The following is a 123303-nucleotide window of genomic DNA, read 5'->3' as shown; positions in this document are numbered from 1 at the left end:
AGGTGGGAGTCGAACACATAAAACAGCAAGAAACAAGAAAACGAACAACTAAACTGAAATCTAATAAAGTGAACGTGAGCGACGAAAGGGCGACACAATACAGAGATCTTTCTCGTCGTATACTGTAAGACAGTGATGTCAAACTCAGTTGACCACGCGATCTATTTATAAAAATACGTACTTATCAGTGACCTTTTAACTAAATGTCATGATTTACACTTTTGCATTTTTGGTGTACTTTATTCACGAGACAAGCAAATAAATAGAGTTCATGGGAAACAAAGTTGACGAACAGACGAACAACAAAGAACATTCAAAATTAAATGACACAACAGTGTTGAATTGCAAATTATGTTTCATGCTTGAAAATGCTTACTAAAACAAACCTTAGGGAAAAGATAACAAAAGCAGGTTGAAGTGCAGTCAATGAGAAACTTTATAAAATTATTCTGAAATTAAATAGCTTTTTATTCTGAACTACTTTTGTTTACAAATTTAAACTCTGATCTAATAACAAAAAACACGAACATTCATTTGGTATCACGCTACGTTAAAAAAAACGCAGTCTTTATTCTCCGTTACAACAAGTGGTAAAACAGAAACACTTTCCATAATGTGAAAACACATTGAATTATAAAATTGTTTGTCTTTTGTTTGTCTTTCTGCAATTCGTTTCAGGTAATTGTCAGGTTTGGGTAATTCCAAAAACATTCTTTTTATCTCAGTTATTAAGGTTTTTGAAACTTTGGTAATTGTCGCAGTTCACGCTTATGCTAGTTTTATAATACTTTACACTGCTGCACACCTTTAATTTCATTGCCAATGCTCTTGTAGTTCATCAGATTTCTTTGCTTGTCTCGAAAAATCTGTATAAAACCCTAGCTCTTTTTTCGCTTTTATAAAAAAAATTTGTGTTTGGTATTGAAACTCAAGATTTAAAACATTCCATGCATTGTTTCAAAGAGGTCGCGGGCCGCATGTTTGACATCTCTGACTGTAAGATAATATTCTACTTCCTCCGAACTAAAATAGATAAAAAGAAAATACAAATTAAATGACTCTGATTACTGTTCAAAGCTGCGCTGGAAACCGTCGGACGTTGGTGGAGGGAGGATGAAAACCGGAAGAAACACCCCCCTCCAACCACACGCAGCAGTACATACGGGGAGGGGGGGGGAGGAAAGTGGCATCAAATAAAAACCGGAACACGTTTCACTCGATGGAAAAGGCGCAACCGAAGGCGAAACTAATTTATTGCTCGATGCGCTCATTTTGTGCGTGTGTGTTTGTTTGTGTGTGTGTGGTTAGAGAAGGTCACAGGAAGTCCCCGGAGGGGAGGGGGTAGGCGTGGAGGGTAAATGTGAGGGGTTGATGTGATGAAACGGCATCGGGGCTGCCGGTTAATGGAAATCCTTCGGATCCGAGCGAAAGCGCACGAAATGTCTTGATGATTTTTTGCCATTAATATTGTTTCTTGGACCGTTCCCACCCCACCTCCCACCCCCTCCCACCGTTCGGAGGATTTCTGGCTCTGACAGGATTAAGATTCCCATCGGTTTCACTAGCGTTTCGGTCGTGCTTTGTTCGTGATATTTTCTTTTAAACAGTACGAGCGTGCGCGGCCAATTATTCTGTTGACAGTTAAGTGGAAAAGTGGAAATAAAAACCAAAAAAAAAACAAAGAAGAAATCACATTAATAACAAATAAACAGGAGAGGAGACACCCACAGCATGACGAACAAAATACATGTACATGCGACCGTTAGTTAGAACGATTGTTGACGACGTTGTCCCAATGCGGGACTCCCTTTTTCTCCTGCGGGTTTCCCGTTCCGGTTTCAGGGCCGTAGGATGCGTATGTCTCGTTAATCGTACCCAGATGGAAACATTCTAAACAGATGTATGTGAAATTTATTGTACCTAACGATTGAAAAATAACAGATCATGGAAAAATGTATATATACACAGAAATATATAGATCCGTATATTTGGAAAAGCAAGCACATCGCCGAGTGGTGTCGTTTCTTTCTTGGTTCGTCTTGGCAAATGATTATTTGTTGGTACTTTGTTCTCGCTCCCGTCTTTGGGCTCGACCCGGTTTATTTTGCTTTTTCCGCGCACATTTTCCATTGCTCGAATTTCCACCTTTCCTTCGCCGCGTTTGTTCGTTGGTGCGCGAAATTAATGCTATATTACCTGACCGAATCGCTTCCGCCGTTGCGGTTTCCGATGACGTGGAAACGTGTGCCACTTTTTCCCAGGATCCACGATACCCGGGAAAAGGGAGTTTCTTATCGCAGACGGCGCATCAATGAGGTCAACCTGTGCTCCAAGCCGGGGGCGCCGCACTTTTTTCTGGCAAAGTTTCCAGCTCACCTTCAGCCCGCGAAATGGTTCGCGAGGCGTGAAATAAAGCAACGCTCGCAGCCAAACCTCATTGCGTCGGGACTAATCAACGGGAAATGGATACTAAAGATAGGCGGGAACATCGCGTCGGATGTGGGCAGCCGACAGTAATGGCGTAGAACTGTCGGAAGTGGATGGTTGTAATTTGCGTAAGCTTGGCGCCTTCAGCAGCAGCTAGTTACGCACAACGGGACTCGATTTTCCCGGTAAAGTATACCCCGAAAGGAAAGAAAACTGCTGCTCAACACTTACCCGGAAGTTTGGCCTTGGAGGATTAGAAGAGAAGAGTGGAACGGGGGTGGAAATACGCATCGGTGGAGCTAAAAATAATTCAATTTGTTTTGCCAAACTGTGCGAACAATTCCAAATAAAAAATAAAAAAAAAACATTAAATCAGGAAAAACAAATCATTTCCTGAAACAACCATAAAACCAACTCAAAAAACATGGAAACCCGTCAAAGATGGAATTTAATTTAAATATAAACATTGATTTTACAACAAACACCTTAAACAAGCAGTGCACGCGATTATTTGTTTGTTTATACGGTGTTCAATATATGTTCATACACTTTAGCCATCGAGACACAACAGTTCATACACTTTCAGCATATTTTTCTAACATTCTACTCGGCTTACAGAAGTTGTCGAAAGTTTTGTTTGATTGGTATCATTCTTTTTCATCTTAAAAGGAGATACAAAAAGGGATAAAAGAGAATAAAAGAGCTTAAAAGGGATAAAAGAGGAAAAAACCAATCTTAGAAGCAGCACCCCCATACACTATTTTAAAGAGTTTTAGTAATCTAGAAACTGAACGTAATTTTTGTATTAAAACATTCGAAGGTACAGTCAGATATACTGGTTCGATGATCAAAATAGTTCCCACCTAGGCTGATTGTGATTCAAGAGCGTCAGGAACGACAAAGTTCTGTACGTAAAATGGCCCCTGACACAAGATAAGCACTGGCATTCCGAGCTTGTAAAAAACAAGTTGTTTTTGACGCACTTTTACAACCTGCCGAGTAAAAAAGTTAGGAGAAACAATTCTCCTACACGATGGCAGAGCGTAAGTCTTTTCCGATGAAATCTATTTATTCCGTAGCATTCTCAGGCGGATCAAAATGAAAGATTGCAGTCTCGTAAGTCCAAGGATGTTTCGGATATTAATGGGAACACTTCAAAAGTGGCCAAACATACCGCTTGTTTCTAACGAAAAAAGGTTGTAAGGAAAAATTGTATAATGAGTGTTTTTGCCGCATGTCGTAGAAACAAACAAAGAGAAAATAAAAGAAAAAGCTGATAAGATGTTTGGACAACATGGAACACCTTTTAACACAATCCATAACCGATTTGATTTTAGTCGAAAACGATTGACCTCACAGTTCATCAGGTCTAAATCCAATGGATAAGTTTGAGTTACCGTATGTGGCGTCAAATATGAACATGTCCGCTTTGACCCTCGTTTCAGTGTCGCTATCCTTCGAATTTAAGAGCAAATAGCGATGGAAGTCGTGCGTGCAAACAATTTTGTGAACCGCTCGAAACTCGTAAAAACAGTTGATGGCGGTTTTGTTCCAAAACATCTGCTGTAATGCATCTATACAAACATAGCTTTCGATTAAAAACCGAATACAGCGTTTTACATCTCATCTAGCAACCCCGGCAGTGGACGAAAAACATCAAACAATGGTAACCATTAGGTAGTTAAAGTATTTGATGTTGAATAGTCAAACCTCCAAGTTGCAACATAAAACAGGTCAAGTAGAAAATTCGTCGCTTTCTAGGATCCAACGCAATGCAAAATCAGCATATTGCTCGTTTGTTGTACTTTCAATAAAATCCTTTTATTACATTTCAAGTTAATAGTTTACTGAAATAATGATACCGTATCAATGTTTCACTAGCTAACTCTCAGTTTAAAGTACTCTCTGCATTCTTAGATTAAAAGCGCTCCACTTATAAAAGTTTTGAACATTGTCAACCGTATTTTGTTCCGTAGTGGTACCAAAAACTGTCTCCCTTGAAGTAGTTGATGTTTATTTAAAGTAATCATGGTATTTTGCACTCGATTCTCGAAGCGAGAAAGGGTAATATTGGAACGTAAAACTCGATCGAACAATCTTATAAAAATATTCACGTTAGTTGCCTGGTACTAAACATCGCGTTAAATAGTTTAAACAAATATTTTAATTAAAAAAGGGTGATATCGTGGAAAAATTCGATATGAATTCAGATATGTTTTGTTCATATATTCGTCTTAAATTTTGTTACGGACCGGATGAAATCAGCTGACGGGCCGGACTTTTTTTCTTCACGGTTGCGTAAACAATTTATTTCACGATTGTTTTTAGATATATTATATAATTTTACAAATTTGAGCATATTTTGACGTTCGTAGATTTCAAACAATCATAACCATTATTCAATTAAAAGCTTGGTGGTTTAGTTTATTTGCATCACCATATGTATCTGTAATTTCCTAGAGCAAACGTCTCTCATAAAAGGTGCACTGGTAGAGGAGCTCGGGTCTTATGTCAGAGGTTTGGTGTTCGAATCCCGTTAGGGAACTTTTTTTTTTATAATAAAAAAATCATAATATATAAAATACATGTTATAAATATGTAAATATATAAAATGTTTCTTCAAAATCAACGTTGTTTACTATTGAAGAAGCGATATTTCCTTACGATTTCTAACTTGTCTACGGCTTCGCTCTTGGTAAACCCGTGTTCGCGTCCCGCTTACTCTTAGAGTCAAGTTAAAAAAAACAGCATGCTTAACGTGCACCTTGGGTTTATTGTCTCATCTCATCACGGGACTTGAAACAGAGAATTACAAAAATAAAGACATTCTACACCGGGGTGTACATGTTCACTTATTTATACACCAAACAGATCAAAGCGGTAGTATGGCTGCGAACTAAAAACAACCAAACAGCCAAGTGTCAACTTCACTTATCATAGCCACACACAGTACCGATTTTCTTTCACCTTCTGGCAAACAAACTCCTAGCACAAATGTAAACAATTGCCATTCTCGTCGCAAAAAAAAAACGATACAGCCAAAAAGCTCTGGCGTGGTCTTCGGGTCTTTGTGTTTGAGTATCTGCACAGCGAGCGAGACGCGTTCTGTCAGCTTTCTCGAGCAATATCAACATCCTTTACGAATTTTTGGTGCCGGTGTTTTTTGTTTGCCCGCTGCAAAGCAAATGGAAAGGAAAGTAACGAAATCGCAATGTTGCTTTGTGCCTCAGCTTTCCTGAACACCGAGACTATGATGAGACGTTAGCCCTGCCTAATGACGGGAGAAATCACATTGGCATGACGTACGAAAAGCAATGAATAGAATATAATTAAATACGGTTTACTTGGAATAAGAATGAGTTTCATAATACCCTCCGAAGGCTTCGCCCTAAGTGGAACAAGTTGGGGGTGGCGTGTCGATGGGGCAAGGGGGGAGGGACAACTTCTTTGACAAACTTGAAACGTGAGCTAGAGATTTCAAACCAAATAGCAAAGTTCACTCATTTTCCTTTTTCCCCAAAAGCGGACGGAGCGGAGAGGGAAAACCGGTTGCCAATAGTGTGTTGCCTTGTTACCGCAACGACCTTAACCGCACCGGCGACCTGTGTACGTCAGGATGAAGCCGTCGGTGCTGCCTTTATCCCCCCTTTTCCCGCCCCCGGCACCACTCGGGCAGTTCCGGGGCTGAACTTTTCCCTTCACTTTTCGCTTCAAGTGTTGGCTGTGTTTTCTGCGTCACGGGGTGGTGGTGGGTGGTGGGTGTTTGCTATTTCTGGAAGGCCAGCCCGATTTGTTCGCCAACTTCTCCGGCCATTCGCCAAACCCAGCACCAAATGATCGGGCGCGATGTCGTTAAGATAATTTAACACGTGCTAGAACGACCGGGACCGAATGGACTCGAGGCTCGGCGTCGACCACCCGACGGAAGATTTAGGCCACTGTTCCATTCCATTTCAGGCTTATTTTATTCGCACTCATTTTTACCACTCATTTGTTAGATGATTTCCCTCCTCCCCCGCTTCTACTCCTCCCCCCAGAGGGATCGCTAAGTGGAAAACGAAACCCGGATGGATTGGATTGTTTCGATCCCTGCCCAAGGGTTTTTGTGAAAGTTTTCCACGCACCGCCGGAAAACGGGGGCCTACCGGTGGGGGTCTGGCTTATTTTTTATTCCTCCCATCGACCTTTGCACACACACACTCACACATTCATAGGCAAACTCACGGGCAGCGCAATGTCCACACGGTGAAATGTACCGTATGCGTAATAATGTTTGCACCACCACTAAATTTGAAATATCCTCAAAAATTTTAGGATGTATTTTTTTAAACTTATTCGTAATGTAAATGTTTGTCAATGTTTTTAAGCAAGTAAGTTTTCGATTGAGTTGCCAATTGTGGCCATTCTAGTCTCCATACGCTTTCGGAATGCACTGCAGGTCCTAAAAATTAGTAATGTGCGTACTGAGTAAGAACGAATGATTGATTTAAATCCTAATGAAAAGTTTTTGTTACTCCTTTTTTTTGGGATTCGAATCCCAAAAGAATAAATGAGTGAGTAAAAGGGTAGCTAATCGTCATAGAGATTCGAATCCCAAGTGAAGATTCGAATCCCAAGTGAAGATTCGAATCCCAAGAAAAGGGACTCAAGAGTGAGTAAAAGAGTTGTTAGTCCCAATTTGGGATTAGAATCACAAATAGGAACTCTAAGCCCAAACTGGAACTTAATATACCATGAATACACATTCAATTTGTGATTCGAATAGCTATTTGTGATACGAATCCCGAATTGGGATTCAACTCTTTACGGCGACTAGCAACTATTTTACTCTATCTTGGGATTCAAATCCGTATTTGGGATTCGATTCTTTATGACGACTAGCAACTTTTTTACTCACTCATTCACTCTTTTGGGGTTCGAATCCCTGTTAAGGATTCAAATCTCCCCGACGACTAATAAATCATTTCACATGTTTGAAATCATAAAAGAGTGACTTAATAATTCGAATCATCGTGATGATTGTTCACTTTGATTCAAAACATTAAAAAGATTTGTTATTCTCATCCAGAGGCGGATCTACCTATGAGCGGACTGAGCGGCCGCGGGGGGCCCCGAGCTTAAGGGGGCCCGTGATGAAAACCCCAGACCGCAAAAGTAACTACCAATTTTATTTATTCTCGCAGCGGTACACATACTTTGATCAAAGTTAGTACAGATGTATATTAATATTGCTTATCCATTGTTAGTTTTCACCTAAAACCTTACCAGAATATGTTTTCATGAATCTTCTTTCCCATCTAATAATGTCCGTTTGATCTAATAATGCTCTCAATTTACGGTCTACCAGCAAAAAAAAAACATTTTAAATGTTTTCGTCATCGCTGTTAAAATTGATAAAAAGATTTGATAATTTGAGAGCGATTTAAAAACCCCCTATTGCGATTGCGATAAACTTGTTCAGATTGCTTAATTCAGAGTGATTATTTTCAGATAATGAAGATCTAATGTCTGATTTCATAAAATAAGCAAATATGCGTCCTTTAAAGGATTGCTAACTGTTGTAAAAAATAAGTCCAATTTTGGCCATAAGTATAGAAACACTTAGAGCAATGGAAATGTCTGGAGGGCCCCGTTTATCCACCCGCTTGGGGCCCCCGAACGGATTGATCCGCTTCTATTCTCATCACTACTAAAAATATAACTTGGATCCATTTCTTTCCAAAAGTTGATCAAGTTTTGCTTGGGTTTGGAGGTTGTAGGACCAAAGGATATATTTATTTTAAATTTCAATGTGAACCACGGAGTTTATATTTTTCTCCATGTGGAATGAACAACGGATCAATTCACAACAATTCCAAACACCATTACACTAGCAGGTTAATTGGTCCGATAGACGTTTTTACACCTGTCGTGCACGTCTTTTACTGCGAGGAAACTAATATAGTGGTCGGTTCCAGAATTAAATCCAGCTTTTGTCAGATGATGACAAGATTTTTTCGTCTTGGTATATTTTTCTAACATTGTTCAACCCAGATGCGGTTGGTCCTTATGTGAGATTGGTTTTTGCAGCCCTTGACTTCGCCCCACAACCTTCCTTTATGATGTTCCTTACCGTAACATTATTAATACCGAGTTCTTTTAATAAACCAAGAACCATATTAATGCGATGGTGCAAATATTATTACGCATACGGTAAGCTTCAATCGGTTGCTCACGGGCCGGGGATGGTCTGCGGTGGTGGGGCATAAGTACCCCAGTACAAGTACGACCGTGTTTATGGCTGCTACACTGCCCCACATTTCGGCGTCCGGGGGTTGAAAGGTTTCGTTTACCCCCCACCCCCCTTCCCAACTTAATTTTCCGTAGAACTTCACGGCTAAAAAGAAAAAAACAACCGTCGGAAGCTTCTCGGCTTTCGGTAACCCACACAAAGACGGCAAAGGTGCCCGGGATGGGGAGGAAGGGGGAGGGGGGATGGTCATTTGCTAATTTTCGCTTCACGGGTTGTAAAAATTCGACAAATAAAAAGGCAGTCATATTTTTTAGGGGGCAGCGTCGGTAATGAACTTTCGCCAGTAAAAACCGATTCGAAAACGTTGATGTAAATAATAACAATAACACACTAACTCAGGGGGAGGGAGAAACAGTGCTGGGTTTGGGTGGTCGATGGTACCGACGCACAACAAGCCCCCAAATGGTTCGATTGGTCCTAGCCGAAATTATACTACGGAAGTCGGTAAAAATTAGCTCTCAATAATGCAAACGAGCCCCACGGCACCCTCCAACGAACCGTGGATAATTTTCCGAACACCCGGTGTAGGCCGGCCCAATGCAAATTACGTGTGCCGCAAGCCGCCGTTTTTTTTTTCCTCCCTCGCCATTCGCGACGGTGTTTGGCAAGCCCGCCCGAAAAAGGGCTCGCAAGCGCCTAAATGTAGGCAAGCGAGCGTTAGAACGGTTTCGGGAAAACGTGCAGCCTGAGCACGGTGGGATTTTGGCCCGCCCCAACGGAGTTGGGGAGAAAGACAGCACGTACACTAATAGGGTACGCCGTGATGGGACGCCGGGAGCTTGGTTTTTCTCCCCTCCCCCCGGCCCGGGAAAATGCTGAACGCTTGGAAACCGTACCGAAGGCCGGTCCTTTGTACCGGCGCGCCAATAATACCGGACCGCGTCGTGACCGTAAACGTGTGTACAAATGTCTCCGGCAGCGTAATGGCCACCCGGTAAGCAGTAACCGGCACCATCTCGGTATCACCGCCTTTCCACATCGTTCCGCTGTTTTTCGCCGTGCGGTTCCACAATTAGCGTTTTCCCACTGGTCAGCCCGCACATCCTGGGCCGCGCGGTTTGCGGTTGGAAACTGTTGAAAGAGTAATTATTTGCATGTAATAATTTGCAGCCGGCACCTACCTGTCCACTGTCTGCGTGTTGGTTTCACCTGGTCAAACACGTTACCACTACGTTTAGCGTGGTTTTTGTTTTTCATTTATCCTTCTCCTCATTCTTCAGCGTTATACAATGCCGTAGGAGGTCGTAAATAACCTTTTAGTGTTTGCTCGGGACTCGAGCAAGATGAAGTTAAAACTTCGAGCCCTACGGCCTCCCGGTGAGTGGCGAATGCTTAACGGGGGCTCTAAGCAGAGCTGCAAGTCGATTCAAAGCGACAAAAAGAGAGAGCGCGCGGTGAATTCAATGTAATGTGTTCTTAAGCGACGGCTAGACACAGCGGTATTCGCACGAATATTCCCGCCGTCCAGCGGGAATCCCGCTGGATGACGGGAAACTCCATATGAAAAAAACGGATTTCGTTCCCGCTATGTTTAAAAAACGCGAAACTACGACCCGGCGGGAACGGACGCATTTGCTTAATTGAAACGTTTCATGAAAAGTTTCATTCGCTTGCTACAACAACGTCGGTATGGGCAACGTATATGGATGCGACCGATGTTGTTGGAGAGAAACCAAAATGCGAGTAGTCTTCGACGCAAAATTTTGGAGGAGGAACTCAACAACACCATTCATAAACTTTATATTTGATAATGACTCACAATTCCACTTTTACCTGCCGCCAATTTAGATCACGTAAACAAACTAAAACGTAAACAAAGCTTCACTTTGACAGATCGGACGAATAAGCTCGTTCCCGCTGGATATTCTGTCGAATCTGGGCTACTTTTTCCCGTTCCCGCCACCGGGAATTCCAGGCAAGTTTAAACAGCGGTTTACGAAATGTACAAGCGATAAATTTTCCCCCGTACTGTGGAGACACGTTGGCTGTATCATAATGAACCGTGTTTGATCGTGTATCATGTGGCCATAAAAAAGACATGGCAACACAGGAATGTCGGAAAATGAAATTCAATTCTTTAATATACGGTGTGACTTTGTTTCAAGATTAAAGAAGGGACAATATTGCTCCAAGTAATTTAAAGTAGGATCGGAGTAAACAAAATTACACCGGAGCATTTAATTGGTGTAAACATTTATTATTATTTATTATTTATTTTAGAAAATTGTTAATTGTTTTTTTATTTATTAATTACGTTATTATTTATGATATGGGCTAGAAAGAGACTTAACACCTTGGATCAAACTTTACACACATTTTGTGTTTTCTTTTTTTTTTGTTGCAAGTTTTGTTCCAGTTGCAGTACCATGCTTTATTTATATTCCTTTATTTTTTAAATTTTTACTCAATAACAGTTCGAGCCAAAAACAAAGCGGTAAAGTCCAGCCTTTTACGAAAGCAGATGTGAAAAATGCAATAATTAGAATAAAGACTACGTTATCATTCATACAAGCTGTCATTATTCTTAATGGAGACGCCCAGTTCTTTTGAGGTTGATAAGAAGCACTCATTGCGATTATCTTTGGGGATAACTCAACGAAAGTATTGGTTCGGGACAGGTTTGTTTCTGAAATTTTCATTTAATATTCTTTAGTAAAAGAGTAAATAAGGCCTCAACCTTCATTTGTCCGGACGTTGCCCCACCTCTTGTGCGACCTAAATGTATGCAATAGGTGATATATTAAATCCCCTCGAAATATATTAGTATATTTCGAATCGGAATCGCATTATGCATAGACAATTATTATTATTAGAGCAATGTATATTCTTTGTTGCATATGATGCCGATTAAGAATGTAATACGATTTTCTTTATGCATACGTATAGATGAACGAGCAATGTACGGCTAATGCATATCGTAAGTCGTATATGATGCCGACTTAGAAAATATACGCCGAAAAATAGCGCCTCCACTTTTGTACGTATAGGCATTATTTTTGCATCATTTACGATTCAATCATATTGCATAGAAGTACGATTATTTCAAGTTGATATTCGATTTACATGCATATGTGTTGTGTGGGTCGATAATTTCGACCTACGACTATTTGCGGTATGAGGAGGGCCTGCACCTCCCTGATCTTACAAATCTTTCAAATTATTTTCTTCGGTCAAACTCATTGGTTTATGCTGTCCATCTTGTCAACCTTATCCGATTAGTTCAAACCATTACAACTTCTGACGGAAATTTAACGGTTCAAATATTCAAACTAAAAAGATGTGCCACCTTGGGATTTTACCCTTTTACTTATTTACTTAACCTAATTATTAAAAGTATTTTAATCTACATTCAGCATTCACTGAATGATTACTTTATTTAATCGAACCGTTAGCGTTCAAATATTTAAAAAAGAAACCTTGTGTCACGCATTGTATACCTTGAGGCGCGAATGTGAATTTACCTAAACTTTTCAATCCTATATTTTTATGTGAAAACCGAGTGAATAGCACCTCGCACCAAATCATCGTTGCCCTACTTTTCCACATACGCACCTGATGGTATGCAATGTGTAAAATGAATTTATTTGAATATTTGAACCGTTACGTTTATGCCAAACGTTTTTAGCACACTATTTAGTACAATCTTTTTTGATGTTTTTTTTTATGTAGTACGATACCCCTTAGTGGGACCACGCCTCATGAGGCCACTGCAGTGGGAAGAGCGTTTTTCTACGACCGGATCCAGTTTAAATCTGTTTTAATCCGATTGAATCCGGTTAAATCTGGTTTGAATCCGATTGAATCCGGTTGAACCCGGTTAGATCCAGTAGAATCCGGTTGAACCCGGTTAGATCCAGTTGAATCCGGTTGAATCCGTTTGAATTTGGTTTGAATCCGATTGAATCCGGTTGAATCCAGTTTCAATCCGCTTGAATCCGGTTAAATCCGGGTTGCTTTTATCGATTATGGTACCAATGAATGCTTCCGAATAACACTGATGAATACAGAGCACGAACGATGTATCGAACAAAGCTGGAGGATGGTGAATCAAATGTGAACTTGTCGAACTAATCGTTTACCATAACTAGCTTGTCGAACTAGCCTGCACATTCGCGTCCCTCTTATGCAGCGATTGGGACTAAAAGTAATTGCATACTTCGCTCAAGCTGCTGATCCAGGATTACAATATCAACTGCTACGATTCTGATTTCAACTGACAAAGTTATAAAAAAAACATGATCGCGTTATAAAATCGACTGATGCTGTTGTGCTGCAGTTAGAAATAATGCTGCTGCTGTTATGATATCATCTAACAATCCCTGTATGAAAGTGAACAAACGTCATCCCGACTGTCAAAAATCAATTTCAATATGGCTACCCCGTTGAAGCCATGAGCTCACCTCTTTTAGAAGTCACCTTGGCTGCGAACACCATCTTTGCTTGACTACGTGGGATACGTTCACGCACTTCGTTCGCTGTCAAAGGCATAACGCTTGCAAGGTGGTATCGTAGCTATCCTAGCTACGGAAATATTGAGTAAAACTCTTTCGCCAGCGTACGATGAGCTACATTTGTTGATGGGCCGTAGGCGCGTGTGTTTCGGGTGTACATAAAAAGGAAGCAGTATGATTTAATTTGTCATTCCCCTTTGATTTATCTTGTCCTCATCACGATCGGGTAGTTTTTCGACGACCCAAAAGGTAAACAGCCCTACGTTGGGTGTTGGTGGAGCGAAGTGTGCCACCTCGAAAGCAGTGGATCGTCGTCGTCGGTGTGTGTTCCTGTGAAAAATGCTTCCGTTTGCGGTCAGTCAAACCCAACATGATTAAAAGCCATTCCTGGTGAATCATTACTTGTGCCACTTGATGGGTCGCTGGATTGTTTATCTCTGATTTGTTGCCTGTTACCATATTGGTGTGCATTGCGAACAGCCAGCTGTCGTCATCGCTCGGTGAAAAGTCGCTCGTTTCATAACTTAAATTGATCGAAATTCACGCTCACGGCCAGTGTGAAACCACGGAGGACAAAACAGGTGTCACCTACGATAAGTGCGGTTGTGCTTGATAAAGCTTATCAGACGTCGGGTGTTTCGGGACGGTGGCCATTAAAGCCATCTTTTATCTGTGCAAAACACAATAAAGTGTATACGACATCCGTGTCCGTGGCGTCCATTGGTTTCGACACTTATCACAACCAACCGCTCAACAATCAATAACTACCAACCGCCAGACAGCTTGTTACCCTCACAATTTAAGCCAAATTGTTGGAAAACGTTCGACATCAGGATACTGAACAGCGCATCGTGATTCATCCCGGAAGTTTCCCACGTACCACGCAGAGTGAGCTTAAGTTTTAGCTGCAGAACCGATCAGCTGGACGACAGGAAAAATAAAAAAAAAAACGATGAAGCAACCGGGTGGCATTGACACCGCGGGCGACCGGAACTCCACGGCCAGCAAAGCGAACCGACCCAGCCTGCTACTGACGAACGAGGAAAATGATCAACTTTTCCGCCTCCTCGGCCGACGCTGTCAGGTAATTGTTTCCCGAGAACATCCACAATAAAGATCCCCAAAAGTTGAGGCAGAACACTTGCAGCATAATCGAAATAGCAGCTTATAATGAAACTATATTACAGCACTATAATCATCGCTCTTGACTTTCGTAAATATGGGATGTTTGTGTAAGATTACCCTTTAGGGAGATTTAAATATAAATTTCATAGAAAAGCGACTATCACCGTTTCGTTAGCATGTGATCATAAGCAAATTTGAAGTTCTTATTGAAATGATAACGCAATCTGTTCCAATCAATTTTGCATCCGGAGGGGCTGTTCATGCTGTTATCGACAAAAATATTGCTCCCCTGCAAATATCGCAATGTTGACATCCCCTGGTAAAAGGGAATGCCTTTGTTCTTTTTCGTTTTGTACACAACCTTATCATAACAACATCTATTGCTTGGAGTAAAACCACAACCAAGAGAAAAGAACTTGAACAGGTATAACACATTTCTTCAAATGAGTTATTGACGGTTATGAACAGTGGCAACATGTGATTCAATTGATATGAGACCTTTCAGAGCTTCCGGTCCCCGGCCTAGCTACATGATGCTGGTGCGCACCCTCCGCTGGCGATGGTGAATCACGCAACGCACTGGGGCAATTATCTGCACAAGTAGTTTCGCGGTCCAGACGGCCACACTTCCGGCATGCATCGCGATGGCAAATGCAGGTTGGGTTAAGGAAAGGATCGCATAAACTGCACATGAAACCGGATTGAGCATGGGAGATAAAACAGATGCGAGAAGGAGAGTGACAAAGAGGTAAACAGATTGGGAACCCCTGCAGTACCGAGCCGGGTTCATGCATGCCGGAGGCAAAGTAATAGCTCGTTACGGTCGAATCGAGCGAAGAGCGTACGCATATGTATGCTTTCACGCCTATGCTCCATGCTATTGCTCTTCCTCATTGAACACCGATTGGGGCTGAAAATGGGATGGGATAATACTTTTACTTTTCTTACTTGAACAGTTCCTCACATGTGTGTGTGTGAGTGCGCGCATGTTTTGCCTCTTCCCTATCCACTTTCATTGCCTGGAATCTTTATTGCTCGGTTCGCTTTCCTGCTCCACAGGTAGTTGAGGGGGATGATCATACCATGCTTCCGCACACTCGGATCAGCGGAAAATGGCCACGGGTCGAGCAAAGTAGGGGGATCGGTAATCATTTCCTGTGCGCTCTAAAATCGAGCTGGCCAGCTGCCACGGGTGTTCGATCTCTCACGCGCGCGCACCGGCTGGCTATCTTTTTGCCACCCGTCGCCAAGTTCATCGGTTATGCAATAGTGCCACTGCGGATTGAGTGGAAACTGGGCTGGTTGCATGGCTTGAGACAAAACGCCGAGCCGTTTGATCCCATGTTGGGCGTAATGTCGTTCAACTTTTCGGCTGCGAATGATAATCGCCCATCGGATGGATCGCGATGGTAATAGTTCAGCCGGCAAAGCGGAAACGGTGGCCCTGGAAATTGAAAGTAAATCATTTCCGGAGGCGGACGTCCACGGTACGATTGCGATTCGGAACAGATGCATTCGGCACGCCGCTACCTTACATCAAAACCTACGCAACAGCCAGATAACCGCGTCGAACGTGTGGCGGAGAAACAAAATTGAGTGCCATTCCCACCTTTTTTTCCGGGTGCGCGGAAGAAAAATCAATTTACTACGGAGTGTGTGGAAATCGGGCACACGTAAAGGAAATGCCGGTAGCTTCCCCCAACCTCCACCGCACCAGGAACGTGGGTAGCACGCGCCTAGAACTGACGGGAAAAAGAGAAAGCGGCACTGGTGCGGCGATGGGCAAGAAAAGTTTATTTTCCCTCGGTGCCCATTGGAGGCACTTTTCTCCGTCCAGGAAACGAATGCACTTTCTTGCGCGGGCCACCAATGCATTGGGAAACTGGTAATTTATAATACACCTGGCATGTGGGCGTGTGCATGTGTGTGTTTATGGGTTTTCTTTTTCCGTTCAGTTCAGTCGGGCACGGGCGAACGGTTCCGATGGGTCCGAACAAAACGTCCGCCGCACCAGAGCAAGATATGATGTTACTGCACGATGCTGCCAATATTGAAATGGAGGAAGGAAATTAATTCAATTTCGGCCTTTCCTTATACGCTCGCTAGCTGCTTTCATTATTTATGGAGCATCTTGTTGGGTTTTCTTGTGTAAACCATGAGAAATGTTTTACCATAAAACACGAAATTTAAGCCTGATGTTGATGGTAAAGTAGAAACGTCGTTGGAAAGTCGCCGCAGAAATAAAACAAACGTGTCTGATCTGCTAACGGAGCGCCCCGCAACGCTGTTGTTTCCTTAGAGGTTGTTTTTTAAAATAACATTTACCAAAGAATGAAACTGCTCCGTGCAACTCCCAGCGGCTCTAAAGGCTCTGTTTGTGAGGCAAAATCTAACCTCCCTGATCTTCGAACGCTAGCTAATTTGAAACAAAAAGTTGATGTAACTCTCAAAACTGAAATCGAGGATCACAGGTTGCATAAAATAAAAACAAACCAACTATCAAAATATAGTATCAAAAATACTGAAGAAAATATTTAAATTTTTTTCCGCTCTACCACTCACGGGAATATTTTTCATGGAAACGAATACATTGTATGTTGATGTACGCTTCATGTTGTTACTTTGTTATTGTTTTATTATTTATAGATTTCTGAAAACAGATACTTAAATAAGTTGTATCGTTTGAAAATTACACGTTTGCGAAAAATAATTACGATAAAATATGTTTATGTATGTTAAATTATACAATTTTTTTTATATATATATATATATTTGGACGGCCAGGCCGTATTGTACTTTTTGTACCAAAATATAACATTTTTCTTAACCTAATACTTAAAACTAATTGTAGCGTGGCATTTCCTCCAGCTAATCACGGCTGTAACCTTATCCCGGGTTAACTCGGTTGTGGTTGGCGGGTTGGAATTATACAATTTTACTGTTGCAACAATTTCCGATAAACCGAGACAATGGTAAGGAGCTATTTAGGAGAAACGAATGGTGAAATAATCTACCCAATAACCAATCCGATAACCAACCGTTATCAGCCACCGTCTTGCTAGTCAGGTAATTGTTTGCACGAATCGTGATACTCTGATACTTTGATAAAACTGGCGCTTAGCGATTTGCTCAGTTAATTTTTGGCTTAAGTGTATCTGCGGCTTATCGGGAGATAAGATTATTTCATTGCCAGTTAAATCGATACTACGGCTTACCGGAAGATAAGATCATTTCGTTGCCAGTTAAATCAATACTTAGTATCATAAATTACCTGTGAATTGGGTTTGGAACTCGTTGCAGTGCTTCGCTAGTCGGTTGTTCCACCAATGGGTATCCGAGGAAAGGAAAAGCATGTGAAAACTAATAATGCCAATACGTTCCGCATTTTGCTTAATTGTTTGGGGTAATTATCTTTATTTGTCGTCAGACAAGTAGACTAAACAACAACTTATTTGTAGGTTTTTTACTGTTGATTGTGTTTATTATAATTTTTTAGCATTGATTTTGACATTTTAAGATCTATAGATTCGGAATGGTTGTTTTGACTTGTCATAATTTGATTAAGTGATAGTTGCAAATGAATCTCACAATGTTTTCGGGAAGATTTTTACGGTGACCAAACAATACTACAGTATTTGAGGCTTATTTAATTACCTTTTCTACGTTTCAACCTAACCAGATGATCACAATGAAGTGGGACAGATGAATTTCACGCAATGTTTTTGTTTCATTTTAGACACTCAGCACAGCGGTCGTGCAGCTGTACACGACGCAGTCTCCGGCCCACGCGTCCTGGGTCAAACGATGCACCGGGGCCCTCTGCTTCATCAAGGATAACATGCGCAAGTCGTACTACTTCCGGCTGTACTGCCTCAAGGCGAACCTAATGGTGTGGGAGCAGGAGCTGTACGAAAAGATCGAGGTAACGCAGCCAAAACCGTATCTCATCACGTTCGAGGGACAGGTATGTGCTAAACCGGCCACCAGCTATCGCCATTTCGGCGTGGCGCTCCGTTGTTCATGTTTTGTTATGTGTTTGGTGTTTATTTTTAGGATGGCATAGTTGCGCTGAACTTTGCCACTGACGACGAGGCTGCCGGATTTATGAGCACGACCCTTACCACCGTGCACAATCGCAACAGGCGCCGCGATGGTAAGCAAAGCACACACGCACCTCACTCTACTGCACGTAGCAACCGTTCTTGCTATCGAAATTTCACGCACTATACCCCAACCAAACGACCTTCCCTATCGGAACCACCTTCTCGCGGGGAACATACTCCTAAAGGGTAGAATCGTATATTGAGATTACCTGACTGAGATCAGCCGGCGGGTGGACATATGGCTATTATTAGCCGGTCCTAAAGGACGAGCCCCTTCATAGGAGTTCGGACAGAGTTGGTACGCCTCTGATTACGTGTAAGGGAACAAATTGTTCGACTTAGCGTAGGAGGATATACCCCGACTCGCATATCGAAAGAAGAAGAAGAAGACTGAGATCAGCCACACCTGTTCGGAGGCAGAACCGTAAAGAATGCCCCGATAAGCGAACCGGAACTATTCATATTTGTCTTTTTAATTACTAACAGACAGTATATGGGCAAGATGATGCAAGGCACAGTGTTGAACACTGCTCGCTTTGGAATTATTTTTAGTTGTCTTGCGTTACATTTTATGGTGAGCAATCATGTGGTACGATTTTGAGAACTCTGCAAACCCTGCAGAACAGGTTTTCGATACAGAAAAATGCAAAAATTCGATAACAACATTACTTGTTGGTACGTGTTTAAATACCACGCTCTACACTTAGATAAGTATCCACAAAGACGGACTCCAAGCGTAGTAATAAATGCGGAAAAGTGATCCATATTTAATATACGGGAGTCCCCGGGAAACATTCGCTACCGGGAAGACTTTGTCTTTTTCGGAGGCATCCGTGTTTGTGCGATTGAATTTTATGTTGATTGTTGTTCCGCTCTTGGCGTGCAAATAGGCAAGAGAATCGTTTGTCACGTACGGTCACTGTACCACATTCCGTATTTTAAATGTCACGATCTTCTCTTCCCTCTTTAGCTTAGCTATTTAGGTCTTCCCTTCCTTCTTTAGAAAACGATTCACTTATGCCCAGAAATGCAAAACAAACAAACATCTGATACCCAACATAAGTCTTGTGTCGAAAAGGTAGACAAAGATTTGTTTTTGAAATTTTAGTATAATCCAAACACTTATTTTACGTGATAATTGTAGAAATAATAATTTCATTTCCGTTGGTTTATGAAAAAGGCAGTGGGCATTTTTCATCATAATAATAAGCTAGCTAATAATAAGTTAGCTAATAAATTAATTCATATGTTTATTATTGTCCGCTCAGGTTTCAGGATGGGCTCAGGGCCCATTAAAAAAATAAGCGAAGATTCGTTTATGTTCTAACAACGGTCACAACACCAAACTATAAAAAACCAAAACGAAGGGCGAAAACAAGAGCTGCCCTTTCTTGCGCCAATCCTATTGAATTTTGCTAACAGTATATCAAACGCTACACATTCGAAGGGATTAGATCCGTGTACATAATTTGATTAAATTTGTCGAGGTCGAACGTTGGAAACTCGAACACATGCTGTGCCAATATTATATAGTTTTTCACATTGCCGATCAGCGCATTATATACAATCATCTCCAAAAGGTTTGTAGTTTGTACTTAATTTTTGTCTCTTTTCTTGTGTATTTTTGTTCAAATCTTTCGGTTGACCACTTTGGTACGAGCTGTCGGAGAAAACAATGGACGAATTAGAAGTTGCTATTGGCGTTTGAAGTAGCGAAAACAATCATGACGTAAACCTACGACAGACGTAAGCACAGTTACGAAGTGGGTCATGTCTCTCGGGGGAACACGGTTTTAGGCGCAACGGCGATTCGCTAACCGCATCCACGAACAGGACGAAAGAGCGTTCTCGTTTGGTAAGACTCTGAAAGGTCGCCTGGCATGGACAGTCTGTTCGCTCACTCCGTAAAATTGTTCGTTTTTTACGCACGGCTATGCCCTTGCCAATTGTATCTCGTCCCCAGCTGCGGAAGTGTGTTCGGTTTCGTCTCACACGCATAATGCATTGCTGTTGGCGCTACCAGGGCAATGATCTCAAACGTACTAGTGCCGTCCAACACGAATCCTTCATCCCTTCCTTCATATTATTTTTTTATTGCTCCGATGGCGCAAGATTTTAGCATAATTTAATACTGTTTTCTTTTTCCTATCTCCCTCCCGCAGAGCGCGTCAAGCGAACCAGCACGCGAAAGGATCCGCCACCGGCCAGGCCACCACCACTGTCGACGATGGTCGGCGGCAGCCAGCATTCGGATGCATCCGACACGGGCGTTACGTATCGCATGAAACAACCACCCACGAGTAAGACTCCATCGTGTTCGATTTATTTGATTGTTTTAACGAATCGCACTTACCCGGCTGTTTGTTTTCCAGCCGTCTCAGCATTCCAGCAGCCGTACCCGGTACACCAGCAGCAGCATTCGCAGCAGTTGGCCAACCAGCCGCACCAGAAGCCGCGCAAGGTGAAGGGTATGGGCAAGCTGTCGAAGGCGGACATCGGGACGCCGTCGAACTTCAAGCACGTCACGCATGTCGGCTGGGATCCGCACCACGGGTTCGATCTGAGCGGCGAAGAGGACACGCTCAAGCCGTTCCTCGCGAAGGCTGGCGTTCGGGATCAGCACGTATGTTTTAAATACTGGTTTAGTTCGTTCTCAACTCAACGTTTTGACGCTTCACCCATTCCGACGGTTTATGTTTACATTTTATTCAATGTACATTCCTTTGTTTCTTTGGCTTTCCAACGCGATACAATCAACTTGGATGCTTGAGATATGTTTTTCCATTAAGACATATATGGTCTCGGTTTCTCCGAAATTGAAATAACTCTTCAAAGTAACTTCCAACATATCAAAAGTAATGTTTGATGAATCTTTAGTCATAAAATTGAACGAAACCATCGCTAAAATGCGCTGAGATGAGCTATTCCAAGATGGATTTCTACTTATCCATTTGCAGCTAATGTGTACAAGTTTCACAGGGTTTTGTGGATGGGTTGGTTAATATATAATTGTTACGAGCATTTGAAAAATACCTAAGATATAGGAAAACTAACTTTTTACCCGGTTAAACGGGGTACAATACTATGAGGGAACAATCTCCTATGCTAGTTGATGATAATTTGCAACAGCTTTCCATGTACTGTAAGATTCAAAAACATATTTTCAAGAGATTTCATCACACAAAACAATTAATCGAAGAAGAAAAATGTCTTATCAGGTTTATTGATTTAGTTTAACAACCACATTCGTTAAGAACCAGTAAATTGGTACGCTACACAATTCGTTGTGCAGGTAAAACAGGTTTAGTTTAGCGTACATTTCAAATTTAGAATCATTTGAGGCTTAGTTCTCGACGCTTTAGAAATATTTCTTCACTGAAGTCTTCGTAGGGCCATGTCTTGAACGATCAGTAGTTCGAATCGGGTAGGAAACGCCAAAGAAACGTCTTTGTTTCGATGCAGAAAGGGATTTTTTTCTCCATTACCACTTGGTAGACTAAATTCACACATGTTTTAAATATTGATTCAGTGACCTGCTGGTCATCAAATTGCATATATCCTGGATTCATTGGTTGAATTGTGCAAAGGAAGAAAGAATATTTTAGTTTGGTTATCATTGCCAATCCATGTTGGTTTAAAAATATTTGTTTTTCGAACCATTGATAAGTACCAATCATGCAAGCTTTGTATTTACATTTACCTTGAAATTTGATGTATCATATCTGAGCATGTTTTGAAATCATCCCTGCCTGAAAAAAACACTTTCGATATGTGTCTGCGTCTTTGTCAGGTTCGTTGGCCATTTTGGTCCTCTTTATGAAGGGGCCTTTTACCAACACTGTGCGAAAAATGTGACAACTTCAATATTTGTTTCATTTTACACAATGATGTTTGTGAATTTTCAGCAATTCTGATGATGGTTCACCTGTCGGTAGTTTCGATTTGTTAGGGTTTTTTTTCTTAATAGTGACGTATTCAGATGGAATCTTCAAAAAGTTCATAAATACTTGCTGCGACTTGCTGAAACGAGGGACTGCTTCTCGAATTCCAACATGTTGTTAATACTGTTCCCTTCAGTATTGTTGCTTACTTAACTTGTGGTCTTATAGCAACTGAACAATATTGATTTTAAACGTTTTGACCAAAAAATCAAGTGAATTTTGTTTGATTTGACGCGACCTCCGGTTTGCAATATATTCATAGAAACTATAAAAACCTATGTGGTCTTATAGCAACTGGACAGGGTGTGTAACGTTTTCTCCTTATCGTTTTCGGTTCACGGCGGCGCTGCACAGTTGAAGGATCGTGACACATGCGCGTTCATTTACGACTTCATCCAGACGAACAACGTGCTCGGGCAGGTGAAGTCGGAGAGCAGCGGCAAGAAGCAGAAGCCACCAGCACCCCCACCGGTACCGGTTCGTAGCCAAACACAGCCAACGCAGGCCGAGTCCTCCGAAGGCTATCCATCGCTTTCCCCGCATCAAGCTCATCTCATCCCCATCTTGCCTCCCACCACTCACGAACAGCACCAGAACCAGCCCGACAATGGTCAGCGGAATCCGCCCCCTCCGCCGCCGCACCGCACGCTTCCCCCACTGCCGCCGACCACTCCGCCGAAGGTGGCGGGAAGCGGCGGACCGCCGGCGGTTACGCGTCCCCCACCACCACTGCAGTCGACACCGGGGCCACCGCCGCCGCCGCCACCACCACCCGCGATGACTGGTGGGCCGATACCACCGCCACCCCCGCCAGCCATGATGCCTCCGGTGAAGGGGCTCGCTCCGACCATTCCTGGCGGAGCTGCGGGCGGCGCCCAGGACGACCGATCAGCCCTGCTGGACAGCATCCGTAAAGGCACAACACTGAAGGTAGGCCGAACATTCGTATCACCCTCCAACGGTCTCTCAACGTAATCCCGTTCTCTCTCCCTCGCCGTTTTGCTTTGCAGAAGGTGGACCAAAGTGCACTCAGCACCGGCAGCAGCAGCGGGGACACGCGCGGCGATCTGATGTACGAGATCCAGAAGGGGTTCCAGCTGCGTCCGGTGGCGGACCGCGAGCTCGGGAACGCGCCCGGTGACCGGAACAGTGCCGGCGGCGGTGACGTCGGTACGGACGCGCTGGCCGATGCACTCCGGCGTGCGCTGGCCGAACGCGGCCGCGTCATCCAACCGTCGGACGAGGAGGATAGCGACTCGGAGTCGAACAACACCGACTGGGAGGATTAGAAAGCATCGAGCGATCCTATTTTTATTAACCATTCTTACCAGCGATGTCAAAACGCGGCGCTGAATATAATTCACACACATTCTATAAAGAAAATAACACACTTAATATGCAATGCAAGACGAGAGGAGGGAGCCGAAGCGCAAGAAAAATAAACCCGGGAAAGTAACGTTCCCTGTGGCCCCAGCTGCCTTTCCACGGGAGGGAGGAAAAAACCCAAAAAAAAAACATGTCATGCGGAACAATCTCAACACCCGTCGAGCGAGTTATCCTGTTTTTTGTTCGTGATAGCAAGTGAATTGCCCCGCACAAACTCCCCCGGTTTGGCACACTTTGTACGACTCCCGCTGCTTGTCGAAACGAATAAACGATCGATACTAAAATTACATACAACAAACGTCGCTCAGCACTTTTAATTTATTTAGTACGGTTTTACTGTATATTTTAGTCTGCCAAATGCTGATTGCACGTCTGGTTAAAGCACAAATTAGTCTGAATTTGAAGTACATACAAACGACATATTCGTAACAGTAATCTAATAGCACGTATTAAAATTATTATGATCAAATATGATACAATTCATCGATTGGAGAAACGTCGGGTGGAAGAGGGTTTCTCCCATTGAGGCATACGAGACCTAAATTGGCTGCAATTGGTTCATTGCACATCTCTTTGAATTACAAATTAATCTGAGTTACAGCTACATACAAACGACGTATCCGTAACATTGATAATAATAGGTTCGGTAATAATTAAGAAAAACTATAATACAATTAGAGTACCGTCGGGTGGAACAGGACTTCCCCGTCGAGGCACCCGGTGACGACGAGCGGCATGCGAGGGCTGAACTGGCTGCATACGACGAAGCGCGGTTGCGGCCCGAGGAACTTGAGCTCGTAGAGCGGCTTGGGGATGGATTCGGCCGCGTACTGCGGTTCGGCGCACTGCTCGTTGAACATCAGCAGGCGAGCGCCGCCACTGTAGGGCGAGCAGATGACGCGACCGTCCGGCGAGAAGGACGGCTCGATGAAGTAGCGCGGACAGTGCAGCGACTCCTCGGTGTAGAACAGCAGGCGCGGATCGTTGCGCGCTATCTTGCCTTGGCGCACGGAGGTGCCCGCCTGCTGGTTGATGCCGGAGTTGACGCCGCGCAGCTGACTGAGGCGCCGCCCGGCCGCCATCTTGCGCTCCCGCAGCGTCATCTGACCGACCCACACGTCCGGGCGCGGTTGGCGGAGGGAAGCGGGAGCACCACCTGCCTCCCGCCCGGGCAACCGGGGCGGTGGAGCGGTGGCGTAGGCGTTCGGTGTCCCCGGAGCGGGCACGGAAGGTGGCTGGCGTTGCGGGGAACTGAGCGGTATCTCGTCGCTGTCGGACATGCGCTCTATGCCGGCAATCACCTCCCGGACGGTGATGACGCGCGGACCGGACGGTGCCAGTTCCGGAGAGGCGTCGGCCGGTGCATCGATCGAAACACCGTAGCGCCCGGATGCGACGAGTTGAGCGATGCTGTCCAGTAGGATCACGGGTGGGCTTGTGCGTGTCACGATGCGATTAGTACCGGGTTCTTGCGACGAGACAATGACCTGTGCGATGAGATCGAACGGCGGGGACGTTCCCTGCATGCCAACGAAAGCACCGGGCTGGATGATTCGATTCGGTGGCGTCACTTCGCGTATGCGACTAGGTCCGGCCACCGGTTGGGGAGCCGACGTGCTGGACGCAGCGTTTCCAGTGGGCCTAATTCGGCTCGGTCCGGGCATGGGTCCTGCTTGGGCAGACGTAATAGTGGCACTGGGACCCGGTTGGGGTCGGATGCGACTAGGCCCGGGCATTGATTGTGCATCGAGCGCGCTACTACTAGAGTTCCCGGTGGCTCTGGTTCGACTCGGTCCGGCCACCGGTTCCGGAGCCGATACAATGGTGTGGTTACTACGACTAGGACCCGGCATCGGTTCTTGTTGACCCGAATTTACAGCTAAAGCGGGGGCCCGGATACGGCTAGGCCCGGGCTGAGGGCTCCCCTGAGGTACCAGTTTGGATGGTCCTGCGTTACTCCCGCTCGGACCAGCGGTCGACGCATCGGTGACGGTGGCTTTGACTCGACCGGGCACGGCCGTAGCTGCCGAAGGCACCGTCTTGGAGTGTACTGCAGCGCTACTCGACGGCATCGGTTCTTCACCCGCGTTCCGGGAGTTTGCGGTGGCTCTGGTCCGACTCGTTCCGGCCGTCTGGGTCGACGCTCTGGCTTGTCCCGCCGCGCTGCTAATACCACTCGGGCCCGGCATCGACTGTTGACCAACGTTTCCAGAGCTGCTCGCCGTGCCCCTTGTTCGACTCGTCCCAGCCGTAGCTCCCGGAGCCGATGCATTAGTAGTACGCCGCAGAGCAACCGATGGCTGCGAAGCGCTAGCAGTGGCGCGGCTCGGTCCGGGTATCGGCTCGAGGCTTACCACAGCCCTGACGTTGGTACGGATCGTACCTAGGGGCGCCTGCATGTTACCGCCCGGTGCGTCTGACGACCCCGGAACCCCCACCCTACCCGATCGCAACCCGGACACGGGACTTGCGACACTCTGGAAGCACAGGCACCGATCGGTACCGTTGGGCGGGATGGTTAGGCTGGTGTTGGTCTGCATGTCCACTCCCCCCTCAACCGCGCACACTTTGACACTCCGCCGTGTCACGGTGCTCGACGATGGGGCGGTTTCCGCCGGCGGTAGCTTGCCGAGCGCCCGGATGGACGAGGTAGACGCGCACAGGCACACGTTCATTCGCGTTTGCGTGAACCGATCCGTGTGAGAGGGCTTGCTGGAAACGATGCCCAGCTGATACGTCGCGAAGCTGTCATCGATCACAACGTCGGGGATGGTACTGGTGCCGTCGCGTTTGCTTTGCTGAAACGACATCGTTTCCATCACCTCATCGTCCGCTCGCAGCGCCGCCGCATCGAACTCATCCGGCTCGCCGTTACCATCCACGTCCAGCGGTTTGTTCCGGATGTCGTGCACGGTAGACCACTGGCGAAAGAGAAAGGTAAGCAATGAAATACTTTTAAGCAACCTAACTACACCAGACCGCGGGCTAACCTACCTCCTTGTTGTCGAAGGTCACATAACGGCTCAAGGCGCACCATCCTTTCGGGTGTATCTAGGTGCAAGGAACGTAAATGGACAATTATAGTAAATATATAAATAGCATCGTGGCGGCTAACGGCAGTAAAACAGAATTTCTACACTTCTAACAAACTCTTCCACATGCTCCAAAACAAATCAATGGGAGAATATTAATCCGCATACAAATACTGTTAATGGCGTTTAATCAACATCAAACTAGGGGCAGGGGTCGGCAAACTCCAGCCCCCCAACTGATTTTATCCGATCCCTAAGAAAATGTTAGTGCTTTATACAAAAAACCAATCACATTTTTTTCGGCCATCGGCTGTCATGCAACTAACAATTCATGGCAGATGACAAAGCTGCGAGATAAGTCCTGGGGATAGTTTAATGTTAACTATCCGAATCCTTCTATTTTGTTTTTAATTAAAGCAACCAATTACTTTATGAACGGGCAGCTTTCACTGGTGGTTATTAAGTATCAATCAATGACAATGTTAGTTGCAGGTTAGTAGTTGCACTTAGTAGCATCGCATGAACTACTAGACTAGACTAACTAGACATTCAAAATCTGTGTTATTTAAAAAAAGATAATTGATTGTATAGTGCTTTCCTTCTCTATGACTTCTTTATCGCGGTGAGAAGAACCTCATCACATTAACACCACTTTGCACAAGTTTGAGAAGTAGTGGAAAGGTGTTTTGGCTCTCATTCCACGGTAAATAAGCACCCATATTGCGATCGTGGGTACACATAGTTTCTTGCAATGAACCCCTGCATCCGGTGGCTTACCGGTGCGACTTTATACCGGAGCTTGTCGGCTTCGGCAGTCGGAACCAATGCCAAGGACAACAAACACAAACTGTGTGCGAGCATTTCCCGTCCTCCGGCGATAGGAAGCAGATGAGTGGGTGTTATGTTTCGCGCGGCTTTACCAATCTTCTCCATCACCCTCTGGCGCTGGTTTCACTCGACCGCGCACTAAATCGACCGTGTAAGTTTCATCAAGCGGGTGCTATTCACGACGGGGGGATGGCTTGGTGTCAGCTTTTCGGCCAACACCTACGGTTGGGAATGTTTCCTATTGATTTACCGAACATTCTTGCCTTAGAACAACGTTGTTTTTGTACAAATAATGTAACGTTTTTAGTTAACAAAAATAAACGAAGCGAAATCCCTATATAGGCTTTGAAACAAAACTATTAACCTGTTCATTGACAAACAATGTTTGTTGTGACAAATTAATAAAACGTCTGCGGACGTCTAAAAAATGAACGAACATATTTTCTTAAACCAAACCATTCGGTTGAAAGCGTTAAAGGAAATGGTATATAACAGATATAAAAAAATAGATCAATTTCCGCTTTCATTTATCGTTTGTTGATTTCCTTCCACCCTATTTATGTGCAGCGTTTTTCATTTCCCTTTCTGTCACCTCCTAAGCAGTTGAGTACGGCCGATCCATGCTGTCTTCGTCACCGGAATAGCCGGGCGGCGTCGTAATCGGAACCTTCACGCGGGGACTCGTTCCGGTTCGAGTAGTTCCGCACTTCCGCAAGCCAAAAGCGATCGGAACCGAAATCGCCGAAAGCGGCGAAACAAACCAAAACTTAAGGAGACACTAAGCGGTTGTGTAATAAGCTAATCAATTTGAGTGGTTCATTCAATATGAAGTGTACCAATAAAAACACATCTACCACAAGAAAAACCAATAGCTCACTAGCTGTCACAAATGGCGCGATAGAGGCGATAAAAAAAGCACCGACAAACGAGCCAGCAATGCGAAGGAAACGAACGAAAACAGGGTAGATACCCAAAAACGCGTAATAAAGCGTAGCCCGGGCTATAATCGGCTATTACGGCGGCTATAAGCCAGGGTTAGTGGGTCAATCGTTGGTCGTCCCAGTGCGGAACTGTGCCATTGGGTGCCGAGAAGGCGACACAACGGCTTTAAAGTAAAAGGGGATGAAGTTTGCTTGGATTTCAAAACCGTTTAAAGGGTCTATATCCATTGGTAATAGTTGGAAATTTTCTTTTACATTCATAGATGCATAGACGAATAAAAAACCGCTTGATGTAACTTACTTTATGAAACTATTACCTATACCTAGTCCAGCTTGTTCTTAAAATTAACAGACTAAAACTAAATTTGCATTTGTAGTATACAATAGCAATTGTACCAAACAACAGCCAACTCAATCGAACTTCAATCGAGAAACCAAATAGTGCAAATAGTGCTGCATTGAGAACCCAAGTGAGAAATGAATCAAATTAATGTAATCGTTTAAGGCTTTTTAGCATATAAAATGTTCCGGTGTTACACCAACCATAACGTAATGATTGCTTTCCATGCAAGGTCGTTAACATACACGTAGTGCTTTGAGATTACGGTGTGAGAGCAAGGAAAAAGCTGTAGCAAGTAGTAGCATATTAGCATGCCTTACCGTGAGCCCGTTTATCACGTCCACTTCGTCTTTCTTGTGAAAGTCGACAATGAGGGCCATGTTGTTGCGCGTATGGCTGAACACCGAGTAGTAGGGTAGTGCGGCCGGGATCATCTCGCTGTTCAACTGCATCAGCCGGTACAGGCTGGGCTGTTTAGGAGTAGGTAGAAGAAACGGTTTATACCGGGGAAAATATACAGGCGGCAGGAAGAATTTCGGTAAGGACCACGTTGGCAGGCAGTGTTACACCCTGCCACTTACATTAAATCCCGCGGTGTCTTCGGCGAGGGTGGTCAGGTTGAGGTTGTTGATGAGCATCATGAAGCCGTTGGTGGTGGCCACGACCAGCCGGTTGTCGTCCGGCGATAGGCGGCAGCGCAACATGCCGGGCACGTGCAGCAGACGCCGGTAGAGGCAGCCGTGCTCGGTGAGACTGTTCAGCTCCCAACCGTAGCAAACGCCGTCGAGCCCGGACGAGATGAGCACGCCGTCCCGGCGCGAGTACTCGAGCCCCTTCACGGAGCCGACGTGGCCACGGAGGGTACGCAGGTTGGTTTGCGTGTTGCGCAAGTCCCACAGGCGGATCAGGTGGTCGTCCGAGCTGGTGACGGCCGTGTGCTCGTTGATGAACCTGCAACCAATGATGCGTGATGTTAGCTACACGTTTGTTACACCGCTAACGGTTGGGTTTTTGCATGCGCATATTTTTACTTCAAGCAGTTGACACTCGCACCGTGCATCCCTCTGACCGTATGTATGCGTTTGGCGTTCTGCGGGTCGTACAGCGCGAAGCATTTGTTTTCACACGCTGCAGCCAACATTGCTCTGGAAGAAAGAGAATCAAAGATGGGCACTTTAGAAAGAAAAGTTGTTAAATACAAAATATTATAAGATAAACAAGTAATTTAAAAAAATCAACAACAGTTGGTTGACACACGAGTGGCCAAGGTCCCCATACCGACAGCTACGAACCGAGCGTCGAACAAACAAACATGCGAAGAATGTAAAACGATAATCGTAATACACGGTGGGAAACAACAACAACACAAAAAAACAAACATGTTCAGTTGTGACAGAGCAGGAAAAATAAGCAGAGCAGCGATAATAAACAATTCCATAGTAAACAACAACATCAGAATCATGTTATGCATTTTTTTGAAATTCGTTTTTCAAGTCAACATAAAATCAATTAAAATAGAATAAAATTAATTAGGTAAACAGGCATATCAGGAAAGATTTCCTTGCGTTATTTTAAACTTTTTTAAATGTTAAAATAAAATATTGCGCAAACGGATGGAATTCGTATTGCTTGAGCCTGGCTCGGGCAGTTTTTTTTTGTCGCACGTTTTGTTTCTACATTCGTTTCGCATCGTTTTTTTCGAGAGCTTTTGTTTTAAAAACACGTTCTTATGTGTTTGGAAAGTATTATTCATATATCAATGCAAATCAATGCAATTGAACCAAATTGAAGCAAGGGCAGAACGCCCTGCTGGAAATGTTAGGTTTTTTTTTCACTAAAGATATTGAAATGCACTAAATTTACTCAAGGTTGTATGTATTCTGCATTCACAACTCCCAAATTGTTAATTTTAAATAACCCATATTAAAACATATGGTGTACATTTAATTGTAACAAAACAAGAGATTTAGTCTATTTCAAATTAGTAGTACATTTAATTGAACTTCTTGACATAGTATATATAAAATAACGATAGATAGCTCAATTGGAAAATGAACATTTTAACGTCGTGTTATTGTTTTTTGATAATAAAAAGGAGGATCGGTTTTCTGTGAAAATTTGGGACATTCAATGGACTGCAAGAAATTGATGTTGCTCGCTTAAGGAATGCATCTTGCCTCGCATTACCTTACAGTTCAGTTCTTTTTGGGAAAAATGGAAGAACTAAAACAACGTACTGGCATTGGAAGGCTAATCAGGAGTTAGCAACACACGTTATAATCCAATAATTTCGCCCACCCTCAAAGGGACTGATTTCACAAGTATCTCTCGATTAGCAACATGTGGTGTGCAGATGTTTTGTCGTCTTCTCTTCGTACAAATTGTTTACATCCACCCGACCGATATGGGGGTGGGGGGTTTCGTGGGAATTTGGTTGGCAACATGTTGTGTGTGTGTTCAGCATTTGTTTGGAGGAATCATGCATTTGCAGCGATCGCTACAAGGAGAAAATTGTAATGTTAGTGTGTGCCGGTTTGGTGGTCAAAATCCGCCATTCATTCTTGCCCTTGTCGAATGCAAATGTAAACATCGCGCATAATCAGCGATCGTCGACGAGGGGAGGGCTGTAAACAACCGTGGAGGTGGCGGTGAAGATGTGAAGCATAATGGCAACACTTCTGCAGCTTGTACACCCTTTATGCTCGCGTGGGACCGCTTTTTTTCCTCTTTGTTATGAATGCCTACTTGCGTGCCTTCCTTTTCGACGGCTCTGTGTTTCTGGCGTAGTGGCGCCACCACTTCTTCGGTGCTTGTTGCAACCTTTGCGCGGGCAGTCGGCTCGATAAGACGATCGGCTGCCCTACATTTGCCAGACGTCGGCGGTGCCGGTCGGCGAAGCCGGAATCAATTCGAGCCGCTGCCACCGCTTGGCCGGCTGGACCTTGGAGGTCTGGGCATCCGAGCAGGTTATGGTCATGGCTACTAGTGCTGCGCGACTGCATGGCCACGCATCGCACAGACCGGAGCCAGTCGTGCGGTACGCCAAACCAGCGATGATCAACCGGTCCGCCGATACTTATCGTCGCGGGGATTCCGTCTCGCCAGGTTCCAGACCACCCTGGAGCTTTTAAAAACGCCAATAACTGGCCAGGTTGATATCGATATTCATTATACTGGTCCATCTGAACAGGGTGATTGATTTTCTTCCTTTATGACACATTTTAACTGCCAATGAACAATGTTGGTAATGACTGTAAACAGTAAACGTGGACATTAATTATTTTTAGGAACATGTTGTCTTACAAAACACTCATTCGATTAATCATTTTAAAGTTTGTGAATATATATATATATATATATACACTGGTCGCTCTATTAACATTTTACCGAATGAAGCTAAACAGTTGCGAGCTGTTTGTTTAAAAAAAACACACAAGCGGTAAGCAGTAATGCCCACTGTTGTATTAGACTGCCCGGTAGTGACACTGTGCCCGTTATTACATCAAATGCCGGGTCAGAAATAGTACCGAAAGCACGTGTTTACACTTTGACGAAGAAGGCTCTTGCTGGGAAAACTTGTTGGCCACGCAAACGGATGGACACGTGAGAGTCGTTTTTATTTTCAAATAATAATAATAACTATCCACACCCGCTAACGCGTACCAGAAGGGTAGAAGTTTGTCTTTTATAATATGTTCTAGCGAAGGAATTTTGCCACGGAAGTTTGAGCGAATAGAAATAAAACACGTTGTACCGCTAAGAGCATCGGTTCGCTTTGCTTTTAAAGTTTTCTTTTTAAAACGCGTGCACGTTTGAATGAGGCTTCCTAACTGTTTCAAAGTGCTCCAACAATGTGTTTCTCGGTTCAAAACTGCAAGTCACAGAACTTTGTCGTAAAAATAACCATGTGGGGTATAGAATCTAATGGAAAGGACCAAGGAAAATCGAACGGGTACAAAACTAAAATAAATGGTAAGTATTAAACAGAAAAGAAAACATGCACTTAACATATTTTGCAACTATTTTAGCATAGTGCATGAAACGAAAAGTTGTGTTTTTATAACCCTTATAAGAAGGAAATGTATTAGATCATTATTTATTTATGAAGCTCAAAAATAAAAAATAAATTAAACCATCAAACACATTTCAAATATTTCTAAGTCACTGAGAAATAGATCAAAAGGAGAACGAATGGGTTGTGAAACGAAATCGACATTGTATGTATGTTGAAGAGAAGAATAAATGCACTGAACATATTTCGAAGCTGTTTTAAGATGGCGCATGAAACGCAAAATTGTATTTTTATAATCCTTAAAAACCAGTTTAAAAAGGAAAACTGGAAGGAAAAGGGAAAAGTCAGAGGAATAAAAGTACCATCATTGGGGGACAAGAAACAAATCCACACAGCATCGAAGGAAGTGTATTAGATTATTATTTATTTTCGACAAGCAAAAATGAAATCAACTAAATGTAAGCGAATTGAAGAATGTTATAAATCACACTACAAATATTTCTAACCCATTTAGAAAAAAGGCAAAAATCGGAGGCTTGAACCAATATTGTTGGACAAGTTATCCCGAACACTATTGGAGCAAATGTATCAGATTATTTCACAACCAGACAGTGATTTTCATAAACTACATTACCTAGAGGAGCTATACTTTCAGTATCCATTGCGTCATTAGCTCTAAGACAGCCTCTGTCCATTAAGGTAATTTTGAACAAAATCAAAGCGACTAAAGCTTATCCGTTGCCCTTCGTCCCCATGCTCCAATCTGATCGGATCTAGTGCACGATCGTCATTCGCCCCTTCTCTGATGTGATACCTTAAAACGTATCATACGGACCCGGGCCGAAATAAGAGCATGACAAGCCGTTATAAGCAGCAGGCGCTGCTTGGTCGCTGTGTGGCGGCGAGGGTGACTTCAGCAAACTTCAACTTGAACTTTGCCAGCACCGCTTCTTCGCTGGCCTTACCCGCCCCCCCTTCGCACGTACTTCTTGATCTGATCGCCGCTCGCTTCGCTGCACGTGCTCCCAAACTCGGTCACCTTGTGTCGGTGGGTAAATTCGTTTCATGATCAACCGGTTCCAGCGGCGGGCTTGAGGCGCGTGCAGCGTCGCTGCAGCAGCGACTACAACAACTACAAAGAAGCTTAAACTCAACGATTAAAGATACACAAACGAATGACGAAGTCGTACAGGACAGGTTGGAGAGTGTCAACGTAACCAACCGACGGCCTGTACACGTGCCTCAAGAAGTTCGCCAAACTCTGCGTGGGGAAACACACATCTCGGGAGTCTCGGCGCTATTTCCGGGGCATGCGCGCACTCCAGACTTTGTGACAGGTTATAAGGCGACAATCTAAAATAGGCTCCGAGGGGAGCCCTTTTTTATCACCGTGTTCCTATCCGCACGCGCCAAACTGGCTGACCTTTCGTGTTCAAATTTACGCCCGTGGCGGCCACGAGCCGAACTGGGATTGGTGCAAAGGAAATTGAAAGTTGATGCAACAACCTACTTCGCGCACGGGGGGAACCGCCTGGAAATGATTGGTAAATGATCATGTTTCGCCCCATAGTAACAACAGCAGCAGCCCGGAGGTACTTTCTTCGAGGCAAACAAATCCAGCGCACGGTAGGACCGGGGACTAGATATTTCTTACCGTCCCGTTGAAGTTCCGAAACGAATTAAAAAATAATCATTTCTGAATTCTGTGAACTCCATGAAAGTGAAAGCTTATTATAATAAACACCACCGGAAAACACCCAATGTATACAAGCAGACGAAAACGACAGTTGAGATAAAAAATATATTCTAAAATATTATTGGAAGTAAACTTGTTCTGATGGATAGCAAATACGGAAAACAGGCATGATGGTCACAATATAACATTGATCTTTTACATGACTCTTTATATCAAAATCATTATGAAAATCATAAAACGGAATGGCGAACATTGTTTCTGCATAATAAATTTAAAGAAGCCGTAGAGGTTTCCGGTTCGGCCGAAGAAGTATGAACTATAAACCTAATAGTACATAAGTTACACAGAATTTGTTTTTCAATAAACACCAACCAACCAGAGCATGGTATAAGTGGCTTGTTACAGTTCAAAATAATATTTGAATCATATTAAAATTAGCGTATCATTCGACAAGCACGCAAACATAATACGCACATAACAATGTTGTTTATTAATTAACTACCCATTTGGTAACATTTGGATAGTTCAAATGATTTTGTTGGTTGTTGATGCCACGCCCCAAAGAGTACCCTTCCAGTAGACCACTATGAGATGACGGTCCGTAGACCTCCTCAGCGGCATAAAAATCGTTTACATCTTCTGCGAGGCGCACAAGACACGGCACGGCCCGGAACTAGGAAAACAAGCGTCGCGCGCACACGAGAAAATCCATTCGCCGCGGGTGGCAAGTGTCGTTAACCAAGAAATGGTTCAAACGTAAAGACACGACCTAACCGCCGGTGAACAGCAAGGCTTCCGAAGACGGCGGCGGTAGTGCTCCTAAGTGCGGCGACTTTTTGCTACGGCTGCGTGAGATGACGGGGGGTGGCAAGGTGGTGGGTAAAAATGCGGCGCCTACGACCACAAAAAGTGAGGAAAAAATATGGGTTTTTTCGGCACGTTTGGTGGTTTTAACTTTTACGTCACCGAACGAGGAAGTACTCGGACCCGACGAACGAAGGGCTCGGAAGGCAAGCCTGCTCTTTTTTTCTTTTCTGCCGTCTGGTCACTCTGGTCAGACGGTGATTTCACTCGTGTGGACGCTATTGGAGCTCCGGGCTTACACCAGCGTGCGGTTCTTTTGTCAGATCCACCAATGATTCTGCGTCAACGCGTAATTTAATGGAACTTACAGGCGTCGTCTGGTGGGAGATATTGTTATAAAAAGTTGCGACTCGGATGTCGAGTTTTGCTAGGCAACCAGAATAGCGGAAGCCGGACGTGACAAGTGGACCTAACGGCACGGAACAGCAGCGATCGGATAGCCTCGAGAGCACCTAGCGATCGTATATACACCAACCGGAGGGAAGTGGCTACAGAGCGTAGGAGAACTCATCCACCGGAACGAACGACCTCCCTCCCTCTCCAAGACGACCTTTGCCTATTCACCCACCGCTACATTTCATCCGATTGAGCCGATGGTACCCTTATCGGAACCGGCAATGGTTGCTGGCGCATGGAGCCTGCCTTTTCTAAACCTAACTGCTACCAATGTGGCCTATCTGTAAACAAATTTTGCAACCTTTACTCATTGACCACTCACCCGGATGGTGAAAATTCTAGACTGTAGACGGCACCGTTGTTGGGTTGGCCGGCGGACGGCGAATTTATCGCGCTGCTCCCGGTGGGATCGTACTGCAGCCCGGCGTAGACGTTGCGATAGATGTTGTCCATGTCGCCGAAGCGCGGCGGAAGCCCACGCTCCCGCCGACTGTGCCAGCTGTTGATCGACATGCCGGCGGCGGTTGCCGGTTTGTCAACTCCGTTCCCTACCAGCGATTTAAGCCACCGGTGGCGTGCACTTGCAGTCGGGTTGATCGGGGGTTTGTTTATTGAGAGCCGTTGACGCCAGGGATGCCACCAGAAGCCGTTGGAACGTGTCCGAAGCGTGACGCGAGCTGTTAGTATGCAAGGTGTGCAGCTGCAGTGGGATATCGTTTGCACCGTGCATACGATGACCGAGTACGATAAACGGATTCACTGTGCGTTGGTGTTTCTGTAGGACAAAACAAAGGTGGGAACGAGTGAATGTGAGCGAGTAACTAAGTGACACTGTTTAAATGGACTTGATACTGTGCATTCTATGCATAAACGGAGAAAGAAACTGATCGTTGCAACATCCCTATCTCGACGAGGGATCCAATTATCACCTCAATTTATCCGATTTCTAGTGTCCGTTACGTTTTGTCTACGGTTTCAAATGGAACGGAAAGGAATCGCTAACTATCGACAACGGTGTCGGGTTTGGTGGCATCAACTTGCCAAAACATGTACAGAACGATGTTGTTTCTTTTCAACTGGTCCAAAATGGTAGAGCTTCTCTATTCCATACATTTGTTGAAAACACGGTAAGCAAACCGACATAATGCTGCAACGTTCCTGGTTGAACCGTATGTTTCTGTTGCGATACTTTTAGAAAACACAATCAACCAACTTAGCCAATCGTTAAAGGGCACCGTATATTCCACGGACGACACAAGTAACAAACAAATAGGCATGAACTATTTGAACCAGAACGGAAATATTATATTCTACGTTGCTTACTTAAGCTGGTTCGACGATTTACGGAAGTAATGCCGGGAGTCACCTAGACACTACGAGACACGACTTAGAAACGCGTACTATTCCTACCGCGATCTGTTTGGTTATGCGGCTACCCTGCTGGAGGACGCAGCGTTTGAACCGGAAAGAACTGACAGTGCTCGCTGTCTGTTTTGGTTCAGTAGTAGGCAGTCTGATCAAGATTCGCTCAAGCGAAGGTTGAGCAAGAGTAAACTATGCTGTCATTTTTTAGAATGGAAATTTTATATATCTTTGATTGATAAGCTTTTAATTTTCGAATAAAATATACTATTCTCGAATATTTTTCATAGTACAATGTGAATAGATGCATTCGTACTGATGTTTCTGTCAAGACAATTTTATTTTACTCAACCTGCACTCTATGAATCGTAGGGAAGACCGAATGACAGCACGCCAGATGTTGACCGGCAAAAGATTCCATCGTTGAATTTGCTCCGTGATTTTGAAAAAAAAACCTTTCTAATTTCGAAGTATGTACCTAAAAGGAAGTTATAAATGTTTACCCCCACTCACAATGTTTAAGCACAGTGGTTTTGTACTGCCTGACCCAATGATAGCTTCAATCATCGATAGAATCACGGATTGGGCATTCCTTTATAGATGGAGATATATTTTCGTCCTGAATAGGCCCTCTTTGCAGAAAATGTCCTTGAAGCATTTTTTTAACAGAAAATTCTACTAACATGTAATCTAAATGAATGTCCGTCTGGTAAAAACACCACATCGCTATCAAAGATGCTTTAAAACAGCAAATACCCAAAATTCAAATAAAAGGAGTCGAGTTTGAAAGTCCGATCCTGCTCAAAGGTGGTATCTCTACGTTTACTTCTAGTAAACAACAAATGAGAATTTGCTGAGTCGATATCGTGCCTCAAAATAGTTTAGTTAAATTATTCGTTCCTGCGGCGTTTTAAGGTCCTATTTTTGTGGTAAGTATACGCAACAAAACATACTGCATTACTTGAGACATCATCTACTTTCTTGCATTTATCTTTCTCGTTTCAGCCCTAGATTTACTCTACAGTTTTAGTAATGATGCCTTTCAACGGAAACGATTTACCACGAGAGGAATTATTAGAAATGATTCGAGAAAAGGATAAGTTGGACCGAAAAATCAATGATCTAGGCAAGATTCTTGAAGCGGTACGGTTTTAGAATTAGTGGTTGAAATACCGGCATTGTTAATTTTGCATTCGTCTTTTTCCCCACAGAATAAGATTGGTATGAAGGAACCTTTGGTGGACAATGAGGGCTACCCGCGTAACGATATTGATGTGGCAGCAGTTCGTCATGCAAGACGCGATATAATTTGTTTGCAAAACGAAAGAAGTGCATTATACGAACAAATCCACACGGCATTAGGGGCATTTCACAAACAGCAGAAGGAAAAAACAGTGCAATCGCATAACACTCCGCAGCACAACCAACAGCACCACGAGCCGATGGATGTAAGTGAATCGAACTCAGCAAAAATACGATTGCCGTTCATTACAGTGCAAACAGTCGTTCCTGGCCTTGGTGCTGATCAGGCGGTAAGATTACAGGAATCGCTGATAGCGCTACATGTTACTAATCGCTGTTGCAAATATTTCAGGGTCTTAAAGCCGGCGATCAAATTTTGCAAATGGGTTCCCTTTCGGCTAGCAACTTCAAATCTATGCAGCAAGTTAAGACTATTCTGGACAATTCCGCTGGGCGAACTGTGCGCCTCCTGGTACGCAAAGCTGATTCCAACGATGAGGCTTTCGTCAATATCGTACCGCCGAAGCTGGGAATTGCATTTCTGCCTATCAATAAATAGATGCATTATTAATGCGTTCGTTGTTTTACTTCGTTTTCAAAGAAAATTCTTCTACAGCTGTTGGGCGGTATTCTTTTCGAAGATTGCGTTCTGGTTTTGTTCACGAGTGCTTTATTGACAATATTTGTACGTTTAAATCATAACGTTGTCTTTTGAAGGTTCCCAATATGGTTGAAGGATTTTTCGAAAGGCTAGCAAAATTATTAGGGGAATAAGCGAGTGCTTAAATAACATTCCTTTGTTAAAACAATAAATTTGAATCTGAAAAGAAAGGGCAATCATAAAATTAGCGGGAGCTAGCATTTAACTCAGTGAGTGTAGTGATAACGAGTCCTGATTAAAACCCGGTGTGAACGTGTTTGGTTATAAAAAGGCTCTTTATATGTAGCTTGCCGTTTCCGAAGGGGTTACACCCTCGCTTTGTTGTTCTATTATCTGTACGCAGTGCTGTGTGGATACAATAAAACGTAAACATATTATCGCTGCTTTATCTGGGAGGAAAAATCATTATTTATAGAAAAAACATCATTGTGAGTTGTTTATTTAGTTGCAAATAGTTAACAAATTCGTTGCGACGCGGCGGCCATACTGTAAGGTATGCGTGTGTAACTGTTTGGTCCTTCATGCTGGTACGATAGCAATCTGGCACCAGGTGAATAAACATATTCGAAGGACTTCGTGCTATATTCTGGCATATGGCCAGTTTCAAAGGAGCGATTTTCAAGTGAAATGATTCTTTGCTGGCCAAGGGTGCAGCTCTCTTTTAGTTGTTAGTTTGTACGTCGTTCAGTCGTGACGAGCTGGTTGAGGATGAAAATACAAATCCCACTCGGTCGCAGCCAGAGTCCGGCCCTGGACAAAGGTGTTGAAGGTGCGAAAGCGGGCGGGTACGAGGCTCCGGTTGCCAACGGGCCAGACGATGATTTCGAGCTGTGGGATCAGAGCAAGGCGTTGCGCTCGGAGTACCGTGACAGCCGGTGGGCCCAGAATGGCTGGTCTTCCTGTATTCCAATATCGATCATACTGGTGCTGATTGTGCTGGTTGTGCTGTTGCCGTTGATCGACCACGGTGATCGGACCGGCGGAGAATCGAGCCGGACCGGGCTGGGTCAGCAGGTGCGCACCAAGTGCCCGGATGAGTGTACGATTCAGCTGGCCGAGAGCATTCCGGAGGGCTTGACCTACCCGGATGGCAGCGTTTCCTTTCGCTCTACCTTCGACGCGTGGATGGCACTAATAGCGATGGCGGAGGAAACGATTGAGATCGGTTCGTTCTACTGGACGTTGAAGGGAGCGGATGTGTACAATCACAGTTCGGCGCGGGAAGGCGAAACGATTTTCCGTCAGCTGTTCCTAGCCGGTACGGAGCGTAAGTTGCGAGTGAAGATTGCCCAAAGCGCGCCAACGTCCGTTTCGCCCAACCTGGACACGGACCTGCTGGCTAAGCAGGGTGCTGCTAACGTGCGCTCGGTCGATTTTCCTCGCCTTTTTGGGGGCGGTGTGCTGCACACGAAGGTGTGGCTCGTCGACCGGAAGCACTTCTATCTCGGAAGCGCCAACATGGACTGGCGGTCGCTGACGCAAGTCAAGGAGCTGGGCGTGCTCGCTCGTAATTGCTCCTGTCTGGCGCAGGATTTGGCGAAGATATTCGACGTCTATTGGGACATGGGTGTACCGGATGCGCGTGTACCTCCGAAGTGGCCCAAGCAGTACGCGGCTAATTATAACCTGAGCGCCCCCGCAAAGGTGCAGTTCAACGGAGAACACGTGCTAAACACCTACTTTTCGGTAAGTAAATTTTTACTCGATAAAAACACATGAATCTAATACGGAGTCTTTTCTCTTTTGTTATCTTTGCGTCCACAGAGCTCACCTCCAATGCTGTCCCCTGATGGGCGCACGGACGATCTAGCTGCCATTCTCGATGTCATCGGCAAGGCGAACCGATTCATTCATATCTCTGTGATGGACTATTTCCCGCTGACTCTCTATTCCCGTAAAACGCAGTATGTTTAAATCAAAAACACACATCCACCCCACAAGCAACCATTTCATTACATTTTCTTCTCGCAGATATTGGCCGTACATAGACGACGCGTTGCGAAAGGCCGCCATCGAGCGGAAGGTGTCATTGCGGTTGCTTATTTCGCTGTGGGATCATTCGCGGCCCTCGGAGGACTACTTCCTCCACTCGCTGGAGGCGCTCTCGAATGCACTCAGCGGGGTGGACATCCAGATTCGGCGGTTCGTCGTACCGGCCACGGACGATCAGAAGAAAATCCCGTTCGGTCGCGTCAACCACAACAAGTACATGGTGACGGATAATACCGCCTACATTGGGACGTCCAACTGGTCCGGCGATTACTTCATCGACACGGCCGGCATCGGAATGGTGATGGGGTCGTTCGAAACCGACGGCACCATCATCCAGGAGCTGCAGGCGCTTTTCGAGCGCGACTGGAACAGCAAGTATGCGGTTGAGCTAAGCTAGATCTCAATTACACCCTTCGGATCGCCGGGGGTAAACGGCTGGCACTGCATTGAAACTCACAATCAAGCCGGAAACGAACCACCAAAATGCTCCCGGTGGGTGTCTTCAATCAATCTTATGTGCCTTCTCAATCCAAAGTGGTTAGTGAAAAGTGGTATACCGGTTCGCTCAATTAAGTTAAACATCTTCTCTCTTGATGGACACTATTTTTCCATTTTACTAAGCGTATCCTAGAGTGTTGAACAACATATCAAGCCTTTTGCACTGTTTCGAACTCAACCCCGTCGTGAGCGTTTAGATAAGGTTGACACGCAACGCACACCCTTTATTATTAGGAGTACGTAGGAAGTTTACTACCTTAATTGGTTACTTAGCTAGAAGAAAACTATTACAATTTTTCAACGCATACGATAAACAACGCTTAAAAGCTACAGCACTTAAATTTTTTTTTCCTAATTCAATCGCTCATATTTGTGTCTGTGATGCGCTCGGTGGTCTGTGATGCGCGAAATGAGTGAGCTAGTAAATAAACGAACAAGCAACTGCACCTTGATACACGTGTTTTGGATAACTGCCTGCTTAGATGATGATGGCAAATAAGAAACCGATATGTTGTAGGTAATGTTTCAGTAAGTTCCATAAGTGATGGTTTATTTATCAACTTGAAACGAGAGTTAGGCGCTAAAGGGTAGCTGGGGACACCAGGGAGATTTTGTTTTTCAAACAATGAAAAATCGGGAAGAGAAACAAACTGATGCACCGGCTGCAAAGATGGTGTTACAGGTCGCACCTACGGTCCATTAACTGACTTGGGTACTGGCATTCAACCGTGACCAGTGACGCCCGACTGACTACGGAAGCTTTATGTTTGTTTGTTTTTCTTCGTTTTTAACTGCTAAACTTATAAATAACGCTTCCCTAGTGGAACAGCAGCTAGAGAGCAGACGCCAGTCTCGTGATCTTTCCTTCCTATCTTCTCCGTTACAATTATAGACAAAACAAAAGAAAACTACACACGCACATACACGCACACAATTGGGAACGGATAGCGTTGGCGAGGGCTCAGGGCGAAAATGCCTATCCGCCCTCCGCGGTGCTGCAGCAGCTGTTAATCCTTGCAGCCTAGCCCCGCCGACCAGTTGCAGATGCCCCCGACCGGATCGTAGCTGAGCCCCTTCGGGCACGTGTACTCCCAGCCGATGACACCGCCGATCTCCATTTTGGCACAAGAGATGAACTTTTTGCACGACAGCGGATGCGGGAAGTTGCCCTGATCGAGACACTCGATGATGCCCGGACCGTGCATGATGACCTTTACCTGGAACAGACGATGAGGTTAACGAGTTTGCTCTCTGTCTCTTCCCCCGCTTGGAGCGCTTACCTGGGAATTAGATTTCCCGATGACACGCGCATCCCCATCGTCGTAGTAGTCGTAGTCCAGGGGCGACGGTCGGTAGGTGCGTCCGGTGAAGCTGTCACCCGCGGCGGACCGGCCGGCACCGTCGTGTGCGCTGTGGGTCTTCTCGAAGACGGCTGGTTTACGCTTCCGGGCGGGCGGCAATCCGGCGGTCGTGTCCTGCCGGGGGCTGATGGTGGCCGTCGCAATCGGTGACGTGTAGTAAACGCTGCCAGGATTCGCCTGCTGGTAATAGTACTGCGATTGCGTCGCGATCCGTGGTCTCTGCACGAGTTTCTCTGCGGTTGAAGTGAAGGAGAATGGAGTGAAGTGTCTCTCGTATGAATCTCAATCTTGTACTTACGCGATCGGCGGGTGGATGTAGAGATGGCTGGGGCGGTGTAACCGAGCGGGTACGGGTACTCGTGGGTGATGTTGTAGCGGTGCGTGGTAGCGCGCTGATTCGTCCCGACATGCTGCTCCTGCTGGACGGCAACTACGGCCGGCTTTTGCTGTTCGTCCTGCAGCTCCTTCTGGTCCTCGTAGCCGGGACGTGCGGTAGGGGTGCTGGTGATGGGTAGAGGGGCGCGCGAGATCGTCGTAATCGCGTCGAGCAGCTCCTGCTCGATCGAGGCGGGATCTTCGCGCTGTTCGCCGATCTGCTGGTAGCGGTTCTTCGCATTGTACAGCTTGTTGTTTTGCCGGATGCTCGGCTCGATGTCTTGATCGCCGTCCGGCAGCCCTTGCGTCACGGGCGGCACCGTCGTCGCTACCGCCACCGAGTTCAGCGTGCCGGGACGGTATTTGCTCTTGCCGAAGAACTTACTGCTTGCCGGTGGCGAAGACCCGGCTACGGTGGATGAAGTCTCCGGTGCGGGAGTTGTCGTGCGCGTCAAACGGGTTCCATTGTTTCGGCGCTTGAACAATGCACTCGACGGTCGGGTCGCCGGCTCTGTGGAATGCAGGAAAAGGAGCAAAGTTAAAGCAACGAGACACGGGACGTATTCAAACCCGCTGCCATATGTCGCTCCCCGTTGCAGAAGTGGATTCGACGGTATGTATTCAGGAAAGCCCTGTACTAAATATTAATCTATTGTTTGCACATCTGCCCAATTTGCCAATTGGAAGGGGGAGAATACACGATGCCACCGATACTCAGAACATGCCCACGCTGTCGCTGACCCATATACATTGATGGACATAACATCACCAGCAGCACGGAGCTTCAAGTCACGCAAAGTTGACCCAGCTCCGATTAGCAAACCATTGGATCGCCTGAAATGGAGATACCTTTGAGCTAAATAATTAACGTGGTTGTGTGACTAAGTGTTCGTAGTGGCACCACCGTTCTCGCTCCGTGCAAGACATTATTCTCTGTATGGTATGTTGTGTCATCGGTATGCTGAGAAGATGGATCACCGAGGCGATGACAGGGCTTTGTTCTGACGAGGTGAAGAAGCAATCCATTGCACAATTCCACTACTGCCGCTTGTGCCCTCCACTTTCGACTCGTTTGAGGTCCACATGCTGATCGGTGCGATGATTGGACGGACATTCGATGGCCAAATACAAAGCGCGCCAGCTTTCGTAACGCTACGCCACACCGATGCTCCATTCATTGCGCTCGGCAGGGAAAGGCAAACTTCGCGCCTGGAGATCGCAGCGACACACAGTCGCTGCTCCAGAGGGTAGCTGCGTCATGCTTGACAGGGCATTAGTAACATAAGTAGCAGTGATGGGGCAACCCTTCTAAGCGTGCTGGACGCCGAGCGTTGGTGCAACACTCTTCCGTTAAGTTAAAAAGTTCACCACAAACAAAACGGTTTCTTGTGTTCAAAGAGACAATCCACAAGACATTATATTAATGCTGTACACTCAAACAGCTGCAAACCAAAACCAAATGGACACAAACAACAGACACGATAACGATGCTTGATAATATTATAATATAAAAAAGTCTTCTTTTCAGAGTTCTACGGCTTGTGACAGAGCAGTTACAGAATTCAAACGACAAACAACCATGCTGGAAAAAGATAAGAAACAATTTATATGGAAATTAAATGTTTTTAGTGTCCAACGTTCTAAAACGATATAAGGATGAAGAAAAAATAATTGAAATTTGATCCACACAAGCGACAATATGGTCAAACGTGGGTTCAAATGTGAATACACCGACATCTTGCATAACAAAAAAGGCAGTGTGTAGCTACATTTTGGCTTCACCGTAAAAACCCTTGACTTGGCAGTGAAAATGTAATGAGGTTTCTCGTTTTCTTTTCGCTTCATTTGACCGACGCGTCAGCGAAGACTTGCGCAATGTTGCATCGTGGGTCAAAACGACCATCAGAATCAACATGGTCATCATCATCATTCAACAACGAGCATCGTGGACAGGTCCAATCCCCCCCAGCAGCCGTAGGCTGACCGTGGCTCCCTCTTGGTGCAGAAACACGAATAGAGAAAACAAGAACACAAAAAGGCGAACGTGACGTGTCGCGGGAGATGCTGGCCGGAGATGTGAAATGTACGAGATGCGCGTACATATTGGAATATTATTCAAATGTAGGATCCGTGTGCTGCGCAGTACGCCGCTTTGGTCCACCACAGCAAAAACCCGATCACCTTGAGACGCGAATCGATGCTGATCGTGCCTCGGGCCCGGGGTGAAGAGTCGTGGCTTTCGGATGCGTGTGAAGCTCGCGGACAGCATCCTTAGGACAGCATTGAATTAAGATAAATTAGCAGCGAGGCGAGGAAGCAAATGGAAAGCGTGAGGCTGCGAAGGCGAAGGTGGACGTCGGTGATCGGGCTGTTGATTTTATCTGCTGTTGACATGGAGAAGATCCGGATTCCAACCGATTTGCGTGAGTGTGCCTTCAAATATGTGGTGAGCAGACTGACTCACCTTAAAAGAGGCAGCATTCCTGCGTTTGAAACACGGCGTAAATTAAAGTGTCCACAAGCGTTAGGCAACCTTAGGCAAGGTATGGAAATTTTCAATTCTCAGCTATTGGTTTCCGCAGCTCACTTATAAATGCCTTCCGAGCTCAACGAATGCCATTGGACTTAGTTGTTAGACACGTAAGGCCACGCTATACTCCTCTAAGCAATATTGAACCAAATATGCCAACACAAGATCTAAAGCAAATGGACATGGTGGTATAGGTTTTGGGTATTTGTGACATTCACGAAATACCGATTTTGCCACTCAAATGTTTGGAGCACATAGAGCTGATTTTTGTCAATTAAAGCATCCAGGCTTTGACGTCATGGAGCTAAGACGAGTGCCTGGTATTGTGCACGACATAGTTGACGAAATTTCTGGAACCATATCCATGTTTTCAGAATGATGCAATCTAGCGACACAGTGAGTTATTGAGTTGATAATTTTATTTAGTGCTGTAAAACTAATTTGGGAGGTTCCATCCCAATCAAAATTAGCCGAGTGTCAAACGAAAGTATATAAATATTAGTTTATTGAATACCTATCAAGACATGCACGTTGCATTTCGATCGTCAACTTGATTTCATAAAACATGGAAAAACCTAGCCACTTCCAGTATTTTACAATTTAATAACATTCATTAAGCTATGTTTTTGGCTTTAATAACCTGAAAGCGTTTATCAAAACCCTTATCTATTGTGGCCCGATTTGAAAATGGTTTGCATAATTCAACCAACATCGAATTTATTTTCCTCTATAGAGGAGATTTTAGTTTTCGGTGTTTCTAACCATAAATAATACATGATACATGGATGACGGTAAAATGGGAAAAAAGATCTTAATGCGTTTCATTAGTCGTAGCGTGTATACCAATAACCCGGACAGGCCAGTAAGCAGTGCATATCCAATTTAGAAAAAAAGATGCGTTCGCGAAAACCTATGCTAAATAGGGTTTAATTTGAGATAAAAAAAAAAACAAACCATAACCCGTTGAAAAATGTAAATTAAAGAAAATTGTTAGCTTAGTTTAGCTATTCAATTAATTCACTTCATGAAAAATGAAGTGCAGACGAACTGTTCATTGTTTATAGAAAGGAAAGTAAGGCTCCATTGTGTGTCTTCATCAGTTTGGTAATTCACGAGATTTGTTTTTAAATTTCATCTTAAAAAAACCTCGGACCCCTCGGAGCATTGGGAAGGAATTGGGTCAAAAGAACGAGGGCGGCCAGTTTGGCTGCGTGGACTGGCTGTGCGATTGCATCACGGATTAGGTTGCGTTTTTTCGTTGTTGTCTATTTTCTTTTGGCATGTCGTAAGGCACTGTGTTTTGGCCGCAGAGAACGCCCCAAGCGGGCCACCGTGCGGCTGGCCACACCGAGATGACAGCGACGATGACGGTGGCCGAAACCGCTGAAACCGGGGCCGATTCAGCTTTTCTAATGGTACGATAATGACCAGCAGTGCTTGCATGACTGTGTAAAAGCGAGTTGACGGGCGTGAAAAACAAAACCATTGTGGCGGGCAGCGCCATTTGCCGGATGGAGGCTTATGGGTCTACCGTACCAAAACGATGCCGATGAACCACAGGAAAATTGGCTGGTCGAGTTGTAGTTGAACGCTCTTAACGTCAATACTTGCATTCCGGGTTGATTACAACACAATATGAGAATATGAGTTCTTGTTTTTCCAAATTAACGGGATTCCTCTCTTCAGTATTTTCGGCTGGTGGCGATACCTCCGATGTAACATTCACTCTTCGTCATCTTCGCAGCCTTTTTATAGTGTCAATTCGTAGTTGAATATAAAAAAATAGCACTGAATCGAGCAGAAGATGCTGCAGCCTCTAGTCCGCAAAGGGGTTTGCAACTACTGTTGTTACACCCGTACTGATGGCCCGCCATAATTATGCGGCACACATTTTTCCACGGTCCGCGAGCCAATCTCCGTGTGGACTTTATTGGGTGCTTCATTCATTCAGCTTCCAATTATGCGAGTGGTCCAGATTTTATACATCCAGTGATGCGGGCGCGTGGCACTAACCCCCTTTGGCCGTTGGTCGTGCTTTCATCATACGACTGAACTTATTTGCCTAATTTTCATCGCCTTTCTGCGAAGGGGGTTCGTTCGGTGTCGGTTACGTCTGCCCTTTGCGCCCTATTATTCGTCGCATGTCTTTCCATATCATTATAAGTTTTTTTTTTTTAATTTAAAACCGGTAATTCCAGTGTGAAACAATGTATTCACTTTTTTTAATCATGGCAAACTCCACAACAGAGAGGTTGGTCGGCGCCACAAGCGTATGGTAATCAGACTTCCATTTTTTTTAATCGTTATCATTTTATCGACCGTTCCATTTAAATCAGGTTCTAAAGATACCTTGTGTTTTTTGCTATAGGAATCAACATGGTTATAAAAATATGACATAAAGAATCCAAAAACTTGTCTGTTTTGTAAAATTGGCTCTGAAATTAGCTTCGATGTAGCAAAAAAAAGGGAACAAGCAAACGCAATTTATAACTTTGTCAACCACACTTCAACGCAACCTGTCGTTTCGAATGAATGAACACGGCTCGAAAGGCGGGTTTACGTAACGTTCATCTCGCGATCGGAGATGATTGGGGAGTGCTTTTTGACAAACGTCCGGCATTTGTTTATCGCCGGGAGCGGGATCCAGCGAAATAAAGGTGCAAACACGAGAGATGTACGAAAGGAACAAACATGCTAAACAGATTGCCCAACAGTAAAACGAGTGCCAACACACAACACAGTGCAAGGATGGAGAAATGGCTCCCTATTCCTGTCACACCCCGCCTCGGATGCTGCGTGATTACAAATAAAACGAAAGGGAACGCACACTTTCACTTCAGCAAACAGCAGGCAGCAGAATCATAACCGAGGCAAATTGATTACTTAACAAACGATAGAGAAAAAAGGGCGTGAGTGAGCGAGCGGCAACGGGAGTGAACGATCAATAGTAAATCCGCACGTGGATGGCCGGGCGACAAAATCTTCAGGCCGAGGTTCGATTTCGCTCGACCTTCGGTCGGTGGACGTTTGGAATGCGAGGCAAGCGATCCCCTCGCGAGCGGCGTGTTTATTCGCGTTAGTCGATTGCTGCGACACCCCGCTGCCCCGCTTTGCCCCCTTCCCTTTCTACCCGGACCTTACCTGATGGCTGATTGGAGCCGCTGCCGCTGCTGGTAGTGGTTGGCGGAGTGGCACTCTCACTGCCAGCGGTCGTGCTGAAACCGGTTCTGTTGGGGACACCGTATTTGCGCCGCAAGCCGCCGCTGGCGAGCGGCTTCGGTCGGTCGTAACGGACGAGCGGTTCGCTGCCGGCGGTGGCGGTGGTGCTGGGGCTGGTGGCGGCCTCTACCGCTGACGTCACCGGGCTCGTGCGCTGCCGATTGCCGTTCGCGAGCTTGCCCAGGTAGCTGTTGGTTGGACGGCGGCGGCGAGCCAACAGTGACGTCGTCGTCGGTGGCGCTGGCGTCGTCGGTGAGTCGGACTGTTCGCCGCTGGTCGACGGCGCTTCAGAGCGTCGCGTGCTCTTGGTGCGAACGGTTGTGGCTCTGGTTGCTGCCTGCGGCGAGTTGCTGCTCGGGGTGGTTGGCTGCGAGTTCCCGCCAACGGACGGACGGCGTAGGCTCGGTCGGAACTGCGGTGGCACCTGGGTTGTACCAGCGTCAACAGGAGACAGGAGCAACCGGTTGCGAGAGGAGGAGCAGAGGCGAGAAACAATGTAGGAAAGCATACGTAAAGTGTTAGTACATCGGGGCGGCAACATTAGGATGGCGTTGTTGTTTTTTTGGAAGGTTTTGAAGTTGTGCAAGTTTTGTCGCATCAACAGGATGCTGTTGCAGCGAGTGTGTCTATGGTAGGATGAGTGCCAGTTTTGTGATGTTGAGTCGTCTGTATTCGGGTAGATAAAGCGTCACCTGGCTAGATACCGTTCCGTACGGCCATCTGGCCAGCAACACTCGCGTGGGCAAGAATATCGTGTGCATATAGTTGAAGGCAAGGAAATTTGGAGTTTTGGAGTTTACGATTCGACATTGGGTGTGTACCTACGATCGTCCTAAGAGTAGGTTTACTAACTTCTAATCGGGAAAAACCAACACAAAACAAAACAAGTTACTGGCAACACTTACTTAGGCGCAGAGGCTTACCAAACATGTCCTTAAACTAAAAGCCGAAAGGGTTGCATGCAGCAGGTCTTATCTCTTATCATGCAAATGCTATAAGTGTGCTCTTATTTTCTATTCTAGATTTTACTACACCAATTTCACGCTGGGGAAAGGCAAATCAAAGCTCCTATCGTATATGCTATCAACTAACGTGCGCTCTCTTCTACTTCGACTCAGTCCCCTTTTATAATAACTTATTTTATTGTTCTAGTGGTGATGTACAACTTTACAACTTCCATCCTCCGTACATTATTTGTTGGTGTCGTAAAAGCAACTCCTACAGCTGCGCTACCGACAGACCGATTCACCGTCTAAAACCCACTCGGGTTAGTGGTCTGTATCAACGTCGATTGTTCGCTCCTTCGAGCACGGAGGTTGAGTGGATATTCCGCTTCCAACCTGGTTCTTTTGTTGATTTTATAATTCAACCGATAGAAACTGGTTCTACAAGGTTGGCCGGGCCGCTAAAATGTTCTAAGCGGCGAGAGAGATCCGAGAGATCCGGCTTATTTTCATCACAGGGGGGGAAGGCGACAACAGCGTTAGTCCTACTGAGGAGGGCCCATGTGAGCTGTGGCTAATTGGTCTCGGTGTGCTGCTTGTTACTCCTACGGCACTAATGCCAACCCTAACGTCGGAGGCGACTGGTTACAATGTGGGACGTAAAAAGGTGTTTTATTTTACCTATTTGAAGTGCGAATAGGATTTGGTAAAACGAGCGGAACCGGTTCGTCGTGGTTCTCATCTCCTACAGGGCCGAAAGGATGCAAGTCCTGTGTCTGTACTTTTGCGCAACTTCTGCACCCCAAAATCCCAAAGCCGTTTAAAGACGCACGCACAACACAAGACGAAAAACAAAACTCGTTTAAAGAAACGTCCCTTACGTAAACCGTAGACACGACGTGAAACCTCGCCCGGTGTCCCCTTCCATAGGCAAAAAAGGAGCACCATTACGAATTGATTTTGCTCCCAAAACCGGATTGCATTCCAGCGGCATGGGGGCCTACGAACATCATCACCCGGCCGGGTGAAAGTAGGTGTCATTTCCGTTCCGCACACCACCATAGTAGGCAGAAAAAAGGGCAACACAATGCCGGCCACGAAGGAGAGAGGGGTGGGGGGGAGAAAGTCATATGTCAGCGATTACGTTTGCATAAACATTTTACATTCCGTCTCCCTTCGGCTTGTCGAAGGCAGACTTCGACCGAGACCGCGAAGTACATCGATCTTCGATTTAAGAAAAAAAAAAGGAAAACGAGGGGACAGGCAGAAACGGAAAGTCAATTTTCCCAAGCACCGGCGAGCTTTCTACTGTCGGAAGTTGGGTATTTGAAAACCCTGAACGGCGGTCAAAGAAAGGAGCACCGAAAGGGCTGAAACAGACGGTGATCCCAGTGAGAAACCGTGGGCTCATGTGCTCGTCAATTATGGTATTTTTCAGTAGACCCTGCGAACGGGCACCAATTTCGCGAACATCGGCGTTCGGAAGATTGCGGTGTGCTTGGTGCGCAATAGGAGTTAAAGGAGTGTAGGCTTCGTAATAGGTGAAAACAACCTGCACAACCAGAAACCTCCCGGGGGGATCTCCCAGCCGTGTGTGCACGGGAACCCGTTCGGTTACGCCAACTGTCAACTTCTTACATAACGCCGTGCGCAGTACACCTTCGGGAAATCGCTTCACCGGCGAGATCTGCACGGGTGAAAGGGATTGCGGACGTGACAGAAATTGGATGGAAGAGCGACGGATCCATTAAACCGTAATTTCTTCCAGTGGTCGGACGGCGATCCGCCGTCTTGTCTTACATCCGTTTGCCGTTTCCGCGGAGCTGCAGCGAATTGGAAAGTTTGATCTCCCGGCGGCATTCCACACTTCAACCCTGCGTGTGGTCAGGGTTGGAGAAGGAGGAGGAGGAGTAGGAGAAACCCAACATAGGACTTCGTGCGTCCAGGTGTTTTGGTTCCTGCTTTACTCGTTTTACGTGCAACTCAACCTCCTGGTTCCGGCTTTCGAGGAACTAGCCTTTAGCGGAAAGTATTACGTTGTTCTATTGCCTACACGTTGTGAGGTCCGTTTATTTTATATTTTCTTTTCACTGTTTCGCTCCAGTCTCGTGCTTTTTCATCCGTGTATAGTCATAACCGCGAGCAAAGCCCTCTTAGCTGCGTTTAGCCTATATTTTTTAATAACTCTCGTACTGCGGATAATATAGATCCTAAGATTGAGTATCGCCAATCCGAACCTAGTCCTACTAATTCTGTAAGCCCTGATCGTCAATAAAGAACCGCAACATCCTGTCGTGCCAGCACCAAAACGGCACACACTCTGTGCTCAAATTCACTGATTCACTGCGGCATGTTAACCACCTAGGATAGCTGCATCACCTTGAAATAAGTCTCCATTAAGTAAAGCGGCTGTGCTATTTCTACGGCAACGTAAACCGCAGCGTTTTGTTTTTACTTTTCCCCTTTTCCTAGCAAGCAAGATGGTTGACGTATGACTATGCGGGTAAGTACCAGGCGGCTAATAATAACCTTATTAGTGGAAACATTGCAAGGCTAAGATCAAGCATCCAGCCGACTTTTTCACGGGGCATGGTCGCCAACATTCAACGTTAAATGCTATATCGAGCTGAGTCATAGATTGGTATCACTTTGTCAATGTCAACTTATTGATCCTTTGTACCTATTTATACTGATCCTACTCATATTGGGTTTATACTGAGTCAGCCTCAGGAGCTGTTTAAACTGATAATCAATGATTCTTTCTTCTTCAATGATCGTAAAGATTCATAACTAAGTAGTTCGAGACATTTTCTAAAATAAAAGACTATCCTGAGTTACAGAAACATTTAATCGTTTGTCTACAACCACTGCTTTACAGCAATCTAGTTTAAAAAGTAAGATCTTAACCATTCCATTGACAAGAGTTTCAATAAGAATAACCATAAGGGCGTGAATGCTCTTCCAACGACTTAAAAAGAACCTCGTTTTCCAGTGACACGAGAGTGTTGTTCGACAAAATGAAAGAAAAATCAAATCTTTAAAAACATACTTGGTTTTCGATTCATTGAAGTATCAAAAGGTAGGCAAACAACTTTTGTCGTATCGTATTTCCAGGCCACCGACGTGCCAGTTTCATAAACACGTAGTTCCAAAGACACTACGCTTGCCTTGCGTAACGGCACGCACGGTCCTATGTCCACCGTGAATATTACCAAAATGGGCGATGATGTTTCACATCCATTGCGCAACGGACCCGACCGGTTTCGTTTGGGGCCGGATTCTCATAGTTGGCTCAAGGGAACGCAACATCGAAAAGCTAATTTCACTACTCCTCACTCGCTCTAACGACTCAGCATGACGTGTGCCCATAGCTACAGCGACGCTGCACTTCCAAGGATGACTCATACTAAGGGTAGGATCTTGGATCTAACGACACATGACCTCGGGCCAATTCTGCGCTGACCTAACCCTCGTTTCGGATCGCTGCCAAAGGGGATTCGTCTAGTTGGAGCTCAGTTTTGGGCAGAAGCACTCAACAAAATCGACTACGAGTTGGAATATGCCGGCCAAAGCCGGCCGTTACCTAAAACGTATGACTTGTTGGCATAGCAGTCAATCTAGGGGTCTATGCAGATGTGCCAATCCAATTCCTAACGGAAAGAGTAAAACGAGCTTTACAAGTGTTTAAAATTTCAGTTATTGAGTATTTTGCCTTAAAGTGTTTTGTCGTAATGGTGCAACAATTAGATAACTAAAATCACTTATGAACTAAACAATAAAGTGATGGATACTACTATTTACAAACAAGAAGATCGCACGCGTAGAAGGATCGAATCGAGCGCTTTCATGAACCTCCGCTCTAACTGACTGCTGGGTGATGGGTGTCGGGGGTCGAGATATGCCCGGTATCTTTTCGAAATGTTCTGCCTGGGACTGCTGATGCGGTTACCGTAAATTTACCTCCGCCTTTCACAACATTAGACTATAAGGTACGTTACTAACTACGGGTTGTTGTGGGTAAAATCTTTAATGCGTTTGAGTGATTTAAATTCTTTTGCTGCCGAAGAATCAGGACAAAAACTGTCCGAACTCCTAACCTCTATGTATGTCTGACTGATGTGAAAATGAAATATCCTACAAAAAGACAAATTCCAACAGCTACGATTAAGGATCTTCTCGGCAGCAATAGAAATGTAGAAAACAGAAAAATATCTAGCTCATAAAATAGTCGATAAATATGCCACTCGCTAAGACATCATCTTTTGCTATTTGGAATATCGCGCTCTGGAGTCCACTTCTTCTGTCTGGTTGGTGTTTCCAGCCTTCTGTATCTATGCAGTTGCTTTATGCCATTCCGAAAGTTCGGAAAAGTCATCTCCATCCTAAGGCAAAGATCTGATTTCTTAGAAGTATTGCATTACAGCAGTGTCTATTTTAAATAACTGACTCTCCTTCTGGACATGATGTAGTTGTTGCGTGTGTCCCTGACTCGATTCGGTTTGCTTTCGAGGTTGCACTCTGTTTCATTACATTGCGATTCTTCTAGCTACAACGGTGTTTTCTTGCTGAATACTAACAGTACTCGTCTTAACTACGCACTGTCTTATACGGAGAGGCCGCCCTAGGCGTTCGATTGCTGACGCTACACAGCAGCACGGGCAACGTTCATGATTTCGAGCTAAATCAGGCGGACCCTCTGCTGTCACCGGTTTCTGTTTGCGCCTCGGAGCTTCACATTTTGCGCATTTCATATTGGGCTGCTTTGGGTGGTTCGCTTTCGCTTGAGCGACAACCCAGGTCGGGCGACTAAAGGTAAAGGTTAGTGCGGCACAGTGATTCAGAACAAAACGGCCTCGCTAGGACTACACTAACACACGACACGACAACAAGAAGACAGTCTCTCCTCGCCTCGCCCCGATCCGCCCGCAAGCGGTCCCGTGTCACGGTGTCACCGTGCCCAAAATGGCGGGCGTGTGACCACCGTTGGTGTTAGACAAACAAATTAGCACATTATTTAAACTGAATGTATTACATTATTATCGAAAAACATTATCCACTTATACGAGTTATATAAAAGCATAGCTAAATATTGGGGGAAACAAACGGAATGCAAACTAGATTAGAAGTGAGTTAAAGGGTAAAACGGGGTAATTTTAAAAACTGAACGCGGGACCCCAAATGGAACCCGCTGTTTGACTTGACCGGCTTTCGGGTGCTACTGACAGTTCCCTCCCTGCCAACAAACTGCTTCATCATCTCTCAGACAAAAACCATGCAAACGTTGCTACGGCGATAATGTACAAGAAGCAAAAACGAATGCAGAAAATAAAAATGTAGAATGATTTTGTTTTCATCAAAGAACAATAGTTGTAAGGTGCACTGTTTAAGTCTCCTTATACCATTGCCCACACACACGCACACATACATACACACACACAGATATACGAACGCAAACACACACGCACGCACGAACACACACTACACACAGAGGTTTCTATGGCATCGTCTATCGGTCACTCCATAAAATCCAGCGTTAGGGCTTAAAGAGAGGAAAACTTAGGTTATGGACAACACGAAAATAGAAGGTGAATAAGTGGTTAGAAAAAAGGATCTCGTGACGGCACAAAAAAACGAGTAGTAGTAGTAGTAGTAGTAGTAGTAGAAAGTAGTAGTGGGAGAGTGGTCCTTCGGTCCGCTGGTTGGTTTTGTTGTAGTAGTTGTATGCTGAATTTGCCTTAGCAGCTTGTTTGCTTGTTTTGTTGGTTTGTTTTGTACAAAAGCGGCGCGCGCTGAACCACCGATCCACTAGCACGCCGGGTGTCGGTAGTGAGCAGTGGACGCTAGTGTGGTAGCGCGGGACCGTATAACCTCAAAACGATTCTCTCATGCTCGCGCGCCCCGCGCCCCGTCTCACGCCACGCCACGCCACATCTGTCGGACTGGCAACCCTCGCCGAGATGTGTGAGATGGCCCGTAGCAGTACCAGTACCGGTACCGGTAGCGGTACCAGTACCGTGCCGTACGGACTTAACTAACCTCAGCCGAGCGGCGCTGGGAGTAGGCGGCGGCGACCGGCGAGGGTCGGGCCCGCTCCGCACTACCGCCACCACCGAGGATCTCGCGGTCCAGCAGCTCGGCCTCGAGCGCCACCGGGTCCGGGTCGCTGGTCAGCTGGCGCGTCTGCTCGTCGTTGTCCAGCTCCGGGCGGTAGACGGGCGAGAACAGGCGCTCCTGCCGCTCGCCGGAGATTTCACGCGTGGTAAAGTCGCGCAGTATCGACGACAGCGGTACGCTGTACTTGTCGTTCTTGCTTTCGATCTTCAGCTCCGCGGCGCTCGCGTCCGGCAGCGTTGCCGGCAGCACGTACTTGATGTTGAAATCGATCTTGGTAATCGGTGCGGCGGTCGTCGTCGTCGTGGTGGTGGTGGTGGTGCGCTGTGTCGTTGTGACCGCTTCCGTCGTCGGTGTGGTCGCACCGGTGGTGGCCTTCGAGGCGGACGCTCGCGGTAACCCACTCAGGGGAATGTCCTTCGACTTCCGGTACGAGGGAACCTCGGCCGTGGTCTGCTGTGGGTTGGCAGCCGGTCGCAGCGACTGCGACGAAAGGTACTTGCGGTTGTTCGTGTAAAGTCGACTACCGCCGGTCGTACGTGACGCACCTGGCGACGTCGTCGTTGTCGTGGGAACCGGTTCCGTGGTCACCGGTACGCCACCATCACCATCCACCGTCTGTTCGGCCGAGCTGTACTGGTTGTACGCAAAGTCTGGCGACACGCGAGACGCTACCGGCACGGACTCTCCTCCCGGGCGTCGGGTGTACTTCTTCTTGGTAGCCAGGGTAGGGCGCACCCGCACTGGACCGAGAGTGGTATCTAGTGGCACCTCTGGGGTCAATGTTGTCGGTTCCGGCGTCGTAGTCTCGGTCGTGGTTGTCGTCGCCGTCGTCGTGGTTGTTGTCGTGGTTGGTGCGGTCGTCGTCGTCGTCGTCGTCGTCGTTGGTGTCGTTTCACTGGAGGGCTCTTGGAAGGAGAACTCGGCCGGCAGGGTGTACTTGTTCATGATCTCGCGCTGAGTCGAGGATGAGACCGGTGCGGGTTCGGTCGTCGTCGTCGTGGTAGAAGTGCTGGCAGTGGTGGTAGTGCTAGAGAAGGTGGTGCTGGTGGCTGCCGCCACGCTGTTGGTGGTGGTCTGTTCTTCGGTCGCACCGAAGTCGTCTATCGTGTACGGCTTATAGCTAGCGTGCCCGGCGAGCGTGTCCGGGTCGGTGTTCGGTGGTGGCCGCAGGCTAGTTACCTGCGTATAGCGCTCCGTCTCCGCCACGAACGGCGTGATCGTGAGCGGTGGCTCAACATCGTCGGCCACCGGCGGCTCACCGGTAGCTGCCCCGAACTCGACGCTCGAGATGCGCTCGATCTCCTGCTGCGGGGCCACCGTCTCCGGCTCCGCATCCACCGGCGGCAGCTCGGTCGTGGGGAACCCGCCCGCCCCACCCTTCTCCGCGTCGAACAAACCCTCGAGCGGGATGGTGGACGTCTCCATCGTAAACACGCTGTTCGACGACAGCACCATCGTGCGCCCGGACACCGGTCGACCGTCGCCGCTCTCGGTACTACCGACGGTGGCCGGCTCGTCCTCGCTCCGCTCGGTCACCCCATCCGGGTTGCCGAGCGTGGTGGTGGTGCTGCTCGAGCTGGTCGCACTGCCACTGCGGTTAGCCGCCCGGTTCGGCTCCACCAGCCGGATGACGATCTTGCGCTTGATCTCGCCGAGCTTCTGCATCACCGGCGGCTCGTCCGGGTTGCTGGCGTTCTTGGTGTAGATCTCCACCACCCGCTCGATGGTGACGTGCTTGTCCGTCCGGTTCGCCGCCGGCAGCTCGATCTCCTGCTCCTCGGTGCGGTAGATCTCGGTCGACGACGGTACCGACTCGTTCTCCTTATCGATCGAAAACACGTGGTACAGCGTGGTCGGCTTGACGGTCGTCGTCGACGTTCTACTACGGTCCTGCAATACATTGACATCATCAATATCGATATTATCATTAATCGTGTAGATCGTGTCGGCCGTATTCAGTGTGGTGTAGTGAGTTTCATCGGATGCGGTGTAGTATTCGGTGGTGGTTCGGTAGCTGGTGTTGACTGTATCCTCGTACGAGGTAGTGTTCTCCACCTCGTTCTCACTCTCCGACCGGCGCACGGTGGTTGTGGTGATGGTGGTCGTGGTGGAGGAGGAGGTGTTGTTGTTGTTGTTGTTGTTGTTGTTGTTGTTGTTGGTGGTGGTGAGAGTGGAAGTGGATGAGGTCGATGGTGTCGTGTCGTCGGGCGTTGTAGCAGCGCTGTCGTTGTTAGGCGAAGCGGTAGAAGCAGCTGTCACCGGCGTCTGTGCGCTCCTGTCTCCGGCCGCCTCCGGCACCGCCGTCGTCGCGCCGCCCAACACAGTCTCCGGCGTCGTCTCGGGTGCACTGTCCGGCGCGATGGATGTGGTTAGTACACCGACCGCACCACCACCGAACACCGGACTCACCGGACGTGTTCGAACGGAACCAACGCCGTTGGTGGTTTGATTGCGTCGACCCTGCGTTCGTGGCGGGTAGCGACGTGGCGGCCCCTGGCCTACGGTGCCTGCCGTCGCCGCCACCACCGGTCGTTCGCTATCGTCCGAGGCGTTCGAGACGGTCGAGGGCGTGGTAGATCGCGGACGACCAAAGGCCGGTCGGGACCGGGTGGTCACCGTGAAGCGGGCCCTCGGTGTTGTGGCACTGCCGCCGCTCGGTGCGACGGCTCCACCCGAGGCAGTGCCGAAGGGGCGGCGCGTGCGGGTCGTGAGGGACCGCGGAGTCGAGCTCGCCGAGCCATCCGAGCCGGAGGCAGGCTGGTTGTTCTTGAAGATGAACCGATTGCTGCCGCTGCCGGGTGAAACGCGCGACGGTCCGGAGCTGATGATGCGCGGGCCTACGGGGCGCCGGAAGCCGCTCGGGCCACTGTTCGGTGTGGGCGGCACCTCTCCCGAGGTGCGCGGTCGTTCGGCATCGCCGGCATCGGGGTCACGCTGCTGCAGGCTGTTGTTCCCGTCCGGCCCGAGCGGACCGGGGAGCTTCTTCGCCTGCCGCTGTATCTCGTTCTCACCGTCGTCCTCCTCGCCGCTGTAACGGCGCTCCTCGGAGGAGGAGGAGGACAGACCCGGCGGTCGACGCGGCGTTTCGTTGTACCGACGCGTGGTCAACCCACTCAGCAACCCTCCACCGTACCGCTCCGCGCTCGTCTCTTCCTCGAGCGTCGTCCGATCGGTCACCTCACCGTCGGCGAACGTCGGCGCCGGAGTCGTCGTGGTCGTAGTAGTGGTCGTCGTAGTCGTACGTGCGTAAATCTGGCGCCTCGGCAGCAACCCGGAGGTGCGGTTAATCGCCTTCTGCTCGACCGGCTTAGCCGCGACCGTGCCCTTGTCGAACGAATCCTCAAATCCGGGCCGTGCGGGCCGGTTCTGTGCGTACGAGGGGCGACGGCGGGTGGTTCGTGGTGCCAGTGCCGGTCCCGCCGGTTGTTCCTCGTTGTTTGTGGGCGCCGAAGTTGTGGTCGTGCGGGTACCCAATCCGATCGGCTTCCGGCGAATCGAGGGCACGAACGATGAGCCGCCGGATGGTGTTGGAGGAGCCGCCACGTCGGCCGACGCCGTCGTTGCACCAGCCGCCGACGCCGGATCTTCCGTCGTGGTTGTCACACGCCGCGAGAGCGAGAAGGAGGGCCGATTGCGGCGCGTCGGGATGAACTTCTTGATCGGTTCCGTCGGCTCGGGCGCCTCCGTCGTTAGGTACTTACCGGTGAACTTGCGACGGGTCGTACCCGCGCCGAAGCCCTTCGCCGGGCTCTTGTTCGGTATGGACTCGGACTCGATCTGCTGACTGTCGTTGAGGCGCACCTCGGCGGGCAGTTTGCGCCCGAGCAGCGCCGGACGGGCGGGCCGTGAGGTGGGCGCACCGCCCGCAATGAGGTTTGCGCTTGGATTGGGATCCGTGGTGACCGAGGCGGCCAGCGTGGATAGGGTGTCCTCCGCCTCCTCCTCCACTCCCGGCGCGGCCTGGTTCGTCAGCTCGGGGAAGTTGAGCAGCGCCTCGCTGTTCATGAGGTCGTACGGTGACCCGATCTCGTTGGACGTCTCCGAGATGACGGTCGTGAAGTCCGAGTTGGCCACATTGCTGTCCGGGTAGGTCGGCTCCACGGTGAACGACTCGCCGGTCACGGCGGACGTACCTGCCGTCGTCGTCGTCGTCGTCGATGGTGTTGTGGTTGTTGGCGGTGTACGAGATGCGAACAGTCGCTGCCGGTTGATGGAGGGCCGGTTCACAACCGGCAATGGCGCTTCAGCGTCCCGCTCCGTATCGACCAGCGATGGTGTGACGGCATTGACCGTCGGTGACGTACGCCGCCGGGTCGTACGTCGCCTCTTAGTGGTCGATATACCAGGCGCCCGTTCCGTGACCTCGTTTACGGTCGGTTCCTCCGGTGGGGCGAAGCGTGAGGCGGCGGGTCGTCGCGCGAACGGTCTCGGAGGTTGTCTCTCCGGCTCCAGCTCGGTCTGCTCCACCCCGACCACGGGTGTGGTACGCAGGCGGGTCGGCCGCGTCGGTCGTGTTCGGCCCGGTATGAATGTTTTGTTTGTGTTCACCTCCGACACGACTACGTTCAGCGTCGTGTCGCTCGACTCGGTGGTGCTGCTGGGGACGAAACGGCCCCGCAGGCTCGAGGTGGCCAGCTTGCGTGGCTGCGGTGTGGTCGTGTCCACCTCCGCCGCGTTCACGCTGTACACGGTGGTGAACTCACTCGCCGGGCTCGGTTGCCTCGGCTCGGTGCTGAGCGTTTCGCCTGACAGATCCGCGTCGCTGTACGTGCTCGAGCTAGCCGGCTCGGCCGGCGTTGTATCGCGGACGTTCGGTGTGCTGCTGAGCAGCTCGTTGCGGTTGTTGAACCCGTACCGCAGCGCCGTACCGAGCGTGAGCAGAATTCGCTCCTGCGTCATAAACGGATCGTCCGCGAGGCGCGTGTAGGATCGAATTTCCGGCTGTTCCGTGGTGTCGGTTTCGATGCGCGGCTCCTCGGTGGTAGTGGTGGTGGTGGTGGTCGACGAGTACTCGGCCGTACTGCGGCCACTGTACACGCTAAAGTTGAGGCGTCGCAGCGAGCTACGCTCGGACGGAACGACGGTCTGGCGCTGGGGTTCCGCCGTGGTTGAGCGGGTGCCTAGGGCGAAGCGGCTCGCGGCAAAGTCGCCGGCAGATGGTCGTGGGCGGCGGCGCGCGGCTGGAGTCGTTGTCGAGGGAACGGCCTCGTCGGAGGGCTGGCGAGCGTTGACGCCGTCCCGGGCAGTAACGGGCACCCGAGGGACCGGGGCCAGCCGTTCGGTGGAGGTGCGGAAGCGCACCCGGCCACGGTTGCCGGCCCGTACGGGGGGCCGCTGCGTGCCCTGCGACTCCTGCACCTCCTCCTCCGGCGTTCTACCGGCCGCCTGCACCTCGTTGCTGTCCGGTGCGGCGGTGCCGACCCTCCGACGGCTGGCGCCTGAAAGGTCAAATCTCTGGGAATTGGAAAAACTCACCTTCACCGAGCGCAGTGTCGTTGCGGTGTCGGCATCGGCTGCCGACGCTCCTCCGGCCGTGCTCGTTGTGGTGGACGGGCGCGTCGGGCGGGTACGCCGGAATGGGCGCGGCGCGCCCTTGGTCGGCGCGAACGCACCACCCGAGGCAACCTCCCTGCTAGGGTTAGTGACGGGCTCTAGGGTAGTGGTAATGGTAGTGGTAGTAGTGGTAGTGGTACCCGGTGGTCTCCTAGTTCTTGTGGGAAATTTGGGAATCGAGTTAGCCGTGGCATCGTTAGTGAGGAGCGGACCGGCCGTCGATGCGGCGCTTGCTGCCGTGGTCGCCTCCGGCCCATCCGAGCCGCCGGACTCGTCGGCATCCCGCACGAGCTCGGCGCTCTTGCTGGGGCTCGTGCCCAGCGCGTCCGTACCCTGCAAACCCCCCATCTCCAAACCAACCACACTACTACCGGTAACGCTTTCACCCAGGTTAAAGACTGTGGTTACCTCGAGCGTCGTGTCGGCGTTACGGTTTACCGTCGACGGGTCCGCGTCGTCGCCGAGCGACTGCTCGGTATCGGTCGCGGTCGCCTCGGTCTGGTAGTCGGTGCTGAGCACCTCTGGCTGTACGTCGTTGTTCTGTGTATCGGTTGGGCTCGGAGTGGTGGTGGTGGTGGTGGTTGGATTTGTGTAAGAAAACTGTAAAGTGGAAGGCTCGGTAGTGCTGACACTACCGCTACTGGTATAACTACTTCTATCGTTACTATTGCTAATACTGTCGCGACTACTGAGAGTGTTGCTGCCAGTACTGCTGGTGACACTGTTGCTGTTGCTGTTGACGCTGCCGCCGCTGCTGGCGCTTGTACCGCGCTCGATGTTACTGTATTGTCGTGTGCTGTAAGGTATCAAGTTTGGTTCTGATGGTGGTGTGGCATCGGTAGTAGTAATGGTTGATGCTGTGGTGTAAATGCTTTGGAAGTCTGTAGATGATACCAAAAGAGAGGAATCTGTGCCTACATCATCGGTTTCCGCTTCCTGAAGGCTGCTGCTGGTGTACTGCGCACTGGGCGTCCGTCTACGATCGATGGTGTTGTACCTGGGCGGGAGCAAGGGAGAAAGATTACAGTTTACCAATGAGCAAGCACTCCTTTAAGCCGCTTCAAGCTTAGCTTACCGGTTTGACAGTGGGCGCAGCGAGTCCTTGTCGGTTTCGGGTGCTGGTTCCGGAGAAATGGTGGTCCGGAAACGGTTCCGGTTGAGTGTGCTGTACTGCACCTGCCCGGTTGGGGCACCCTCCCGGCTAGCGCCCGTATCACGCTCGCTGCTTTCCTGCTTATCCTGCTCCTGCTCGCCGGACGGAGCAGGCCGCTGTCGCCGGATGCTTACGTACTTGGGGCTGGTGGTCGGCTGTCGGGCCTCGAAGGTGGACGGCTGGTTCTCCTCCTCATCGATCTCGTCGTCGTCGTCGTAGCGGTCTTCGATCGAGGCGACCTTCGTCGGCCGGGCTCGGTTCAGCGTCACGTACTTCGGCTTCTCCTTGAACACTCCCTCAAACTCGGGCAGCTGATCGAGACCTTCGTTCTGCGGACCGACGCGACTGTTGGTGTACGAGTTGCCCCGCACGACCGACGAGTACTTGTTCTCGGGCGAAGCCGCCGTCCGTTCCGGCTTCTGACTCTGGTTGAACGTGATGGCCGGTCGGAACGTGAGCCCGGCGTTGCCGGTGCGGCTTAGTACGCGCTCGTACAGCGATTTGCTTATCGTTGGTGGTGTGGTCGAGATCTGGTCCGATTCGCCATCCTTCAGCACAATGGAGCCGTCCTCCTGGGCTTGCAGCTGCTTCTCCAGCTCCTCGATGCCGCCGACCTTCTTGATGAGCGCGATCAGTTCCTTGATCACTTTCGGGTCCTCCTCTGGCTGCCTCTCGACATCTTCCTCCTCCTCCGAGTAGTCCGTCTCCACCGAAGGTTCCGTGGTGGTGGTGGTAGTTGAGGTTGCGATACGGTTGAAGAAGTTGCTACGGTTCGTCGAGAGAGAAATACGTGCCCGCTGCGTGGTACTCGTCGTCCTGGGCGACGGTGTAGTTGTCGTCGTCGTGCTCGTCGTCGTGGTGGTGCTGGTGGTCGCGGACGTCTTTGAGCAGATCACATTACGCGCGTAATCGCACGAGTCCGCCAGCTTGTTGAACACCAGCCCGGAGGGGCAGGTGAACTGGTGAGCGACCAGACCGAGGCTAGGGCTGTCCAGACACCAGAAGTACTTCTTGCAGTCTCTCGGGTGAGGGAAGAATCCTTCATCTTCGCACTTGAAATCTGTAGGCACATTGACCATCGAGTTGAGTACGCGTTTGTTCGGGACACCAAACCCTAAGCTTTAGCGAGAACTTACCTGATCCCGGATCGGGTGTAGTCGGTGGCTGTGGTGTGGTCGTACGCCCTCCGATATACAGCGAGCCTTCGGTAGTGGTCGTCGTGGTGGTGCTTGTCGTAGTAACACGGCTCGGCCGGGCAACCTTACGCCCCGGGGATGTTTTGAACGATGCCTTGATTTCGTTGTTATTGTCGGTGTTAACGCGGTTACGAGTCGTCGAACCGGTGCGACTACGCGATCGACTGGGTTTGCGCGGTCGGCTTGGAGCAGCAATGTCGTTCACGCCGACCCTATGAAAAGAAGCAAAACATTGAGAAGATTGAGTCAGCATGAGCTCACAATGCGCGCCTTAGTGACAACTTACTCTGTACTGGCCAACAGTGCCTCCTTTGCTGCCTCAATGATCGGATACTGCTTCCCGTGGCACGTTCCTCGGAAGTCATCGTTGTCGATCGACCAAAACATGATACCGCCTAGTCCGTTCTCTGCGACGTACTTAGCCTTGCGGCGCGCAATGGCCTCGTCATCGTAGCCAACCCACTGATTGCCCTTGTAGGCGTATGGGCCCATCGCCTTCGGATTTGGCTGCACCACCGTCCAGTCCGTGCTCTCCTTTAGATTACTACAGATCTCGTAGTACGCCAGGTAGCCTTTTTCGCGCGTTGCATCACCCTGCTCGCCGGGGCCATCCGCCGGTGCGCCGATGTCGGTTGCGTCCGGATTGTACAGCGTGTACGAGCGCCCGTACGTCGGAATACCGAGTACCAGCTTGTCACGGTCCGCTCCAGCGTTCAGATAGAACTTTATACTATAATCCTGCAAATGATAACGCGGTATGGCACAATGTCAACGCAAGGAAAACAACAGGGTTGATCTACCCTGACAGCAGATCCAGCTACACTTACGATATTGAGTTCCGAATCGTAGTTGTACTCTGAAGCTTCCTCGAGCGAAAATAGCGGCGAATGGTGGTTCACCGCCGGCTCGTACGCGCTGTGGTAGTCATAGGTGAGCAGGTTGAACCAATCCAGGTACTTGTTCAGCTTTGGCACATCGTAGCCCTTCTCAACGTACTCGACACCGGCCGGCACTGCCATCGTTAGCAGCAGCCGCGGGCGACCCGTCTTCGATGACTCGCGCTCAAACTCCTCGCGCAGGTCCTGCACCAGCTGGGCGTAGTTTTCGCGATCCTTCGGCTTCGAGCCATCGCGGAACGCCGGATACTCCCAGTCGAGATCGAGACCGTCGAAGTGATTCTGGCGCAGGAATTTAATCGAATTCTTCACGAACTGGGCACGCCGCTCCGAGTCGGCGACCAGCGGCGAGAAGCGTGACGATCCCTCATTCCATCCGCCGATGGCGAGCAGCGTCTTCAGGTTCTTGTTGTACGTCTTCAGTCCAGTGAACTTGGCGAAACCACCTGCGGAAGGGTAAAACAACACGAACGGTTTTGTCTTAAATAGTACACGCTCTCACGAATCTCTTACAGCATGAGGTTTCACTTACCTTGTTCGATGTCCTGGTACTTGTCGTACGGCTTGAGCGTGTTCTCCTTGGTGAACCCACCGAACGAGTAGATCAGATGGGTGCAAAGGTACGGGTTGATGTTCTGGGGCGTGAATTTGGCCGTACCAGGTCGATAGACGGACCAGTTTGTATAGTAGCACACGACACGCTGATTGTTTTCCGCTGCCGACACTCCATTACTGCTGTACAGGGCAAGAGTTGTCAGTAGCAGAAGTAACCATGTTGCCGCTCCTCTTTGAAGCTACAAACGAAACCGAGTCAGATAAACAAAGGGAATTCGATAAGTACTAGTAGTAGGCAGTGAGTGAAGTACACTAGAGTTTTCGATCATATATCAATGAACTGCGTTGAAACAGCGAGTCTGCAATTGGCGATTTGTTTGCATTGAGTGTTGACATGACCAACAATGGCTGTTCACAACACAGTCACAGCAGAATCAAAGGCACACAAACAGCGCCAATGCGAAAGGGCGAAGTGGAAGACATATAGCAGCATCTGGATTTTCCGAATCATGGAAAAGGGGACAAGGGAGAGTAAAAAGACCACTATGTGTGTGTATGTGTGTGAATGTGGTAATATTCTCACGCTGGACCGCGGAGGCACCTGGGTTAGTTAATTAAGTGTGACAAAGTTACAAAATCTTCATCGCTTCGAGCAGCGCACAACACAACAAGGTAAAACGGCGATGCTGTGACTACCGCACCAAAACCTATTGTGTGCTCTGGGAAGCGTAATCTGTGGCAACGGGCAGCCCCACGACAAACAGAGAGTGGCTTGGGTGATTTTGCTTCGAGGAAAAAATTTGTCACAAGCAAACGCTGTGGCAAATCGGTTTGCTGTGGCGGTTGGGAAAAATTGCACATTCCGTTACGACTCTCCCTCCCTTTATGTTGTTGAGGTGACACGACACGCGTCCGATCGCGTTCTGCGGCTAGGTGTCGTAGGGTGCTGATAGGAGAAACATGAAACGGTAGCCATTTGGCAACGCATCGTCCAAGACACTTAGGAATGACATTTGGTCAGTTGGATGATGGATCTAAGCGTTTCCTCTTCGTTTGCCGTTGGCCGGTCTGCGATACAAGTATGCTGTAAGCGTCGAGCTGTAGCTTACAGATGGTCGTAACATTACGACGATCGACAGAAATCCATATATCTGCGGGACAGTGTGTATGCCTTGTGATGCGGGACGATTTACACCCTGCTTTAGGGACAATTCTGTTCCGTACATTCTTTACACTCACGTTGAACTCAGTACTTCGTGTGGTAAGTGGCACTTGGCATCTCTTGAGGGAAGAGTTGCTATAACTTATTGATGGGCGGTATTAGATCGGCCGTTCTTTATACTGCGATGGTGCATGACTCGCGATTTGAAGCGAAGACTTCCATCGAGGTTTGATTTTCCTGAGGGCAGTGCATCGGAATATAACCCTTCCATTGGCTGTTGTGCAACAACACAATGCAGAACGCATACCGAAAGGAAAGTCGTACGGAAACACGCAAAACAAACAAACATACAGTTAAACACCCAAAACTGCAAATAAATAACAGCTTCTGCAACAAAAAGGCCGAGAGAGACGCAATAATCCCATGGGAACGTGCAGCAAAACAGTGAACTTGCATGGAAACTAAGTGCTGTAAGATATACTACTGCGCGAACTTCCTGTGAAGCGTATGCACGGACCGTTGTGCAAAATCTTTCGATAAAATCAGCCGATGGAAAAGTTCTTCCAGATATAGGGGACCTCCCTGCGTATTGAAATGTTGGATGCCGCACGTGTGCGTCGTTCCCACGCGTTATGAAATCGGGGCCCACTACCTGCAGCCGTCCGCGGGGCCGTTTACATCACGGTCCCACCAGAGCGCCATTGCCAAACGGTTCTCTTTCGCGTTTTGTGACAGCACAGCGCTGTGCTATGGGGCTTTTCAGGATCCGCTAGGGTCGATAAGCAGAAATAATGATATACATACAGTAAGGGGTCGGGGTATACACACACTTCCTATCGATATGAGTGACGTGTGTCGATGGCGCACTACAATCGGTGGCGGAATGTGGAGCGTTGGTCTTGCCACAGTACGGCAACACCGGGCCCGATTGCCTCACCGGTTCGGTATCGTAACGTCCGCTTGAGCGGTTCGGGTGACGGTCACGGAGGGCCTTGCTTGCTGGCACTATTGCTTGTCATGGACGCAGCGAAAAACAAAATATAGCCAGAGTAGAAGAAAAACAAAACAAAGAGACTTCCCTCCAATACGTATGCCCGTCTGTGACGGTCAGCGGTGATTCGGACACAGGCAAATGTACCCCGGCGACCCAATCTAGTTTCACAGGAGACGTAATGTAGTTCGCCGGGCAAGGTAGTTGTCTCCGAACGATCACGAACAAGGCGACCCCCACTGGGACACACGCAACTGGAAGGACAGGGGCTGACGAGCGTCGGGTGACGGTAGCCCCCAGCACATTTGTGCTGGGGTTTTGTTTTTCTTGTTGTTGTGCACTCTGTTGTGAACATTCAATACCATTTTTCCGATCGTGTTTAAGATCGTCTAGCCAGACCAGACCGAGTTGCTATGCGAGGACTCAACTGTTGCGGGTTTACCAGACTCAGCCTTCGGTCTTAGATGCAGTTGCTCTTTTGCGGATTCGACAAAGGTACAGCTTTAGATGTCTGTACCATGCGTCATTAGTTCACCGCTGAATGCTTAATGACCGCCCAACTCCGGCGTTTAGTTCCCGCTGTACTGCAGACCCACCGAACCGCCATCAAACTCCACTGCTGACAGCCGACGACAGCCGCAAGATTAGCCAACCGTCCATCGTTTTGAATGCATCTAAAGAAAATGAAGCGAAGGACATACTTGGCTGAGCCGTTATGGTCTTCTCAGCTTTCCAGCAATGTATAAAGATAGTAATGGATTTTCCAAGTATTAAAGCAAAGCAGCAGTAACTACTATTTACCAAACCTTGAACCGAAAGGTTAAAGGTTTTATATCGTATTAAACTTCTAATGTTGCGTTAAAGCAGAAAATTGCCGTATGTAATACAAAGTGGCTACTACCAAAGTATAAGATCCAACCGATTGCAACGACATTAATGCGTTAAAGTAATGAGGTCTGTAAGTTATGTTACATAGAGCCTCGCACATTCTCCCGAGTGTCGAGTGAAAGAAAGCGGTCCGGCACACGCATCATGTTCACACCAATTTGTCGTGGCAGATAACAATCACATTGACGGTCAGTGTTCATAACACACTCGGTGAGCATCACCATCAGCATCACCGGCATTCGGTGGCACATCGGTTTCTGCTTCCACCAGCTAGTTGGTTGCGTCACCGGTCCATACCAGACTTGGCCCGGGTGTTCCAATTTCCACGCCGAGGCATAGCAAAGGGGCAGCTATGTGGGACATTACCCTGCGCCACCACGACGAACCGCTCAGGCGTTCAGCGGTAGCCAGAAGCCCAACGGTGGGGCATTGATCAACATTCGGACACCGCGTGCTGGGCAACTTTGCATTGCGTGAGTTGGCCGTCGTGCCACTGCGGACCTACGAGGTATGCGAGGAATTCGAACAAACGCATCGTCGAGAGCAATACCGTCGGTGTAAGGGAGTGCGGAGAAGGAGCTAGATCTAAATATCTTACGCCGACCGGCATTGCCTCTCCGACGGGCCATCGACCTGACAACGTGTGGCAACGACGCACGATCCGTCTAGATAGAATGTGCAGCTGTACCAGGTCACCGTCTCCCGCGGAAGGCAATTAACCGAGTAAACCAGCAACCACTTGAGCTGCTTCTTCTTTGGTCTGTGCCAGAAGTCGCCGGACCTGGCTTACCTTTTATGCCCGTCATCACTGAGCCTATGATGTTTTGTACAGTGTGGCTACGCGAGCGATGTCCACACGGTGGTCCAATTGGGCGATGACGTCCCTGACGCAATCGCCACACAACTATCTGATTTAGAAGCGAAGCTGCACGTCTGCACCTTATCGCCAGCTTCGCATCGAGTGGCGTTAGATGCAATCGATTGCAATTAATGATCCGCGCGTCAACATACTTCTCGACGGTGCATGGTGGAGTCTGCAAATTTAGCCAACTGCCAAGAGTTGCAATTGCATCTTTGCTTCTTCTACCTCCGGCAGGTCCCTTGAGGTCCACACCACGCTGATAACACCGTTAGATGGAGGTTCCTCTTTACCATCTCACACCGACACACTTCATAAATTGTTCCTCTATGAATTATTCTATGACCGTTTTTTGTTTGTTTTGCTATTAACCAACCACTTCCACACTACGGCACACTCGATTGTTCAATCGCTAATAGACACAATTGGATTCACACATCCAGCAGAGGGCCATTGTTGTTTCTACTGAAAGAATTCGACTTGATGCAAACGTGCACCACTCGATCGTGTGCTGGGTTCGAGTTCTTGCCTCTATCGAGACATACATACACTACGTGCATGTGAGAGGGAAGGAGTTCGAAGTCTTCTATATCTCTGGTTGATTTTGAATAGTACCGATTGAGTGTATTAGGGTGGTTGCTCCGTGGTGTACCTACGAGAGGAACTGGTGAGATAAAGTCTATGCCCTCGGACGTCCAGGAGGACGGCGAAAAGCCCTGCACACAGTTCTTGACGGCCTGCGACGAAGACTTCCCAGAGCCCGAGACCTTCCAAAGTCCTCCTTCTGTTATTAGAAACGAGTAAGAAGAGTTTACAGTTGTCAGCTACGTCTCTGCCGAGCACCGGAAGCTACAGATTTTCCGCTCGACGAGCGGCGACCCGTTGGAGGTGTCGCCGTCAGATACGATTCGCCGAAGAATCAAAAGATTCACAACCGACGCCGTGATTCCGTTTCGCGCAGGTGAAAAACGCTAAACCAAACAACCCTGCTGGCAAGCAATGACCAATTGTGTATTTGTGTAGCCCTGTGTGCAACGTTTTGCTGCAGGCCGCTCAATTTCGTTGTTTGCGATCGGTGAAGTGTGACTTGCTTCGTTAGTCGTCACCAGTGTCAATAGTGTCAAGGCCGGGTCGTCTTAAGAGGGGCCCCCTCTCCGACTTTTTGGCCGACGGGGTTTCCCCCCCCCCCCCCGTTTGTTGTTTCATAAACCGTTCGGATGATTAATGAATTTCAAATTATTTCGCCGTGTTGGCTTGTGTTTTTGCTTTTGTTTTCGTTCGGATGCCCGCAAACCCGGCCGCGGAAAAGAAAACAAATGCCAGAGGCAATTATCAGCGCAAAGATGTGAAACCGTGCCAATGACATTAAGCATCCGAATTTCATCGTTAGATGCTCGGCGGAAGGTCTTGCCGCTGTTGTTTTTTCGGAACATCAGAAGTCAGAATTCGGAGAGTTGAGCTTGCCCGAAATAGTCAGCTAATTATGCTCGCTGGGCAGCGTTACGCCGATGGTTGTTGAAGCAAGGTCCACTGCAGCATGGTACATCCAATATCGTTATGACGCATGCACCATTCCAAAAATATGTAGCGTGAACTAAATCTGGTATGATTTTGAAGATCTTGAGAGAGATTCCTTTCCTCAAATTTACATCTGCTGGATGAAAGCCTATGGTAATCTCTCGGTTTAGCTTAATTTAGCACTTGTCTTATAAAGACAAGTTATTCTTTGTGAAAAAGAATAACTTAAAAGTCGTCTTACAAACGTCAAACCATTTATGGCACATCCGGTTGGCCGAATCCTCCCGAATCCTTCGTGAGCCTTCCGTTCGGCTCGGATTCATTTCTCTTTTGTTTTATCCAACCGCATTCTCCTACGGGAAAAAAAAATAACTTGGACCAGCCCCAGGGTGGGAATACCGTTACGAAACACCGAATTCAAATCCGATTCCGGTTTTCGCTCCCAATTCGGCAGCGACTATCCGTTGCTTTTAAGCTACTTCCACCGAATGTCGCAATCGCATACGCTGGATGCACGCCTGGGCAGGTCCCCATGTGGGTATGTGTGTGTGTGTGTGTGTGTGTGATGGTGAGTATTTTTATTGCTATTACGAAAGATAACTCTTGGAAGGCAGGCGAGCACCTAGCAAGTGAAAGTTGGCCGCCCGGGAACGACGCCGTAACGCAGCGTAACGCGAGGCCCATACGTTCGAGGGTTGGTGCAGTTGCAAGGGCCGGTACTAGGCGGCTATCGAGAAGAAAGGGGGGGAGTATCGGGGTTGAAATGATGCTGATTATTTCGAGCGACATGGAAACACATACAGGTATCTATATACCGGACGTTTCACTGCGGTTGGCTTAATGGCTTAAGGGTAAGGTCAGACATGGACGGTCACATCCAGCTTCCTGCCGGTGCGCCACCTCATGCGACTATCCCCGACCTGATGCCTGAAAGAAAGCGAAGAAGCAGGCAAAAAGCAGCTCTCCTACTGTCAACCTTAGCCAACGCCAAGGCGCGTTGTTGTAGTCCGTCCCACCTTTTCCAGCGAGATTTATTTGTGTGTTGTTGTTGGGGCTGTCGGAAACAACGGGTGGTAAGAAAACAGAAAACAAAATGTCGATGAACATGACCGATCACTCCGGAACACTCTCTTGGAGCCGCACCCAACTTTCAGAGGCCTCCCGCGAAGGGCTGGGAGCTAACATCCGCCTAAGCCAAGGGGCTCGGTCTCCATGTCCAGTGGTTCGTTATTCCCATTCAATGGTGAAAGAAACCCCTCCCCCGTCCAACCACTGGGAGTGTTTGAACAGCTAGGCTAGGTTGAGGTTCTGAACGCGGTTCAGAAATGACGTGCCCTGAATGCGCTGTAAAAGCGGAGCTTTCGAAAGGATACCGGGAAACTGAAAACTTAAAAATAGCAAATACCTTTCTCTCGGAGGTATACGATAGATGGGAGTAGCCACTTAGACCCATGTTTGAGCCTTGTCTTGCCTCAGCAGCCAGCGGTAACACGTTCCCGTGTTAAAGAACCGAATGGAGTTTTGTGTATTCTTTTCGAGTCTGTTTTCAACAAGGCTGGCACAATAGGCTTTGATAACCCTTCACCTGGCTCCAGCTTGCTGCAGGAAGTTCTGGTGATTCACCGTCTCACCCACAAAACTCCAGAGTCCCGAGTGGTTGACGACCTTTGAGGTGTCCCACGATCGTGAGTCAGCGATCCCATACGGGGCCAGGTCACGTTCTTACAACATCAGTGAGTTTCGTGTCGTGTCAGAACACCCGCCGCGACCCGACTCCTACATGCACAAATGCTTCTGCGATGGTTTATCGACCGGATGAGACGTGCCAGGAATCGAAATTCACCGTGCGGGTCGCTATCAGATTGTCCAGACGACACAGTAACGGGTTTGTGTACGCAGTTGCGTCATCTTTGATGTTCTGAAGAGTGTGAAGATCCGACAGTTCATTTGAAGTGTTTTTGGTACAAAGACTCGTTTGTTACTCTTAATGTTCTGAAGATTTGCCTCTTCATGGAGCTTAAAGCGATTTAGATTGTTTGCCGTTCAACTAAACAACATACTGAGTATAACGTGCGTTTCGTAGCTTTCGAACGAAACAGGGACATAGTACTCAATTACATCGTTGTTATCAATTCACAACATGATTGGATAGCACTCGCGCACAATGAATTAATCTAATTTTTCACATCATTACATCGATCGCCCGTGGGTGCAGAATCTTGGAGTGGTGCGCACACCTGTACAGCACGCACTCTACTCCGCAGGTGCAAATGGTTTGGCACGCGCAATGCGCACTCGCACCGGGCTCTTCGTGCGTTGCGTAAGCGACCGAAGTGTTCGCTGCAGTTCATTGGCCTTACGCGATGCCTGCCTGGCCACAATTTTGTGGTCCTCCTTTCTCTACCGCCTTTCTCCTCTCCCTGCCCTGGGAAGTGTAATGCGGAAGCTGACGATGCAACCACTCCGCCACTCACTCGGCTGACTGCCATACAATACCATTGAGGTCAGGTGTTATCACTAACTACCGGTTTAGGTAGAGGGAGCACACAAGCCGCCCACATGCTTCCTTCACAACAGTGTTGTTGATGATTAGGTAAACAATCTTCGCTCGTATTGGACAACTTATTACCCTGCCACTGCAAATATTAGAGCAGCCTATTTCACTTGTCTACTATGAGATCTTCTTCTCTAGTTATCCAAGTAATTGAATGTATTTAGGTTCGCGGATTGAATGTAACTAGAAAATACGCTCAGTCAGTTGGGGATTTCAAGTATTAGACCTTTACAATGCTAGACTAGCTTTAACACCTATGTGGGTTGCATTAATCTGCAGGTCCAAGAAGTAATGGACCAGTCGATGAAATATTCAAACTCCTGTCGACATGGTTAAAAACAAACAAACGACTTTTACCCGCGTCCTAAGTGAACTAAAACCAATGCAGGAGTTTATCACAATTTGATCAAAGATAATCTATGAGTCTAGGGAAAACACTGCCCTTTGCCTGTCTCAAGACAAGCGCACTTGTCGACGCCAGCATTACGAAGTTGAAGTGTATAATCTGATTGAAAATCGGCCTTGCCTGGAACGGACCGAAGCGTCGGTTGGCGGAACTCCCACTTCCCTCGGGCCGCTTGTCGGGAGTCCAGAGATCACGGTGGCAACACCAACACGGGGTTTCGGGGCCCTTCCTTCAGTTCTCCGGCCAAAGGCCAGCTACTTTCGACGGCGCAGAAGGGACGCAGAATTCGGCGCGGGCTAGAAAGTGAAGGTTCCTGAACCTTCGTGGCCCGAAAATGAGCAGGGATGGGCAGGCAGGGGGAGAGTAAAAACATGTTTTCGAACACATACACACAGAAAAAAAAGGGAAAACTGGCACCGTATGTACCGAAATGGCAGCCTGTTTCCATTCGCTTCGCGGGACGGACGTGAACGGTCGTTTTGCTTGGCGGTTGGCCATTTGGGGAAAGATGAGTGAACGCGGGTAGGAAGACGATGCGGTCGCCGCGACACACTGTCATCTTCGAGGAGGCTGGTTCCTCCCCCCTTCCCTCCTCGCTCTATCTCTCTCTCTCTCTCTTTCTCTTTTGTTGGTGAAAAGAAAATTCATCTTGTGAAGCTGGTGTTCGGTCTTAAGCTTGCGTAACTCGCTTGGCTCCCTGTTTTGGATGGACTCGAACAAACACAACGACCCGGCCAGCAACAAAAACACAATTACACACACACACACACACGCGACCAGGAAACCTGTTTCATTGCTCCAAGGATGTGTAATACACAACGGCAAGAAACTCGCCGGAGAAAGAAAGAAAGCCGCAGCACAACTGGCGAAAACGCAGAAAAAGGCAAAATAGCCATAATTTAGCTCCAACGCCGACCTGATCTGCCAAATGGTTTGGTGCGATGGCGATTGATGACGATTCTCTTCGGGCCTGCCTCTGGCGAAGGCCCCCCTCACGGCGGGGGCAGCCTTGGGTGAGGTAATTCTTATCAATTGCAGCCACCTCCAACCGATTGTTTTTATTTTGAGCTTTGGAACCGCTCGGGATTTTTTTCGAGTGGCTGCGAGATTGCGCAACACGCCCCGCGATTTGGTTCGCGGTTCACCTCCAAAACACACACACACACAGCCGACCGTATGAATGGCGCTAATGGTACATAATTTGTAACTTTACCTAATAGTCAACGGCGCACACAAACAAACCACAGCCGGCAAAAAAGCCACCTTCCAGAAGCGCACAATTGACACACAACATTTGGGTCACGCCGGTATGCAGCCGGAGGTTGGAATGTTTTCCACGCCGAAGAAAAGAGGTCTATTTTTGGAATTTTGCTTGCTGACTCTAACGGCGTAATCGGTGGATATTTGTATGAAGTTTCTGCCACCGGTTTTCCAACGCTACCAAAAACGTAATTGTTTGTTTGTTTTTCTAAAACACAAAAATACGGTTAATAAAATTATCATCTACTAAGTACGTTGCCACTAAACTTTATCTTTAGCAGTTGGCGTTGTCTTTAAGGTAGTTATGATTGAAATAGTTCATCAGGTTTTGTCTCTAACGCATCTGAGTTTGTCTCTAACTCTTCAAGATTTGTCTCTTGTTTGTGGTAATAAACAAATGGTAAGAGTAATTGCGGTTTTCCCAGATAATTACCCTGTGGTAACAATAAACGTAGATTTATTTATGCTTTAACACGTTCACTGCTATGTCAGCCAAAAGTGGGTGACAGCAGAAATCAGTTCTAAAAAGTTTTCGACCCATAAATAAATAAAAATGTAACATAAAAATGCTAGTAATATTTAATAATAATTCCTTAGGAAGCTAAATGTTTGCTTAGCCTTCAAAAATCGTTGGTTTAAAGAATGTTATAAACAAAATTTATTAAAGAAGATTGTACTAAAAAAGTGTGCTAAAAACGCTTGGCAGTTAACGTGTTAAAACTAACTTGTACTTATTGTCATGGTTTTTTTACCGATTTTCGAGTACATTTTTGTTTGTATATTTTGAGGGAATAAACCTATTTTCATAGCTGCTAAACGTCACTTGTTTTTGTTTGATGTAAACAATCGCTCCATTATATTTTTCAAATTTTGATCGGTAAACGAGATTTAATTTGTTAATAATTTTGCATTATTTCAGGTTTGTAGGCAGCTTTATAAAGTAATGATTAGAACAAACAATAATCTTCTTAAATAATAATTATAAATTATATTTATAAATATAAACCAAATTTTTAGATAAGGACAAAATAGAAATGAAGAGGCAAAACGATATGAACACGAGCCAAAAACTGAACTGATAGGGACAAAGTCAGATGCGTTATAGACAGAAGTCGATGCACTAGTTCAATCATGAAAGGTTAGAGGTAATGTTAGGGGACAACGACTGTACATTTCAAACAACATTATATGAATGTTATGATTCAACTTCCTTGAAGAGAAGAATGTTAACCTATCACACAGTTTGTTTCTGAAGCAGAAATTATTTCAACTCCCATGGGTGCTCCATCTGTCCTTCTAAACATTCCGGGAAATGCGCCATCTTGTTAGAAACAAACGACGGAAGCGCAGTCGTAGCCCCGATCCGGGCATATGAGAAACTGAATTTTAAATCACTAACAACCTCTGGCAACTGCCTGACCTTTCTAACGCCCACCAAACCAATCGGCGCGATTGTTCTGCATTTAAGGCGCACTGTCGGAAGCCGCGATGGTTTCCTTCCGCCACTCGCTGATGAAACGCAAGACGACGAGGTGGTCAACAGCCATTAGAAAACCAACACATCCTCGTGCGGTAACGACGATTGTTCTACCAAACGACCCGGAAACGATGGTTGGAAACTTTTCGGTGCGAAGCAGCAGAAAGAAACTGTTTTCGAGCAGTTCTTCTTCGTGTTGAAATTTCCCACGGAAGAGCTTCTGCCCCTTCAAGGTAACCGTGGTCGAGTGGTCTTTAGGACTGCAGGTATTTTCTTTTGCCTCAATCCACAATTTGTATGCCACAATTATTATGGATGTGTGAATTCGAATGATTTAGTATAATTTTCATTTGTTGTTAACCTGTCAATGCCATCGTAGAGTAACGTACTACTTCTTATTTCTAATTTTCCAAGCTTACACATCCGGAAAGTTTTCTTTTGCAGCTCAAAAGCAATGCTGCAACGGGTTTCGCTAATCTATGAGTCATCCGTAGGCACCGGATGGACACTCGCACATGTTACGCCACTTCGCGGACCTAACGTTACAGGCACATACAAACAGTTTCGGAAGCTGTTCGATCGAACGCATGCAAAACCTCGTCATCCAGCAGCGCACGATTCGCCGTTTAGCGCCGCTAATTATCACCAGAAGTGAGTTGTGCTGTAAGCAAACAGAAGGGAGTGACGGCTGGAAGGAGATATCAAACAAAATAAATTCCCCAAACATCTCACATAGCCAACTGGGACCCAAAGTGAGAAGAAGCGGAAGAAGGGAAGATGTAAAAAACAGCTCCTGTTGTCAGGCGTTACGTAACGGCGTGCCTTTCGGTAGGTACACACTAAGTGACGGTGAAAGTGTCATTTATTACGGACTGTTGTCAATGAAAAGTTCAGCCGAAAGGGTTGATGATGCGATGCTATAACTGCAACTTCGCGCAAGCAGACAAAACAGAAAATGAACATGATCAAAAAAATAAAAAGCATGTCGGAATTTTTGAAAACCACCAACATTCCGGGAACGGTGGATTATGGCCGGTAACGGAGGGAAGCGAAACGAGCGAGAGGGAGGACTGGATTACGACCGAGTGCCTAATAATATCTCAGGTTTTAGTAGTACCCGTTGGGCAGCCGACCTGGATACTTTCACTACGTTGTTTTATCAAAAAACGGTATTGAATAGTGCTGAAACCGAACGATATGAAAGTAAAACACCGAAAATGAGAAGTGAAAAGCGCAGAAAGTGAATATAAAAATGAATAAAAGATTAAAAATACTAGCAAACCAATGAACACTAAATAGTACCAACATAAATGAAAAGGTAGAATTATAATTGACTGATCGATTGAATTGATAACTAATTATAAATAGATTAGTTACATTCCCTTTAACACGTTGACTGCTTACTAAGCGTTTTTAGCACACTGTTTTGGTACATTCTTTTTTGATAAAATTTGCTTATAACATTTATTAAATCAACGATTTTTTAGAAGAATTTTTGAGAAGAATTAATATTAAATATTACTAAAATTTGAATGTTGCATTTTCATATATTTATCGGACAAAAACTTTTTAGAACTAATGACAGCTGGCTATAAACAATGATAGCCATGGCAGTCAACGTGTTAATAAAACAAATTCCATACGCGTTGTGGACAATAAATTTAAAAATACAAAATCGAATGGAAGCGAATAAATTTGTCAAAGTGGAAACCCTTTATATTCAAAGTAGTCAAAAAACAAGTCAAATTAGAAAAAAAGCAAAGCAAACATAAAGTAAAAAAGAGTATTTGAAAATAGTACATTCAGTAGAATTAGAATAAGGTAACCTAATTGTTTAGGAGCAAGTAGTGCATAGGGAATTAAAACAACATTGGGCAGGAATAAAAAAAACATAACGGAGGAGAACGTTCATCAAGAAAAACGTCAAGCAAAGGATTGTTGCACAACATAAAAAAGGGAAGGAAAAGTACTGCTATTTTTTCAAAGCTTCAAATGCATTTCACGTCCTCCCGGTTATTTGTTGCAGCATTTATTATGTATTGTTCACATCTGTTTCAAGCATAATGCAACAAATTATACGATCCACCAGCAGCTCCCACCTAATAAGACACCGTTGGAGCGTTGAATGATGAATCATGAGTACTTTTAAAGAATGCAGCCGACGCGAGCATGTAAAAAACGACCAACAAAAAGGCCGTTTTGTTACCATCTCCATATGGGCAGCAGGTATCGATCACGTGTGGGGGTTTATGACGGTTTCGGCCGGCGACCGTCGACAGCAACCGAGAATGGGCACCGGGGTTTGCGGCGACCGAGTGGGACTGCCAGCGGAAACCCAATAACCGTTCAACCGTTTACACACATTTGGCCGCATTTGGATTGACGCAACGATTACCGGTGCCGTCACTTTGGGTAAAACATGGCCGGTGGACGGCGCAGAACACGCGACGGCAGGAGGGGAGGAAGGCAACGGTAAGCCAAAACATGCAGGATCGACAAACACACGAACGACCCCGAGACGGGGCGGATATTTTTAAGACCCGAACACGGTGGAAGGTTACGGATACGTCAATCCTCCACCCACACCCCCTGCATTCCTAACGGGACCGAATGCAGGGGAAAAACGCAAACAAACGCATGTGAACGCGTGCGAGGAAACAATGTGATCGAAAGGTAAGACTGATTGAACGAAGGAAGCAATAGAAGTAGACAAGTAAAGAGAGAAAAAAAACACGTTACTTACCGGAAACATTGTTGGTTTGTTATTGTCGATCGATTGGGTTGTTTTACCCCCTTCCTGGTTTGGTTTCCCTCCTCTCCGCCCGCTGCGGGGGCTCACCCCTCCTCCGTCCGGCTGCCGGCTGCTCCCCTCTGCTGGCGGTCCCTAAACGTCCAGGGCGTCGCGGTGTGTGCGCGTTCGTTCTATTCGATTTCCTGCCCTGCGGCCAACAAACACCACACTTCTGCTTTTTTCCGGCCACAAACAAGGATGGCGAAGCGGGGACACTATTCGACCTCGCCTCTGTTCACATCGATCGGTTTTTCCCCCAGAGGCTGTTGCCGCACCCGCTACATGAACGTTGCGCTCCCCCGGACGGAATCGGTTCTTGCTTTCCTTTTTATTTTTGTTTTGTTTTTTTAAAAAGAAAAAGCTCGCTGCGGAAAAACGAAAAATAAAAAGAGAAAGAAAAATCGATTACGAAAAATTGTTCGTGGATAACAGTTGAAACGTGAGTAAAGCAAAAAGGGAACGTAAATCCCACTTGTTCGAAAGTTCTCTCTCTCGTCCAGGCTCCGCGATTTTGCGACTTTCTTCCTGTCGCGCACCATATAAACGTGTTCCGTTGGGTAGACAGAAAACGAAAACAAAAAAAAACACACACACAACCCTTTAAACTGCACCTGCTAAAGCGTCCGTCGGAGCGGAAAACAACGATGGAGAAGAAAAGCGCGAAAAAATAGGATGAAGTAACGTCACGGAAGAGAGGGTGAAGGTGGTGAAGGAAGGGGAGGAGAGAGGGCCGGTGGAGGTTGTGCTTGGAAGGACGAGAGCGACTTTCGCTGCTGCCAGAGAACCCCCCCCCCCCCCCTCCCCCTTTCCGGCCCGACAACTTGGCAAACATTCCACGACTGGACGACCTCCAGGAGCGACAACTTTCATATCAGGCACCGACCGACGATGTGATAAGTGCGCTCGAAACGCTTTTCGTACGCCGGTGGCGGGGTGCTAATGTCAACCTGTTTTCACCATACGCAGAAAAGCCGTAGCACATTTCGTACGCTCGAGCGCGAGGTTCGTCGCTTGCGGTCGCGTTGAAGTCTTTCGTACGCGCGATAGATCTAGATACGTTCAATGAGCGCGTAAGCGCTTCGTTTTGTCGCCGTGACGGTGCTGCCCGATGGTGCATGAAGCGTGCCGCCTTCCACTCCTTTTCGACGGGGGGATGGTCACCACCCCTCGCCAGGTTAGCTCGAAATACCTTTTGTTGTATTTGAAGCGAGAAAAATCGGCCGACATATTTTTCGCACATTCTCGACATGGCGGAAGTGACGAACCGGTATTTGACAACGCTGAGTTGAAGATTTAGCTAACGAAACCTACTAAGTGGACTTGCCTTAGCTGCTGACCACTTGTTTCTAATGTTTTGTTGCAGGCTTCGTTGTGTTTGTTTGACTTTTCCATCGATCGCATTCCTCCGCACGCTCGTCACGCGGTCGCGTTCGAGGTCTGAAACATTTAATGAAACCCCCCACCGCACCGCACCGCACACGCTGTTGACGGCAGGTGAATGCTGCCATTCTCCATTCACTCGAGCTCGCGAACTGCACCGTCCATCGAAATACTTGATTTCTACACTGCGGGGGCGGGAAGGTGGGGAGGGTCATGTTTAAGGGCGCATCTTATGCCAGGTTCGAGAGTTCGAGCTGCGATATCAGCGAGAAGCGAACGAATCGGTTCGAGAGCCTTCCACAGCACTGAAGAGGATGCTATAGAGACGAAGCGGCAACGCTTCAGATAGGAGGAGAGCGTGGTGTGCCACTTTTTTTTTGGCGTTAGTGTTGGTCACGGTCCAGGGCCAAAGTGGGCCGCCATCGGAAAGCCCAAAGATGTGCATTCGGTGCAGTTTGAAATGGGAAAATGTAAAACGAACTACAAACGAAGACGCCGGCAGCAGAGAGTGCACGGAAAAACAGAGCACACGGAAAAGGGAAACGCAAATCCAACGAACTGCTCAACCGATTCGGTATTAGATTTGCAGCAGCATGTGCAACATGCACATGCGAGGCGCCCGGAGGGACCTGGTTTGCGTTTAAGCTTCCTCCTACACCGGCGGAGGTAGGCTTTTCCTTTTCGCCAAACCGGCTACGACAGGTTTTCCCTTCGGGGGTTCCGTACGCGCACCGGAATGGCCAATTTCCTCGACTCGATATCCGACGTTTGTGCAAAGAAAACCCACATTTACTAAAACGCACGCACGCACGCACGAGGAAGAAGGGAGTATCTGGTTTTTTTTTTTTTCGTAATCCAAAGCACGCCCACGGAAAATCCAGCGCGTGTCGAACGCATGATTACCCATGCCCCCAAACCACCGGTTTTTTTTTGTAGCTTCTTTCCAAAGGCGGAAGGCACAAAGGGGTCTTCTCACGTTTAGCTTTCGTTCAGGTGCTGCGAGGAAAGGGAAAAGGCGTGCGAAAAACGGCACACGACGAGATTTTTCCACCCCGCGGGGGGGGGGGGGGGGGGGGGGGGGGGGGGGTGAGGGCTGGGAGCTGGAAATGAACTAGATCGCTTGGCCCACTCTCTCGCCCAGTTTAACTCTTGTTTTATCTGCTTTCCGTTACTGGAGCACCGGTTAGTGAACACGCACACGACCGATCCGGTTGATGTTGCTTTCTATCGGAAAAGTTAAGCGAACAGAATTTTCCACCTTTTCCTACCTTTGTGTGCGGAAAGGATCCATTAAGAATGGCCGGGAAGTTGAAAAAAAACCGCCTAATGTCTATCCTCATCGAGCTGGGGAGTTACGGGGCAGAAAACAGGGCAGATAAGTAGCCCGACAGGTGTCCTAATAGACGTCCATATATCACCATCCCCGATAGCGAAACTAGGCTCCGTCACATCACACACTCTCGGCCCAGCGGGAAATCGACGTACCCAATTAACGGAGAAGCGGAGAAAAAGCGAGCGGTGGATGGACTAAATGGGCAAACCGGTAGCGCGGCTGAGGGCTGAAGTACGTCGCTGCAATGTCGTAAATTAATCGAACAGCTAGCACTCACACACACACACTCGTTTGGACCTGTGCTACGTGAGATGCTGCGTCAAATTACACGAGATTGGGAAACGTTTCTTTCGTGGTTCGATTTCCAATCTCGTCTTCCGTACGGTTTTTGTTTGGCAAACATTAAAAAGTTGCTTAGGACACTCCAACATCTCCACCTCGTAATCGGGCATCCATCTTTTCCAGCTCCCAATTTTCGCCCGACTGTCACTAACTAAACACACACAACACGCACACAAAACTACACGCTGTTGTGCAAATTAGTTCCACCGATTTAGTAGACAGAGGAGGCAGATGACAGACACAAAAGTTGAGATGAGCTAACTCCTAAGCGACGCTTAGCGACAGATGCTCCATAAACAGCGGTGCAGAACCGCCGACGAGCTGCTGTGGGATGCTGGAGCGCAGATGGAGGTTCGGTACGGTTTGCGGTTTGCATACCTGCTCCAAGGTCGTCCGGTGGCAAGGCTTCACCGACCAGCCTACACCGACGTTGGTTGGTTCCAGTGAACGCCCGCCTGCGTCGTCCTACAACGTGGTGGAACGTGCCCGAGAAAGCGTGTTAGGGTGTCAGCGGGCAAATGTCACCCATCCCCGTTGGAGATACTCGAGAAGAGGCATCAGAGCAATCCAACTCTTAGATGAGGATTATTCCTAATTTGCCACAGAATTAAATCAGGAGCATGCCAGAAACTGGTAGACTAAATATCTTTGACATTATGTTTAGTCAAAGTTCCCGAAACTGCAATTGCGAATATTTGGTTTCTGTGAGACATGTTTAGTCAACTAAGAGACATCAGAGCAATCCTCACCTAAGAGGCCTATTCCAACTTTGCCACAGAATTAAATCAGGAGCATTCTAAATACTTGTAGATGGAATATTGATACCGATATTGATGTTTTGCAAATATTTGATATCTTTGACATCACGTTTAGTCAAAGTTCCCGAAACTGCAGTTGCGAATATTTGGATTCTCTGAGACATGTGTAGTCAAAATTCCAGGGACCGCAAATTTTCTGATGAAAATGTTCACCAAGAATTAAAGATTTAAATAAACTAGTATATACTTAAGTGGACTTCAGGGTGGAGCCTACTCTGCAAAACCACCCACAATCAAGATCGCGTAAGGGTGCTTATAATTCACATCAACCTTCATCGGGAGGGGTTTTGCACATCCGCTCATGTAAACTCCTGCTAAAAACAACAATTTGACAGCACTCCTGGGTGTATGTGACTACATATTTGTGTTTGATAAACATTCATAAAAGTACAAGTGCTGTTGAGGTCCTACTCCTAAAAATTGTGATTGAATCACCCGTTTCGACGCTGTTGCGAAAGCCATACAACCACTCCTGGTATGGAATGCCATCCATAAGATCTCTCTCTCTCTCTCTCTCTCTCTCTCTCTCTCTCTGTCTCTTCCCTCCCACTTCTCGCTGTCGTACGCTGCATAAATTATAGCGAATAGGTCCGCGTTCCAGGCGGCGGCGCGGTCCGAAATTCAAATGTCATAGGTTATCAGGCGGAGATCATCATTTAAAGCATCACTGCGAGCGACCTTGGATGACGCCGCGCTGAAGAGTGCTTTGCAACTGGTTGTCCCACCCCACACACACACACACACACACACTGCGTGGTGTGCCACGGCCTGGCAACTTTGTAGTCCAGCCTGTCCAGCAAATTCCTTTCGACATGGCGAAATATTTTCCTCCTTCCTCCAATCGGGTTCAAGTACGATCAGGTTTTTGCTAGTCCACAGCTAGTCATCAGACTTGTGTATGCCAATTACCAGCTTCCTCCGGTCTGGTGGTGCTGGTACCGTTTGTACCGCGGGTGAAGATGGAAATGAGGATACCGGAAAGTGAAAAGCTTTCCGCTTTTCCGAATTCAGCGCCATACCTCGCTGGGGCTAGTTTTCTTTTCTTGCCTTTTTTCTTTGATGACCACGAAAGCAGCGTCGATCGTAGGCATCGAAGTTGAAACCCGCTAGGCAAAAGCGTTCCAATGCAACGCACGTACGTATGTGAAGCGTTGGCAAAACTTCGTTGGAGCTGTGACAAGGTGGCCGGACGGTAAACTTCATGTAAATTAGCCTATAAGCCGTATGCACCACGTCGGAATCCGCGATACTTTGTTGATTCGTTTGCAAAATTGCCAATCAGTAAAGGAAGTTTAGGCAGCAACGAGCTTGCAGGATCGTTGTAGGACAATTTTGGAGCATATAGACAACATCGATGCCACGCATGAGGCCGCTTTTCGGTAGCGCTCAGCAGCCTATAACCTTTCGAAACGAACCAAAAGTGAAAAACATGGAGGGCAAATCGTGTCGGATAGATCGGTTTTGTTCCCTACTTCCATCGCCCATCGCTGGCTCTAGCTACATATTATATTGCTCGAGCCATTGCTTCCTCAAAAGACGTACCGTCTCTCTCTCGTATAGCGCTTCTGATGTTGGCATTTAGACCAGCGAAACGTGTTCTGCACAAACAGCACTAGTTCCGCTGGTCCGCATTGGACGCTTGAATGCGAAAAGGAAGCCTGCACGAGAAATTCGTGAGCAGGAGAAACTCCGTGCTCCTATGCGGTTATGCTTCGTTGGCTTGGGTCTCCTTCAAATCAAATATCTTTTTCTTGGCTCAAATCTCACTTGGTGCTGTACTTATGAGCACTTGATATGCTAAAAAGAGCTTAAGTATTCGGTTATAGCATCTTTCTGATACGTGACGCCATAGGATTGTTGCAATATTCCATGACCTATTCCTTTCCAAAGACATATGACCGCGGGAATGAGGTCTCTTACAGTGCAAAACAGTGTAAACAAATCCATTTCAACCTAGCAACATCAGCAGAGGTTGATCGGCTCTACCTTCGCCCGAGTCTAGCCGCCCGTTGCAACCACCATCCGCCCGTCACCCCGGATTCCGGATTTGCTCCTAAAAGCTGACCACGAACGTACGTTCCGATTCCCTCGCGCTCCATCTCTGTCGTGCCGCATTCTCGCTGGATTAGTTTTGATAACTTCCCAGCCCGCTGCAGGCGAGTGGAGTATGCCCGCTACTCCGACAGCTCCGGGGCATAAATAGCACACTCGGTAGAAAGGGAAATTTACATTATATCCCTTTGTATGTAGTGGATACACGGCGAACCAACCATGGCACCAGACATGGCAGCGCAATGTCGACTAGAACGGGGAAATGGATACTGGCAGTGTGGTGACGAAGTGAAGGTTAAATAGGAGCTGAAACCAGCACTAGGAGCTTACGAGAATGTGAACTAGTGCGATCAAACCTCGCATGCACGCAGAGTGTCCTATCCTGTCGTCCCACTTTACGTCGGAATCTCCGGTTGCACTTTCCTTGGGCGAGTAATGTTCGGTTGATTGTAGTCTGAAGTTGTTGAGACTAGGTTGCGATACGCCACGCCATGGTCTATTTCACGACACCGACGACGTATCCGCTTGCTTACCTTAGCTGTTATTGAGAAGATCGACAAGAAGTAACTTTTCGACAAGGAAGAGCGGAGCAGAAGGCGAGCGATGGGTAATGGACAGGGAGACTACAGTATTGTGAACCAACGAACAATGTTTCGAACCAAAACGAACCAAACGATTGTTTAGCACTCCTACGCAAACACTGTTAGCACTCGGGATAGGATGATCCGAAAGTTCGATCTGCACGGACACACGCAAAGGCTTTGCCCCTCAGTAACTGACACGGTAACACTGGTACGAAGTTCACTACCCGCAGGATGCCCGGAGTTCAGACGGTAGGGGCGTTCTTACCGGTCCCAAAACAACTGTCTTAGCACTGCTCAACACTACAGGTCGCAGATGCGTTTGATGTTTGATTGCGATGTTCGGGAGCGACTAGGCAATGTGGTAGGTACGCAAATGGAAGCCCGCGGACACTTGAGCTTGACACGTTGGCAAGTCTTCACAACGCCACCACCTCCTGTAGACGAGCGGGGGGAGCTCAGAGATATACCGGGGGTAGGCAAACGAATCGTCGGACGGACGGTGGTCTCTGTGCGTGCCTCCACGGCCGTGCTTACCGTGTGTGTATGTGCAGCTGTGACAGCTCTCGAGCTCCTGGTCTGTTGGGGCGGATTTTTGCTCGGTGTACCAAAAGGCAGAAGGCGGCTACTCTTCAGCGCAGTCGTCGGCTTACTGATCGCTGCATCGACCGTGCGGCTGCTACCAACGTCTTCGCTTTGCGAGCTCTCCGGCACTCTGGCGTGGAGATGGCGGCGGTGGTGATGGAGACCGTCCGAAAACCGGTATGCCGCTGCTGCCAGCACTCCGATCGGCAATAGTTCGTGGTCCGAAAAGGGGGTGCAGAACCTGGTATCGACGGCTGCCACCGAGCGGGCGACTGTGGAGTCGGTCGCGTGGGGGATGATGGTGGCGTGGTACCATTAGGGTTTCACTTTCATAGGAGTCCGCGGAGTCGCGCGACTCCACACCAAGAGTTACTCAAGCTTACCGCCCGATGCCCGAAAGCTCCGCTGTAAGCCTCTCTTTGGCTCTCTATTTCTCTCTCGCCTTTCGTTGCGTCCTAGGGTGCTTATTTTCTGTTTTGCTGTCTGCTTTGCGTCTTGAATCGTCTGCGTTTTCTTGCCTTTCCTTCCATTTTTTTTTTCGTTTTTTCATCTCCCCACTCTCACTTTTCATCTCGTCTGTTGTTGCTGCACAAACGCTCGTCATCTCGAAACCTTCTCTTCCACTATGGTTATTCTTGGATCCTTTTTGTTTTTAGCCCCAACGAGATCGGCGATTGGAATGGAAATTGGATCCAGCCAATGGAATGTCTATGAAAACATACGGGAAGAGACGCCTACGCAACTCGCCACCTAAAACATTATTGCACTGTGCATGCTCGCTTTGCTTTGACATCACTTTGCTTCATCTTACACTACCAATTGCTTTGCATTTGTAGCGGTAAATTTGTTCAAATTGATCACTCAAGGTGTAAATGAACGTGCACATAATTTCCAACAAGGCCACCACGCATGTTTTACTGAAAGTAGAGAGACTTTTGAGTAAATCGGTTTCTTCCAGTCTTCTTTCATTTTACCGAAACAGGTTAACATGATAAAGTGACGGTGCAACAGTAGTGCACAAACAGAAACCGCCCTCAAAACAAAAGTAAACTTGTTTTGATATGTTACCCGATGACTACAATAAATTATAAGAAAGAACATATTAATGATGAATAAAACCGTTTTGATTTTTTGTTAGTTTTTGTATACAACAAATTTACACATTTGTTTAATCTTTAAATCGTTATTAAATCCACCGAATTATAAGAAAGAACATATTAATGATGAATAAAACCGTTTTGATTTTTTGTTAGTTTTTATATACAACAAATTTACACATTTGTTTAATCTTTAAATCGTTATTAAATCCACCGAATAGCCCCGTTTTCCATTTAAATCCCGGTTGTGTTTACAAACAGCCCACTCCATGTATGATTACGAATTGGATTCTGTACTTTTCATTTTCCTCACTCGCGTTTTTCATCGCTATTTGCATTGATATTTTCTTGCGCACCTTTGGCAATTCCGTTCCTGATTGTTTCACCTGATTCTCTTTCGTTTCGTTATGTTTTCCTTACTCCCTCAATGTGATGTATGTGTTGTTTTTCTTCATTTCCTCTTCTGCTAAGTAATCACTCTTTGGCATCCAGCATTCGGCCGTCATATGCGATGTGAGCGCTCGTCTCGACCACCTTCCGCGCTTGCCTACTGTTCATTCAATTTCTTTCCCATCCCGGCACCGAACTCATACCCGTCAGTGATGTATCGTTGGGAAGAAAAATCTCTCTATCTATCGGGGTTTTATTATTATAAAACTTTCGGTACAAGCTGCCTTTTGGGCAGAACACTTTTTGATAAGAAAATGCGTTGAACAGGAGAAGAAGAAGGAGAAACAGAGCAAATTTAATCTATAAAAACATAATTCTTCTTTCATATACCAAACACAAACTTTAAAAATATAAACAACAACTTAAAAAAACTCAAAACATGGTCAACAAGAGTCTCGCCCATATGTACTAAATGGTACGAAACGCGTTAATCGTTGTTTTTAACATTTTCCTGGTTTGTTTTGTATGCGTTATGGCAGATTCTTGTGTTTTTCTCACTTCTAGTTTACAAATTGGAATTGTTAAAATAGTTGTGCCATCTAACCATCATTAAAAACATTAAATGTGTCGATGACTGCGGAAAATATCCTTTTTAATATCTCTACAGGACATTCTAATCATGTTTTGCTTTATATGCGTTTGCCTCATGTTTGCAACCGAGTATGCCAATTGAATATGGCGTGTAAAACAGCTGCATTATGCCGGGTTTGTATTTAATAACACGAACTCTTCCTATTGATCGACAGTGAATTATAAATCGGAGGAGAACTATTCGTAATTCTGGGTTTGCATGAAGCGCAAAAGACTGCAAATATTAGTTTTGATATCTATTTTTCGCGTTTCGTCTAGACGTAAGCATTTGTGAGCCGATGCAAATGAAACTGCATTCGGAGATCATCGAAATCTTATGGTATTATCTACAAACATTGTACATAATCGCAATAAACAATGCTTCGCACACTTGCAAATTTTAGCAAATAGATGTATCATTCGCCGACCGAAAAACAAATTTGCTCGTATGTTTACCGTTTGCATAAGTTGCTATGTAAAGCTAGCATAGTACCGGGGCGAAAGTTATGAAAATTTACAAAAATTGGTACTCGAAATCAATGAAAGGAAAACAACTGATTAAGTACGTCACTGGAACGCAACGCAACCGACTACAGAAAGCAGAAGCAAAGAAAAAAAAAGAGAAACCCAATCTAGTGCAAACGATATTTCCAGCTGCAACTGAAGGAGGCTGCCAAGGAACTGGCGTCGCGTGTGAGTGTCGGAGGAAGGAGGGGAATTGTGCGTTGCTGGGGTGTACGGAAGCGTTGCTTCCACGTCCCGGGAACTGGGTCCCGCCGCGCGCCGCCTTTTTTTTCCCTACCGGATTGGGTGAGCAAATATATAATGCGCTTTAACCAATTGGCGTGCGTGTGTTTGGGCATCCCGTGCGCAATGCGCACACACGCACAATTGGCCCCATCGTCGTCGTCGTCGTCGTTAGTGGTGCAATGTTTGCAGAATGGGTAAGGGAAGCTGCGATATGGATGAAATCACCGTTCGGCCTTTGGCATCGGCATTCGGTGCTTCACGTGATAGTATAATGTAAACATTACGGAACTTCACCCGGGGGGGGAGGGTGTGGTGTGTCGGGGAAAGGGAATGGAGGAAACAAGTGTGAGAAAACATTGGATGAGCACGAGCAAACAGTTAACCGGGCGGGAGGGTAGAAGATTGGAAGAAGAAAAAAATAAGTAGACAAATAAATTAGACAAATCAAGGAGGAAAAGGAAAAATATTCCACGCGTGGGGACACGGAACTTACGGAACTTACATCACTCCCTATTTTTTTTTCCTTTTTCTTTGCTGTTTTCTTCTTTCCCGATGAAACACTCCCATTTCTCCCTCGCTTTCACCACCACTGTGGCCTCGGCTTTTGCCATTGCATGACGGATGCAGGATTCTTCGGGAGCTCGTCTTCCGCACCGATCCTGAGATCTCCCCGGTGGGGGGGGGGGGGGGGGGGGACAAAGGGACCAAACCTTTAAGATGAGCCGCACGCTGGATGATTACGATTACATGACATGGCGGGTGGGTTGTGTCGATTGGCGTCGGGGTCAGTTTCAACCCTTTCGCCGGAGGTGCGTTGTAAGAGAAGGGGGGAGGGAGCGGGGGGGGGGGGAGCCACACCCTGGTGCTTGATTTCTTGCCGTTTCATCTTATCTCTATCAGGGCAGGAGAAGAGAAAAAAAAACCGTAATAATGATGATAGGAAGAAGAAAATCTCCAGCCAGCACACCTCCCCCCCAGCCCCTTGTTGTTGTTTGCATAACTTTTCCTTTCTGGTATCATCTTTCTTGCCGCCCGTCTCCCCCATTCCCCCCCCCATACCGACCGACCAGGGAGGCAGCATATACATAATGGGGCAACAACAACAACAACAACGCATTCGGGTGCGTAAACTCGTTTTTGACGCCATAGGAAGGAGGGAGAGAGAGAGCGAGAGGAAGAGTGAGAGAGAGATTATAATTTTTTCTCTTTAAATATCCGTGAACCCGATTTTCTAGTGTTTTCTTCTTTTGTCCCCATCCATTCGTCTTTTCCCACCGAATCTACTCTACGGTGTGCAGGTGTTTTTTTCTTCCCCCCCACCACCCCCCGCGCCGTATGTGTGTGATTTTATAATATTATATTTTTAATTTTCAAATCAACATAACACACACGCCGCGAAGCAAACATTCCTTAAATATTTGTCGTGTTTCCTTGCGGCACAAATCGACACAAATAAAAAACCCGTTGGGGAAGGATGTGGTGGAGGGGGAGGGGGAGGGGAGGGGGGGGGGGGAGGTGTTTCAACCCCACACGTGTACACTCGTTGGGACACATCGACACATATTCCTAAGCGCAACCAACCCGGTCCGTCCCCGGCGAAGCTGCGCCGTGAGCATTTCCAGTTTTCCCTTTTTTGGGAAACCTCGGGGATGTAATATGTGTGGCATATTTTAAACTGGGAGGCAAAACTGCGACTCCATTGTGTAAACAAACGCATGTCGTTATGTAACGCGTGTTCGTATTGTTTTTCCCTCCGTCGTTCGATTGGCGATCGAAAGGCAGGGCGCGGCGGGGCGGCTTTGGGAAAGGGACTCCTCGGGTGCGAGGAAGGGGAGGGTAATCGAGGAATTGTGTTGGCATTTTTCAATGCACCTAAATGTGCAGCCGATCACACCACTTGTCATCGGGAAAATCGGCGCCCCAGTGGGTTACCCCCATTTGCTTGTTGAATAAGACCCTACTGGTGATCATGCTCGGCCCTTGGCGGACTTGGCGGTGTCGGGGGGTGGGTGGCTGGCCGGGCGATAATGAGCCACTTATGCCAACGAAACATAAGCTGCTAATGCGCATCATGTACGAATTTCCCGAGATTGGGGGTGTGTGTGCTATAACCGGAAGAGAACCGGAGGGGGGGAAGAAGGTAGGGCGGAGAGGGGTTTGGCATGTTATCGATGCCCCCGTTTGCTTGGGCGAGTGCGCACCAAAACAGCGACGGATGAGGACATGCCAGCGCCATGTAAGATAAACAAAAGAGACCTCCGCGAGTGGGAGAGGGGAAACGTGGGGGGGGGGGGGGGGGAGTGAAACACGAGGCCAGACATCGGAATGTCCTGCAGCATCCATCAGGGGAGGCCACACTCCACACCCGGCGATGGCGCGCCCCAAGGTTTCGCCATTTTTGCGACACACAAATGGAAGACCCTATTTTCGCATAGTTTCCAGTTTCGTTCGGGCTGCCCCCAAAATTATAAACCGACGTCGATGTCCGCGAGGCTAGATGACCCGTTTAATCTTCACAGCAACATTATGTAAATCATCACCAACGTCAAGCGTACGCCCCGGGGGGTGCCGATGGAGAGGGAGGGGCAAGGGGAGAGAGTTGGATAGAGTACAGCGCAGACAAAGTGGACCTAAGCTAAACGATCGACCGAGAGTCGTACTGATAGCGCCAACACTGTGACACTGTGTGCCTGTTCCGCGAGTTGCTTTCGTTTGTGGTGGAAAATGAAATTCTACTTCGTTGCGCCATTTTTTGCTTTGTTTAAAAAGTCGTAACTTGTTGCAATATGTTGAAACTATTTTGTGGAAGGAAAACAGTTCCCCAAGCATGCCCAGCTATAGTTTACTACACAACTAATATGATTGCGATGCTAACATCGTACTAACACGATAGCAACTAGGTAATATTTATACATTACATTGACAAGTTCATGTCCACTATAAGAAACATTTTTGGCAGCTGATTTTCAGCTTACTGAAGACGTTGCCCTTTCAATGCCCCTTTGTTTTTATTCGGTTGCCATTTTTATTTTATGTTACTGTTTATATTTTTAGTTTTAAATCTGTCAGGCTCAAGTGCAGGTGCAACTAGTTTTCTCCCAAAATGCGAACCACAAAAGCACGGAACGGACTGCAGAAAAAACACAACAAGTGTAAAAAACAAGTAAAACAAGCCGCGTTGGTCAAACTAAGAACGCGTAAGTGATATGATAAACTACTGAGCGGGAAATCAGCACCAAAATCATGAAGGATGAAACATAAATCAAATTTGATTATGCAAGACCCTGCCGGCGATCAGTTCTACAAAGTTCGGGCTGAGAAAATGATTGAAGATGGCGAGAAATTGATTTTCAACGAAACAATCGGTATCCATTTGTGACAACCGATACCGGATGTTAACGAACCGGAAGAATACGATAATGTGGTAAGAAGGCGACGTAGTGGAATCCGAACTGTTCATAGACCGAACTCATAGAAACTATTTGAGTCCCGACAAAGTCATTTTAAAGACAACATGTCTAGACAGTGTTCCCTAGATTCCATAAAATAAATTTAAAAAGACTGGAGAAAAGTATCCAAAATCCTCAGCAAGCAGTCTGTGCTCAAGCTAATGCATCTCGAAATGTTGTAGCAATTAATAAATGACAGCACAGCTTTGCTCAAACACCAAGTTCGAATGGTTATTTACAAATCATGCTTAGACAGACTGGTGCACCCAATATGATCTTGGTTTACTTAAAAAGGCCATAAGTGATTTTTACTCGTTACACAACATTACAAAATGATAAACCAAAGGAAATATCATGAGGAAAAATGTTACCTGCCTCTTGATAATTCATTTGTCCTCAGCCAGCCGTAACATAGGGCTGGAATAAAATAAAACAAGTGAAACAAACCAACGCGCAAATGAAGAAACAGTGAACAGATAAACGTGCGATACCATCGTCGCATTTCATCATGTGACTTAGACGGGAAATCGACCACAAAATGAATCTCTTCGTCGTGTAAATTTCGTATCGTGTTTGACTCATCGGAAGGCCAAGCTTTCTACGGTAGATGGACGCCTGTTTTTTCGGGGCACCATGTTTCCAAACCCCGCGCCCTTAAAACCCACCCAGCGACAATCGATCGATCGACGACTGGAGTGAAGCGTCTAATCAAGCGTGGTTGGGGTCGGACTTCGCTAAGAGGGGCGCGGTTCCGGTGGGATGGTGGGTTCCGAAAACTTTCGCGAGATGGATCGACTGGATTGCATTGCGACGTGACGCGGTTACAGAGTGGCAAGTGACAAGCGAACGACCATCGAGAAAGACGGAACGAAAAATGCAAACGAACACGGAGCACGAACAATATACGCACGCATGCATGGTCGGGGTAATCCGGGATGCACACAGGTGGTCCACCCTCTCCGCAGACACCACAGTGTAACCTTTGGCATCCGCTTTGGAAGAGGAATCGCTTGTGACCAAAGGGTCACAAAACACGATGTGCTTGGATACGTCGTGACTGTCAGCTTTGTTTATCCGTGGCTCACGACGCCTTACACCTCTTGATGCTCTGGAATGGAGAAACCATTTCAAGATCAATTGAACACCACATCCTGCTTCTTAAGCTGTTCTTTACGCTCTCCCGTGTAATCGTTTTGGAAGAGGATACCTTTGGGTTAAAATTAGACATTCGTTTCATTTTAACCCATCCTCCCACGGCAACACAACCAAAGGGGTTGCCATCTGCAACCGTGCGTCCACAAAAGGAAAAACCAGGAACGGAGTTCGCGTTCTCTTGTGAACAAAAGCTACCGAGATCGACGAAGCGGAAGAACGAAAAGTGTGGGTCGACCGGTTAGCTGTTGGGCAACACAGGTCTACCGTACAGAATATTTATGAGAAGAGACTCATCAACAGCGCGGGGTTAAAACCCACCTTCCACCAAAGTTTTGGTTTCCATTTAGTTTAATTCTTCGGTATGCGATTCAGATATAATAAGAACAGAACGTTCTAGACACTTTTACTTTCGTTTTATTTGATTTAAATTACATAGCGTATTTTATTTAATAATTGCAAAGAAAGATTTTTATTTAAATTGCACTGTTTTCTTAAATGATATAATACCTGAATGCGTCTTGCAACGTTGGCTTCAATTAAATTGTTTACAAATTACAACCTACTTTATTTTAAATAACAAATTATACGTGAAATGTGCTTAAATAACATTGTTTGCGTGTAACCGCTCTTAATATTACTGTTTATTAGCTTATTTAGTTTTACATGTGGCGAAGAAGAATGAAGAATGGGATAACGAATAGGTAGGTCTAAACTAAGGTGGAAGGTTGGCCAGTAAGGAAGGGGTACGGTAATACGAAACAGTTTGACGAGTTTCAGTTCAAACCGCTCGCCGGTTGTAGTTCCAATTAAGAAAGCAATTTGAAGTCATGTTAAACTATATGTGAATTTCATAACATCGAAGAAATACACAAGAATAATACAACGGAATGACCGCAAATGGTGACGTCATACCTTGTATGGTTTTCTCCGGAAAGTGCAGAAATGAAATGCTAAAAAAGATTCAATAGTTCGCAGAGCGTGTTAGCTGGTTAAGGTCCGTTGAATGAGTTAGGGTTTCGAACGGTTTCTGAGTTAGTGGTCAGAAAAAAGTATTAAAAAAATTCTATGTCCATATTTACATTATTAACATTAATATTATTACATGATGTACACAAACAAATAGATCCGTATCTGAGAAATGCCTTTAACTTTTTGATAATTCCCATAGAATACCGTTTTATAAAGCTAGTAACGTAAAACGTGAACTGGATTTTGTGGGAGATTCCGACAGAGTTTGGATTCTTGATAAAATTTCATATTATTACCATTACATAGATATTGCCCGGCAGAAAAATGGTTAGTTTGTATCATTGGACGTAAAATGCTAGTTGCATGAACTTACAGCCGATCGTAGCTTGAGTAGGACGCTCCTCCGTTTTTATCGCTCGCCAAAGCGCTTCTGTACACCGGCGGCCCACTCCTCCGGGTGGCCGGCTTTTTTGTGCTTGTACATGTTTGAGCCGCAGGCGAATGTCCGCGGGCACCAGGGGCACTTATAGAGCACGGTCCCAGTGTGAGTGGCCTCGTGTTCACGCAGTCGTAGAGCCGTTTTGAAGCGCTTCTCGCAGAACGAGCAGGCATGCTCCGGGCGATCCGCGTGGTGCAGATGAATGTGGGCCCGCAGCGCGACCGAGTTCTTCGACTCTTTGCCACAGAATGGACATTTCACCGGACCGGCGTTCATGTGGCACCGTACTCGATGTTGTTGGTAGGACTTTTTGTTTCGCAACCTGTTGGACACCACGTTCGGAAAAACAAGGAGTGTATATAAGTTACCGAGCGAATGTGAGCACTCAAAACTACTCACCATCGTTTGCACCGTTCACACTGGTGCTTAAGTTCCGTTTTTCCTTCGGCACTGTGCGTCGGAACATGCTTATCTAGCATCGAACGACTATCGAAACCTTTCGCACAGATCTCACATATCCAGTTGGCCACTTCCCCGTGATACGTTTGCCGATGGCAGCGTAATGCGGCCGGTGTCGCAAACGATCGGTTGCACTCCTCGCAGAAATTCAGCTTTTGGTGCTTTGCCAGATGAAAGGAGAGATGCTTCTTCAATAGATAGTCCTTGACAAACGTTTCTCCGCAAACGTCACAGCAGAAGGGTCGCTCGGCGGCCGGTGTATGAATGCGCCACTGATGATTCTGCAGGCTGCGACTGTTGACGTACCGCTTGCTGCACACCTTGCACCGGAAGCGATCAGGATCCTCGTGTAACTGGGCGTGCTCGTACAACCGCACCCGGTTTGTGTACGGCTGATCGCAGCAAACCACCTTGACCGAGCGCAAACCGTGCTCTTCGGATACGTGCTGCTTCAAATCAGCGAACCCAGATGCGACGAACTGGCAAACGTCACAGTACAGCGTGCAGTAGCGCTCGATAAGTTCGTTTTGCTTGGCCATTTCTTCGGCCGTAAGACGCATCCGGTATTCTGTTGTTATCAAGAGCTCTTCCATCTGATTTTCCGTCCCTGTGGTGTTCGTACTTTGTGCAGTATCAGCGTTTTCTACCGTTGGATGATGCAAAGATTTATGTTTATGCATTGCTACAATGCTAGGGAAGCTGTTGAAAAGAAAACACTAGATTTAAAATGGTTCTTTCTGACATCCAACTGGATAACGATGTACAATTATACTCACAATGTGTTACAATCACTACAAACGATGTTCCTTTGCTCCACGTTTTTGTGCCAGTCCTCGTGCGAAGCGAGCAGTATCTCGGTCGCGAATCCTTTGCTACACTTCTCACACCGAAACTGCTTCTCCGAGTCGTCGAGATGTACGAGGTTGTTATGTTCGTTTAAGGATTCCTCCTTGCGGAATTTTATACGACACCGATGGCAGTGGTACACTGTAACCTTGCCGTGCGTTCGCATATGCGCCCTAAGCGATCTTCTTCGGGCATACTTTCGGTTGCAGCACACGGCGTACCCGGGCGTGCCGTGCGCTTCTCGAAAGTGTCGCATCAGTTTGGCAAACCGCATGTACGGCTGCTCAGCAGCTTTCGGTTTTGCCGTACTATCTTTATTTCGGACACACACATGACACTGCGCCTCGAGAACCCCCTGTATGCACCGGCATAATGTCAAGCCTTCGCCCGGTAGCCAAGTTTTCATTTCCTCGCTTCCGGTAGATCGTGTTGTGCGTTTCGCGACCGCAGTCCTGTTTGATCTTGTCCGTTTGGCTAGCGAAAGCGTAGATTCCGATTCCGATTCTTCTTCGGATGCGGATAGTCCTGGGCTATCGCTGAGCGTATCCTGCTGGTTGTCACTTTCCGAATGGTTTTCTTTCACGAACACCTCGTTCAATTTTTCCAAGGTTCCACACTCCCAGTCTGGCGGGTCTAAGTCAGTCAAATGGTTAGGATCGTTTGTTTGTAACGAATCTTCTTGTTTGACTGCTTCTAGCTTCACGGAATGCGCCAGTTCGATTTCTTTATAAAACATATGAAACGATTCCGTTGCTCGCCAGCAGGGAATGCAAATGCACCGACCATCGTAGTAAGTGTCCTAGGTTATAAAAAAGACAATATCAGAAAACCTGGAGTATACTTGTAAAGATTGTACCTTACTGTAAACCAAAAATGTTTGCGAATGACATCGAAGACCACGAATCCCGACCCTGCTGTCTGGCTTACCAGCAATCGATTCGAACATTCCAACTGGCAAAGCAAACATTGTTTTAATCGCGTTGACTCATCTAGAAGGTCAAACATATCTCCGACCTAAAAGAACGGAAACAATATTAGCCTAATAAACCAACTGTGTAATGGAGCTCCCTCAACGCGGTATGGGATACATGAATCAATCTACCTGATGTTTACTCCTTCTCGGAGTATTTGATGCAGGGTATGTACGAGCACACAAATCCGTTAACTTCCTATGGATGATACTTTTAGCAAAATAGGCTTAGCATGATCAGCCATACATCCAATTACCGTTTGCTTTTCGCTTACGGATAACTGTTGTGTGTACAAAAATTGTCAACAAACTATCGGTAAACGTCAAGGTTTATACTACGTCAATATGGAACTGTTATGTTTGTACCTTGGTCACTGCGTTTCGGCCTCGTTTACATTTGACAGAAGTATAGTATAGCAAGGCTAGAAATGCTATATAAATTGCACGGAACAACAACAAAAAGGGAAATGAAAACGAATTATTGCTGCCGAGTAGTCTTTTTGAATCATGAATATGAAATTTCAGCTAACGCACAGTTCCCAAATTTAGTGATGTAGAAAATACATTCATCTTGCGATTTTTGTTGCTAGAAGAAATGCAAACTAGCATACTACGGGGAGTAAGCATATTATCTCTGCCTTATGAGTTGCACAAACTAGGAATAGTCCAACCAAAACGAACGCAAAACTGTTGCAAGGCTATATTTGATTGAGAAGGTATATACGGTTATATACAATTTGATCCATTCCATCACTCTTGGCTTGCATGCAACTTTTCCAGTTTGGTGAATTTTTATTTCCACCAGGGATGTGTCATCAATGTCAGTGAGAAATGTACCGTTTCGGTGTACGAGAGTGCGATAGTCGCTGGGAGTGGCGTAGGTTAAGGGCATTCCAGCAAAAATAGTAGGAATAAAATAGGAATCGCGTAGAGTTGAATGAAAACTAGTGAAAATAGAGTTGCTAAATAAAAGTGTTCGCTAGAAGCAGGAGAGAAGACAAATTCTGCTGTTTTGAGTGGGTGTGTTTGTGCATACCCATCAACATTGTAAGTGGGACCTATTCGTCATCGATGCTACCGCTCACCCGCCCCCCGAACCGTCCTGCTTGTTGTGGGATGCTGTAGTCATTTAAATTCATTCAACACTAGCTGCGGGCATAGAAACTATAGAAACTGTTTGTCCAACATCATGTTTTAGTATTTTCAAGTTGAATACAAAATCTGTTAGCTTTGGAGACATGATGGGAAATGAGATACCGCACAAGTGTTGTATGTTTTGATGCCACCTTTGCAGCAGGAGGGGGTGTTCCGTAAACTAAGCGGTTGAGCTGATTCGATCATGTTGCATCCGCCGGAAACACATTGTTTAGCTGCGTTTTCCCTAACCCTCGCTCGAACTAATTTGCAGTAACCGCAGCAGCAGCGATATGGCTCAGGAAAAGATAACCCTCGCCGATGCGCTGTCCAACGTGGAGGTGCTGGACGAGCTGCCGTTGCCGGATGAGCAGCCGTGTATTGAGGCGCAGCCCTGTTCCGTGGTTTACCAGGCCAACTTCGACACCAACTTCGAGGACCGGAACGGGTTCGTGACGGGAATCGCTAAATACATCGAAGAGGCAACCACTCACGCGAATCTGGTACGTTGGCCACCGTTCCAGTACCGCTAGACCATGACGGAAAAAAAGAAACAAAACCTTAAGTCGTTAATAAGACGCGGGAATATGAGATGGCATACATTTTGAACCACTAAACGGAGCATTTTAATATAGCCCTTATGTTTCTTTCCTGCTTGCTTCACAGAATCAACTGCTCGACGAGGGCCAAAAGCATGCCGTCATGCTTTACACGTGGCGTTGCTGCTCTCGGGCAATTCCGCAGCCGAAATCGAACGAACAACCGAACCGGGTCGAAATCTACGAGAAGACCGTTGAAGTGCTCAGCCCGGAAGTGAATAAACTTCTAAACTTTATGTATTTTCAGGTAAGTCAATAGGTCGCAACAAGTGAAAGGTCCAACTCAACAATCAGTTCATTTAAAGCATACCATCTTTCAACACCGCTCAACACTCGACGATCATTGCATTTCACGATCAACTTACGCCAAGTGTAGTTCTCTAACCAAATATTTTCCCTTTTTTGTTTAGCGCAAAGCCATAGAGGCATTTTCCGGCGAGGTGAAGCGCCTCTGTCACGCCGAAAAGCGAAAGGACTTTGTGTCGGAGGCATACCTGCTGACGCTCGGGAAGTTCATCAACATGTTCGCCGTACTGGATGAGCTGAAAAATATGAAATCGAGTGTAAAGAATGATTACAGCACGTACCGCCGGGCGGCCCAGTTCCTGAAGGTGATGACGGACTCGCACAGCCTGCAGGAGTCGCAGAATCTGTCGATGTTTCTCGCGACGCAAAACAAGATCCGCGACACGGTGAAGGACACGCTGGAGAAGATCCCGGGTTACGAGGAGCTGCTGTCGGACGTGGTCAACATTTGCGTGCATATGTACGAGTCGAAGATGTACATGACGCCCGAGGAGAAGCACATGCTGGTGAAGGTGATGGGCTTCGGGCTGTTTCTGATGGACTCGGAAATATGCAACATCAATAAGCTGGACCAGAAGAAGAAGCTCCGACTCGATCGAATCGATCGCATCTTCAAGAACCTGGAGGTGGTACCGCTGTTCGGCGATATGCAGATCGCCCCGTTCAACTACATCAAGCGCAGCAAGCACTTCGACCCGAGCAAGTGGCCGTTGTCCAGCTCGACGGCGATCAGCCCGCAGGCGGACCTGATGGTGCATCTGCCAACGATCCGCGAGGATCATGTGAAGTACATTTCGGAGCTGTCGCGCTACAGCAACGAGGTGACGACCACGTACAAGGACAACGCGACGGACGCGGAGAACAAGGCGACGGCGGATCTGGCGCTACGCGGCCTGCAGCTCCTATCCGAGTGGACTTCGGTCGTGACGGAGCTATACTCGTGGAAGCTGCTGCACCCGACCGACCACCACATGAACAAGGAGTGCCCGGCCGAGGCGGAGGAGTACGAGCGGGCGACCCGTTACAACTACAGCGAGGACGAGAAGTTTGCCCTGATCGAGGTGATCGCCATGATCAAAGGTCTGCAGGTGCTGATGGCGCGCATCGAAACGGTGCTGTGCGAGGCGATCCGGCGCAGCATCTACGCCGAGCTGCAGGACTTTGTGCAGCTGGTGCTGCGCGAGCCGCTGCGCAAGGCGGTCAAGAACAAGAAGGATCTGATTAGATCGATCGTGATGTCGGTGCGGGAAACGTGCGCCGACTGGCAAAAGGGAACCGAGCCGGCCCAGGATCCGGCGCTCAAGGGCAAGAAAGACCCGGACAGCGGCTTCCAGATCAACGTACCGCGGCTTAACGTCGGCCCGTCCTCGACCCAGCTGTACATGGTGCGCACGATGCTGGAGTCGCTGATCGCCGACAAGTCCGGGGGTAAGCGCACGCTGCGCAAGGACATCGACGGTTCCTGCCTGCTGCAGATCGACGCGTTCCACAAAGCATCCTTCTACTGGACGTTCCTGCTGAGCTTCAGCGAAACGCTCCAGAAGTGCTGCGATCTCTCACAGCTTTGGTACCGGGAGTTTTATCTCGAGATGACCATGGGCCGCAAAGTAAACGTGAGTACAACATTGGCACTGCGGCTTTATTTACTTTTAGTTCAAAGCGGAGGTTGATTAAGCGTTCCAAGGGACCCAAACAGTAAATAGAACTTCTGTATGCGTGGTAGCTTGCATTACTTACTACGCATACATTGCTTCATTAGAATTTGGTTGGTTTGTCTGATAACATAACTGATAACAACAAGCAATCAAGTGTTATCTAAATTACAATTTACTCTAATGTTATTCAATTTAAAAGTGTTTGATTATTTGCCTTATTTTGTACAGAATAATCTATAACTTTCATACAGAGTCCATAACATCGTTTTCTAGGATAAAAATTTATTTTTAACTTTTTAATAAAATACCTTTTGAAATACGTTATTCAAATCAAATAACGACTGAAGATGTTGTGAAACAGAAAAAGTTCGTTTCTGTGAAACGTTGAAATGAAAAAACATCAACACAATGTTATGTATTATGTTTACATTTGGAAATGCGCAGACAATTACTTATGTTAATCCAACATGTCCATTATCCACAAATTGTTCTGAAAATTTTCGTCTTCTAAAATAGAATAATTAAACTGTTGTTTTCAATATACGTTAGTGCATTGATCTTTTCATTTTAACCCTTAAATCAAACACGATAAAGACATATTTTGTGACCTTTTCTTTATTTGCTTTCATTCGGATGTAAATCAACAAACTCATCACGCACCTGATAAAACAACAAAACAAGCATAATTTAAACATTAAAATTAGATACATTGTTTACAAAAACTATAAAACTTTTAACTCAGGGTTACATTACCTTACTGTTTCCGGTTTCATATTAGTTTTTCCTTAGCTTGTACCAACAGCTTAACATATTTTCTCAATTGTATTTGTCTCGCAATTGGTCTCGTAGAAATGTACCGTGCGTCACCAGCACAACGAAGAGTGCAGCGATCTGATAACGATGGAGAAGCGCATTCAGTTCCCGATTGAGATGTCGATGCCGTGGATTCTGACCGACCATATCCTGCGCACCAAGGAACCGTCGATGATGGAGTACGTCCTGTACCCGCTCGACCTCTACAACGATTCGGCGCTGTACGCGCTCACCATCTTCCGCAAGCAGTTCCTGTACGACGAGGTTGAGGCCGAGGTGAACCTGTGCTTCGACCAGTTCGTGTACAAGCTGAGCGAGCAGGTGTTCGCGCACTACAAGCAGCTGGCGGGCAGCATCTACCTGGACAAGCGGTTCCGGGTGGAGTGCGAGGTGCTCGGCTTCAACTTCCAGTCGTACCCGCGCAACAATCGCTACGAAACGCTTTTGAAGCAGCGCCACGTCCAGCTGCTCGGCCGCTCGATCGACCTGAACAAGCTGATCACGCAGCGCATCAACGCCGACATGCAGAAGAGCCTGGAGCTGGCGATCTGCCGGTTCGAGGCGAGCGACATTACCGGCGTGGTCGAGCTGGAGGCCCTGCTGGCGGTGAACAAGCTCTGCCACAAGCTGCTCTCCAAGTGGCTGGCGCTGGACGACTTCGACGCGATGCTGAAGGAGGCGAACCACAACGTGCTGGCGCCGTACGGGCGCATAACGCTGCACGTATTCGTCGAGCTCAACTACGACTTCCTCGCGAACTACTGCTACAATGCGGCCACCAATCGCTTCGTGCGCAACAAGCTGCAGATCTCGTTCTCGGGGCCGATCACGCGCGAGAAGGCACCGGTCATGTCGCACTACTACCTGTGGGGCTCGAAGCCACTGAACGCGGCCTACTCGACGCAGTACAGCCAGTACGGTGGCTTCGTCGGGGCACCTCACTTTCACGCCATCTGCCGCCTGCTCGGCTACCAAGGCATTGCGGTCGTGATGGAGATCATCCTGAAGGACATCGTCAAGCCGCTGGTGCAAGGCAACCTGCTGCAGTTCACCAAGACGCTCATGTCGGCGATGCCGAAGAGCTGCAAGCTGCCCCTCTGTGACTACGGTTCGCCCGGCGTGCTGAGCTACTACCAGGCACACCTCGTCGACATCGTGCAGTACCCGGACGCCAAGACCGAACTGTTCCAGTCGTTCCGCGAGATGGGCAATTCGCTGCTGTTTTGCCTGCTGATCGAGCAGGCGCTGTCGCAGGAGGAGGTGTGCGATCTGCTGCACGCCGCCCCGTTTCAAAACATCCTTCCCCGTCCGTTCTGCAAGGACGGCGAGAAGCCCGAGAGCAAGCAGAAGCGGCTGGAGGCAAAGTACGCCTCGCTCCAGATTGTTCCCAATGTCGAAAAGCTGGGAACCGCCAAGGTATGATAACCGAACGCTGATAATTTATGTTTTCTTTCAGTTGTTACTGTTTTGTGAAAACCAATTTAGTTAATTTACTTTTATTGATTCCATTTGTTTCACTGTTTCAAGCCATGTTTTGCTCAATCGATCCTTTTTTTGTATCTTTGGTTCGTATTAGTAGTGGTATGATTTTCCGAATAACATTGTTTACATGCAATTGGAGATGTAAATTTTAATATAAATGGGTTCTACTGCACGCTCTTTCTTTATTGTATGTTTTGTTAATTCGTAAGAGCTTGCTGCGTATTTCACATCGTATGCAGATTTGTGGATTCTTGTTACATTAGAAACTCGTAGAAAGGCATTACAAAATTTATTTTGGATACGTTGTAGTTGTTTTTATGCGTGACTCGACGGGCGGAATTTGCAAAAACCATGACTCATACACTATTCTTGGACAAACTAGCGCTGTTGTCGAAACGACAGGACTGCATAGCGACAGCGTGAAACGTAAGCAGCGAGAACGATGTGTTTTCTTCGCCAAACGAAAGTTGTATTTATAACCGCTTTATATCAAAACAGTTTTTTACGTGGTTCTTAAGATTGCTAAACCAAAGAAGCAATATAGAAGCATTGGCATTTAAATGCCTTAATGCTTTTTAAAGGTCAACCTCTTTCCTAAGACCCAGGTGTTTTATTGAATCACCCTAAAGAATTTCAATATATAAAAAGTTAAGTCTGGAAGTTGGAAGTTTCGCGTGGAAAATTGAGCTTCCAATTTAGATCCGTAAATCTCATGAACTGAATTGACTTCCAAGCAAACGTTCTATTATTAATAATGTCGAATGTCATATCTTTGTTAGACTGTTGTAGTGTCTTTTTTATATCCGCCATTGTTTGTACGGAGAATTCTTGGGTTATAGAAGACAATTTTATTTTACTTACAAACATTTGACTTCTAACAATCCGACTCGTGGTAACTCGTTGTTGATATTGTTAAGTTTTGGTAAATTTGGTTCGTAAAATGCATTTGATTTATTGACTTCCAAGCTTACATTCTTATATTAATTTCTGAGCTATAATTGTGTTTGTCATTTTTAGTGTAATACTGCAGTGTTTCTATGTTTTGCTAATCATAATTGTTTGTACAGAGTAAGTTTTCCTTGATTAAGGAAAATTGGTTTTACTTTACTGCTGTTTTTAGGCCAGGCCGTAACGCACTGTTGATTTTGTTATTTATGATATTGCTCTCGACGATTAATTTAATTTTGTTTCAATCTCCTGATTCTTATTCCTTATTCCTTAGTCCTTATGATAGTCACGATACTCACATTTAATCGGTATCGGTTTTTTGTCATCTCTAGCAAGCTATGATTGCCCGCGAGGGGGATCTTCTAACGCGCGAACGTCTGTGCTGTGGGCTGAGCATCTTCGAGGTGATCCTGAGTCGCGTCAAGTCGTTCCTGGATGATCCGATCTGGACCGGGCCGCCCCCGATCAACGGCGTCATGCACATCGACGAATGCTCCGAGTTCCACCGGCTGTGGTCGGCACTGCAGTTTGTCTACTGTATTCCGGTCGCCGGAACCGAGTACACGGTCGAGTAAGTACCAGCGCACACCGCTGCAGAAGCGTCGATTGACTTACGCCGACTGAGTGTCTCTTTCTGCAGGGAATTGTTCGGCGAAGGGCTTCACTGGGCGGGTTGCACCATCATCGTTCTGCTGAGCCAGCAGCGCAAGTTCGAGGCCCTCGACTTCTGCTATCACATTCTGCGCGTCCAGCGGGTCGACGGCAAGGATGACACCGTGAAAGGAATCGTAAGTAGCAGGCGCGCTGCAACCAGAAGCAAGTCTCACAATCCAACACTCTCTTCGTCTTGTCTTTTCTGCATTAGAATCTCAAGCGCATGGTCGACCGGATCCGCCGCTTTCAGGTTCTTAACTCGCAGATCTTCGCCATTCTGAACAAGTACCTGAAAAGCAACGACATCGAGGGTTCGAACGTCGAGCACGTTCGTTGCTTTCCGCCGCCGCCACACCCAACCGTGGCACCCTCGCACTACCACGACCCGAACAAACTGCGGACGCAGTAGAGTGGAAACGTGCTTGATTGATTCCACACAACACCCCGCCAACAGAAACAACACCAACACCACCAGCGAAAACAGTGGGACGAACGAAATCCCAAACTAGGCATTTCTTAGCTTTTTCCTATCGTTTATTTTACCCGTGTGTATATGTTTCGCGTTACACATCCTTGTTTATTCTTATCTATGTTCTTTGTATGCATAATGTTCTTGTTTAGGCTTAAATTACAACTGTAGGGACCGATAGACACCGGAGAGAGAAAGAAGGATCAACTAATTTTCTCTTTCTTTTCGATTGCTTTAAATTTCTGTTTTCTGTATCGAAATCGTATTATAATGAAATTGCTGCCTCCATATTGGCACACTATCGTACTGAATAGGTTATACTTGCGCTTTCGAATGGCAATCTTTTCCGTTCTCAAAACGGAACCGAGCGAACCGTGTACGGTCTCTCCAAGGCAAATATTGTAGATAGTTCGATCTTCCTTCCGTGTGGTATTGCCAACAGCTGTAGAATTTCTCTATTGGTGTGCTTCAGAAACATCACACCCACGCACACACAAGATCGTGTGTTCGTTGGATGCGCAACCGGTTGAGGTCTTAGTGGTAACATTTATCGTAAGCAAAAAATTGTGGCAATAAGTTTTTCGTTTCGTTATCGACATAATGAAACCAATTTATATTCATAAGGATACTTTTTCTCTCTCTCTCTCTCTGTCTCTGTCTATCCAATAACGCTTAGTCAATGAGAGAATTGTTTATTGCACTACATAATATCATCTATGTATTATTCATAAGAATCATTTTTACACTTATAATATATACATATATTTAACGGAGAACCACGTAAACCCAAAAAAAACGTGCAATTGCAGTGGAGTGTGCGCCGGGAAAAAACTTTGGCCTGTTGAAGGGGCGTGCCGTTCTCTCTGAGCCAACGCACGGTTAAGCGTTAGTGGTTTAAGACTTCGGTCTACTTGGTTATCTGTTCGCTTCCAAACTTTGGCCAACGCTGCTTCAAAAAGCGGCAGCGTGGCCAGCATTTTTGTAATACAAGCCGAACGAAGAACGAATTCGTTCGCGGGAAGTAGAGGAAGCGTATCACACGTACACACACACACACAGACACAAACAGACACATGCCAAAAGCCCTCGTACTAGCTAATGTACCCTTTAAAACGTGAAGCAAACGTAATCTTACAAGTTGTAATATCCAAATTATGAATAAACGTACTCATTTAGTCATAACTGAACAAGCACGATGCAACCTTTGAAGCGCATCGGAGGAGGCCGCTTCATTTGCGTACTTAGTATTTTTTGCGAAAAGGTTACCGGGGCTGCCCCTGGGGATGTCCCAACGCATAACCATCTCACGGGCGACGGGAGATGCGGATGCGAAGTCCGTTTTTGGGACGCAGAATCAGCTCACCGAGCAGCGTGAGGTTTTCGCGTCGGTCGACCGCCTCGATCCGGTACTTCCGCAGCACGGCCGAGATGATGGACTTCTCCTCGAGGATGGCGAACTTCTGGCCGATGCAGTTCCGCGGCCCGGCACTGAACGGGATGTACGCGTACGGGTGTCGCCCCCGGCAGTTCTCGGGCAGAAAGTGGTCCGGGTTGAACTTGTCCGGGTTGGGGAAGACGTCGGCGTTGCGGTGCAGCTGGTAGACGACGATCATGGCGGTGGTGCCGGCCGGCAGCACGTACCCATCGATCTCGACGTCCTCGGTGAGCCGGCGGGCAATGAGCGGCACGCTCGGGTACAACCGCAGTCCCTCCTTGATGCACGCCTCCAGGTACTTCATCTCGTTGAGCTCCTGCATGGTCGGGAAGCGCTCCCGGTCACCGCCCATGATCTGGTCGATCTCCTCCACGATCCGATCCTGGATGGCGGGGTCGGCACCGAGTAGCAGCAGGATCCACGAGATGGCCGCCGACGTCGTGTCGTGGCCCTCGAACATGAACGTGTCCACCTCCTCGCGGATGTCCTCGTGCGACAGCACCGCGCCGTCCTGCGACGCCTCGATCAGCAGATCCAGGAAGGCGAGCCGCTTCTTGCGCCCGATGAGCTCCTCGTGCGACAGGAAGTCTTCCTTGTTGTTGTTGCCGTCCTTGCCGCCACCGTCCTTGCTGACGCCGTCACCCGTCGCCTGCTTTTGCCGGCGGATCTCCTCCTTGCGCTCGTGGATGACGCGGTTCGAGAACTCGTGCAGTATTCGCAGACACTTCTGGTGGTCCTTGTAGTCCTGCGTCTGCTTGAAGATGAAGTCTGGTTGTAGCCAAATCTTTTGCTGCCGGTTCTGCACGATACGCCCGATTCTAGATGGGAGAAGTACAGTGTGATTAACCAAAAACACGCAACGGCATACATCGTCTCTTCTATGAACACTCACTGGTACACAGCTTTCACGTAGTCGGAGTCGGAATTGCACTGAGCATCCACCTGACGGCCCATGGCGGTTTCTGGAACGGACAATGGAACGTCCCAAAATTACCCCCAAGGTTCAACATCACCTACCGACACTTGGGTAGTAATACTCACCACAAACCACATCCAGTGCGCACAGCGTCACGTATGGGAAGCAATTGAAACCCGCCTCGTTGCCGAGCTCGGCCTCGAGCCGCTTCACCAGCACCGCGCTCTGCTCCTGGAAGATATCGACGAAGTCGTCGAGGATCTTGAAGTGGAATGCGGGCGTGAGGATCTTCCGGCGCGGGTGCCACTTCTTGCCGTGGCTCGTCAGCAGCCCCGTGCCCAGCCATGGCTTCAGGAACTCGTAGTCGTGGCTCTTCTCGATGTGCTTCTGGCTGCCGAGAATTCGCTACATATGTCCCGAGAGGGCGGAGGAAATCCGTAAGTAAAGGTGTAATGTTAGCTGCTAATGGTTTTCTAAGGCTTAAACTAATCACAAACTGTTTATACCTCAAATAAACCGTACTTATTAGGTTTCTCTTACAGCTAGATATGTGGAAAACTAACTTCCAAATCAACTTCCGATGTGAAAGAATTCGAGAATCATATTCTGGTTATGTGTCATAGACTATGGTGTGGAGACCACTGCTTCTCATCCCAGTCTTTGTGATAATTCAATATGCGTCAACGCAAGGGCCGTGAAGTTCGGAAACATACAGTCGAAGTGATTTGCATAAATTTTGTATTCTGAGCGAAAGTAAGAGAAAGAAGCGAAAAACGAAACCCACATGGCATCGATAGTTGGCCCTTACATTGGAGTCGCTCGATCGTCCCAGAGGGAGGCACATGCTTTCGTAACGTGCCTCAAGCCGATGCGTATCGTTGAAAGGTCTGTGAGAAAACGGTTCGTGGCCTCTACCGACCTGCAAGATCTCGTCAAACGGAGATTCGTGGTCGATCCATACCCGCTGGAGACTGGTTTTATGTTAGTGTTGCCTTTTTTATTTCTTCTGCCCAACTTATTCCGTTTGACTAACTATTGTCGTTTCGTTCTAGCGCACGATTTATCGATGCCACTTAGCGTCGGATTGAAATTCGATTTCCGTCAGCAACCTCCTCTCGCGTGGCTACCTCGACACGACACTCTTGGGTTTTGACCGTTTGTTTGGTAACGTGCATTTAACATTATCTTAAGGTTCACCGGAGCCGAAATAGACGAACTCTTGAGACACCATAACGTTGCAGCCCAACACCGAAGACAGGATTTTCGTTCAAGGTAAGTGGAGGCAGATTTATCTCGACTCGATACATACATGAATAGATTCATAGACAGAAATGCAAAGTAACATGAGGACGTATACAACTTCTGTTATTGGTTTCCGTATTGCCTAAGCTTTGAGTTGGGATATTTCGCGACAATTCACACCATGACTTGGCAGAATGCATTGGGATCATGATAAGATAACTTTAATTTGCGTATTCGCACACCAAAATGCCTGTGTGGTTGTATTGTGGGATTTCGAAAGGATTCTAATCTGTTATTTAGAAGAATATTACTAAGAATTCCTATTAGTTTTGATAGGGAAATGTTTCGTCAGGAGTTGTATTCCATGCGGTTGTTTGCAGAAATCATTTTGCTGTTCAAATATGTCACACTAACTGTTGAATACTGTTGTCGTGTTCTGTTCTAGGCTGTTGAGGCTTCAGGAAAAGAACTAGTCTTCTTCTGTCTTCTCTTTTCTCTATCTTCTCTGATTCTGTATGAAAGTTACATTTACTTTGATCTGTTTTAGAAGAATTCTTGAAACTACCACAAACAATGAAGAAACAGAGAGAAAGCTCTACTACTACTAGAGATACTACTTCTTCTAATGGAGCAACCACACTGGCCAACTTCGGAACCAGTAGACATTGTTTCGCTCTGGAAAAAAAACAATAGTTTTGCAAATGACGACGCTTTGTCGCACCGATGTTTGCCGGTGATTAATCAGCGTGTCGTGTCCAGCACGGTCCAGTCCATCAAGAAGAACTAACAAAATAATAAGCTTGATTTGGACCATCGTGTTTCTGATTGCAGCCATCAAACGGCCGACCGACGGCCATCGGCAGCGGTGCGTAGAGAAGTAGTAGAAACAGATTTCAAATTAACTCACAAATGCCTTTAGCGCTGCCTAACGTAACCGTCCGTCGTCCGGAGCAGGCCGAGGGGTCCGAACATTGGTCATCTGTGACACAGCTTACACAAGGTGGTATCACAATGAATATGTAGGGAGCTTGCGCCAGCGCTTAGATTTTAGTTTCTTTCCACCGCCTGTTTGGAATTCCACGCCGACGCGCTTGGGAAATGACCAAATCCGCCTTGTTGCAATCCATTAGGGTTTCGAAGCCTATCTGATACATGCATGGTAGAGTGGTGTTTTTTTTTTCTTTCGCTTTATAATCTATCACTTTTAAAAGATAGTTACAGTCGGGTGGTGATCGCACACCGGTAGACTAGCATGCTTTTTCTTACGTACTGCTCAAAAAGATGTCAAATATGAACGGAAAGCGTCAATATGAGATGCTGCAAATCATTTGCTGTTTTCGTTTTTTATCAATTTGGGACTTAGAAAAACTTTTACTTTGTCGCGATCTTGATATGACTTAGCGGCACCTTATTATCAATGCATTGAAATGATTGAATTGGTCAAAACCAGTACTGACAGGTGCTTTAAGCGTTACTCCTACGAGCAGATGATCTGTGATATACCAGCTTCGTTATAGGCTGATGTTCTGCTCTCATCCCGCGCGTCGAACCTATCCGTTCCGAACGAATTCCATCGACCTTGGGCGATTGTGTTGACCGAACGACACCCAAAACGCTGAAAGCCAACAGTTGTCGCCGTACCAGTGCCTATTTAATCAGCCATCAGGGGCAAGTTTGGGGTTGCTGTGAACTGAGGGTGACCTTTTTGCTCCGGTGTTTGCTTGCCAGGGCCGGTATGGCGTTAGAAACTTCCGGTCCAGCTGGACGTGTGCTTGCAGATGGTGTTCAATATTCGGTAGGTGGCATAGAGCCGCGGTTGACATTGTCTTACAGCTACACTTACCTCGACTGCACTTGCTTTGGAGATCATCACGTACGGCAGTGGTCCGTTCCACGCCCGGCTGAAACCTTGAAGTCGTCCGTAGAGTTTCCGAATGGCGATGATACGGTTAAAAATTTCTTTAAAGAAAACCGGGCCGAGTGCAAGCAGAAGAAACTCAGTATATATCGGTATATAAATATATCTCAAACGCGAATCCGAAACGGCGCTCGGGTCCGACTCGAAGTGAATGTTACTAAATTTCAAGCCTGATCGAAAAAAGAGACGAATGAGATCGGGTGGCTCGAGCGAGAAGGAGATGCAGGCGCTTTTCGATTAATACCATTCGGTTTAGTTGATTGGTTTTGCTTGTTTTGCTGCTTCAGCCTGCCGACTGACGTCAGAGTTCATCCGGTTTACCACGATTTGCCTTTTTTTGTTATTTTTAAATAACGATTTCAAATTTCGATCTCAATTCGTTCCTTGGCTCCCAAAACTTCGCGGAGTTGCAGATTGTTTCTTTCGCGTCTTTTTCCTTGTTGTCATTGTACGCTCTTACGGTTGAGTCGGACGTCGAATTGAGGCCCGCAACGTAACGTACAGTCCGGTTTGCCCAATCGATCCCGAGGCCCGAGCAGCTCGGGTGCAGCAGAAGCCCTGTGCAGAGTAGGTGGTAAGTTTTCGTAGCCTACTGGAACGTAGCCACTTTCCCCCCAAAAAGCTGTGGTCACAACCTCTCTGTCTGGAGGGCTCCCAAGGTCGAGAGAATGCTGCGCAGCAGAGACCAAAACGAATGGTTCCCCCCAGCAGATTTTGGGGGTAAACCGATGAAGAAGCAGCCCGGGTACGTCACAGCAACCGACACAATAGGTGAGGCAATAGGACACGCAGGTTCCCGTGCACTGGGAGTTGAACATCTTTGGCTCGTTTAAGAAAAAATAGAAATGCAGGGTTGACATCGGCGAATAATAATAACCATTGCCTACGTTTTGCCGCCCAGCTGGCCTTCCTGACCCCTTTTTTTTATCTCGCTACACCCTGCACCCTGGGAATCGCCAACAGAGAGAAGCGGGCTGGGAAATTTTTTGGAACATTCATTTCTCGCGAACCAACACCCATTTGCCGTGTGGTTCCGTGAAGGCCGCGGGAAGCAGTCTAATTGCGGGAAAAGGAGCCATAAGAAACGCCCGACAAGGTCCCAAGGTTCGGGTGCGACACATCGGTACACCGAGGCCTTTCGAACGGAGTGGAATCGCATCGTTAAGGTTCGCCGGATGAAACAGAATCGTAAACAAACGTAGTGTCAAGTGCCGCACTTGCCGGTTCGAGCGGCGATCAATTGACCATTGCTTCCGAATGGGAAATTACACCCTTCCGGATGGTTAGCGGGCAATAGACTAACAATCGAAAGATATATGAGAAAAGTCACTTGTTGATCGCCCCGGGGGTCCGCTCTACAACGAGGACGAATTTATGTTATCCAATCAAAGTTTACAACCGACGCTGTGTTCGATTCGTATTGCACCTGATCAAGCTCGCTGATGAAGAAGAAAGACAGGTTAGAGATAGACGGAAGGAGAGAACGCAGGTATAGGTTAACTGGTGCGTTTGATCGTTTTCCAATGTTTGGAAAGGCGTTGGCCATAAAAGCACACACCGAAAGCCGAAAACCAGCGATCGGGGAGGGGGAGCGACTGTTGCAACCATTTGACTACCAAAAGATCCCAAAAGGTCTGGCATCGAGACCTGAATAGATCGAGTGTGATACTACGGCATATATATATATATTGCGAATCGTTTCGTCAGCTAGGCAGCCAGGACTCACAGGCAGGCCCGGGGTGAGCGAACCGATACCTCCGCTTAGGTTTGCGGCGGCCAGCGAAAGTGATTAATTTTGACATAGTTCGAACGGTTTACGTAACGAAACGGGCTGCGCTCGGTTGTCCCAAAAAATACGCCATCCCCGACATCGGAAAACTAGGCCTCTAGGAATGGAAAGGAACCGTCCACGCGCTGTGCAGTGTCGGTCGATGACGGGGCTATCGAAGAAAAAGAAAAGGCATCCAACACTGTATGATTGAGAAAAAAAACCTCCTTCAGGTCGGACCGGCAGACCTCTGGGGAGACTTACACTGGCCGCTCCTAATGTGGTTGGGTAATACTAAGCCGACTGTGATGTTATCCTGGGGCTTGGAGGGAGATGCTGCCATGCCATAGGGGAAACATCTATGAGCTGATCAAAATTCATCTCACATACGTTAGAGATGTACCCTATACACCGCAACGCGTAACCGTTTCTACCGGACAAAGAATAATCGAATTGGAACTCGGAAGACTACAGGCGTAAAGGTTTGCCTAAGAAAGTGTTTAGAATTGTGTGGTTGACGCTCTGGACTCCAGAGGTCTCGGTCAGTGATGGATGTCACTGTGTGTTTTTCCAGAATGCATTTTCTAGCTTATGTACTGGAAGTCTAGACTGTAGCTCATCTTCACTAAAGCAGACGCAGAGGAAGGTACAGATTAGCGGTGGCGGCCGAGATAAAGGCACGTTATCCGAAATTGCAAACACAATCGACAACCACCATTTATTTGTCAACATTTGCATTGTAAATGCGCGTCGTGTGCCGCGGCCGCTGTTAAATTTAACGAATCTACTGAAACGGTTTAGAAGGTAAGAAAAAAAGGCGCGAGATCCCACGGCGGCACCGTGGATCGGGCACGTCTTCACGGCCTCGTGACGCTTCGTGCATAAATGTTGTTGCATCTGAAGCGATACAGACGACCGATCGAACTGGTACAAAGCTCTTCCGCCTCCCAGGCCGTGTTTTGCTATCGGAGACTTCGACCTGTCTGCGTCTGTTTTTTTTTCTTTTATCATATCTGCGAGATTGGTGTTTGCGCATTTGATTAGAGCCGTAGACGCGGTGGACTAAACCAGGAAGTGTATCAGAACTTGCTCACGGGCGAGGGGGTTCGATTCGGGGCACCGATTCGGATCGAGTTATTGAACTGTTTTGAAGGTTTTTTGGTCGAACAAGGACATGCACGGATGCTGCGATGGTGCGAAGTCCTCGATGAGCAGCTTACCATCGTGGTCCACGTTGATGTGCAGCGTATTGCCAAGGATGGGCAGTCCGGCAGGGCCGGGGATCTTGTCGATGTGCTGCACAAGGTGTGACCGGCGCCGGTTGTAGACGTACACGGCGCACGCGACTGTGACAACCAGCAGCAACGTCACCGGTGAGAACAGGGTGAACACTTTGGCCAGCTTGCTCAGCAGCAGACTCCCACCGATGAGGTCCGCCATGGTCAGGACAAGGGCTTGAGATTTCACGGGAGCTTCACCTGGACAGTGGTCAGTGTTGATAGAGGACTCGTTTGATCTGCAGATCGGAGACAGTTTCTGGAGCTGAACGTACACGGCACACGACACTGCACAAATAACCACACAACTTATTAGATTGTTCTAACCACTTCAAAGTACAAACACACACCGTTAAGGAGAGGCCATCGCCAGGCAAGGCTCAGATATAGCGGATAGGCAACCTGGCTAGAGGCTGGAAGAACACCACGCAAAACACGCGCGTCGCAATTGTCAGTCTAACGTCCGAAGCGCTAATCTCCGGCTACCTCCGTCGAACGCAACAATGAACCCACTGATGTCTCCGCTGCCAGCCGCACACTAAGTTCGTCAATTTCCGATGGTCCAATATTTATAAGCTGCGCGCGTGCGTCCAAACAGCGTTGGTGATGGTGGCGTTCGTGTGAAAGGAACGTTCGCGCGCGCGCAAGAGAATACGAAGATTAGGCTCCAGCTCTGCGGGCGTGTGCGAGAGACGGAGAATCGGGGATCTACGGCGAAAGGGCCGCCGAAAGGTTGGAGCCGACAGGTGTGGGGAGGACCAGACGCGGACAGCGTGCGGCGAAACGGATCGCGGCGGTAAAGATGCTGTCCACTACTCGCTGTTCGGCATTTCGTTACCATCGGGTTTTTGGGGGTTTGATATTACCCGCTCGTGATGTTTGTTTGAATTTTCTACATTTCGACATTCTTCTGATAAAACCGGAAATGTACTGGAAATGATGGAGTTCAGCGCATTGCACGCCATCACCATCCTGTTGCATTTGGCATTTATTGGCATCTCTATATCTTTCTCTTTCGTTCTCTTTTTCTATGTTTTTTTCAATCACTCGACCAAAGTTTTCAATTGATGAAGTCGCGCAAACAGTTTTATTAAAGGCGTTTAGCAAGCGTGCGACAGAATAAGTTTTGATTTGTTGTTATCCTGACGTGCGATTCTTTTACTGAATCAGTCCAACTACAAACTACGAGTGAAACGTGCCTATCCTGTAGTGGATTAATTCCAAACGAAACTGCGATCGCAAATAATCTCTGGGATCCGCAATTCCATTACGATTTAAAAATCTTTTGAATATATTTTAACGACAAGCTAAATTGGGAGGATTTTGGTGTTTCTCAAATTCCAGAGTTGGAATACCTGCGACAAACACATTGTCGCCCGCAACGTCCGGCATGCGGAAGGTACTGCAGCTAGAAGTCGAACGGCCAACAGCTACGACGAGAACTTCCAGCGTGATATGTGATCCTGTTGCGTTGCAAGGTGATGCAGCTCGGAGTTGACTTTTATTAACAAGCTTTTAAGAGATTATTAAGTCTGTCAACACGCAGTGTATGACGAATGTGTATCTTAATACACTCCGGGCCTCCCCCCCTCTTCCCGTGCCCCACAGCTCCCCTTTCCTACTGATAAACGGGGCGCGCATCTATCATGGACATTGGCGCGTTAATATGATCATTAATAATAAATGTTCTTCGCACCTTCCCGGAGTCGGGCGAAACGGAGCCCTTTCGACGTTGTTGGCTCGTGTTTTTTGTTTTCTTTTTCTTCTCAATGTTCATTTCTCCTTCCCCGCCACTCGTTCCGTAATTCCGCCCAGCTAATTGTCCTTCCCTCAAGAGGGGGGAGTTGAAGAAACGACGCTTAATTCGAAAAGCTGATGAACTCATTCCATTCCAACTTGTGGTTGGTTTTATTCCCACGACGGTGCCGTTTTCTTGTTGTTCGCTTTCTTTCGCATCCGATGCAGGAAAGGTTTGTAGATTTGGGTTTTTCTTTCTTTGCGTGCGCGTATAGTTTGTTTTGGTCCTTCCGTGTCGTTCCCGCCCAACAGGGACGTCGTGCTATAAGGCATAGCGCAATCCTTTCTTTCCGGCAGTCCGTGCCCTGTGTGCCAAGTGTCAAAATGGGAGTGTTCCAATCGACGCTCGGAATCATTCCTTCCAACCTCCCCCCCCCCCCCCCCTCTCCCCCTTCCGCGTCCACCCTTACGTCTCGCTGAAGGGTTCCTTACTGACCATGGACCGTGCCCTTGAACCTGTCGGAATCGATCAGCAGCCACGACGGACGAGCGCAAGGCATCAAGGCGCGCAAAGTCCACCTCATGTCGGAACACCCTCGAACAAATATGCCCGCAGCACTTTTGCAAAGGCGTTGCCGACTACATCTTTTTTCGCCTGAAGCCCGCGAGTTCAGAGGCCGGGAAAACCGCACGACGCCCTCGGACGCTCCAGCCGTACGGTTGTTTAAAGTGCGCGAGATGCAACCGGGAAGCGTCATGCAGCAGTGCTCCATCGAACCAAATCGAAATTCTACTCAAAGCCCAAATCAGAACCTTTCTCTTTAAGCCGTACTTGTATGTCCTGCACGGTTCGTGCATGAGTTCGCGCGGTTAGCGCCATTAGCGAGAGATGATTTAATAAGCAGCCGAGGTTAGCAATCAAACCAATCGGAATCCGACCAATGCTTATCGGCAATGGCCGATCGGGCGAAAGGAAGCGCTGCCGTTTACAGTGCCTGACGGACTTTGCTTTACACCCCGTACAGTGAGAATTTTTGAAATACCTTTTTTTCATTGAAATTAGTTTGGAAAAATCCAAGAAAGGTTACGAGCTAGTAGTAAATGCCAATTTTAACGTTACTCAAAATTTAAATTACTATTTTTGGGTAGTTTTCAATATGTTCAACATTCAACATTAAAACTACCGGAACCGCCATTTGGACCAATCTGGTACCTTTCGAACGCAATAAGTTTTTTTTTATGTGAAATGATTTCAGCGAAGTTGATTTTACATTGAAATTACTATAAAGTGGAAGGAACAACATTTATTTCAGTATTGAAAACAAAACTTTTGACTAACTCTTCCGAGACCAGTTGCTTTAACTGGTTGAATAATATGAATACCACTGTAAGTTAAACAATGTAAAAACTATGAAACTTGAGTATCGGTTAATTTTGTTCAAGCAGGTCTTTTACCTGTAAGAAGTAGCAGTGAACAATGTATGTCGTATCAATCCAGATCGGATAGACGGACGGGCCGCCGACCCTACGTGCTGAGCTTCTCCCGTTTCGCTCGCAGCTACTCAGGGAATCCCGGTTGGTTTCTTTTCCTCCCCTTATTAATATGCTTAAATTCAGAGGATTGTCACACATGAACTGAGGCTTATGTACCTTGCGGCTGTTATCGTTACAAACTGGCTTGCGACTACTTTGTTCAATGTCCAATATGTACCGTTGGACCGAATGATAGCATTAAATGCTGAAATTATTCAAAAACATAACTCAAATAGAATAAACGATAAACATACACTAGTTTGTTGAAATTGAGTGCGAAACTACCAGTAATCATTTCGATTGGTCGTGATAGAAATTCCTAATGTTTCCTTAAATTATGAGTTTTTAGATGCTCTTTTGTATATTGTGAAGTTTCGTATCGCCAACAACTCCGAGGAAGAAGATTAATTGACTAATAAATAAAAACTGTACAATTTTAAAGCTTCCGACTTTGAGTGCCTGCCACTGCAGATGCTTTTTACATAGAAATCATACTCAGCGTAGTGTTGCTTGCTTTTCCTGTTTGTTTGTACAACCAAGTTTGAAAATGTGGAAAACACGATTTTGTTTTTGTCTTATTTGTTATACAAATAGAATATACAAAAAAGGAAAGCTTATGACATTTTTCACATTTCGTGTTCCTTTTCACGGATGTAAACCGAGAAAAGCAACTTCGATGATCCAAATCAAGTTTATTTCTTATTCGTGTTTATTTCTGGTGTTTTTTGAGTATGTGTTTATTAATTTGTATAGCCAATAAATATATTATTATAAGTCATATGTATGTCTTTAAAAGTTAGTCTCTCTAGGCTTCAGGTCATTGTTCAAGTTTGATAATTGTATTGCTAGTTGCAACACTGTTTAGTCGAGGTATTTTCGAGTCGAGGAAATATTTCAAGAAAGAAGTGAACTTTTTGGATAGTATTTTTTTATTTCTAGTATCTACTAAGAAATATGCAAGCGTCGGTTAGTCGGCTCCTCTGGCGAAAACCGGCAACTATTGTGCCCGGTTGGTTTGTACGGGATCGCCGCCGTGGTGCACGGGAGCGAAACGGCAAGCAAGAGAGCGCAAAAATCAGTGCGCCCAGCCTAACTAATTGCAATTTGTGAGCTCGAAGGCGGACTCCGACTGTCGTCGAACGTTTCGCCCGCGAGCCACCGTGGCCGCCGCGGCCCAATAATTACCCGGCGCAAAACCACGCGAGGTGACGTTTACAATGTAATGTTGGCACCCGATGCCAGCGGGCCGGGCTTCCGGTGTTTTGCTCTCGTTGCCTCTTCCTTGGTCGCGCAAGGTGCCCGCGACCTCAGGCCGCACGAAGGTCAAGACCTTTGGTTTTTCGGTTGTTCAGGTGGTTTTGTTTGTCCGGCGGGGAGGGGGGGTTGTTGATAAATTTTATTACGTACAATTACGCCCTCCCCCGTTTTGATTGTTGTGTTTGGCCACCCATACCGTCCACAGCTGGCGTCCCTCGTGCGCCGGCCTACGGTTCTCGACGGGACATCCGAAGGTTTCCGGCCGGATGGTCACGGAATGGAGTCGCGCGGGTAATAAAATGGACAGTTTTCCTCCATCAAATCAATTCCGTTTCCAGTACCGTTCAAGGGGATCACCGGTGGCATGTGACTGACCGACTCCGGAGAGGGGTAGAGGCCGAGTATGGAGCCTACGGTGACAGGATCTTGTTCGTTATTTGACAACCGATGTCGGTGCTGGATAGTGCGCAATTTTTCCCCTTTCGCCAAACTCTCCGAATCAAATCCACGAGTAGAGAATATTGTAGAAAATAACCTTTTCGCAATACCTCAGCATAAATACGATGTGAAAATTTGTAAAACACTTTAAAAAATAAAAAGTAATAGGATAAGTGTTCCCTAAATAGTGCTAGTACCAATAGTGGGAAAACCCCAACTTTTAAGAATAAATCAATACCAAAGTAATGTTCTTTGCTTTTCTACGGAGTGTTCAAGAGATAAACCCCCAACATTTCCAAACTGATTGTACTAGTATACTGCAATTCTTAAGAATTTAAAACGAATATTATGATTCCCTTAAGACTATAAAACACTGCAAAATGTGTTAGTCTGTGAATAACTTTGCAGTTCTGTTTGAAATATGCTTCAAACATAAATTACAGGCGAAATATATTGAGTCTTTTAAAAGATTACTGTATTACCAGTAAAATATCATGACATTGTAAATATTGTATTCTTGAAACATATTTATTTTTCTTATTGCCGTTTTCGTGTTTGTTTTCAATTTGTTTAAAAGGAAAGTAATGTAACATACAGTATCCTGTTGATTAAGTTATGAAGTGAATAAAGTAAATCAAACTGAAACTAAACATATTTTCCATATCATAAGTAATTCTGAAAAGAGAGAAAATACTATCGAGAACACTTTTCTTAATTCTCAACGTTATTAAGCCTCAGCACGGAAATGATCTGTTAATTTACATACAAATCAAGTCAAAAGAACTTTTGGGCATTGGTTATATCAACAATGCTGTATGCATTTATGGCGTCAATCGAAAAAATTGATCAAATTACAACGACTGTCTCAACTAACATTTCTATTTACATGTTCGATTTCTTTTATTAGTCGTCATGTTATCGAACTGAAATTATCACTTAGTTTTGTTGAACACTGTTTAGCGGATTTATTTTGTTCTATTTGTTTGTTTCGTTTGATGATCGAATGTTTATTAAATTTTCTAAAATTGTTTACAAAATTAATGTTTCTAACTTAGGTAGTAGATGTAGATGAATTACTGTAAATTAATTTATTTTGCTGATTGCTTACCGTAAATTTGCTAATTTCTTTATATTTCAACCATAGTTCCAAATGTCAAGCAGCAACCCGATGGAAGAGAAGGTAGCGAAGCTGCTAAAGGGCATGAAAATTCGCCCGTCACCACAACGGAAGGCAAAGCATCATGATGGGCCCCATTAGTTCCGCGCCGATCGATCGCGGGGGGAATGCTCGTTTCCGAGTGCTCTTATTTCACCTGCCGGACTCGCACATGCAAACGCGCATGCCGAAAGCAACATTATCGTGCGTGTACGCATAAACATATATATATATATCGCTGGGGAGGTAAAATGCCCTCATTAACCGCCACTTCCTTATTGCCGTCCACTTTGCGCTATGCAAACAGTGTGCATAGCGATCTTCGATCATAATGATAAACAATCCGTTCCGCGAGGGATGCGCACTCGTTTTGCTCGGTTTGCCGCCTCGAAACGGAACGTGACCTTTTTTGCCCGAACCCGGGCTCCTCATTAAGGGCGCATTAATGGGAAAAAATGGGGTTTTCCTTTTTTCTTTTGTGTTTTACGAATTAAGCCTTTTCCCGCGGGCGCACGGTGGTGGGGGCCGAGGGGTGATCGATTGATTGATCGCTTGCCCTCCACGGTGGGGCCGCACTTTTGGAAGCCTGACGGCAATTGAGGTTGGAATTTCGCTCGAACTTTAACCCCTGCCTTTTCTACCCGATCGGGATCCGCTCTCTTTTTCCTTCTCTCGCGTTGTCTGTCCCTTCCTCTGCTTCGTACTATGGAATTAAATGCACTTGCACGACACCAATTACCATAATCTGCGTGTGCGCCGGCCATGATTAGCCATTTAATGCTTCCACATTAAGCGGACACGGCATGAATGAATTCAATTAGCGTCCTGATGCTCGACCCGCGCCGCTTCTGCGTGGTGTTACTTTGTTTGTTTCACCAATTTTCCTTTTTTGATTTTCCTCTTTTGCGGGGCCGAGCTTACCGAACACCGACCGACCGAAACCGATCGGTGACAGAGACCTTTGATCGGGGAAAGTCCTTGACATCGGGGAGAGGACGACAGCTGTCAGTCGCTTTCGCCACTGCAATGTTTGTTTTGTTTACGAGTTTCGTCGTTTTGTGTGCAATTTGTAAATATTGCACTGGCAGTACGGAAAGTCGGATATTGTGTAATAAAACATCGCTTAACCGAATTTATGCCGATAAAAGGACAGGATAAAACGGAATGTAAACAACTGGAGGTGTCTTGATTGAGAACACCGTAACCAAGGGCTTTTCTTTTCTTGTACGCAAACTGTCCGATCTTCCCAACGATTTGTCCAAGCAATGTTCAGCTGAGGGCAATGACCTTTCAGGTAATTGTAAAGAAGATTATCGTACGTGTTTACGTTACGTTTCATCAATTCACCAAATAGACTCGGCTCAACCATGAACAAATTGGACCACTAAGCGGCAAACAGCTACATTACTCTTCTTTTACCACGACCTGCCGGATGATACAGTTTTCTGGGTGCTAAAGAGTCGTCTTCACCATCGGTAACCTTGACCGAATGCTTCGTCGGGGTTCGGCGCGAAGAATGTTAGCTGTTAGTGATCGCGTTATTAACGTACGCTCGGGCAATTAACACCACCAGGGGCGAAGGTACTTCCTGACACCTACCTTCGATGTGGTATACAGCCGGAACTAGGGCGGTGACTGTGGTTTTTGTCACATTGGCGGGAAAAAAACATTTCTGGTGCGTAGGTCTTCCTGTTATGAGATTTTCGTTTCCGTAGTACTAATACCTGATAGTTTAGGTGTTTGGGACTGTTTTGGATGATATTGACGCAACACCTCTGATATTGGATATCAAATAGATAGCAATTGGCTGCAAAAAGGAAACGATTACATATTTATTCATAAACCATACCTTAAATAATACGTTATGTGTAAGACTTCTGCGGCTTATATCCTGGTATTGTTAGCTTGTCAAACATGGCAGTCTTTGCTTCCAGAACTGAGGTACCTTCGTAGATGACAGTGTTGTTCGAATAGGCTTACAACCACCAGTGACGACAGCGAAGAAAAATATTGACCTCAGAGATCTGAACGTCCAGATCAGTCACGCTTGTAGATGCGTATCTTGAGCCCATCTTTGGTGCGCATCACCAGGTCGCCGTAGAGTACGAGATCTTCCCGCCGGTGGACCGCCTCGATGCGGTAGTGGCGCACCACGGCCGAAAGTACGGCCTTCTCCTCCAGTGCGCCAAACTTCTGGCCGATGCAGTTCCGCGGTCCAGCGCTGAACGGGATGAACGCGTACGGATGCCGGCCGGCACTGTTTTCTGGCAGGAAGCGGTCCGGGTAGAACTTCTCCGGGTTTGGAAAGTACTCGGGATCGCGGTGGAGCTGGTACAGCATGATCACCGCGTTGGTGCCGGCTGGGATATGGTACCCGTCGACGTCCACACTGGTGACCAGGGAGCGCGACAGCATCGGGATGCTCGGGAAGAGGCGCAGGCTCTCCTTGATGCAGCACTCCAGGTACTTCATCTCGTTGAGCTCCTGCATGGTCGGGAAGCGCTCCCGGTCGCCACCCATGATGGTGTCGATCTCCGCATGGACCCGCTCCTGCACCGTCGGCTCCGTCCCGAGCAGATACAGGATCCAGCCGAGAGCCGTCGCCGTTGTATCGTGCCCACCCAGGATGAACGTGTCCACCTCCTCGCGTATGTCGGCATCCGTCAGCAGCTGACCGTCCTCCGAAAGCTCCAGCAGCAGGTCCAAAAAGGCTAGCTGCTTCTTTCCCACCAATTCCTCCGTTTCCTCCACCTGCCGCTCGGCGTTTCGCTTCCGCTCCCTGTACATCTCCCGGCGCTCACTGATCATGCGGTAGGCGAAATCGTGCAGCACCTTCAGACAGCGTTCGTGCTCCGCGTACGCCTTGGTGAACCGGAATATGAAGTCCGGGCGCAGCCAGAATTTCTGCAAGCGATCGAGAATGATTTCCG

At 47.2% G+C, this 123303-nt stretch overlaps 9 protein-coding genes across 13 annotated transcripts in view; 4 read left to right on the top strand and 5 right to left on the bottom strand.

Moving 5' to 3' along the window:
• Positions 1–13270: 13270 nt before the first annotated feature.
• Positions 13271–23916, top strand: LOC131269179 (actin nucleation-promoting factor WASL-like). 3 transcript variants are annotated; one of them, XM_058271510.1, is made up of 8 exons: positions 13271–14254; positions 18032–18259; positions 18349–18448; positions 20561–20698; positions 20771–21021; positions 22694–22810; positions 22928–23269; positions 23350–23916. In XM_058271510.1, exons 1-8 carry the CDS (start codon positions 14123–14125, stop codon positions 23626–23628), a joined length of 1587 nt encoding a protein of 528 aa, XP_058127493.1. In that variant the 5' UTR covers positions 13271–14122; the 3' UTR covers positions 23629–23916. The 3 variants fall into 3 exon arrangements, with proteins under 3 accessions (XP_058127493.1, XP_058127492.1, XP_058127491.1); XM_058271509.1 differs by having other exon boundaries at positions 22694–22816; XM_058271508.1 differs by having other exon boundaries at positions 20561–21021; positions 22694–23269.
• Positions 23917–24038: 122 nt separating this feature from the next.
• Positions 24039–36362, bottom strand: LOC131269175 (uncharacterized). Its single transcript, XM_058271504.1, has 6 exons — positions 36157–36362; positions 29898–30011; positions 29448–29817; positions 29187–29336; positions 26720–26776; positions 24039–26646 (listed from the first exon to the last, which is right to left on the bottom strand). The coding sequence occupies exons 1-6, from the start codon at positions 36345–36347 to the stop codon at positions 24400–24402; spliced, it is 3129 nt and encodes a 1042-aa protein (XP_058127487.1). The 5' UTR covers positions 36348–36362; the 3' UTR covers positions 24039–24399.
• A 1676-nt stretch (positions 36363–38038) lies between these two features.
• Positions 38039–39005, top strand: LOC131269182 (probable 26S proteasome non-ATPase regulatory subunit 9). Its single transcript, XM_058271516.1, has 4 exons — positions 38039–38125; positions 38202–38339; positions 38408–38728; positions 38791–39005. Exons 2-4 carry the CDS (start codon positions 38229–38231, stop codon positions 38995–38997), a joined length of 639 nt encoding a protein of 212 aa, XP_058127499.1. The 5' UTR covers positions 38039–38125; positions 38202–38228; the 3' UTR covers positions 38998–39005.
• A 445-nt stretch (positions 39006–39450) lies between these two features.
• On the top strand, positions 39451–42041 carry LOC131269181 (5'-3' exonuclease PLD3-like). Of its 3 annotated transcripts, none has more exons than XM_058271515.1 (4): positions 39451–39587; positions 39754–40785; positions 40864–41003; positions 41071–42041. In XM_058271515.1, exons 2-4 carry the CDS (start codon positions 39808–39810, stop codon positions 41486–41488), a joined length of 1536 nt encoding a protein of 511 aa, XP_058127498.1. In that variant the 5' UTR covers positions 39451–39587; positions 39754–39807; the 3' UTR covers positions 41489–42041. The 3 variants fall into 3 exon arrangements, with proteins under 3 accessions (XP_058127498.1, XP_058127497.1, XP_058127496.1); XM_058271514.1 differs by having other exon boundaries at positions 39459–39649; XM_058271513.1 differs by having other exon boundaries at positions 39459–40785.
• Positions 42042–42147: 106 nt separating this feature from the next.
• LOC131269304 (mucin-2-like) lies at positions 42148–69136 on the bottom strand. The gene is made up of 13 exons (XM_058271654.1): positions 69077–69136; positions 68893–69027; positions 65463–65724; positions 64862–65376; positions 64321–64772; positions 63975–64246; positions 62761–63898; positions 58392–62682; positions 56055–58199; positions 48997–49498; positions 43249–43836; positions 42870–43183; positions 42148–42806 (listed from the first exon to the last, which is right to left on the bottom strand). The coding sequence occupies exons 1-13, from the start codon at positions 69134–69136 to the stop codon at positions 42597–42599; spliced, it is 10884 nt and encodes a 3627-aa protein (XP_058127637.1). The 3' UTR covers positions 42148–42596.
• Positions 69137–94404: 25268 nt separating this feature from the next.
• On the bottom strand, positions 94405–97906 carry LOC131269303 (zinc finger protein 676-like). The gene is made up of 5 exons (XM_058271653.1): positions 97769–97906; positions 97528–97680; positions 96597–97465; positions 95761–96519; positions 94405–95683 (listed from the first exon to the last, which is right to left on the bottom strand). Exons 2-5 carry the CDS (start codon positions 97669–97671, stop codon positions 95332–95334), a joined length of 2124 nt encoding a protein of 707 aa, XP_058127636.1. The 5' UTR covers positions 97672–97680; positions 97769–97906; the 3' UTR covers positions 94405–95331.
• A 624-nt stretch (positions 97907–98530) lies between these two features.
• On the top strand, positions 98531–106868 carry LOC131269644 (cytoplasmic FMR1-interacting protein). Its single transcript, XM_058272111.1, has 8 exons — positions 98531–98683; positions 99045–99273; positions 99437–99616; positions 99780–101288; positions 102180–103559; positions 104906–105144; positions 105214–105361; positions 105439–106868. Exons 2-8 carry the CDS (start codon positions 99064–99066, stop codon positions 105634–105636), a joined length of 3864 nt encoding a protein of 1287 aa, XP_058128094.1. The 5' UTR covers positions 98531–98683; positions 99045–99063; the 3' UTR covers positions 105637–106868.
• A 132-nt stretch (positions 106869–107000) lies between these two features.
• On the bottom strand, positions 107001–114415 carry LOC131269301 (cytochrome P450 4c3-like). The gene is made up of 5 exons (XM_058271652.1): positions 114196–114415; positions 111133–111248; positions 108173–108452; positions 108024–108093; positions 107001–107949 (listed from the first exon to the last, which is right to left on the bottom strand). Exons 1-5 carry the CDS (start codon positions 114413–114415, stop codon positions 107001–107003), a joined length of 1635 nt encoding a protein of 544 aa, XP_058127635.1.
• A 7995-nt stretch (positions 114416–122410) lies between these two features.
• Positions 122411–123303, bottom strand: part of LOC131269300 (cytochrome P450 4c3-like) — a 4765-nt gene continuing 3872 nt past the window's right edge. The window contains exon 5 of the mRNA XM_058271651.1: positions 122411–123303. This exon is cut by the window's right edge and continues 5 nt beyond it. Within this exon, the coding sequence (XP_058127634.1) occupies positions 122411–123303 (893 nt within the window).

The sequence above is a fragment of the Anopheles coustani genome, chromosome X, assembly GCF_943734705.1.
Source record: "Anopheles coustani chromosome X, idAnoCousDA_361_x.2, whole genome shotgun sequence".
Classification (NCBI taxonomy): Eukaryota; Metazoa; Arthropoda; class Insecta; order Diptera; family Culicidae; genus Anopheles; species Anopheles coustani.
The sequence above is the reverse complement of the archived record's forward strand: the minus strand, read 5'-3'. Positions and strand labels throughout refer to the sequence as shown.

Coding starts and splice junctions, on each gene's coding strand:
- LOC131269303 (XM_058271653.1), bottom strand. CDS start 97,671: ATGTTTGACCTTCTAGATGAGTCAACGCGATTAAAACAATGTTTGCTT. Junction 97,466..97,527: donor GCAAACATTTTTGGTTTACA/GTAAGGTACAAT, acceptor TTTATAACCTAG/GACACTTACTACGATGGTCG. Junction 96,520..96,596: donor TGTAGTGATTGTAACACATT/GTGAGTATAATT, acceptor TCTTTTCAACAG/CTTCCCTAGCATTGTAGCAA.
- LOC131269644 (XM_058272111.1), top strand. CDS start 99,064: ATGGCTCAGGAAAAGATAACCCTCGCCGATGCGCTGTCCAACGTGGAG. Junction 101,289..102,179: donor CCATGGGCCGCAAAGTAAAC/GTGAGTACAACA, acceptor TTGGTCTCGTAG/AAATGTACCGTGCGTCACCA. Junction 105,362..105,438: donor ATGACACCGTGAAAGGAATC/GTAAGTAGCAGG, acceptor TTTCTGCATTAG/AATCTCAAGCGCATGGTCGA.
- LOC131269301 (XM_058271652.1), bottom strand. CDS start 114,415: ATGGCGGACCTCATCGGTGGGAGTCTGCTGCTGAGCAAGCTGGCCAAA. Junction 108,094..108,172: donor CGCACTGGATGTGGTTTGTG/GTGAGTATTACT, acceptor TGTCCGTTCCAG/AAACCGCCATGGGCCGTCAG. Junction 107,950..108,023: donor TACGTGAAAGCTGTGTACCA/GTGAGTGTTCAT, acceptor TCTCCCATCTAG/AATCGGGCGTATCGTGCAGA.
- LOC131269181 (XM_058271515.1), top strand. CDS start 39,808: ATGAAAATACAAATCCCACTCGGTCGCAGCCAGAGTCCGGCCCTGGAC. Junction 40,786..40,863: donor TGCTAAACACCTACTTTTCG/GTAAGTAAATTT, acceptor TTGCGTCCACAG/AGCTCACCTCCAATGCTGTC. Junction 41,004..41,070: donor CTCTATTCCCGTAAAACGCA/GTATGTTTAAAT, acceptor TTCTTCTCGCAG/ATATTGGCCGTACATAGACG.
- LOC131269179 (XM_058271508.1), top strand. CDS start 14,123: ATGAAGCAACCGGGTGGCATTGACACCGCGGGCGACCGGAACTCCACG. Junction 18,260..18,348: donor TCATCACGTTCGAGGGACAG/GTATGTGCTAAA, acceptor GTTTATTTTTAG/GATGGCATAGTTGCGCTGAA. Junction 23,270..23,349: donor GTAAAGGCACAACACTGAAG/GTAGGCCGAACA, acceptor TTTGCTTTGCAG/AAGGTGGACCAAAGTGCACT.
- LOC131269175 (XM_058271504.1), bottom strand. CDS start 36,347: ATGTCGATCAACAGCTGGCACAGTCGGCGGGAGCGTGGGCTTCCGCCG. Junction 30,012..36,156: donor CTAGAATTTTCACCATCCGG/GTGAGTGGTCAA, acceptor TCTTTCTTCCAG/AGCAATGTTGGCTGCAGCGT. Junction 29,337..29,447: donor AAGACACCGCGGGATTTAAT/GTAAGTGGCAGG, acceptor ACTCCTAAACAG/CCCAGCCTGTACCGGCTGAT.
- LOC131269304 (XM_058271654.1), bottom strand. CDS start 69,136: ATGCCGGTCGGCGTAAGATATTTAGATCTAGCTCCTTCTCCGCACTCC. Junction 64,773..64,861: donor ACGATTCGGAACTCAATATC/GTAAGTGTAGCT, acceptor TATCATTTGCAG/GATTATAGTATAAAGTTCTA. Junction 64,247..64,320: donor GCACTGTTGGCCAGTACAGA/GTAAGTTGTCAC, acceptor TTCTTTTCATAG/GGTCGGCGTGAACGACATTG.
- LOC131269182 (XM_058271516.1), top strand. CDS start 38,229: ATGATGCCTTTCAACGGAAACGATTTACCACGAGAGGAATTATTAGAA. Junction 38,340..38,407: donor TAGGCAAGATTCTTGAAGCG/GTACGGTTTTAG, acceptor TTTTCCCCACAG/AATAAGATTGGTATGAAGGA. Junction 38,729..38,790: donor GCCTTGGTGCTGATCAGGCG/GTAAGATTACAG, acceptor CAAATATTTCAG/GGTCTTAAAGCCGGCGATCA.